Consider the following 142,236-nt stretch of genomic DNA (forward strand, 5'->3'; position numbering starts at 1 on the left):
GGGGGGGGAATTTGCAATAAACTCTGACTTTTTGGGGGGAGGGTTAACAGAACACAGATAAAGTACAGACCAATGTTTTTCCCTGTTTAAAGCACAGAACAATACTGGAACTTCCCTTCTGGTGAGGATTTGGCGAACTACAGTACAATGAAGTCCTGTCTTGAGAGGCGCATTGCAAACCGCAGCATCACAGCACTAAGCAATCGCGACCTCCCGTGGCCAACCCTGGTATGACAGCTGCCTCTGAAGGCCGGAAGGAACGTCATCAGGTGCTCTGCAGACCTGAAACTGATGGCCTAACGTTTTTGTCCAGCAATATAATTGTAGTTTTAATGTTGTCTACAAGGGCTATTTTCAGGCGAGTACTGTCAAAGTACAATATTGAAAAGGATTAACACTACGTAAATATATACTCGGGAAAAAAAGGCTTTCACTGGTGTCTTTTTACAAGCACCATTGATATTGGACCCATCGAGCCAGTTTAGTTTTGGGGAATCCGACCAAGCCTTCCGCTCAAGGAAGCCAGGGTTTCAACAACATGGCTGAGTGGCTTGTTACTCCCACAGCCCTCCCTGTGAAGTAATACCACATATTCTCCGCGGTTAACATAATGTGCGTCATTTATCTGTCATGCACTAGGTTGGTTCCCTGCATTAACCTAAATCGAAATCACTTTCCAACGGGCCCCTTTCCAGCAGTTGTTTCAACCTTCTCCGTGCTGTACAGTGGGACAGGTTTCCCCAAGAGCAGCTCAGAAGCGCCGACGCGTGTTCTCTTCTTCTTACAGAAACAAATATTAAAAGAGCAAATCTGGCTCCGTCCTTCCGTTTCTGAACAGTGCGCTTTCCACAATCTCTCGGGACACAAGTGAGAAAGAGCTTCCAAGATATATATTTTTTTAATTATTACGATGGGAGCCACTACTGACATACCGAAAGGATAGAAACTTTCATGTGTTGACTTGAACTGGAGCCCAACGAGCAACTACTGGTATCACCTTGGTTACCAGCTCAGTTCGCACTGCGACAGGGGGTGACAAGTTAACAAGCTGGGGGGGGAATACAGCGCCAGCGGCCGGCCCAAAGAAAGAAACATTCCGCCCGTCAACAAAATGACAAGTGGGAAAACACGAAAAGAAAGGCAACGCCGGCACAGCCCGCGCGGGACGGGCCCGCAGCGCCCAGGGCTGCAGCCCGGCTCTGGCGCGCGGCTTCTGATTGGCTTCTGCCAGTTCCTGGATCTCGCTGGCGGAGCGCGAGCGCCGCAGCACAAGAATCTCCGAGCACAAGCTGGGCAAGTTCGGGCGAGCAGAGAGGTAGGTGCTCTTTCTTACGCCTGGGGGGGGGAATCTGTTTTTTTTTTTTTAAAAAAAAGGGCAATCCGTATGCACACGTTAGAGAGCCGTAAACGCATCCGCGAACCGAAGTTTTAAAAGTCACCGAAAAGTTGGCGGACACAGGGTGGAAATTAGGTCAGCAAACGCGCAGAAGAGGTAAGGTCCTTTTCAAGTGGAACAGGGCGCTTATTGTGTGTCGCAGGATGAAACTTTTCCCCCCCTCCCCAAGTACTGAGATGTTTGCAGGCGCAGTTTACCACCCCCGTGTGAATGCAAGTCTGTACTGGTGAACATCACTTGCGTCGGGAGAACGTGGAACTTGTGGTGCAAACATTTCTGCTCTTTCTCCGGTTTTGATGGTACGCTAATACCAACTTTAATTTCTTCGAGTAAGCCCCGGGGCACGGGCAGTTGTCACAAAACCGAAGCTGGGGGCGGCGGTGAGAGAAGCGCTACATTTGTCTTCCGTTTTGCGTGTGAATGATTGTCAGGAGCGTTTTATACAAAGTGTTACGTTTTAATTGTTACAAGGGGGACCAGATCGTTTGAACGGTGCGGGTTTAAAGGAAAGCTGGCGCTGAAAGTGATTTCCGTGAAGATTATTGTACAGAGTTACAATCCTGCAGCTGCGTTGGGCTCCGTGTAATTGAAAAGGGTCACAAAGGTGGGAGTTTGCCGTAGACCAACTTTTCCGGTGCATACAAAAAAATGTATTTTTTTTCCTTTAACCAAGCATTGTTTTACGCGCTTGTTTTTCCTCGGTTTAGCCCCAGCTAAAGAACGAATGGCTTTGCCGTGACACTTCCTCCCCCAGCTTATTTTACTTCTGCTTTTTTTTCTTCGGCTCCGTTTTTTTGGCTCGCGTTCTTGAAGGAGCGGCGAGCAATGGTTCCTGCAGTTCTCGATGTTTCGGCGTTTTAAAATAGGACACACGCCGCTAACCCAGCAGGCATCCGGGAACCGATAAAACGGTTTCGTCGTGGTGGTCTGGAAGTGGGACATATTTAAGGGAAAGCCTCTGTTTATCTCGGAGGAAACGATGACTCGGTGGTGACGGTGGTCGTACTGAACAATGCTTTTAGTCTCAGGGTTATTTAATAGATGTCTAGTACCGGGGGGGTCATTTGGCTTTTGGGAGATGGAGCAGACCCTACAGGACTGGAGCAGTCCTGTGTTTAGAAAAGTGCAGTAAGGAAGGCACAGGAGAATGAGGCCAACCCAACGGCATCACTCATCTGTCCAGACTCCTTTCTGAAGATTCAGATGGGGCCCCTGTCTTCGTGTTCGGTAACGATTCCTTTTGCAAAGACCGAGACTCGCCTGCTCCGGTGCTGAAATGGAACTCGTTGCAAAGCAGAAACGTGTTCCTTACGGGGCCCCTACCTTCGGTGAAAAACGAACCCGGAAATCTTTATTAAATAACCCTGTGCATCTCGGTGGGACTTTGTCTCCATTTGTCTGCCAGTCCTGTGCCGATTGGTTGATTTTGAAATGAATGTCGAGCACAAGCATTTGTCTCTGTACAGTCATTCTGCAAGTGACGAGAAGTTATTCGACTTTGGTTTGAAGTTGAAAAGACCGGTGCAGGTTACTGATTCTTACCGTCAACCACTTCCTTTTCTTAAACGGGGTGTTTGGCGGGGTAGGTGGGGCTTCTTTTAAACTGGGTCATGATGACTGAAAAGGAGCACTTGGGGCTTTTGGGAGACTGTATTTTTACACCAACAGTGAGGGCTTTCCTGCAGGTCTGGCTGTTCATCAGGGCAGCAGCAGACGCTGTTGTATTTGTATTGTTGAAGTCTTTCGCTTGCCTGTAAAGTGATTTGCAGTTTGATTTCTAGGGCATGTTCCGAGGACGTAGTGACTCTGACCTTCCGTTGTGTAAAAAAAAAAAAGCGAAATCTCAAGCAGTTTAAAAATGACTCCTGGAGATCAGATAAACAGTGAAAACACCCTGAATTCATTGTGCAATAACAGGAAACACCTGTGTATCTTACGATTCTTGGTTTTTATGGTCCAGAACAGCCTTACAATGAGTATAAGTGTGAGTTGATGCCCTTCATTCTTTATTATATGTGCATTCAAATTGTGCAATTCAGAAATTTAGTAACCTCAGGAACATGTTTGCTCTTTCTCCCCTATGCACAGATGTGGGAGGGAAATGGGACTTTGTTGCGTAATGGTTTGATTCATTTCAGGTCTGAGGAGCTGCAGGCCCTGGTAATTCTGCTGATGAAGCACAAAAGCAAATATGCATTTTTAATCACTAGATGCACAAGTCCCTACTATGCAAATCTGCTACAAATAAGCTAGGCAGTCCAGAATTTCTGGCTCCTGGTGCTGGTGTCTAGCAGACGTCTGCAGCTTGTAAGAACAGAACTTGCTTGAACTGCTGTTCAAAGGGGGGTGCCTGAGTTTTCCCTCTTGAATCTGCACAAAATTAATATTCTACAACATGTCCAAGTAAAAATTATCTAGATGTACGGCGGAGCGGTGTCTCTGTGGCTAATGATCTGCGCCTGTGGCTGGAAGGTTGCCGGTTCAAATCCCGTGGCCAGCAGAGGAATCCTACTCCCCTGGGCCCTTAACCCCAGCTGCTCCAGGGGCGCTGTATAAATGGCTGACCCTGCGCTCTGACCCCAAGCTTCTCTCTCCCTGTCTGTGTGTCTCATGAAGAGCAAGCTGGGTTATGCAAAAAGACAAAGTCTTAAAGCAAGAAATTGTATATGGCCAATAAAGTGATCTTATTCTATTTTATCTTATACTCTGTTCAGTAGTGCTCATTTCTAGGGGTACAGAAAACTATCTTTCTGCCTGAGCTTTTTTTAAAAAACAGGGTCTGTTTCCTTGTAGGGACACTGCAGATTCCAGGTGCCAGAATTATTAGGAGGCTTTGTGCTGTGTGGAACCTGTTTCTGTCATGACAGTTGCTCCGGTTTTTGAGTTATTTGAGCCTGTTTTTTCCCTGACATAAAAATGTCATCAAACTTCACCATTGTTGTGAGGCAGAACTGGTTCTGTGTGGACTGACTGAAGATAGCTATACTAATGTTTGTGTCAGGATTTCAGTTTGCAGGGGAATCAAGTTTATGGTGAAGACCGTAAAAACCTAACTAGCAGGAAAAAAACAAACATTTGGCTTTGAAATCAAGTCTTACTTTTTATCTTATTGTTGGTTTTCACAACCAACTAGTGGTGAAAATAAATCAGTATTTTAAGTTCCTGGAAATCAACCCCATATTTCTTGATGTAGACAGGAAGTTGAGAATTGCCTGCCCTTTGCACTGGACGGTTTCTGAATATTGCAGGATCAGTTAAATGTACCGTTTCACTAATATAGATCTTTCATATAGAAAGAAACAAATATATAAAGAATAGACATTGAAGGCAAAAATGAAATTTTTGTGAGGAAATTTCATTATTACATTATTGGGTTAGCATAATATTTGTGCCGTCTGCTAATGTTTAATATCTATACATTTTAGAGAAAAGTAATATACACTTATTTAAATGTTTAGCTGTTCTAAATATCCTATCAACTAAATGTGATTCAGAGCAGGACAAACGAGTGACTTTGCCCTAAATTGGATGTATGTTTGAATTCTAGAAAATAAGCACAGACTCTGTAAGAGCTGCTCGTGAATGATTAGCAAATAAGTGTCTTTCTGAAGTACCATGGGCTAACCACAGATGAGTCTGATGACAGCTCTGCTGGTCCTGCTGAGGCTGCAGGAAATAAGTGACTGGCATGCTTGTGTGGTTATGTGTATGTGTGCGTGCGTGCACAAGCGCCTATGTGTTAGAGGGGGATGTCTCGTAAGTTCCTCTTTTGTGAAATACTCCTTTAAATTAAATTTGACATTGATAAATGTAATATAACCATTGTAAATTCTGGTTTTGAGGTTTTGTAATTAATAATTTGAATCAACAAGTGGTGTGACAGAAACCTTGCTGAACTGAGAACAGTTGGCCCAAAATGAACTTCTGTATCCAAATTTGTTAAATGTGTAAAAAGGCAACCATTTTTTTAATAATTTCCAAAACATGCTTAGCGCAGCCTTTTCCAGTTTTTCATGTTGCATTTTTCTGCTACTTGATTTTTTTTCCTTCATAGTTCTGAAGAGAGTTATTGTAGAACAAGGCAAAGTAATCCTACTCAGTTTTTTTTTGTCTCCTCTTGCAGGTGCTTTACATAACTACTGTAAATCTGCACATATAAGGTCAAGAGTGAATTCTGGTGCTTGTTTCTACAGACTCCGGAAGTGACTCAGAGCTGTGTTTTTAGGTGGAGCAATGCAGCCGCAAAGCATTTTATCTGTCCTCGATTATGGAGGATTTATTTAAATTTAGAATAATTAATTCACAACATGCTTAACACATTCCAAAAGATAGTGCTTTAGAGCTATCCTCAGGATTAAAGGGAGGGATTCATTATTTCCATTAATGTTTTGAAGTAGTATAGCATTCAGGAAAGAGTATTGTTGAACAGAATATAAAAAAATGTGATGAGCATTTATTGACTGTTTTTTTGATGGTCTAAAACTGGAAAAATGACAAATGAAGAGGGTCTTGTACAGTACCGAACCACACGATAAGAAATACATCATTCTGTTGGTGCAGTATTTTATAAAGAGACATAAAGGAATGTCTCTTTTCCCCACAAACCTCCCTGCCTTGAACATTTTAATGCGCTCAGACAATGAATTTACATGACCTCTGAGTCTCATTTTTTATTCTCGATTGCATTTAATGCTGGATATGTATTCCCGTTATAGACTGTACTGTTAGGTTTCACATAATCCATCCCAAACATAATTTCCCTCTCTTGCATCGATTATTTCAGGTGGAAAACTTAAGTTTCAGTATTATTTTTTTCCAGTATAGACACTACAGTATCAGTAGATCACACTGCAGGTCGTTGAATCTTGATATTGACGTCGCTTTGTAAACCAGTGTGGGAGGGTGTTGATCAAAGCTTTAGAGCTTCACGGTATGAAATATGGAACTGAAAATCTTTTCAACGGACAGAGAACTTGGTTTAGTCACACTTCAGTTAAGAGCTCTTTTACAAATCTGTAAACAGTCTTTTAAAATATATATATATACAGGGTTCAGGTTAGTAACATAAGTTAATTAGTCTACAGTAAAGGTTGGTTATGAGCTTTGTCTGTAAGGTTATACTTAACTAATGTATTTCCTGTAGAAAACATTAATAAATGCCAACATCCAACCCTAAAACAAAGCTACCCAGGACAGCAGAACCTTGTCTTCATGTTGGCTTGGTTTTGTTTTCTGAGCAACAGTGGTGCAGTTGCCCTTGACAACTGTGCACACACTGGATTCTTGTCTTTCCCTGGCAAAAACGGGACGTTTAAACTCAGGTGACTTTCGGGAGGTTATTTCACTTAGGCACAGTGTAGTGCTGCGAAATCTCTGAAATGTTTGAGCACTGCTGGTGAAAGAAACGATGAGCCAGTGTATTGGGAGGTTGTTCAGTTTATGAGAGGAATAGAATAGGTCTGGTCTGAATTATGTCATTAAATATTGATCTATTAACTGAATATATGCATTTGTCTTTGTACAAATATTGTGGATATCTATGTATATTTAGCCGTACAATTTTGAGAGCCGACTATAAAATGAATATTTTTTTAAGAGCATGTTTCATTTTTTTTTCTTTACAACAGACGTGGGTTCTGTGGTTTTTCAGCAGCGAGCACAGAGACGGAAGTGCTTTGTCTGACAGTTGAGCACTTCAGCTTCAGCTTTTTATGGCGGTTCATAAGCCCAGCTTTAAAAATGTCACAATATGTGAAGAATTCCCAGGAGAAAGGGAGTGTTTACCGGCAGTATTGTTGTGTAAACGCCCGAGTTAATCACAATAACCCTTTCGTGTCTCTGAGGGCACCTACTGTACAAGTACTAAGCTGCACAACTGCTGAATGTGCTTCCTGTTCAGAATAATAGCTGTGCCCCAGCATCACTGTTATTTAAATGCATTTCCTCTTAAATGGCATACACCAAAGTGTGGCTACCTAGGTGTCATTATCAGTGAGATGTTGCGTGTTGAGGCGAGTCATGCGTGATCTCTGAGCTCTTCCTGTGAGCGGAGGAGCTGCAGAAGCCGGGTCTGTGGTTGGCTCTTGTGTAGCTGATCTGTTGCTGCTTAAGATATTGCTTTACTTTTCACGTGTGATTGAGTTGATTGTGCATTTCAGGTGATACCTACTGTTATTTCCTCAGTCTTTCTTAAAAGGTTATTGACGAGCTTGTACTACTCTGTGCAGAGAAGGCATTGATGCAAAAGTTTACCAATCCTTTTCTGTTATAGTATTGTGGATGCGACATTGGCCTCATGATTTCTTTCCTATTTGGAGCTCAGTTGGTAGTAGTACTTAATTGCATTTGTGTTGTGCCTTTCATCTCGAAAGATGTCAAAGTGCTTCGCCTACAAGAGGCCCCTTTTATTAACCACTGCAGTGCAGCCTCAGAAGCACAACAGCCGTTCTGCACCAGGAGCCCCACTTGGAAGACAGTTCAGTTGGAGAAGTAGGAAATTTCTTCAGCTCAGTAAAGGAGGAACTTTAGGGAGGCCAGATTGTGCAAGTTGAGCATGGACTTAAACCAGGACACCAGGTTTAACACCCCTACTCTTGTAAACAGTGACCTAGTAGTCAGGACCTCAGCTGAACATCTTGCCTGAAGGACAAAACCTCCTACAATACACCTGCTCCCAGGTCACCATACAGGGAAGTTGGTGTGCAAACTCATTCTGAGATCTTGCGAGACTAGATTAAAAGGTAAAAATGCTGCAATCAGGAAATCTTTCTCTGGTGTTAAGGAACTTCCCTAACCTGACGAAGAGTTACTTAAATTACTAGGATGTCTTTATTTCTCATAGACCCTGTTCAGACAAAACAGGAGCATTCTTCAGTTGTGTGGAATTGTTTTAATAACCTCAGAATGAGAAAGAGAGTAAATGGGAGATCGGGTGGTACCAGGGAAATGAAGCCTAAGCTGTTTGGCCTGCCAGACTGCAGCACTGAGAATCAACAGGAGCTGGCAAGTGCCCACTGCCCACTGTCTTGAGCTTCTCCAGCTTCAGCTCTTTTTTTCTTCTTTCCAAAAGCTTTTGCTTTGCTTTACTTTGCAAGAACCATGCCCCTCCCCCCCCCCTCCAAAAAAAAAGAACCAGGCTCTGAATGCTGCAACACATCCTGTTGTAGATGCTAGCTGAGTGATAAAACGAGAGGATGTGACATTTCAGTTGCTGTGTGGTGCAAGAGCACCGAGCAAGCTCTGAACGGCTTCTAAATTTTATGCTTGCTGCACCCCTTTCATATTTTTAAATGCAGTATGGCTTACTGCAGTTCTGACTTCTAGGTAACATTCTCCCTTAACCCTCATGGTTTAATTGAGAAATTGCGGTTCACCTAAAGATCAGGACGGCTGGTGAGGTTTATTAGGTTAAGAGGACACAAGCGATCGAGTGGAATGGCTAGGGTTTGGTGGGACTCGGTTCATTAAAGATCTGTAACGCTGAGAAGAGAACAGAGGGTAGCTCAGCAGAACAGGGAAACTGATTCTGCAACTTCTCCTGTCGCCCCTGCTCTGTGATGCATTGTCTGCAGTGAGGCTGTAATCCCCAGCGTGAGCGAGGGGGAGAGAATCGTGTGCCTTGACACAGATCAAAGAGGGAGCCCCTCCTGCTCACCTCAGGGGAGGCTGCCCTAGGAGCCCGAGGACGGAAAGGCATTACGTATTCCACCTGCAGCGGGAGAGGGGAGCTCCTCTCTGTATTCCGGTGCGCGTCGCCGCCGGGGCTCAGGAAAAGGGATGAGCTCATCGCAGCCTCCCAGCTAATGAGCGGAGAAGCTGCGAAGCAGCACAGCACTGAGGCAGGGGGCTTGTGCGCCTGCCTGCAGATCAATAGCATCTGCAGACAGGAGTCTGATTTCCACATCGCAGCTCCCTCACTGCAGCAGAGGCGGCTCGGGATCGCCGACAGTCCAGAGCTCGCTTTCTTCCTTCCTCTCTGGCTTGCCTTGCCCTTCCCAGCGCCAGCAAGGATGTACAGCTGCTCGCTTTTCTGGCTTTCTGCATAGAAAGTGCAGGCTTTCTCCCGTAAAAGTTTTCCTCTTTAACACGAGGGACGTATTCCGCCCCCACCACCACCACCACCACCCCTTCTCCGGAGTGCCTCGGGAGGGACGCGATGCTGGGCTTGGACGTGTGTGGGCTCGGGGGCCAGGTCCTGGAGCTCCTGTGGCTCACCGTCTGCTACAGAGGTGAGGGGCTGGGCTTTGCACGAGCTGCTCTGAGATGCGGTTCTAAAAGCCAAATGAGGGGAATTAGTGGCTGTTGGTGATGAGTAGAAAATCACCCTGCAAGCCGCATGTTTAGAAGGTGAAGTGATCCGTGTTTGAATTACACTGCAGAATTTCATACAGTATTTCCTGTCTATAGATGTACAATCCATTCTGTGCTCTGGAGTGTATTTCTCAGTGCTTTTGTGTTGAAGGTATAATTTGATTCAGCCTTACAGCCGTATCTTAATGATTTCTTCTGTGTCACAAAAGACAGTCTTTGATATTATAGCCCTTATTGCTTTGAGAATATGGAGTTATTGGAAAACCACAAAGCAAAAGGAGTCTTGCTATATTGATTGGTCATGATTGATGTATTGATTTGTCTTTCTTTCTAAGAATAGAAGTTGAGCATGTTGTCATACAGAGGAGAGCAGTTGCATTTATCCCTGGTTTGTTGAATCAGGGTTGTTCCCAGTATGGTGTTTCTGATTTCTAATGCGCTGTTACAGAACAATCCATTACATGCTGTAGAACAGTGGTGCACTAGATGTTTTTTTTTCCCCAGTGTGGAATCTTTTTATCATCCTAGCATCCTTTACACCACAGCTCACACTGCTCTTTTGTGGATCAGCCTTAAGTGACTGCATTAGGAATGTAATATGTAAGACACTCCTGCAATCTGGATTTGTCTGTGTGTATTGCATCATGTATCTTTTATGATTTCAAATTGCTGGCAGTGCCTGAGTGAAGGCAAGGGATATTGTGCGTGTGTAGGAAAGGGTCAGTGAATGAAACTCCGTCCATGCTGAGGAAATCCCATGAATACTGCAGGAACACCAAGCAGCAACCATGTGGCCATAGTCTGAGGTTTTCAAAACAGACCAACGCCTGGCCCTGTCACAGGACTTTGGGCAGTTTTATCTGTGCTCTTTTACGACATCAGCAAAAAATCTGTCTCATTTGAAAACAAATGCAGATCATTTTAAAATCCTCTGAAGTTACAAGAATGCTTATACTGATACAGACCTACTCTAGTTCTGCTTCTTTTCCTTAATGTGGTGAGTGTTTCTGCCTCTCAGCAGCTATGGAGGAACAGGCAGCAGATCAGGATATGCTTAATCCTCAGAAAGGCCCCTCAGCTCTGCTGCCTCACTGTAAAGCTTTTTTCTACCTCCACACATTTCATCCAAGTCCTGGAGTTGGTCTGTATTTTATGATGAGTTGCTTCTGTGAGGTCAGAATGCAGAGAAAAGCCTTACCAATAAAGGGAGTTGTGGTGCATTTCGGGCAAATATGCATCACTGTTTAATCTGCCCTGCTGCCTTGTCTAGTTCTTTTACACTAGCATTTATCAGACTGACCGCAGAATATTTAGTGGGACTTATGTCCACATCTGTTCCTCTTCACTACTTGCTGAGCTGAAAAATGCGGCTGTGTGATGTTACTTTGAAGCAGGTCTGCTGGCCCCGAACGGCCCCTAGCTTCATCACGATGTGGCCGTGAGGGCCAGGGTACATGTGCTAATGATCGTGGAGGTCATGCTCCGTGTCTTTGACTACATTCATCTCATTCGCCACAGGAGAAGGGTTGGCATTTAGGACGATAAAGGTATGGAGGATAGAATTCTACCGCTGAATCGATAATACAAAGTTTAATGAAGAAAGGTCGAGTGCAGTTCTTCCATATACTGTACATTCATACAACAGTAACTAAAATCACATGCTATTACATTTTACTTTGCATTTTCATTAATACTTTGCATTAATATCTCATTAATGAATAGAAGCAATATTCATACTTCAAATGTGAAGTGAGGCCTAGCTCCATGCAATGGCTCTGAACTAGCAGGCATGTAATAGGCTTGTGTCAAGGGAAATCCTGTTTCTGCAGACTGAACTTCTTAAAAACCATTAAAATTCAGGGTGTCTGTTCATAGAATAAAAGACAATGGAACTATCTAATTGCATCTGAGTAAAAATGTATCCCTCAGGCTGTCGCGGTGATGATTACGATCTCTGAGATCTTCTGGTATTAAGGTACCTTGCTTTCTTCAGGAGGATTCTTTTATTACTTTCCTAGATTTAACTAGGTTGCTTTTTTGCCTAGAACTTTTAGATTTGGCATTTTTAATTTCTGGTATATAGAGTATGTACAGTACTAGTTCAGGTGGGTAGCTGCGTCAGCAGACGTAGGCTGCAAAGGGACAAGTAAGAGGTTTATTCCATGTTGAAAAGAGAAGAAAGAAAACGTTTAGGCCGTGGAGCCTTCTTCAGGTGACGCGGCTACCCACCTTACAGTAATAAACCCATTACTTGTTCCTTCATGTACAGTACTATATGTGTATTTCATTTTAATGTGGTCTGATAAGGAAATACTGCCCTTTTCGACTCTAGAAGAAACATATTTCTGTAGCATTTGCACTTGAATTTCATGAATAGTTCAAGAATACATCAAGCTGCAATGTGGGGCTTCACCTGCATCTGTCTATCCCAGCCATCCCTCAGACCTATCTAGGGGCTTGCCGGTAGCGAAGAGCAGATTCACAAGAAATCGGCTGAACCGAATTTTGTTTCTTGAGTTTGCAGTGACAAATCCGTGCTTCTGACTTGCACAATTCAGTTACTGCAAACATGCCATGGGTGTCATCTTACTAAAACCAGCGACACAAGGCAGGCGGTGATTTCTGGTGAGAGTGGCAGTGGACAGCCCGCGGGAGACCAGGTGGTGACCTCTGGACAAGCAGGGTAATGGGGACAGCGACTGTAGGAGCAGGAGCTGGTGCCCACAGTGGGACTGCTGGCCTCATGCTGGAGCCTGCAGCAGAATCATGTGCCTCTCTTGCCATTTTCACATTGGTGTCATTGACAGAAGCAGAACTTGTTTAATAATACAATTTGCGAATACCATTATGGTACTCGGCAGGAGCAGTGTGGACTCATGAATAATGAAAAAGAGTTTAGATTACTCTTGAGTCTTTCCGTACGAACAGACCCAGGAGATGACTGGCAGTTCTTCATGCTGGCATTGAGGTTTTAAATGGATTTATAATGGCGCACATTGAGACTGACAAACCGATTCTCGCATCGCTTCAAAGCCAGTGTGTTAGTTCCGCGTCGCTCTTTTTTCCCCAGCAGTGTGACCAGGGTTCCCTGAAAACGGGAGCTTGTTAGCAATTCAGTGTGGATGGATCGGCTGGAACGAGCCGCGCCTCGCTGCCTGCTTGGGAATTAAGGTGGCGGGAGGTCAGCACAGCAGCCGGTCTCTCTTCCGCTCGGCACTGTGGCACGGAAACCCGACTCCCCCTCGGTGGGCAGTCTGGCGGCTGGATGAATCGTAGGTCTGTTTCTGAGCTGTTTGATCCAGTCCAGGTGCCCGACAGGGCATGTGTCAGTTCGGCCCCTTGGACACAGCTGTGTGCTGAGTGTGAATCTTGTCCGGCCTGAGGCTGTGGGAATTTCTCTTGCCTAATTCCACCCAAAACAATGCCTTTTCCCTCCAGGTCTTGTTCTTCCTGGTCAGACTTCATTTTGTGTGACGTTGTGTGGTATTAAACCAACATGTCAAAAAAGGGGCTTCTGTGACCAGTTTACTTGCAATATTCTTTAGTAGTATCTGCCAATGCTAAAGATTTCAGGAAGGATTTAGGTCATGTACACAACAAATGCTTCGCCAAGTCGCCCATTACTTAGGAGGGTGTCAGTGCCCACATTAAAACTCCAATTTAAAAAATTAAAAATCTTTGCGTCACACAGTGAAATATATAAAACACTGTCTTGCCCCTCAGCAATCATGCTGAGCAGATGGAGAGGTACAAAAGCAGCCCGATCCCTTTCACACCCTCCTCCACAGTATTCTGTTACATGTGCTGTCATTATTTTTTAGCTTACTGGCTGTTTGTTCACTAAATACTGTGTATTGCGAGGCCTAGGCATTCCTTTATGATGCTTTCTGTTTTCTTAAGGAAGTGCTTATGAAATGAGCTGTCAATCGCTAACGAAAAAATAGTTTTGAGAAGCTACAGGGCTTCTTAGCTGACATGGTGTAATACTAGCATGTTTTATATTTGCTTATTTATACCACTACTGTTGGAAGAATATATAACTTTACGTCTTTTGTGTTGCACCCTATAGTTCTGGAAGTTGTTTAGGAGGCCAGGTTTAGCTGCAGAAGTTGTTGGCAGTTGCCAGCCTTCTGGAGCTGTTCGAGTCCAAGAAACACACTGTATCTCCCCTCAGTAAATAATTGTTCTAAATTCTGGCTTCCACATAAACACTCCGGGACTAATTTTGGGCTCTGGTGTACGTCAGGATGAGGTCACAGCTCTGGTTATTAGGAGTAAAGTCAATTTGTTTTTTTTTTAAAAGCAGCAAAAGAACAGAACATTTGTTTGGAAGGAAGCCAGAAGATGGCTGTGCTAGCTGTTTGTGGAGCATCTTTACCAGTTCTTTAGGTTTTGATATACCACAGTGAGGAATTTAGTAACAGACTTTTCTGCATGTTGAGCTGAACAACAATTAAATGATGGGTTGACTCCTCCTTTTGCAAGAGTTCCTTTTTCTACTAATCCAAAACCAGCTCTTTACTTCTACAATGTTAAGGTGTGCCAGGTTTCACTGGTTTTGTTTGCCCTGATGATAGTGAAGGTCAGGGCTGCATCAGTGGGCTTCAGAGAAACCAGTCCAGAGGCCTGAAGATGGTTGTGGAGCTCAAACCTGGGTTTACTTTTACTGTTTATTTTCGTATTAAAAAGATTCATTTCATCATTTCATAGACCTCTCTGGAAAAGGTTACCGGGTTTTCTGTTGTTTCTGTGCTCTACTGGTTAATTACAGAATTAAAATGGTTTGTGATGTTTCATCTTATCAGGAGTTCTGGGCAGAAGCCTATTGCAGTCCTGATAGAATCTAAATGCAGCAAATGTGCTGTGTACCAGAGTCTAATTGGCTTCTGGAATAATGGCTCTGAAAAGAGTATTGATCACATTAAGGATGCTTTTATAAGTATGGCATTCCATAATGGCACTGTGCATTGCTTTAAAATGTCTGGCCAGGCTCTCTCAAGCAAGACGGCAAATGCTTATTAGTGTTACATATATACAATTATAGTACTTCAGATTCTAGCTATCCTTCTAAGAAGGAGTATTAAAAATCCACGAGTGGTATCAGGTTTACACCTTTTATATTTCTACGCAGAGTACACCAGCTACTGTACATGAGTGCCAAATTCTTTCTTTTCAAATTTCGTATTCCTATTTAAATTCTTTAGCCAGTACAGTAAGGAGAATGAATCGGCTGTTGTTGGTTGGTGTGTAGCTGGTCTCTGAGGCAGATCATGGAGATTACAGCCTGCAACTCTGTCCCGTATGAACAGGGAATGCAGTCAAACTCTGTGCAGACATGGCTGTCATGACAGGGTTAATGCAAGAACTGCAGAGACTTGCTCTTGCACAGCTGTGCTCTGTCCCTGTCACCAAGGATATGTGCCCTCCACAGAGCATTACAATGTGCCTGTCTAGACAGTAGCAAAGCCTGATGTCATGGTTAAAAAAAACGACATGCAGTGTTTCACAGGCTGTTGGTACTGAACCCCCAGATCAACTGATAACTGTAATGGGAGGATATATTTTCTTTGCATGACATGCTTAACATGCTCATTTAGGAAATTAACAGGATGAGTAATAACAGCATTCCCCTATTGTCTGGGGTGACAGAAGGACACTTGATGGTTTTATAAAGCCTTCAGAAACATCCCCCTGAAATGTATTTCAGCTCTATGGTCAAAATCCCTAGTGGTGTGGAGCAATAAAAAGAAATCACCTTTGAGGTTATAATTAAGCTTCGTGTTCCGAAGTGAACAGACTGAATATTAATATACATCACAGGGCAGCTAGTTTGGAAAATCAGGAAAAACAATGTATGAAAATACCACCTAAACAAATGGCTTCAACCATTAAAAGTGAAAAATCAAGGAATCTGGTGGCCTTAACCCAGTTACTGTAATGAAATTTGAGGCAAGACTAGGTTAGACTGCCTGGTTACTGTCAACAGTAATCAGGCAGTATTGTGTACTGTGAATATGAGCCTCATCGGGTGAATGAGGCTCTTTGGAGACATTAGAAAGTCCTTTATCTGCAAAGCTCATAGAGTAAATGGAGTACATTTTAGGCACTTCCAACTTTACAAGCCTGGGGAGCCGTTGTTAGCTTGGGAGCAGAAGTGGTCAGATGAAGTTAGAAAAACACGTTTTTCTGAATACTTAACCCAAATCAAATATAGAATATTGGTCAACGTTTGTAAGGTGTGGTTTCTGAGGCTGTGGGAAGCAATCCCCGAAAGACTATTCATGTAGTTTATTTTACTTCCTTGTCTCCTCCTCAGACATCATGGCTGACAAAGAGGCAGAGAAGCACATTGCGGATGAGGAAGAGGAGACCGAGCTGAATTACCAGCCGCCGGCGCAAAAGTCCCTGCAGGAGATCCAGGAGCTGGACAAGGATGACGAGAGCCTGAACAAGTACAAGCAGGCGCTGCTGGGGTCCGGCCCGGTGGTGGCAGGTGAGGGAAAGGGGGTGTACCTCAGGAGAGGGGGGCGCGCCTGTGTCAATTGTTTGACCTCTTAGGTTCTGCAGCACCTCAACTTGACAAAATAGGAGAACTCACCTAGAAAGTTGGTTCCCTTTCTTCATTACCTGCGACGCCTGGTTCATCCTCTCCCAGGTGGTGCAACCTACTGACACTCTTCATCACAGTTGTGGGCTGCTGCCTCCCTGGTGAAAGAGTGGGCTCATCTTCCTCTGGTGCAGCACATAACAGAGGCTCTGCTCTCTTCCTGGACAGCAGAGGCTGAGGCCCAACTGGAATCCTCTGCTTCCTGGGTTTTTTCGTATCTTCTCCCAATCTTTCAGGTGACTGAGGATGGCAGGTAATTCCCCATTGCCCCCTTGGGAATGTGGTCCAGATAAGAATCTCGCATCTCGTCTGTCTGCAGCTACCGCCCGCTTATAGGAAAATAACAAGTGTGTGAACCGAAGAGGGGGGTGTCACCATAAGCTGGTTATCGCACCTGAAACCCATGGGGAAGAATGATCACTGTGGCACAATGTCAAATACTTGATATATGGCATTCCAGTGAATAGACCGCCGCACTGTTGAAATTGCCCTTATAATGAATCAATGGAATTGAAAGCTTTTTTTCTGTCGGCTTATGATGATGGATGGGTTTGTATAAAGTGTATATAGCACAACTCTGATTCCCCTGGGGCTCCTGTCAGCATTTCCCCTGCCTGCTGCCATTTTGCTTTGTGTTCTCATCAGAGTGTTTTCCTCTCAGACCCTGCTCTCCAGACTAAAGGAGTTCAGGTCTGCGCAAAATAATAACCGTAAATCCCCCTGCGGCAAAAGACCACACACTCCTGGGCTGCGAATCACAAATCCTTCTGAGCTTTTGCAATTTCCTAATACAACAGGAAAAACATAGTTTGAAATTCTAATTGGTAATAAACACATTACTTTTCCTTCCAGGACTCCTCATATTAAGGTTCCTCGTTAATACTCTTACAGCAGTGGGATACAAACATTGTCGTCTTAACAGGGTATTTGATTTTCAAACAGAATGAAGTTCTCTTTCAAGATAGTCTGCCGATGAGTGATCTAATGAAGTCCAGGACTGTTCTTTTCAACCACCAAGGGCAATTGCTTTGATCTATTCCAAAGTGTGAGGCTGTAATATTCTGCAGAGACCCTTTGGTCTGCTCTAGAGCAGCACAGGAAAATGCAGACTACTCATTCAAACGTTAGGGTTCACAGTGATACCAGCGTGTTTAATTAACTCTCATTGCTCTTCATTGAGCAACTAAAACCATTAGTTTTAGTTTAGAAAGAGCTTTTAAAATAGCTGTATAATCCTCTTAATTAATGTGCGCTGAAGGTGTGCAAATAAGTGGCTTTGTGTTTGCCAACACGGGCTGCTCGTTGGCTGTTCAAGAGGGGAGAATTTAAATTGGAACTCCCCATACCTGAATTCATAGGTCACTGTTAAATTCAATTTTCAAAACAATATCAATTACGATCGATTAATCAGGTTATTTGTTAAATCAAGTGCTTTATACAGAACATAATCTGTATCCTCTTCAGCCCTCAAAGAAGCTGTCTTTAAACGAACAGATTAATGCTTAATTAGCTTTGCTAATGTGTTGTTACCAATCTTTAGAAACAGATGACCTGTACAACTAATTGGGTTGGGGCTCCCCTGGACCAGGATTGGACACCCCTGCTGTAAATATTGATAAACCTTCATTTACCGTTGAAATCAGTGATAAGGTTAACACCCTTACTTACACATTTTGCTTAAAGATGGTTTTCTTTCAGCAACATTTTTTTTCCAGAAATACCAATGGTAACTGTACAGTACTCCTGCAAGTTGCTTAGACTTTGCACTCTTGTAGCTGTGGTCTGACTGCTCCACGGGGCCATACTGTTTGTCTCGCACATATTGAACTCTATGGAAGGATCAAAAAGTTAACACTAAACATATTGATCCTAAAATGTGTGGTTCTCCAAATGCCTTTTAGGAAACTTGGAGGAGGTGTTTTCAAATGTAAAAGGTGCTTGTTTAAAAAAAAAAAAGCAGGAAGCAGATAAGACACTGAGAGAATCACTCTGTCAGTCTGATTTCCAGGAGGCCTCTTTGTTACAAAACAAACCTCTTTCAGATCTTCACTGAACTGCGCTGTGACTCCTTGCATCTCTGCAGTTACTATTAAGAACTTTGTTTACACACTTTCTTGTTTAGAGATCTAGTGGGTGGCTTGGTGTGCTTGAAAGTCACAGCAGGTTTATTCTAAAGATGTGATTTGATACAATTTATTTCTTGCATCAAACTATTAGCAATGTTAATATTTCAATTAGTGTATAATGACTTTTTATAGGCTGTACATAAAGTATTTGCTTGTGCTTTTTTGTTGGTAGTCTCTTTCTGACAGAGCTACAGCCGTGCATTCTTGCTGTCTTTATGAATGGGAGCTGACCTTGCTCGGTGGTGCAGAGCCTCGCATAGTTCAGTTGCACCCAGGGGCTTTCAAGTTTGCCTTAATTTCCAGCTCTGTGTGTAGGAACATTTTATTATTCACAGGTCTAGTCTTTATATGCAGAGCGGAGCACAATTATTTTCCTCACAGCCATTTTAACAGGCATTTTAACCCAAGAGGACTCCCTGAGGGGGGAATCATACTGCAGAACAGACCAGTGCTTATTAGGTGTTTATTAATTTTTCAGCTCTGCTTTGGAAATTGCTGAGCCCTACAAGAAAGATATATAGATCAATTTCATCTAAAGGAGTTTTTTTTATTGGGTGGTGGAGAAACGGTGTCAAGTGCTCCTGTAGAATTACTGGGGTTTACAGGAATTTATGCCCTTCGCTTCCCCCCCTCTCTGACAGAGGCATATTTAAAAGATGGCAGCCGTGATTTACTTTAAACTTTTCTTTCCTTTTCGACATTACTTTCATTTTGCTGCGTTAAACAAAGCATAAAAAGCTTTCTCTTGCCAATACTCATTCGTCATTCCACAGCAAACCTTAGCCGGCAAGCCCAGTCATTTCCATATTAGCTGAAGCTTTCTAGAAGGTTTTTTAAAGCCCCTTTCAGTTATCTTGAGGAGGCCAAAAATATGGTCCATATACCTTACAATTGACGCTTAAATAATTACAAATCTTTAAATATGCATCGGATTCCCTGGCAGGAAGTCAGTGAGGGCCACATGTGGAAGATTGCACCTCTTGGGCAAGTTCTCTTCCATGTTGCCCTTGACTGGAGGACAGACACCACTACTCCAGTGGCTGTGTGCTAAACTGGGATGAAGACTGAGCCTTATGAACTGTCAGTGCTGGACAAGCAGTTCAGGAGAGAGCAGTGTCAGTGATGGGTGCATGTACAGTTGTGTAGACCTGGACACTCCACTAAATAAAAGGGTGTTTGTGCTTCTGACTGAAAACTGCCCCCTTCTCCCTCACGCCAGCAGTGTTGTGCATTGGGGCCGAACAGAAAGCTGTAGCACAATAGTCTAATGAAAACATATGCCTTTATTTAGTGTCTGAAAACCAACAGATTTAATTCCACTTTTCATATGTCTGAGAAGATTATTTTACTGTGCCTTAAATTTATGTCACAGGTGAATGTCTTCTGTTTTTCATTTGTAATCTATTCAAGCTGGTTAGTCCACTTGTCCAAATGTAAAACATTACAATGAGAAGTTTACAGTCCAGTGAATTTTTATTTTATGGAAGAGTGCATGTGCCTATAGTAAAGGCTGTTATATTTCAGACGGGCATGTTACCATGGCGGGCCGTGTGTATTTAAAGGCTTCTTCTAATAAACATTTCCATTTACAGATCACTGAGCAATTGGACAGATTTTTCGAAGCTGTCCACAGCCTGAAGGAATTGTGAAATAGTTACTGTACCTCAGTATAGTTACTGTACCTCAGTAGTTACTGTACCTCAGTACCTCCCTGTTCTGACCTCTTTCAGGCAGAACAACAACAATGTGACAACTGCGTTTTTGCAAATGGCAAAACCAATGTAATTCGGTGCTCTTTCCAGACCTGTTTCAGTAGACCCGGACCTCATGCTATAAAAAAAGATTAAGTCAAGTAAAATAAAATGGAATCCTTCTGACAAGACTTTTGTTACACATCTGGATATATTCAACAGCTCTGATGCCTTCCTTTTATTGTTTCATTGCCTTGACATTATTGTGCCAACCTCATCGTCCTCCTTCCTTTCCCAGACCCCACTGTGCCCAACGTTGAGGTCACGAGGCTGACGCTGGTCTGTGGTCAGGCTCCCGGACCCATCACGATGGACTTGACAGGTAAGATGAGCCCGGCCCCCCCACTCCAAGGCTGTGGTGGATCACAGCTCAGCTCAGAGTTCTCCTTCTGCAGATGCAAGTTAAGAAACAGGCATGGCTGGAGCTCTCCGAGTGGGAAAGGCCTGGAGGACAGCTGCAATGCCTTTAGGAAATAGGAAGTGAAGGCATATTTTAATGACAGTTTTTACATCCTGTCGTGCAAAAAATGTAGCACAGAGAGTGGCGTACTCTGGTAAAATGCTTAGTAGCTCGTGCAGAAAATGTTCAGCAAAGCCTCATAAGGGAGGCTGTAGGTTATAAAAGAGATGGATGTGTTTGTTTAGTGGATGCTGTGTACAAAAGGTCCCGGTGGGGCTGTATTGCAGTGTAATTGCCTCTCATCGTGCAGGATGATGTCATCCCCTCTGAGGGCTGCCCGTGTCGTGCAGAACCGCATCCGGGGGGAGGTGAGGGGGGCGTCTAGGAATAAAGGCGTAAACAGAGAGGTGGAGGAAGGTTTGGGGAAGGTGGGGTGAGTGGTGTGGAGCGAAGGAGGGTTCTCAATACCGGCACCTTGGCTCGTTCTGTATGTGACACGGCGGCGTCCACAGTTGTAGCAAGAAGGTCACGCTGTTGCTAGGTGATGGAGCGATTCTCTGTGGGACCATCAGGGAGGGCCAGCAGCTCGGGTCATTACTCCTCCGGACAGGGGTCTTCACCCACGGCTGCTCTGCTGACAGCAGGCGGAGGGGCGGCGTGTTCATTCTCTTTCTTATGAATAGAATTAAGTTGCTCTCCAGTCGGCAGCCATTTCCCTTAATCACATTCAGCAACACTCGACATGGTAACCGTGATTCTTGTTGATCGCAGTCAGCTCTTGGAAAGAGAAGTACTTTCTCCCTGCGGGATCGTTGTGCTGTTCGCCGCTGCGTGCACTTGCATGTGAACTATTTGAATCTGTCTCTACAAACTCGTTCTGGAGTCTGGGGGAAGCGTCTTGGGGCCTTCTCGGTCAGTGCTCGGAGAAGAGATGCCTGCCAGCGCAGAGGAAGTCATTCCTGTGGTGGCTTTTCCAATTTTCCTCTCAGGCCGCTTTCCCTGTACAGTGTATACCCCGGTGTCCTGGCCAAATTTCCCATTGGCCCTTACCAATCATGGCCTCATAATAATCCCCATCTATGAACTGGCTTCATCACTCTGTTCTCCTCCCCACTGATAGCTGGTGTGTGGGGAGCGTTCTGGCGCACTATGGCTGCCATCGCATCATCCAGGTGGGGCTGCACACTGGTGGGGGTGGAGGGGAGTCCCCATAACCTGTAAAGCGCTTTGAGTGGAGTGTCCAGAAAAAGCACTATATAAGTGTAAGCTATTAATATTATTATTATATACTGCTGCAGGAACCCCTGTGAGCCGAGCATGGAGACCACTGAACAGTGAGCAAGAATACTCTGCTTCTGTGTTGCCGAAAGCAAGGCGCATAAGCTACCAGGTTGCTGAATGTGATTTAATCAATCTGCTGTTCTTTAAACTCCAGGATTTTAAGGCCAAGTCACTGTTAACTCTACTGTCCCTGACAATACTGTTTTTACGCTTCCTAGGGAATGATCTGCACTAGTTTTCTAATGGCAGTAGTCCATTGCTGTTTGTGGGGCTTTATAGCATATATTAGGGCATATATTAGCATAAGTATGGCAAAAGTTGTTTAAAATATTTTTTTTATGATGCAAAACTGTGTGCCTTTCAGCTGTACAATGTGATCTATTGCACCTACAGTGAGTTCATGATATAAGAGTGAGTATTGCAGAGAAGTCCTGGGTCTGATCTGGAAGCTGTCGGCGCAGCTACTCTGCAAGGAAGTGAAAGTGCAGGCCCACGGTGAAAGATCATCAGAAAGGTTTCCCTTCCCTCTGTTCTGAATGCCTGTTGACCTGTTGTGTTGGGAGATTTAGGCTGAAGTGATTTTAACCATGAGATTCAGCATTCCGAAGGGCACAGTTCTCCCCATAGCAACTCTGTACATGTTTCATATACACTGTATCAATTATGTTATTGCATTTACTAGATGAACACTAAATGTAACTAATTGTATGGGCTTTGCTTTGCCTAATGTAATAACAGAGTTATTCTAATTTCTATCGTGAGCATAACAAGGTACAGTTTTTATTAAACACTTTATAATTAATTACAGTAATCATCCCGATTACCATCTCACTATATCTCTTTCCCTGTGTATGCTGTATATGAACATTTCTTTCCAGGTTTTGTTTTCTTTGAAGGTAATATTAGATGGTACCATGGTTGTTGTCTTCAGCATAGTTGAAATGTATATTGCTTCAGACCACAGTTTTCTCTTGCCGTGCGAGTCCAGTCCATGGATCATGTTGATAATCAGCAGATGAAGACACTGAAGCGAACCTCACAATTTCACAACTGACAGTGACGAATGGCAGTTTTGTTAAGCTCGGGGCGTTGCTGTGCCTCAGCATCTCCCTGCCTTTGTTCATTTCCAGGGACTGTTTCAGGAGAAGCTCTGCAAGGCCACATGGCCAGTCTGAAGAGGCGCTAATGCAGTCTCTTTACCCTGTCAAAGGCACAGAATCCTGTGGTAAATGCAGTGAAAGCCAGCACCCCTAGAGAACTGACCAGAATGCAGATTTGAGATTAAGAGTAAACGATTTAAACATGCATATTCTCAGATATCGCCTAACAACCTCTTTCAGAATATTCAGTGGGAACCTGCACTCTCACTTTGCAAGGAGTGTTTAAATGTGCCCTGTTAGAGCTAAAACCAGTCAAAACTAAACACATTTCTAAACGGAAGCTTTTCTTTTAAAAAAAGTCCTTTTGTACAAAATCTGTCCTGTAGTAAAATTAGCCTATAAGCAGCTGGAATTCCAGTGCACTGCAGTTGGGTTACAGTGGGTATTCTCAATATGTCAGTGTAGGTACATGTTGCGGACTGGCGACCCACCTCCTCTCGGTGTCCCGGGAGATGTTGTGGAGAATTGCATCCTGGATTCGATCTCTCCTGCGTGGCGCGCTCAGGTGCTGCAGACCACAGGGGTCCAGAAGCAGTCTGACCTGCCGCTGAGCCAGGAGGAGTATTGTGGCGGCTGCTGCGACTTTAAAACCTTTGAGGACAATTTGGTCAAATGCACATTCTTGGAGGGACAGAAATAAACAGAACTTTTGACAGAATGGGATCTGTACGCTCAAGGGATCAGTCAAGCTAGGAGAGTTATAAATAACAGGGGAAACAGATGCTTCTTTGCAGTAGCTGTTTATGTAGAATACATCCTGTACTGCAGGGAATGTGTACCCTTGTTTGCTGTATCCCTTTAACAAATATTAGTTTAAATGCAGTCTATTTAAAACGATACACTCCTAAAATATACATGCACAGTAAATATACATGTAGTATGTGTTGAGCGAGAGTCGTCCTTAAAGAACAGTTAGCGACTTCCTAAGCTGACCCATTTTAACAAGTGGAATTCGTTGCATTAATGAACTATTCCTGGGGGACTTCTTATTTTCAGTAATGCATTCAAGTGAAAGTGGGGGGGGGAGAGGCCGGCAGATCTCAAATGAGCTCTCATCACTTTATGCAAATATCCGTGGCGCATTTGCTCTGATCTTTCCTTTGATGCTTGCTCCTAACGCGAGAGCCCTAGCAGGAGGAGTGATGCCGAGGAGCTCCACCGGTCACCAGCCCTGCCCACGCTGGCTGCAGCAGTGAGATAAAGCCAGAGCTGGTTATTCATTGTCTTACCTGTCGACTCTGACACTTGAAATGATTGATTTATCTTTATCTCCCAGATGTTTTCACTCTTTGCTACGAATTTAACGCCAAGTTTGAAATCGGAGGTAGAGCTAAGCATTAAGTGTCTGTAATAAGCAAAACATTTTTAAATGGAGCCCAATACTATGCAGTGTTGTATTTTGTAGCTAAATTCAACAGGTTAGAATAGCTGTTTTTTGTCCAGTGGTCTTATTTCGTCATAAGGTGGCTTTTGTGTAGTTGTGCAAAATGTTAATACAAGATAAGCTTTCAGTGAAAAGACTGGCGCATAGACTTTCAAAGAGTTGCCGGTGGTTTGGCGATTTTCACCTTTGTGCTTTTGTGTGCGCAATCGGTGTTAAAACTTGTTGCAAGGTCACCAACGTGAAACTGTAAGCTCAGCCGCCAAGAACCCCTCTTCCTGAAGTGTCTGGAGACCTCCCAGATGTGCTCTCTTCCCTCTGGTGCTGCCGTCACTGATCTGAATCGATTTCCTGCTGCAGCTCACATGACCAGCTCTGCTGATAGCATTGCCTTCTCCCACAACATTGCCTCACGGGTCTGTGATGTTTCAGACTGCATTTTTTGCATTTCATTTTAGTCCACTTTTCTTTTTATTTCCTTCTCAGCATTAGTATTAGAAACTGGTCTCTCTTTCTGAGAAGAAGCAGTGAGGTGTTTTTCGAAAGCTTGGCGAGACAGGAAAAGTGGCTCCCGATGAGTAATGCAGGAGATCTCGGGAGTGGGTTATTTAAGGAGGCCTTTAAAGGCAGGGCCAGCTACACACGTTTCTGATTGCTCTCTGCAAAAACGTTAATCAGTTTCTATCACTTAGAATTCTCCACTTTGGGACAAATTGATTGTGAAACATTTAATTGTAGTTTTCAGTTGATTGACTAAATGAGTAACTGGATATCCAACAGACACATCACCTATGAACTTTCTCCTATGATGTGTGTACTGTTTGCTATCTAATTGAACAATGCATAGAAATCAAGAAAATGCCAAACAGAGCAAGAGGGGATTCTACATGCATCTGTTAAGACCTTCCAAAAGGTCTTACTTTCATTTGCTTTTGAAGTAGCAAATTAGTCCTTTACCAATTTCTGAACAAACCTTGGCATTGTCTTTCAGGTGACCTGGAGGCGCTGAAGAAGCAGAACTTTGTGTTGAAAGAGGGGGTCGACTACCGAGTGAAAATCCACTTCAAGGTGAGTTTCTTAAGGAGTTAGCTGCAGAGTCCGGTGCCCAGGGTCAGATTGGATCCCCTAACAGAGTTGGATTCTGTATGGATGCCAGCAGAAATTAATGACAGCTGTCAACAGACATGCATTAGCATTTGGTCACAGATTAGCACACCTGGGCGCTGCAATTCACCTGATGAAGAAACATCAGTTATGATGAAATGTACAGGCGTATTGCAAGTGGAATTGTGTTTGTGTACAAATAGGCCATTGTATTATAAACTAGTGTTTTGGCAATATGCAAAACTGGTAGGTGGTCTGTAATGTAGTGCTTCAGGGGGCCTTTAAAGTGCTGTAAAACTGACTTGCTGGATGCTCTCCTGTGACCCAGGGCTCTACTTTTTGGGGGAATAGTCATACACTGGCCTGAAAAGGCAGCTTATTGCCATTTTAGATTGCAGAATGAGCACCTCGCGCTGTCTTGCATCGCAGCCAGTGGTTTTACACAAGGGCTGCATTTTAAGCAGGAATCAGAATGCAGGGTGCATGGTTAATAGCTCCTCATCTGCAGCAGCCATCTCTTCCCCAAGAGACTTTATTCTGCACTCCAGTCCGCACTCAGTTCGACGAAAGTCTTTGTCCCCGATATTGTGGAATGTTCATAAGACCTAGAAATAATGTAAAAGAAGAACTAATTACGTCATAAAGCCCTTTCCTGTTCTCTAAATTGTTGTATCCTAAAGGCAGTGTGTTTAAATAATAGCCATTTGCTTTTCCAAGCTAACAGCCCAGTGTGTCTTTAAAACAGCTGTGCCTGTGAGACATTGTATATAGCATTTAACTCTGAACTTAATTTACATAATGCTCTAATGGCCTGTAGCTCTGGGTATTTCTTCAGACAAATGAAATGTTCACTTCCAGCCCTCCTAGGTAGGTATTTGCTCTAGGGCAGATAGAACTCTGTACACCTCTGGAGTGAAGAAGACCTGTTAAAACCACTGAAGGCTGTGCTTCAATGACAGTCTGTATTTTGTGGCTGGTTTCCTTTCAGTTCTCCTGCAGTGTGTAGAGCAAGGTGTGGCTAGAATGATCAAGTAGCTGCATTTCATGCTGTGCTTATTGCCCTCTAGTGGTTGTAAAATGTGAGGTTCCCATCTGAGCATTGTCACATAAAACCAAAATCTCAAACCTTGGATATCTGTGCCTCAGTGCAACACTTTTTCTTAGGTTTTGCGGTGATAATGCAATAAACTGTAATCGAATGGAGGTTTTTTTTCTTCTGCAACCGTCTTATCACAGCTCAGTGTCATCTTTTGTCCTTGTCTTCACCAGGTCAACAGGGATATCGTGTCTGGGCTGAAGTATGTGCACCATACCTACAGGAAAGGGCTGAGAGGTAAAGGACTTAATCCGTGCCTGTGGGTTTTGTATTGCAGATGGGCTGTAATGTCTGCAGTGCATTTTACCGACTATAGCAGGCTCTAAAAAAATCATTGGCATCAGTGTTGAACTACAAACCCAGTTCTGTTTAAGCTAACAGCAGAAGAACATCTCAGCCACAGATGTATTTTATTAGGTGATCATTGTAATGGTTTTGGATCAAAGTATATAATAGTGCCTAATGTGTATATATAATGATATAACTGGTTACATTTAAATGATGATTCACATCAAAAGTGCAGAATATCTCAGAAGTTTCTTTTATGTTATTCAGTTCAGATTTATCCAAGTATTCCTTGACCACAGTGCGTTTCTTCCTAAACTAAATTGCAAGTGTGCCCATCCCTCCTTTTAAATAAAAACCTTTTCTAAAAACGTCAAATACCAATAACCCTCTCTCCTGGGGATGGTAGCCAATGGCCAGCAAGGTAAACAACTTTTAATAAATTCAAACACCACTGATGGTATTCTTCAGAATGCAGTGTGTTGATCGACTCGTTCATACCTTTTCAGATATTGTCAGTGTGGCATTTGAACATGTTCTCTGTCCCTCTCCGATGATGTATCGTTTGAATCGTTTTCATTGAAAAAAGGCCTTCCACTGAGATTTTTCTTTCTCTAACTGTCGTCCTTCTGTGCCCCCCTAGTGGACAAGGCTGTGTACATGGTGGGGAGCTACGGGCCGCGCACCGAGGAGCACGAGTACATGACCCCTGTGGAAGAGGCGCCCAAGGGCATGCTGGTCCGTGGCACCTATCACATCAAATCCTACTTCACAGACGACGACAAGACGGACCACCTGTCCTGGGAGTGGAACCTCAACATCAAGAAGGAGTGGGATGAATAGAGAGCCCGCTGCTGCTGCTGCCACTCTGGGGCCCCCTGCTGGGCAGACGGTGAAAGTTGTGCAAACAGGAAGTTAGGCAAAGCTTAGCGGTTCGGAAAGCCTTTAACTACTCTAGATTGGTGTAAACTACTTAGCCAGACTGAGGAACAATGAAAGATCACGCAAAAACAAAGACTTGCTTCACAACCTGTCTCGAGACACAAAAAAAAGGAGCACTGTCTTTTAATACAGTCAGAGCAAAAAAATTTAAAAGGTGAAGTGATTTTGGTCTGTTCAGGTGTTAATTCACAATTTTCTAATTGTATCTCTTTGTTTCTTCATTTAAATGAGCGCATTCTTGCATTGGAGGTTTAATACTGCAGTCAGGTTGTTTCTAGCACCTAAAGGCCAGCTAGCTGTATAGAGTATAATTAATGAAAGAGACCAATGGACAAACAGGGTTGATTAAACCCTTAAATGAGCATACATCTAAACTACAGTGGTTTAATGAGATTTTAGAAACAGTCTTCTTCTCAAAGTTTTGTTTTTGAGCATAAATATTTCTGCTGGTGGGAAAGCCAGTGCTATGACTTCTTCTGTCCTAGCAAAGGGCTGTTCTCTGTGACCGTGCTCCCCTGAGCATCTCTAACCTTCTGTTTCTGCAGCTTTTGCTGATCTGTTCCTGATATATCTCAACGGGAGAGATTATATTCACTGTAAATGACAGCTTATTATTTTCAAATGACAAGAAAGAACTAATTGAAGATTAATAAAAACAAAAAAGATCACATGGAAATGAAGTTCAGTGTCTTTTTACTCATACTCTACGGTACCTTATATTTTTAACCAAGTGAGGGTACAAAGTTTCATTGCTTTGTTCATGCTAATGATAGCTTATTCATGTGGCCAGAATAGGTTTAAATGCAAAGAATCTGAACAAAATAGTTAAATCTACAACGTACACCGTTGGCATCTAATTTAAATCCATAGTTTTATACTGAATCTGGTTATCCCTCAATTTGGTGCCTTTTAAATGTGTAGATTACAGCCCTTTGGTGCTTCAGTCTTATTTTTTTTTCCCCACTTTGTCTTGACTCACACATGCAATATTAAAAACAGTCAGGAAAGTGCAGTCATTAAAAATGCGATCTGTTTAAAAATAAATCCTGCAAACGCCACTCAAAGGTTGACAGTCATACTGGACCGATACGTGACAAACGCAGTCGTGTGTGTTTTTCACTAAAGCCTAAAAAATTTAAAAATGTGAAATATTCCTTCAACAGACCTTTAAAATGTATATTACTGGGTGAAAGAGTAAAAGAAAACCTAGCTTAATCTGTTTTGATCTTAAAAAAAAAAGCAAAATCATTTGGTGTAGCCTTAAAGCAAAGCATAGCTACACTTACTGTATATCTCTGTTAGTTCAGTTAACTTCTGTGTATATCTTTAATGAAACATTGTGTAAGCGGTGTAAATGTACATTATGTGTCATGAAAAAACAAGTTCAGAAACCTAAAATATCATTGGTGTGTTCTGCTGCATGACTTTCTGGAGGGTGTTTTTTTTAGATCTCTTGGTGCATTTGTACAACATGTAAGAACTGTGCAGAGAGCTGAAAAGTGTGCTTTAAGACTGCAACATCATTTCTGGTTTTTTTATACAAATAAATTGCTTATTGTTCCGTGAGTCTGTGGCCTCTACGCTAACCTCTCAAGGTAAAAATGCTTCTTGGAATGTATCTTGGAAATCTAGTCTGTTCCAGTTCTTCAGGCAACTTGTGTTTTAATAAACATTTGTCCTGTCTGTTAAGTACTATTGCAGTTACACCTTTGTCCACTGGATGAACATGCCTTTAGCTTTCACAGATCTGCTTTATAATAAGTGTATTTTGACTGCACTCACAGTCCTAAAACCCCTAATAGTCTGTCAGTCTATTATGCCTAAACATAATTTCTTTTCCTAACTTACTAGTTTCCTGCTCGATCACAGGGTTGAGCACAGTGACCTCTCTTTTTGAATGCGACGTGTCCCAGTATCTGTGCCTGCCGGACTGCTTCACCTGCAGGGAGAAGTTGAACAGACCGGGGCAGTGAGCCATCTGCAGCTGCTATGAATCCGATCGACCCGGGATCGATTGGATTCATAGGCTGTTTACAGTCCGTTACCCAAGAAACAATCCCCCGAGCGCCGGCAATGACAGGGTCCATTTAAAGACACGCAACCTAGATTTTCTACCACAAACACAGCACCCTTCGTATATGGTCTGTAAAAAAAGTTACTTGAAGCAGTAGTGATAAATGAGGTCTATTAGAAATTAGGTGTTAGAATATTTTCAGCACTTCTAGGCCTTGTCTTATTGCCTCTAGGGAAGAACGTTCCATGATGTTATTACGTCTTCTGAATAGTAGCTCAAATAGCTTAATCATTTGCTAGAGTGCTCCAGTAAACACAACAAATAACGTCATTTAATACAAAGGTTAAGGCTCTTGCGACGTACAAATGTAGCTGTAAAATATTTTAATTTAAAAAAAAAAGGCTGAAGTATTCTATGTAACCTATGCCAGTTTCGAACTAACGTTACCTATTTTAATTAATGACCACACATTCTTATGGGTTCTAAACGGTGAAATTCCCCTCACGAATGTAACTAAAAGCCTTGCATTTCTGCGTGCATATCGACTGGAGAGAAACCAAACCACTAGAACAGCATTCATTGCATTGTATACGAAATTACAAAAATGTATTAAACGTTGTGTCGCAGACGCTAGGGAAAGTTTTGTTTATCACTCTAGGAAGCTGCTTTTCCAAAATTTGGCAACTCCCACCAAGGCAGGGAGTTGAAACCAGTAGCAAGCTTACACGCCGGATCCTGTGTGACTCGTCACGGGTGTCTCCGCTTTATCAGCACTGGTGCGGCTGGACAGTTCTCAGGCATCATTCATTCCGACCGGCGAGGTGCGGCGCCATGAGGCTACACCTGCTTCTCCTGTCCTGGGCGCTGGCCACTCTCTCGCCAGCCAGAGCCGAAGTCGAAGATCCTTCTGCGGATGCACAGGAAAAGGAAGATGTCAAATCTGATGAAATTGCCGAAGAAAAGGGCATAATGGTCCTTCATCAGGATAATTTCGCCAGGGCGCTGAGTGAAAACAAGTTCCTTCTTGTGGAGTTTTGTAAGTATAGCGCAACTAGTTCTGAGTAGGGTGTTTTTAAGTAATAGCTTTTTTTCCCCTGACTTAACTCGTCTTCTTTCCTATCAAATAATTAACAAACTAATTCTAATTTATCAGGGGCGTCCAAGATCGCAGACATTTATAATTTCGTTAGTTGTAGCTAAAACATTGCACAGTGGACGTGTCGCAGTGGTGTAAACTTTAAAATTCAATTGAAGAACAGTCGACTAATTGTATTCAAAGGCGTCACCACTCGTGAAACTAGTGACACAGAAAATGAAGATTTACTCAATTATCAGCTCAGGCATTTGTCCGACTTCAGCAGTTAACAGATGGAAAGGTTCTCACCGGTGCGGTTTTAGTTAAATTTGCTGAATAATAATTAACTGCACTGCCTTCCCAGCTGTAGATAAGGGTACACAGACCTACCGAAAATTACTTTTTTATTACATGCGGAGAAGCATCTTCAAAAAGCCAATGCTATATAGACTTGTGCAATGGTCTTATAAAATAATAATAATTGCTTACACTTATATAGCACTTTTCTGGACGCTCCACTCAGAGCAGTTTAACAAGTAATGGGGACTCCCCTCCACCACCACCAGTGTGCGGCCCCACCTAGATGACGCGACGGCAGCCATAGTGCGCCAGTACACTCCCCACACACCAGCTCTCAGTGGGGAGGAGAATAGAGTGATGAAGCCAATAATTCGAGAGAAATCTTGTGTCACTCAGTCAATTTTGTCTGTAAATCAGCATTCAAGAAAAAACCTGAGGGGAAAATAATCACCATTCAGTGGGGAACAATAAGCATTTGATATAATTGATTTTGAAAGCACGTCCATTGTTACAGTACATCAATTAATCACCATAATGTCTTCTGGTTTAATCCAGGTGTCGAAAACAAGCAGTTGACTAAAAAAAACTCATCCATCTCCCGAGGCCCATGTCATATCAATTAAATGGCACAAGTTAGTTATTACAAGTTAATATAGCAAAAAAAATGAATCTCCCTCTTTCTGTTATAAAAGACTTTGTGCCTCTTCAAGCTGTTTGTGAGCAGCATGTCAGTCCTGCATTGGCGTGTAGCTAAAGACACAGGGAAGGCTGCACTGACCCACGCTTGTCTCCGCCTGTCCAGACGCGCCCTGGTGTGGACACTGCCAGGCGCTCGAACCCGAATACGCCGAAGCTGCTGGCATCCTGAAGACTGAGTCCAGCGACATCAGGCTGGCCAAGGTGGATGCCACCGAGCAGAAAGGGCTGGCCGAGGAGTTTCAGATTAGTAGCTTTCCTATCCTGAAACTCTTCAAAGACGGAGACAGGAAAAATCCCATCGAATTTACAGGTACGGGTCGCCGCAGTCGGGGGGTCACACAAGGTTTGAGCCTTGGGGTCTTCAGGGTGAAGATAGCACACGCCTGTGGTCCAAATTCATAGATATAAAAAGTAGTTTAGCTGTCATGAAATGTGTAGCCGACTACAGAGCTTTGAAAATAAGGAAAGCACGTTATAATAAGAGTAGGAGTCATTACCATGGGAGAGGCCTGCAACAATTTGATGTGAATGGCACTGTGCCCAAGGACTTTAGGCTCAGAAAGTAACCACATCTAGTTCACTGCTGGTCTTGCAGACATGAAGGTCAACAGCCTTTTTAAACCAGAACCGAAAAGCAGAAAATTAGACAGTATGAAGGTCTTTCCTTCTCCGCCTATTAAGAAGGTCTGGGAGATTTGGGAATCTTTATTTGCACTTGTATGATTCCAGGGAAGAGGAAGGCCATGGGGATTGTCCAGTGGCTGAAACGGCGAACGGGGCCAGTTTCCACAGTTCTTGAGAGCGTGGCCAGTGCTCAGGACCTTATCGATGCAAATAATGTCACTGTTATCGGTTTCTTTACAGTAAGTGCCCTTTCATATCCATTTACAGATATACAACACAAACTGACAGGCATTAAAAGAGCAACAAGTGCTCATATGTTTGATTAAAGACACTATCGATATGTTAGCATATGCTTTTTTTTTTGCAGCTGCTTGTGCATCGCATATCGTTTAGCAGATTAATCTGTATGTTAATGCTTTCTGGTTAAATCTTATTTTTCTTCAACCCAAGATCGCATACATTTACAATTTCGTTCGCCAGCCACTGTCTGGTGTCGTATCATATTCAGTACCAAGCGTTTCAATGTCTTTTCAGGACATGGAGAGCGAGGACGTAAAGGCCTTCAACGACACGGCTCTCGACAGAGTAGACATCGCTTTCGGTATCACGAGTAGTCCTGACATTTTCCAGAACTACGAGGTTTCCAAGAACAGAATTGTATTATTCAAAAAGGTACGGAAGTTGACGTTTCGCAGGCGTTTGCATGACACCTCGAACAGACTCCACCTGGTGGCCAATACTTGTACCGGCTGAGCCTTCCTCACTGCACGGTACAGTCTCCGCCCTACCTATGATCGGATCCGGTGCGGGTTCGACTTAAAAACTATTTGAGAATAAAAAAAAAAAGGTTGTCATAAAAAGTCCGTTAAGTAATAAAAAGCTCAAATGAAATTATGAAAATAAAAAGATCTCTTCGCGGTTAAACTGAAATTTCCAAATAAATCTTATTTCTCAGAAAAGTATTGGTTTTAACGCCTCCCCGTTTAATCCCAGTTGAATGTTTTTTTTTTGTTTGTACTGCTACAGTTCGATGAGAAACGTGCCGACTTGGAAATGCCAGAGGACGCACAGCTGAGTAAAGAAATGGTGGACAAGTTTATTAGGGTCAATGCGCTTGAGCGCGTCGTTGAGTTCAACGAGCAGGTACAGTACCGTCACAGCGCTCGGCTGCGTTCTTCAGTTCTCGCAGTTCAATAGCGGTGGGCCGTGTTGCGCCGCTGCCCCATGTGAGCGTGAATTTACCATCGTCTCCCTTTCCAGAACGCCCACAGGATTTTCGATGCGAAAATAAACCATCACTTACTGCTTTTCATCAACAAGACGGTGGGGGAGCACCTCCAGCTGCTGGAGTCTTTCAGAGGGGTGGCGTCAGAGTTCACTGGCCAGGTGAGAAACAGCGTTCGCTAGCTCCCCAGTGTGTTTATATGCCTGAAAAAGAAGTACAAAATCAACATCCTTGTGCAGATTGTCTCTGGTGATCCACCAGCAAAGCAGGGGGTTCTAAACACATTTATTTTGCTGTTTTTAATAGATAAAATTCCTCCCACAAAGTCTCATAGGGCAAAGGCAGTCATTCATGCCACTCACTGCTACAGCCTGGTTTCTCCAGCCCATTGACTTGTCCTCGAAGACAGGGGAGTGCTCCGTCTTGACCTCCTCTCTCGCTGCTGTAGGTGCTGTTCATTCTGATCGACGTCTCCCCCGACAACGAGCACGTGCTGAGCTACTTCGGGCTGAGCAGCCGGGACGCCCCCACCGTCCGCCTCGTCGACATCGACACGACGAAGAAGTACTCGCTGGGGGAGCAGGCCATCACCGCCGAGAGCCTGAGCGCTCTGTGCCGGGGCGTGCTGGACGGGACAGTCAAGGTACCGTCTGCCTCGGGGCCTCTCGGTCACGGAGCTGAACCGTAATGGTAGTAGAGCCCCAAGTGTGACCCCCAACTTTCCTGCCACTTTCCCATTCTTCCTCAGCCCCACCTCATGAGCCAGGAAGTCCCCGAGGACTGGGATAAGAAGCCCGTGAAGGTTCTGGTCGGCAAAAACTTTGAACAAGTGGCTTTTGCCGAAACCAAGAACGTCTTTGTAGAATTCTGTAAGTAGCCCAAAAAAAGCACCTTAAGTCTACTCACCCCCACTCAGCTGTGGGGAAAGCTTCAGAGCCCTGCTGGTCAATTGAAATGTGAGTACAGTAGCCCACTCATGAGGCGAACACCCATGTAGGCACAGTACATGCCAACAAACTGCTTTTATTATATAACGATGGGGATAAAAAACCGCCTTCCATAAGAAGAAATGTCGGGGAATGAAAAAGCCCTCTAGACTCTTGAATGTTCAGTCCAGGTCGGTCTTTGGTTTGTACGATCTGCAATTTGTCTTTTCATGACCCTCTGCTGAACCTCAGTAATGCCCCCTGTGAGGTACAGACTTCAAAGTCTGGCCACATTTCTCCGCAGTGCTTACTGATGTATCACAAAAAAAAATTAAAAGTACAGAAACACATTTGTCAGACTTTGTGCTGCACACTTGATAGTGTTGACATTTCGAAGGCGGCAAAGCAAATGTTATTTTTCAGAAAGGGTGCTTACCTTTTAAAAAAAAAATACATAAAGAGCTTGGAATCACATCACGAACTCGGGGAAGCCTGACATTTCTCACCCTGCCTGTTTGAAAGATGCCCCCTGGTGTGCCCACTGCAAAGAGCTGGCGCCCGTCTGGGAGCAGCTGGGAGAAAAATACAAAGACCACGAGAACATTATCATTGCCAACATGGACGCCACCGCCAACGAAGTCGAGGGGCTCACCGTGTCTGGATTCCCCACGATCAAATATTTCCCAGCTGGCACAGAGAGGAAGGTGAGGAGGGAGCTCTCCTGTAAGTGTGTCTGGAACTGGGGTGCCAGCACCACTGGAAAGCTTTGCTGATCATTTCTAGTTTCCAGGCACAAGGAAAGTAACTCTGGCTGCAGCTGATCCACAATAAAAACCTTTGATCACTGACACCTTTTGAAATCTATGTTTTCCCAGCACTGCAGTAAAAGCATACCTAACCATCTATGTGGTTTACTTTGTTGTGCACAGTAGAACTGCCTGCCTGAGCCCGGGACTATTTGTGTCATTGAAATGCAGCTGGACAGTTCTCGTTGTTGCAGTACTAAACAGCCGAAACAGTCAGTCTACAACTGCTACTCTGTAACTTTCTTTGCTGATCGGAGCTTTTGAAATTTGCTTTCATTGCGCAGATTGTGGACTATGATGGTCGGCGAGATCTGGAGACATTTTCCAAATTTCTGGATAATGGAGGTGAACTGCCTGAGGAGGAAGAAGAGGTAAATGTCACCATTCTGCCAGGCTTAAGGCCAAAATGTCTCCTTTGAGCAGACAAATGAACTGTGCACATTTTCTCAATGGGGAAATGTGGCACTTAACACACCCATAATAATGTATCACAGACTGGTCTCCTCATAGTCTGTCCCTGGTGTTTCGAGTTGACAGTATTAAAACGTACAAAGTGAAATTACTGGAAATGACCATATACAGTAAGGATTCCTATTTCAGATTTCATTCTGTGTTTTCTAGGTCTCTGAGGAGTCTGATACCACTACAGACATACCAGCACAAGCCAATGAGACGTCAAAGGATGAATTATGATTTCCACTGCATCTGAATAAAACTGCGTATTTAGCTCCTATCTGTACCAATACTCATTCCATCAATAAGCCTGTTTCTTTTGTGGTATTACAGTGTACATCTCTCTTGAACTATAGCTGGAAAAAAGGTTCTTCAAGATGCCTTAATACATTCAAGTTTTTTTTTTTAATTGATGATTATGTTTAGGACGTTTTTAAACATACTGCCTTCCCAGCTGTAGATAAGGGTAAGACTTGAGATAAAAAGTGACATTACTACTGTGTGAAAGCTGTACCGTTTTAGGCCGAACCAACCAATTCTGTTAAACCTCTTACTTATTTTTATTTACTTTTTTTTTTAAATGTCACCATTCGGTTATATAAAATAAAATGCATTGTGCCAGGCCACTTCTTAAACCAGATTTTTTATAACTGTAACACGAGATTGTGATTTAAAGCATGAGACCAGATTTGCACATTTTGACAATCCTGTACACTTCTGTGCTCACCTGAAGAGAAGCCTGAGGTCAGCGAGCTACAGATCACTTCTGTTTAAGTCAAGTCAACTGTTTACACACCCCCACCAGTGAGTCCAAATCTTCCCACTATTCAAAATTTCACTGACTTGCAATGTGGTGTATGACACAGACTAGATGCAAAAGTGTGATTATTTGGCCATTGTCGCTACAGTATTAACATTTAAGTACCTCCTATGACATAAAAATAAGGAAATATTTACCTTTATAGAAACTCATGTGCAGACATGAGTTGAGACTTTCAAGAACATGGTGTAATATGATCTTGCAGTTGCTGCTACTCCAGAACATTAACATGGCGAGAAAAAACAAATCTATGTACCTGTATTCTATGACCAAATTCAAGTAAAAGTTTTCAATTGTATACTGTAATTCTAAAGCAGTGCTGGAGCTGTAGTCACAGTCTGAGCTTCTAGAGTTCTACTCACCCAGAGGTGAGTGGCTCAAAATTATTTGCTCAACTTTGATGTCACAGGCAGGGAGAGAAATTCATCTGCTTTAATTATACTGTTCATGGGAGTGTTTATGATTGGAAGAAAGAGGGTTTTACTGTTATATTTTAGGAAAGAGATCTTAATGTAACTATGATGTAGTGTACACCCTAGTTACAAATGAAAGAGTTGCATGATTTACAGACATTTTGTCAAAAGTATCTTGTTACTTTTGTTCAGCTTACATTGAGGGAAATGATTTCCCATCTTAGACAGGTCCTGGGCTCTTAATGCCTTGTCCTTATCAGTGATCATCTTGTGTTACATGACTGTGCATCTTAAAGTGAAGCTCAGTTGAAGAGTTTTCAACTCTTATTGATTTTTCGGTCTCGTCTCTTGGACTATGTGAAGAATGCAGAAGGTTTTGTGTCTCGAGTTTCTGTGTGTAGTTTTTTTTAGCTGGTTTTAATTTGATATGATGTACGCTCATTAATATTTTGCAGGACTCTATTGACATTTACAAGTCATGTGTGTTCTATGTGCAATTCACGTCAAGTTTGGTCAACTTTAGGTTTTGCTGAAATGGCTGATTGTGCGATTCACCCAGGTTCACACAGAAACTGAAGCTCAAATTTCAGATCTTATCTTTTGGTTGCGGAGTCTAAAAAATATATCCCTATTCGAGAAGCAAGGTCACACTGTCCCAACTCAGGTGGTTCATTTTACAGACAGGACAGTCACTGGTCATTTCTGTAGCAACAACAACACAGACCTCATTTGAAAATTAATTGCAAAGCAGAATTTCTCCCTAAATGCCCAGCATCCAACAGAAATACTTGTCATTATGTAATAAGCTGAATCCCAAGAATGGAACACTGAAAGTAGCAAAGAATAAAGAAAAATCTAAGAATGGAGACTATTTATTCAAATTCAACAGATGTCATTTTTGTAGATGAGCTAGTAAATAAAATCTGGCTATATCTGAAAGCCAGCAAACAATGAACTGATGGACCAGCCAGCTGACTGACCAAGTGAGCGAGCAAGCGCCCAGTGAAACAGGGGAGTTCCTGGAGGAGGCTCAGTGAGAGTCTCTGTCTTTGAGCTGGTAAGCAGCTCAGCGGAGCTTGTGGAGTGGGTGCACAGAGAAGACTAGTTCGCAGCTCAAAGACATGCTTAAGTTTTGATTTGCATCTTGGTTATTTTGCCTTACACCCCGAATCAAAGAAAACTTTCATTTTCGGTGCAATTGCCAGTGGTCTGCCAGTTTTATTTTGTCCAGCCTTTATGGGACACCTCACTGCAGGGTGTGTCTAAGAGGCAAAGACCTAGACGCAGGAATGTAGCTTGAAATAAACAACTGCCAAACACCATTTAGAGAACACAAACAGGCTGTACCAGCTCACTAACACAGACAGGTGAAGAGAGTGGATGAAAAAGGGGAGGGAGAGATCTGAAGACAGCCTTCTAAAGGGGTTCTGTATTTAAATAACTTTCATTTCCCTTCCCAAGCTCCGGCTGATCATTCGTAGGGTAAGAATCTATTTTCCTGCCATTTCCTCACTCAAATCTAAACTGACCTACAGCTCAACATTTCATTTTTTATTCAATTAACACAATCATTCATGTATTTACGTATCGATATAGCATTTCAGCCAGCAGAGAAATCAAGCATTTATTTCAAATCAATGAATTCACCATTCAGTGGCAGCAGGGAGTAAAATGTTCATCAGATACACAGACATTATTGTTATTAATAAAACAAAGAATTGTGTTGCGGCTTTTGCTTGTTTTTGTGACTGATTCTTGTTTATTCTGTTGTTCAGTTTATGGTCCTGCGACTATGGGGAATTCGTAAAAGTATTTGCATGGGACTTTCTCACTGTGTTAAAACTGCTTATTGTCTTGAATTTGATTTTATTATTTGGCTTTTTCTGAGAAACCAAATATTTCTGCCCCCATTTAATGGTGACTGTTATTTCCTATACTCTTCAGTATTGTTTAGAAGAAAGAACTAAGAATTAAACTGTCAGAAAAGGTCCTGATTAAATTATGTATTTTACTTTTGAAAGCTTAATATTATCCATTTTTATTTTGTGGATTAAACGGTTTTAGAAAATCAATGTTTTCCTGGAGTACAAAATGCTCTTTCCTTATCATTATTCTTTAACTGCCTTGAGCGTTACAAGAGTGTAAAATGATTAATGACTAGTTATTATGTATTTCATCTATTTTCATCATTATTAACATTGTAATACATTTGTGTTGGTTCCACATGATTTGAAGACTGAGCTCTTGCTCAGGTGTTGAAATACTAGTCAACATGGTGAAAATCTAAGTAGTTTTAAATTAACAGAATTTTCTTTCTTTATTTCGCCTTTAAATTTCTCATTTCTTTATATGACAAATCATGAGAAAACGGGCGGAAGATATCATGTGATCTTACATCCAAACCAGTCATTAAGGAGCAATCAACTACTGCTCGGTACCCTGCGTGCCCAGGCCACAGCGTGCGGCTGTGCCAGCTGCTGTAACTGGACGAGCCCCGTCTCCTCCACCGACGTGGACAGGCTGTTGTGTCCGTGCTCAGGACGTGCCTCACCTGGCTCTGTCCCCTGCAGCAGCCACTCTCACTCGTTGTGTGTCTCATGAGCAAAGAATTCACAACTACCTTCCTTTTTTCCCCCCCATTTTCCCCCAGTGATTACGCATTTAGGACAAAATGCAGCCTGCCTCCGAGCTGGACACAACTCAGTCCACCAGAGCACCTTCCTACAGTGAGGTAGATGCGGCTCTCCCCACTCCGCCCGCTTACCAGGAAACAGGTACGGCAAACTCCTGCAGCCTGGGTGGGAGCAAATCTCTCCACGCTGAATTCCGACTGCCTCCCACAGTCATCTGAATAAGGTTTTCCTCTGGCGTTAGACACCAGGAACCCAGTCTTTAACCCTCATGTAAACTCCAGACCTCACACTGCACCTCGCTACGTCACCGAGATCAACATCAGAACGCGAAGAGAGCGTCTGTCTCTTATTGTTCAGCTGGGGTGCAGGTTGCAGCCATTGTCGGATTGACAAAGTGATGGCTCCATTGCACAGACCCCTTTAGAAACCTTGAGAGGATTTTCTCTTCCCCACAGATCCGCGCAAGGGTTCGAATGCAAAAGTCAGCTACGGGGCTCAGAATGAGAACTCAGGCAACATTCACATCAACGTGTGTGCCCCCCAGCCACAGTCCACGGTGCCTGTTAGCGCTGCAGCACCGGTGGTGCAGAACCAGCCCCAGGCCCAGGGTATGTACCTCCTTGTACTGTTCTTTCGGAAAGAAGTGGGTCAACGCAGACAAAGCCCCAGTCTTGATCCAAACATGTACCATGAGGACTATTAACACAGTGCAGCGTTGCACTGGAAGGGTAGAACACCTCTGGCAAATCTGCCAGGGTAAACTTTTATAAAACCTTTTCTGAAGGCAAGTACGGTTAGTGAGCTCGTCAGCTTTCCCCAAGCCATTCGGTTCACATGTGTGGCTCAACAGCGTAACAAGATGCAACCAAGGTGCACCCAGACCTTGGGTGTCCCAGACTAGGCTCCTGTACCTGCGGGGGATGGGCCCGGCTCCAGAAGGACCTGTCTGTGTGCTTTGTTTCGGATCAGCACGGAGCCATTCGTCTCTCCACAGTGCTGGCCGGCCAGACCGTCTTTGTGCCCATGCAGCAGGTTGTGGTCGTCTCCTCCAACCTGGGAGACTCGCCCTGCATGACAACCTGCAGCAACTGCAAGCAGAGGGTCATGACGAACGTCATCTACAAACCAGGAGTCTTTTCCTGGGTGCTGTGCTTTGTGTTTATCTTAATCGGGTGAGTACAGCACTGCGATTCACAAGTGCACTGAAAGACTGGAAAACAGCAGTTTTCAGACAGCTGTCCCCTTGCACCACGGGTGACAAATCAAACTCTTTAAATGATCTCCGCCTCTGTCACTAAATAACAGCTAACATTGTAATCTGCATTCTTCTTCCTTGAACATTGAAAATACTCCAGCAGGTTGAAACAACTCAAACCACATTCTTCACAAACCCACAATGCCTTTGAGTTCTAAAGGTAAACAACCCAAGCAATCCTTGCACTGATAAAAATAAATAATGGAATGACCTACACTCAGAATGAGTACTGAGACCACGGAAAACAAGTTTGGAAAATATTCATACCTGAGATTATCAGTGACACACATCAGAGGCGTTTTCCAGCCATGAGGGTGGTAGAAGAATGTATTAAGAGCAGCAGGAGAGGTGAAGTGCAAGAGAAAGAAAAACAGGACATGCAGGATTTCCACAGACATGACAACCTTTGGTATTCAAGCCAACAGTAGGTTAGAGCAGATTAGGAAGAAACAATACAGTCTCCCACCATGCAGTAGAACTGGTTAATACCTACAAAAAAACAATCATTACGACATTAACAAAACTGTTGTTTAGGTAGACGTTTGCGAGCATTGCAAACTTGGCAATAGTTAAAATTCCAACTGTACAAAACTGACATCAGAAACTTTCTGTTTCCCAGGCTTTTCTGCGGATGTTGCCTCCTGCCGTTCTTTGTGACTAGTTTAATGGACGCCCATCACAGCTGCCCTCAGTGCCACCAGAATCTCCACATCCACAAGAGAATGTGATCAGAATCTCTCTTGCTCTTTCAGCCTCGTGCTTCTCAGCAGCTCTATGGTCTGTGCTTGTTGCATGGAACAAGAGTCAGAGATCACTGAAACATGGTTTTAAAAAATGTTGTACATTTTCTTATGTATAAAACAGACTCCAAACATATTTGTGGATCCCATCAAACTATAGGAAGACGATAAGCATAGACAGATGTACATAACAAATAGAAATTGGCTGTTCTGGTATTCTGGATGGTGAATGCTTCTAATCAACTTTTTGAATACAGTTCTACCTCCTCCTGCTGCTGTTAAATAGCATAGCTCTTTGTTCCTAGACTCAACTACTATACATATTTAACTTTTGCTCTGAAATGCATAAATCATCATGCTGAGTAGGAACATATTCATTTGTGACAACAAAGATATCTGGTGTTACTACTTTTGTGTTTCTGTCTTTTACACATTAATTAAAACTGAAATCTGTCAAAAGCGGGGAGCTGCTTCGTTTAGCAATCTGCTTCTAGAGGTGGAGCTGAGTGTCAGACACAGGGAAACTCTGCAGCTGCTCCTTTGAAGTGACTAACAGACTCGAGGGGTGCCGTGGCTCAGGACTGGCTAGCTAATGGGCTTCATGTGAGAAGCTTTATCCTCAAGCAACCAGAGCTCACCTTGCTATCTCCAAATCAGGTTAAACATGCTCTCTTGTCCCTAAGAAGACTGATACCAGAACCACAATGAAGAAGGATGCTATTGCATAGATCTTTGACATGTGTGTAGGCTTTTATATGTACAAATTAGCTTTATTATACAACTTTGTAACCCTGCAACCTGACCAGAAATGAATCACTACGCAGCCTCAGTCTGATGGGTGGTCCTGCTATTTCATTAAAAACCACTTCCTAGCTTAGTGCCACAGTGCTCCTCATTCCAGCTGGCCTTCTGACCTGCCAGGGTGTGTGTCACAGGGTTATCTGGGCTGTGTTGTGCTAGGAGAAGCCAACTGCACATTTCCTCGTCCTCTCCGAGCACTGGACCAAAGAAATTCAGTACGAGAGCTACAGTACATTAAGCAGGGAGAAGACACCCACTGCAAAACTCAAATACAAGAGTGAGTAACCAGCTTCAACTGGGAAAAGCTGGAATGACGCTCTTTACTGTAGAGCAGAAATCTTATTCCTTCGCTGTGGTAATTTATTCTACAGAGAAGATTAGCAAGGCACCCTTATACCTCTGAGGGCAAACGATTGCTGTCTTTCCTGTGTTAATTCTATCCAAATGGGTCTAGTTTGCAAAGGCAATGCTGTACAAGACCCCCGGCTGACTCTGCTTTTAAATGTATGCAGTCACCTTGCTTATTCAATCAGGGTTAAACTCACGGTGATAAATTCCATCCATTACCAAAGTACACAGTGTTATCAGTGGGAAAGGCGGTGTGCCCACGTGGTACCTTACTTAGCAAGGAGCACATTTCCTCACTCGGCTTTCTTCAGAGCCACCGGCAGCCCTTCTGGAGGTCAGCGTCTCTGCCTCTCCTCCTCCTCCTCGCTGTGCCAGCATGAAGACGCCGAGCCTCTTCCTTCTCAGCGCGGCATGTCTCTGCGCTGCGGTCGCAGGGAATTCGACACTGGAGAGCTCCGGGGACAGGGTCCCCCCGGCCAAGAAAGAGAAACCCGCAAAAATCAAGGAAGAAAACGGTGTCCTGGTGCTAAAGAAAAGCAACTTCGACCAGGCTCTTAGGCAGCACAAGTACTTGCTGGTGGATTTCCGTAAGTACTGAGCTTGGGATCTGTGAGCACGTTTTTACTCACACCGGGATTGTAGGGCTTTTATTGCAGATAAGTGCAATTATCTCGTTTCTTGAACAGCATGTGCCAGCTGTTGTATTACACAGGCTATTTAATTGTTTTAAAAGCACTGACTTAAACACATAACGACAACCAGTAGTGCAAACGTCTTTTAGAAACTAAATTCCAAAAACTCTTCTCACATTCAAACGTCCTATTTCCACTCCTGGTCTGGTCACTCCATGCCGACCCTCAGCTACTGAAACACAGAGCACATGTTTACAAATAAGAGGACGCCAGTGGAGCTCATCTGGACTTTTAGTAACTAATTGATCCAAGGACTTGTTCAGCCATTTTTTTTTCCAGAGAAGCTAGGAAATAAGCTACAACCCCATGCTTGGGAACCAGACCCCTCAGAGTGAAAACAGTTTCTGCTTTAATTCGTCCTATAAACCCTGAGAACAGAGGCTGACTGGAACTGAAGATCATAGTGTGATAAAGACATTTCAAGATAGTTGTGAAGGCAGGTAGGACATTTGGTTATCAAGGCATAACTAGACCACGTCATTGTTCTGTGCACCACAAACCATACAGCAGAAACTATTTTACGATACAGTACATACAACACTGTGGTGATAACATTTTTTCAGTTATTGACTATTCCCCAACCATTAAGACGGAAAGCATATTTAAACTCCTGCCACTTCCATCATGCACTGCACAAAGGCTTCATTGAAAGGTTGAGTGTAAAAGACAACATGCTTTATCATGCACCGCTCCTGATAAGCCTGAACACATAGCAGGCTCAAAGCTGGGCTGCGGCAGCAGAAACTGGAGCATTATTGTATGCATTATCCAGCACCAAGCGCCTAACTCTGGCCATTGATTCCTATAGTCATTGGTTGATTTCTAGTACTTCTAGACCTAGGGAGTTGATCTATTCTGACTAGTCAAAGGGATCAGACAGTGAGACATTCAGAAAAAAAATACTTAGCTCTCCAAATACCGCAACATCATTAACAGTGCTGGACAATATCTTTGCAAACCCCCCAGAGCTGTGTTTTGAACCTGAATCAGCCACCTGGAAATGAGGAATGATGTTAAACAGCTGCAGGTACCACGGGGGGCAGTCATGATGTACCCATGCTCACGCTTCCTCCAGATGCTCCTCTGTCTGGAGACTCTCAGAGCCTGTCCCGGGAGTTCACTGCTGCTGCCGCCCAGCTGAAGAGTCAGGGCTCCAGGATCCGCCTGGGTCTGATCGATGTGTCCAAGGAGAAGGACCTGGCCAACGAGCTCAACGTCACTGCCTATCCAGCCCTGTGGTTTTACATCTCAGGCGATAAAGAAAACCCTGTCATCTGCCCAGGTACGTACTGTATGTGTGCATTTCAGCACCCAAAACCCCTCACACACTCTTCCTATTTTTTGTCTCTCCTTGCCCTTTTTCTCATGGAACCCAGTTGCACCTGGGTATTAATTCAGCCCGTGTTTCGCCTTCACATGTTGACATCCTTTTCAAATTCTTTACAAGGGAATGCACTTCAGACAGAGCTTGAGCTAGCTAAACGCCAAACCTGCTTTTTAGCCTATGGTACTGTCAGAACTTCACGACAGCGGTTAAGCAATCTGTGTTTATGGGAAAGCAGTGCTGAGAACAGCTTCCTCCATCGTGACCTGGCTGGAGAGGAGGACAGGTCGCAGTGCAGAGCTCATCAAGGACCGCAGCCAAGCAGAGGAGTTCTTCAAGGGGGGCGATGTGGTCGTCCTGGGCTTCTTCCAGGTAAATGTTTCACCTGATGCTGTTACAAGGAAATAATGTAGACATAAACCACAACAAATGAGGATCAATCTCATAATAACCAGTGCCCTGCAGGAAAGCACTTTCTGCTGTGTCTGGGGGAAATGTTGTTGTTGGATAGTTCCCTACTCTGCCCTGAAGCTTCCTCGACAGGCGTATTGACTGTGTTCTGACCACCGCAAGACCAGTTTGAACAGTGTAACACACACACACACACACACACACACACACGCCGCACTTACTCGGCAAGTTGAAAGCCCATGAAAAGGAAGAGATGGGGAAAAATACACATAGATTGTTTCACAATGGCTTCTGAGGAAGGTTAGAACACCAGGTGAAAACCTTTTACATATTACTGTAGTTTCAGACCGCGTCCCACTCTGTATGTGTGCATTTCCTATCCTCCTATCCTATCCCTATTCTAATCCTATCCTCCACCGCCTTCACCTGTTTTAATGTGCTTTTGCTCTTGCTGGGCTGCAGGACCTGGAGGAAGGTGTGGTGAAAACCTTTTACGAAGCCGCTGTTGACATCCCTGACCTGCCCTTTGGAGTGACCAAAAATAAGAGCCTGTTCAGCAAATACAAAGTCAGGAAAGACAGAGACACGGTGGTGTTATTTAAACAGGTAGGAGAGACGTGGCGCAGGCCTAATGAGTGCCCAGCGATCGGCCCCAAAATCAGCACTGTCCTTACAATTAGTACAACTCCGTCCTACACACAGAGCTGTGGTAGCTCAGACGGCAAGGGTGTCTAGCTCCTAACCAGAAGGTCCCAGGTTCAATCCCAGGTAGGGTCAAGTGATGGAGCTTGCTCTAATTCCTTCTAGAGGGCTCCTGGGTCCACCCAGCCTGCTCTCCAAAGGAGTACCAGGTGTAATAGGCTGGCTGGAGTGTGATGCTGACCAGAAGAAAAATGTTGTAGTCAAGAAAAATGTTGGCCCTTACCCCCATTTCCCATGGGCCTTGAAGACCTGAAAATGGGACCTGCTTACTTTCTTACACACAGACCCCTGAGCTGAGCTGATTATTGTCCCACTTGGTCTCCTCTTTATCTTCTTCTGTTTTATCACTTATAATTGCTTACATGCTCTCAGGTGCTTACAGGTTTTGAACTGACTTTTGCCCTTAAATTGAATTTTAATGTGTTGCTTTGCTTCAGTCCGAAGTGCTCAAAGAATACGAAGTCTCCAGTGAGACCCTGAAAGAGAGCCTGATCAAATTCATCAGAGTGCATGAAATGGATCTTGTGACTGAATATAACGGAGAGGTGAGTATTAAAGAAGTGCTTAAGATTCAAAAGAGCACCAGGGCACAAATGTCTCCCCAAGCTCATCTTCTCCGTGTTTGTCTGTTTTGTTTTTTCACGCTAGACGTCAGTGAAGATATTTGGCTCTCTCATGACCAATCACATTTTACTGTTTGCAAACAAGAGCGCAGAAGACTTTGGAGACCTCCACGGGACCTTTGAGGCTGTTGCTGCCGAATTCAGGGGCGAGGTATTGTCATCAAGTCGGACAATAAAAACAGCTGGCAATTAGTCAACCACAGGACACCAGCAGCCAGGAACGCTGTCGAAAACTGTAAACTATCATTCATATCGACTGGAAAATTTCAAATAATAGCCTGTCCATGAAATGCTCAGTTATATTTATTGGATTTAGGGACAGCCTATAAAAGAACTGTTAAGAAATGCATTATTTCTACCAGTCAATGTCATGTCCTGATGAGATGAAATCTTGGTGTCTTTGAGGTTCTGCCTAGATCAATGTCATTTTAACTGGATACGACAGTTTTCTTGGTTGTGGATGTGAAAACAGTCTCCACATCCACTGAACACTGGACAAATGCCCTCAATAGCTATTGAGGCTAAAGTGAGTCCACTGACTTGTGAGCAAGCATTAGAATGAAATACTGTAGCTTGAGAGGCCGGCTGAGACGTGGATAGGCAATGCCGATAAGATCGGAAGCGCTCACTGGTGCAAGTTCTGAAATCCAGTTTATTCATGAGGCTGCCCAAAACAACAATACAACCACAAACAGGCACTCCTAAAAGTATTTTTTTTCTTTTAGGTGTTGTTCATTTTTGTTGACACCGACGAAAGCAGAAACGGGAGGATTTTTGAGTATTTCCGAGTGCGCGATGTGGACGCTCCGGCCGTACGGATTGTGAATTTGACAGACAATGTGCAGTACCAGATGCAAGCAGAAGAGGTCACTGTTGACAACGTGAGGAAATTCTGCGGGGACTTTATAGTCGGCAAAGCAAAGGTATTCTGATGTCCAAACTGAAGCACTATTCCTATTACAATCGTATATAATGTGAAACAGATCTAATTTAGCTATCGATTTCTGATGAATAAATTCAACAAATCTAGAAATAGACTGATGTATTATACAGGGACCTTTTGGGAAGCTTAATATTGACAATGATATTGTGAGGTATTATTGTATATGATAAAATAATAATATCGAATACAATGCGTTAAAGATTCTTGACCTGAAAAACTTCTTTTTCGTTTTTTTTCTTAGTAGTCACCCTTAATAAAAAAATATAAAATAAAACACAGATTGGTGCAGTAATACCATAATAATACAATTATGCAGTGTAGATACATAAAACTCTATGCAGATTCTTAAACAGGTAATAAGTCATTTAAAACAAACTCAGCATGCTGTCTCTCCACAATCTAAACTGATCTCAAATCAAATCTCAAATCTCTCTCTCGTAACTACTGCTTTCTGAGCACTCAGAGAGCTGGATTTTTCGTGGCTACAGAAGAAGGCGTCACTACTCAGCTTGTTGCAAAATCTGTTTAACATGGATGCCTTTCATATTTACAGCCCAAACTGGAGAGCGAACCCATTCCTGAAAACTGGGACAAACATCCAGTGAAAGAACTTGTTGCCGTGAACTTTGACAGAGTCGTTTTCAATGACGAGAGGAACGTTTTTGTAATGTTTTGTAAGTACATGTATACTTTTGATAGTGCAACCTTAGATCGCACATCGTAACTATCAAGAGAAGCAATACAACTACACTATTTTTTCCAGGCTGTAATCCATTACTACACAGGGCAAATTAAATGAAAATGACAGGAATGTATTTGATCAACTGGAGGGCATTCAACATTCCCCGTGTCTGATCACCACATCTACAGGAGGGATTTTGAAACCCAAAGTATGTTGAATAAATAAATGAATTAACAATCAAAAAGAAAAAGAACTCTCTAGCATCGCTGACCGCAGAGATGTGCGGGTTCGCTCGTCCTTCAGATACGACATAAAGCCGAGGTCCTGACTCTCCGTGGTCATTAAAAATCCCAGGGAATTCCTCAAAAAGAGTAGGGGTGTTAACCCTAGTGTCCTGGCTAAATTTCTCCCTGGCCTTTTCTGATCATGGCCTCCTAATAATCCCCATCTATGAACTGGCTTCATCACTCTGTTCTCCTCCACACTGAGAGCTGGTGTGTGGTGAGTGCACTGAGTGCTGCCATCACATCATCCAGGTGGGGCTGCACACTGGCGGTGGTGGAGGGGAGTCCCCATTATTGTAAAGGACTTTGAGCGCAATCTAAGTGTAAGGAATTATTATTATTATTGATTAATCTCATCTTGACCTCCAGTCGGAATGGTCATTGTCAAATCTGTTCAGCCTTTCCCCTTGTAACCTGCTTTAGATTACTTTTCTTAATGCATTAAGACAGTAATGTTCATCACAACCCCTGAATGAGGCAGAGTGTTTTTACAGTAGCGTCTTTCCACCACCAAATGTTCAAGGCCACACTTGCAGCCCACATCACAAAAAAAAACACCCCTTTTCCTAAACTTAAAATACTCACCCCTGAAAGCCCTGGAACATTAGTTGAAACTGGTCAGGTAACAAACAGCTGAGCCTTCCCTGTCACTGGAGCTGCAAATACCATTTCGAAAGCCTTTTTAGCCTGGGGTATATTATAAACTATTATTATTAACCTGGTAGTAACAGATCTAAACAGCTACAGACTTAAAGTGCAGCTAGCATACAGATATATTTTGTGCATATGTAATTCACTTTGAGTAGGTTTTCATTATTCATTCATAAAGTGTTCATTCACGGCACATTCCTTAATGTTCTCCAGGTGTGTTCAGTACTGTAGCTGGAAACAGACACTGGATATTGTAGTTTTTCCTCTCTCTAAGACAGCAGTGCTCTGTGCTGTGTTTGCTGGTGCTTATCTCTGACTTGCATCTTCCTGGCTTACTGCTCTTCTGAGAATGCTGTACTGATGGGGCTTCTTCCCGTTGCAAAGACGCTCCGTGGTCGAAGGAATGCCAGGAGCTGTTCCCCGTTTGGGAGAAGCTGGGCAAGGTGTATGGACACCACGAGACTGTGGTCATCGCCAGGATAGACAGCGCCGCTAACGACGTCCACTCCGTCCTGCAGGAGCGCCACCCCGCCTTCAAGTTCTTCCCAGCAGTACTTGCAGAGAAGGTGCGCCCACACACGTGCCACGTGCTGATCTCGCCACGCCTTTTTGGATAAAAGATCTGTCGCCAATGTCCGCCGCCAAACTGATCCATGGTGTGCTCTTACTCTGGCTGTTCAAGGGCTTTTAAGGATGTCAGGAATACAGACACTTATACTGTAGATACAGAGGAGGAAAATCACCTCATTCAGTATGTTTATAAGATAAGATCACTTTATTGGCCATATACAATTTCTTGCATTAGGAATTTGTCTTTTTGCATACCCCAGCTTGCTCTCCATGAGACACACAGGGAGAGAGAAGCTTGAGGTCAGAGCGCAGAGTCAGCTATTTATATGGCACCCCTGGAGCAGTTGGGGTATAGGGCCTTGCTCAGGGGCCCAATGCAGTAGGATTCCTCTGCCGGCCGTGGGATTTTTACCAGCAACCTTCCAGCCAAAGGCGCAGATCCTCAGCCACAGAGCCACCGCTCCGCCCAGAATGTTTGGAGCCCAGAATGAAACAGGCTTTTGCCCTGTACCTTAAAATCCTCCCAAAATGCCAAATATTCCAGTTTTCCCAGAGGAACTGGTTTTTAAATGCGCCTGAAATGCGGCCCCACTCCCAATCATTATAGTCTGGACAGGAGCAGGTCTCTTGCAGAGTCGTGTTGTCGGGCTGTTTCATGGCCTGTGACTCTGTACGACTGTGAATTCAGGGGCTGTACAGAAGGCAGACATGTGCAGCCTTAAAGGGTTACTGCGTCTTCTTGTTTCCATTGTACCCCAACTCTCACGTAGTTGGTCAAATTATTATATTAGTCAAGGTTATCAAAAATGTTATCCCCGACTGATCATGCCTACAACAACTGCAGGTGTTTGGCTGGAGATAACAGAGAAAAGTAAAAAAATTCCCTCTACAGTTGGCAGATTTCTAGATACTGCTAACAGCAGACTCGCCTAATTGACATTGCCATGGCAGATATCATTCAGATGTCAAGTGTTAAACTGCCCTTCTTTCAGACTACAGAAAACAAACAATTGGAATCAATAAGAGTCTGTATTTGTCTACAATCTCCTCTCTTTGTTGCCCAGGTGGTCCCCTATGCTGGGAAAAGAACTTTTGAAGACTTTGTTCAGTTTGTTGAGGATCAAATTGAGTTAGCCAAAGAACAGAGAGCGAAGGTGGGTAATGGACATTTTCATCATTCAATGCATTTATAGATAAATTAATAGATAACTCTTCTTTGGTTGTTCATGCTGACAACGTATCTGCTTGTTTTTAAAATATCGGTATTAGTTGTATCTTCAGGTTTGTTAAAAACTTTAGATATGATGAAGTGTAGACTCACATATTGGTGAGTGCTGGCTATTTCTTAGAAGCTGGCAACACTCAGAACTTGCATTGTAACCACAGCTATGCAAAGAGAAAACTGGTATTAACTGGCTCTTGAAGGGGCTCTTAGGAACTAACGAATGTTAAATCGTCATGTTTAAGATTTCGGATTTAGCACCTAGGTGTTGAAATCTTGGAAAGTCCTCCTGACAGACTGAAGCCTGACTGCTGTCTGTCTCCTGCAGGAGGAAGACGACAAAAGGAAGATGGCTGAGCCAGAGAACTCCGAGGGGAACCAGAGGGAAGAGTTGTAGACTGGCCCAGAGCGAGATCTCTCAGATTCAGTGGCGTATGAGTCAGTGCTTTGTGCTTTGTGCTTTCTGGCTGCATTTTTAAGTGAATATCTCAAACTACAAATGCTCTGTTGATAAATAACAGCACAAGTGGATGTGCAGAGGTCTGGCTGTGGTGCTGGAATGCAGCACCACCAGTCTGACTGCAATCTCATCTGAATGGTACTGTACAAACACACGGAGCCTCCACCTTCGTACAGGATGCCTCCCAGTCGCCAGGTGCCTGGCTTCACCATTCGCACTCTCTCACTCCTGTTATCCCTGATGGGAGGCTGTGGCCAAGACAAACTCCCTTTCAGAATATTGGCACTCAAGACAAGTCATCATTGAAGCCATATTGAACCCTTCACTTGATGTTTTTAAAAATGTACACAATAAAAGATCATACTCATTCATTTTTGCCTTTTCATTTAACTATGATGCTCTCTTCAGTCCAAAATACCAGAGGACTATAATATACAGTAACCATGGAAAACATCTGTGTGCTTTCATTGATAAGCACTATCAACCCGTGACTCATCCGTAATAGAAAAGGGGACACTACACATGATTAAACTGCCACGTTGCTCATTCAACATGCCGACAGAAATCTCCGTTTTTGTGTCCGAGTGTTTGTTTCATCACAGCAAACAGATCACTTCCAAGCTTGGTGGAAAATTAGAAATTAAATACTTCTATGTGTCGCTCATTTGATGAAAGTGATTCCTAGCGGGTGACGTTCATAATGATCATGACTGCAGAGGGAAACATCCAAAGTTTTTAATTCGTTTCAGCTGTGAGATCACACTGCTTTTTCAAACTAGTTTACGGCTGGTTGCTTTTAATTTACAATTAGCTGGAAGTTCTATTTTTCAGTTTCCCTAAGTTAAATGACTGATATCCGCAGAATCAACTCCAGGCGAAGCGGTGTGAAAAATAAGGCGATAAACTAAGGTTTAATTAATTAGAATTAATTTAACGAACAGGTGAAATTATTACAGCTTTGAAACATAACCTCTTTCCCCCCAAAATTAGAGTAACAGGTGCATTTGGCTTAATGTCACTTAATGAAAAACAAAATTTATTTAAATCGCCATCCTGGGCAGTGTATATTATAACATTAGTTAATATGAAAACTATAGGGAAATATCATTATTATTGGCTTTTTATGTGTGAGTAACAGAAGACGCGCATAAGAGGGAACCTTATCGGTAAGCGCCCAAAATCAACTTCCCGATTTTCATTCTCGTTGTCAATAAGAAATTCAGTCCGAAATTTCTCCAGTACGGTGGAACCGCTTCACAATCTTTTAGGCACAAATAATGTGCCCATTCGCTGGTTATGTGCTGTTTTCTTCTGTTGTTATTTGCGACAGGAATTAAAAGAGCAGTTAAGGAACTTGTGGTAGTAGAACCACACGGATAAACGTAAATATCTCCAGAGCAACCATGACTAATCGCACAAGGGCAAGGCTGAAATCACAGCCTGGCCCTCGCCGATATTCCAGTTTTACTGGCTTCATCGCTTAAATGTTCATCGCGAGTAAAAAATTACACGGGTTAGAATGACAGATGAATTGTCATTCGAAATACAGCATCAAACGTAATTATACTAGTTCTGTCCACATACCCCGTCTAAAAAAAAAAACCGTTTTTCTATGTAACAGTGGTGACTTAAGTTGAATTATCTCTTGCGATCTTTGACGGAAATTGGTGGCATTCCACTGAATGGAATCTCTGAATCACAGTGAGGTATGGGAGCATTGTCAGGGGAACAGGTTCTTCCGAAACCAAGCGCTATTACAGCACAAGACGTGCAGGGCGTCCGGCGTGCACATTTAAAGACCAGCCATGGCGCTAATCGGAGAACTTTTGAAGTGACACGCTGCAGTCGTAGCGCAAATTATATAACTGGATACAGAACCTTTTAAAATGTATCTGTTGCATTAAGGATTCTGTCACTTAAAAGTAACATTTTAACAGCTACACGCATAAAAGAGCATAGTTCAACCTATACATCCCGTTAAATTAAAATACGTACACTGAAATGCATTGCTAAGTGAGCAATTTTCTTAATTAAACCTTGTCGACCCCTTGGTATCCAGTGGTGACACAATATCTCAATGCAAATTTCTGTCTTGTACACAGGTGCCTACAGCCTGTATGATTCAGAACAATGCATATTCAATTAGTGTGAAATCACATGCAAATTGCTGGAAAGGGGGAGGGAGAGAAAACGCAGAATCCGTAGCATACCTGAGTTCACACCTCATTTCGACTGCGTCGGAGTTGGAGCTGTTATTCTCCTACACTGGTAAGAGCGTTCTCCTGAGTACCGACTGCCGGGGTTCATAATTCATGTCGTGTCTTAAACCAAGATATTATTTCTTCCCAACTTTTTGCGAGTTAGAATAGAATGGTCTGGCTCAACACGACGGTGACTGCTTTTTAAATTACAATCTTTTAGCGCTTCCTCGCGTGCGCACGCGGGTTGAAATGATCGCATTTACTAAAAAAAAAACATTTGATTCCATTTAATGATGTAATATATAACATTGTAAACTGAAAGAGGGGGTCGACGCAGTGCTGCAGTGGGGGATTTTATGTTTTAAACTGGTCGTTTTTCAGTAAAAACAGTGGCGTGAGCAAGATTGAACCAAGAACAAAATACAAGATAGTTGAGCACATTGATTTATTTGAAAAACCTCCCATTTCTTGCACGTGTTAGGTTACAGCAGTGCCTCTGGTTTTCTCGAAGTGGATGGCGGATGTTTTTAGCAGTAATAGTAACATTCATGTGTAATGCTCTGCAAAGAATTGCGCGACTTTATTCTAGTCCCGGAAGGTTTTTTAAGATGCTCTGAGCTCCCGCGGAATCAAACCTGTTAACTTTCAGGAGTCTCGGGTCACCTTTCCTACCGTGTCGGAATTAAACACACTGGACAACTAAAACGCAACAGTCTCCTTAATTTCAGTTTTTAGTTGGAGTTTAAGTTTCCTTACGAAACCTCTGAGAAGAAAGAGTCCAAATGTGTTGGGGGAAGAGGCAGCTAACGTGACACTAGCAAGTGCCCACCAGTTCGGTCCTAAGGATAACTGCCCAATAATACTGGGAAGTCAGAACAGTGTGTATATGGGGGTATAAAAATAGAACCCAGCTATTAGGTCACAGTGGGTTGTGTATACTGTACATCACAAGATGGGAATTTCCACATACCTCTGCTGCTTGAGTGTAGGGCTGCATGTTTTCATAGAGGGCCACACCTTGCTCGCTGGCTGCTCTGGGCTTGTGCTGGGACTTGACCACTGTTCCCACGAGAGGGTTGGGCCTGGCACCTTCACCTTGCCACATACTGTAGCGTCCACTTGTGTTCTTATAACCTCTATGGCCTCTACAGCGCTGTCCCATCGTGAAGGACCTGGGCAAAAAGATGGAGCAGTGCTCATTCCCTATTCCCTATTTCCTTTCAGGTGTGAGAGCGCAAACAACATGACCCAAGCTTCCCCAGGATGCATTTTTCTTCTCAGATTGGTTGGGATTTGTAACATCTGTTAATGAACAAGTAAAGGTCCATTCCCTGCTGAAAAGAGAAGAAAAGAAACCCAGTGTTTCGGCTGTGGAGCCTTCTTCAGGTGAGCGACGCACCTGAAGGAGGCTCCACAGCCGAAACACTTTTTCTTTTCAGCAGGGAATGAACCTTTACTTGTTCCTTCGCAGCCTATGCATGATGATGCAGCTCCCTACTTGATCTTTTCAAGAAGTCTGCTCTTGACCATTGTGCCTGAAGCTACCCCAACACTTCATGACTTGAATATATCATTGTGCTAAGTGTTTTCCTGTTCTTTTTGACCGATATTAATTTGACAGCGTTTGCCTGCTTATGGTGTTATTACCTGTGCATAAATTAACTGTGAGCCAGAAGCATCCACAGTGCTGGATCCATTTGTCCTCAACTAGGGTATTGACTTGAGTAGCTCATCTGTTTCGAGCACGGCCTGTTCCAAGCATTTACAGGAAAAGGGGAGACTAAGGGGGAGGTTGAAATCATGGAGCCTTACAGACAGAGGCACTGACTGCAGCTCTGGTGATTAGGAGGTCACCCTCACCCCTCTTTCTAATTGCACTGGGACAGTGCCTGGGGGTGGGGAGACTCCCCAGCCAACAGGCGGCAGTGTTGAGCCGGAGAGGTATGCGGCCACACAGCATTCCTCCCCTTAACCGAACGTGATGCCGGAAACTGTCCTGACAGAGCGCAGCCGGTCCAGGGACAACTGGAGCAGAAATGCCAAGAGCTCAGTTAACATCTTCAATCCTAAAAAGAGAAGTGTGTTGCTGAAAAGGCGCAGGCATGTAAGACGTACAGTAGGTGAGGACTGGGCTGGTAGCCTCTGCTCTTGAATTCACTTGCCTCCGTCTGTCTCTTGGCGTTCCTCAAAACCGAGCTGCTCCACCCCCCCTTCTGTTTTTCAGCCCCCTTGCCCGGAGAAGAGGATGAGCGATCAGAAGAGCACAGGCGATGGGCTACGCGATCCTCCACCCTATGCGATACAAAGTAAGATCGCCTGTCGCTCACTGGGACAACGCCTGGCCTCCACGCGTGTGGGGATCCCCCAAGAAACGGCTTGTTAAGAAAACGGCTGGGCGCCGACAACGAGCGACCTGGAGACGGGTTAATTTCAGTGCAGACATAATCAATGTCGCATAAGGGTTTTAAAAAGGACGAACCGGTAGCATGATGGGGACAGTTGTTAATAAGGGCAGTGTTTCTTGCTTACCCAGTGGGCAGACCGCGCTGTCCATGGTGGATGAGTTTGATTAAAAAAATAATGAAATTAACAATGTGTGCACATTCAACAGGGGCAGTCTCAGCGGTGAGGGGCTGAGGTAGAAACTGTTCCTCCTTTGACTAAATCTCTTAATTACATGTCTTGTAGTGAGCTCTTGCTTTCTGACACCTTCACCATCATTTAAATATAGACCAGTGAAAAGTTGTAAAAACAGCAGGCTTTTCTTAAAATCAAAGTTTTAACACTCGGAACATAAGACTCTCTTTATTGCCTTCAAGCGGCCTGGGAGCATTATGATGAAACAGGTCTGTGTTTTGTTTAAAGGTGGGAAGTTGGGTAAAGAGGTAAGACTCCCCTGTAATTCATTCAAGATGTGATTATGAGGTCTACGCGTGGTGAAGCAGGTCAGGCTGGTATCTGAAAGGGAGGTTTATCTGATGAGGAGTTATCGTGGGTACCGGCGAGCTGTAACTAAGACGACAATCTTCCCGGCCGCTCGTATTTCCATACCTGTCCTGTGTCCTCCTCCGCAGTGGACGGGAAAGGCAAGCTGGATGATGGCGGTGTGAAGGTTTATCATCTGCACTCTCCCGTCAGCCCTCCCCCACCGAAAGAGCAGAGCTACGTCCAGACCAAGTCCTCCTCGCCAGGTAGGGCCTCCTCCTCCCTTCCTGAAAATGAGAAGAAAGGCACGGTCACATTTTGGGTGTCCAACAACTGGATTCCTCGAACAGATCATCTCAATAGATTTGTTTGGCTCATCCTAAGTGACTTGCATTTGTTGCCATTTATACGGCCGAGTGTGTTACTGGAGCAAATCGGGTGAAGTAGGTTGCTAAAGGGGTGGGAAAAAAAGTCTCACCTGAGTTTTGAACCTGCAATCTTCCAGTGATGAGTCCAGAACCCTGATTGCTTCTCCACACTGCTGTCCTGATTAGCGTCGTGGGTGTAAGATAGTGTCTGAATACTGGTGTCCAGTTCGTATCCCACGGCCGGCAGAGGAATCCTACTCCGTTGGGCCCCTGAGCAAGGCCCTTTACCCCAACTCCTCCAGGGGTGCCGTATAAATGGCTGACCCTGCGCTCTGACCCCAAGCTTCTCTCCCTGTCTGTCTCATGGAGAGCAAGTTGGGGTAGGTGGAAAAAGACAAATTCCTAATACAAGAAATTGTATATGGCCAGTTAAGTGATCCTATCTTATCTCTGTTGGTGCCCAGCTGAATTGAAATGTACAGAAACATTTCAAAGCCTATTGACTGCAGTGATTTATTCAGGCCAGCCCAGATAGATCGATAACCAAGATTATGAGCATTCATTTAGTATTAACTGGGATTACCTTATAACTCTTTATTCCCTTGATTTTTTTTCTCTTCTGAGGATTTCAGCAAAGATGGAAAAATGACTCACCCTTTAGAGATTGACTCTCCAGATTTAAGCTGGAAATCTAAGGTATTTCAATGGTGAAATTTCTCTTCCCGTCCAGTATACACCTATGCTTCAGAACCTAAGCAGAAGTTTGTGAGCTACGAGGAGAAGGAAATTGGCCGGGAGCCAGCCATGGCCACGTGCACACACTGCCAGCAGCAGGTCCTGACCAATGTGCACTACAAAGTGGGAGCTTATGCAATCCTCATGTGCCTGCTATTCATTGTCTGTGGGTAAGTACCACCCTGGCCTGCGTGCTCTCAATTCAGAGACTAAAAAAAGGTGAGGACTTATTAAACCGGAGGGCAAAGTATTATAAAAAGAACTTGAAATCTTTGGATTTATTTTTATTTTTTAACAAGTAGTAAAATGTTAGGAAATACTGGGCTAATAATAAATGATGGTGCCATTGTGACGTGGCTTGATCACAAAGTAGCAGTCTGCTTGGCAGCAGATATGACTTCTGTTAATACTCCCTGAATCCACTGCATGAACTCCCTCTAGAGTCAAAACCTTATGTGGCTGATTTTTCCAGTATCTGCTATACGGGAAAGATTTATCCTGTTGTACCCAAAGATCCATTAAGAGGATGAGTACTGACATCTAGTTAACATGGAGTCATGCCTCTGCTGTTTTGTTTTTTTTCCTGTGCTAGATTCTGCCGCTCAGAATATGTTAAGGAGCCCTTCTTAAAATAAAAATTTGCATTGCGAACCAGATCAGGTCCCTCCTAACCAGGGTAACAAACTCTGCAGGTAGGAGGAAGGCGGCCCCTTGTCTGCTATCCAGCTGGAGCAGAAAGAGCTGCATACCAGGTGTGTTTCACACAAGTGGGAGCCCCCTCCACCTCCCACACACTGCTGCTATTAAGATTTGGGAGCCGAAAGCCAAATTCAAGTTTTGTGCCACCGGCAGAGATGCAAACAACACCTCCACAGCTGGGAGGTGGTGCTTGCCCCAACCCAAACACGCACAGTGTGATCAGCACACAAAGCAGGTTTGATTATTCTGCTCTTTTCCTTTTTTTCTTTTTAGGCTAGTGGTCGGCTGCTGCCTCATCCCGTTTTTTGTCAAGCACTTCAAGGACGTCTATCATACTTGTCCTAGATGCAGTCGCATTCTTCACGTGAATAAGAAAGCCTGCTGCAAGTAGCCCCATCCTCTTGGCACCTGCTGCTGGCTGTGCATTTCTCTTCACAGCTCCAGCTTACTTGCTAATGAGGTAAAAGGGTGTTACAGGTGTCAGTAAGAGGATGCAGTTAACACTTGCATAAAATACTTCCTAATGTTGGATCAGATGCAGAGCTAAAAAAAATTAGTTGTTCATAGGTATTCTGTGTCCAAGTGGATTAGATACTGTACCTCTTTGATGTATTCTGCTGTGTAATATGTAATGATGGATTAATTACTCTGGTTTTAAAATGGGTGTGGCACCCTGCTTTAACTACAAAAGAACTAATGGAAAAATAACTGTACAGTGAAGACTGTATTCTCTCTGCTTCCTTTATTGGTGTTAGGTGGTTGTTTAACAGCAAGAGCAACAGTTCTCGGGTTGAGTCAATCAATGCACGAAACTATTGAAAATACAAAAGCTTTTATATTCTCTTAACCCTACTATACTCTTCTACTGTAAACATGGCTCAAGAACCCGTGTCCAGTATCATTCAGTAATGGTATAGTATTAAAGTTTTTTCTAAATGCTTTTTTTTTGACACCACAATGTGTATCTGTGTACCTCTAATTCAATATGTATATACAAGTTACATGTGCAATCCAAGATTTCAGTAAAGTTTACAGATCTCCCACAGTACCTCCTTTGTGTATCACTTTTGAGACTGTTTGGCAGGAAGGCCCCGTTTATTGCACAGAGCAGCTAAAACTTTTTCCGGTTAGCTATTTGAACCGCACAGGTGTAGGGTTTTAAAGCAGAACAGATGGGAATGGTGTACAACTAGGTGATACACTCTTCTTTGGGCAAGATTTCTAAAAACACATGAGATTAAATCAAGATGCCATGGTGGCTGTAGGGGTGAATTGTGTGAACACCACCATCTTGGCTAAATCCCACTATCCACTTGTGCAAGCTGCTGGCCCTCGCGTTCTCTCCTAAAGGAAATGCTGAAACGACCTCACCTGCACGGCTGCCGTGGGGATACTGCTGCACATGACCCAGCTGCGTCATGAATTTCACCAGCGCTCCTCCTGTATTTCCTTTAGGAGGGGAAACACTTCAGAAATCCTTCCACTTGCTTAAACTAGCATTGTTTTTGGTAAAATGTAGTTAGCACCACCTACTGCAGGAATTTTACATAGCTCCTGAACATTCTATTCTGGTAAAAAAGTCAGTAGTCTAAGCTGTACCTTGCACCAAATGTAAGCAAAATGAAATAAAACATGCTTTTTTAAATAGGTTTGCAAACATTAATACAATATACATATTTTCTATATACTCTTAAATCGGCAGCCTTTTCCCTCAAAGACAGATCAACTAATATATTTGACATTTTCATAATATAATTTCCCCAAACAATACTGACCTCTGGTTTTCCCCCTTTATGTCAGGTGTCAAGGTTCTGTAGAAGCTGTTCCAAAAGGCTATATTAGTCCATATGAGTATTTTTTTCCCCCCCAAACTGGTACTAGCACAGACTATGCCAGTTTAAAATCAGTAGTGCAGTTGCAGAACTATGTGAATGTTTTGGAATATTCCATCACATCCCCTTCAAGCCATCTTAATATCCATTTCACTTTGTATAGTGACACTTTCTACATATGCGTATCGCACAGAGGGAATAGGTAAGTGTTACATATCGACATGATCATTTGCTAGTTTATTTTTGAAAAATTCTTAAGTTTCTGCCCAAAAACACACCATCTACAAGCAAGAAAAACCTTCTTTTCCCAACATTGAACAAACACTGAACCAATTCATTTTTGTGGGAAAAGAGCCACATGTGAAATACTCTCCAGTGTTGATCATCACATTTGATTTATCATTCTTTTAGGATGTATATCTAAAAATTGATCTCAAAACCTTGCAAAGATTTTTCTCAGTGGTGGTTACAGATTGCTACATAAGATTTTATAGAAAATTTTATTCAACATACAACATTTTCCAGCAAAAAGGCAATATACAGGAATAGTTGTCGTACACTGCTGCTACAGGAGGAAATTAAAAAGACTGGAGAACTGAAAATGTGATCTGCAGAATTCAATTTTGTTTGTACTGCACTCAAACTAGACACGCTGTTGCCATTAGTTAAAAAAAATTAAAAAGGAATAAAATATGGAGTCAGGGACCAAAATAAAACTACACACAATGAATATGAACATCAGTGAAATGATTTGCACCCAACAATTACCTTTTGAGTGTTAAAATTTTACATGTTCATTCTTTAAATATACAATTTGAATTTTATCTTTACAAAGTCAACAGCTGACTAAACGCTAGTGAGCATGCCTTCTGTGCTAAAAAGGCTGTATTTCGGTTATTAATGCTGGTTTCTCTACATCCTCAACCAGTCAACACTAAGTGTTCTTAGCCATTTGCCAAAGCACAGTACAGTAAAACTTGTCAACTTCCATTAAAGCCATCAAACATGACCAATGGCATCAGCTTAATAAACCCACAGCAAAGTGACAGAAGAGCGGAAGGAAAAAAAAACCAACTTAAAAAAAACCATAACCAAAGATTACATTTAACGGCACAGATAAATGTAAAATCTTTGATATTAAGTGCCAACGTGCAAGATGAAGTACAGATTTTTATTACTGATGCTGTGGATTGTTTTGTACAAGATCAGCGGTAAAGACAAACTGAATTCCTCCAACCAAAACTAAGTGAAACAGAACTGTGTAAACATGAAATTTACTAGTTGCACTAAAGGACCAGGGTATAATATCAGGACAACCACATTAGGCAACTAGCAATCTTACGCCACCTGTTGAATTTCAAAAATGATGGAAACCTTTTTTCCCCCCCCAAACGGCAACCTTTTCCGCTCCTATCTTCTGTCCCCTCCCAATGCAGCAGCTTTCATCGCTGTAACAACTTATTTAAAAAATTGCCTATCGGTCCACATCGTTCATTGTGATAAAACCCAATTGGTTCTTCCAGACAAAATAGGCAGTCAACAGATACAGAGAAGCCAAACTGAACAGCCTCAACAAAATAAAAGCATCAGCAGCAAATCCTTTTTGCTGAAGACTTCATATGTGGTGCATGTGTACCCAAGGTTTGCGGTTGTTAACAGTGGCGCACACAAGAGGTTTGGTTAAGTCTTTAGTATGGTCAGTTAGGGTGAAGATGTCAGTTGTGAATCTTGATTGCTTTTTCCAGGTATGTATAGCGACTTCTCTTTGGAGCCTTGTTGAAATGGTCAAGCCCTAACCAAGGCCTTGGATGCGACATGTTGCCTAGGGAAAAATAAAATGATTACACAAAAACTTTTGCAATCTCTCTGCACCACTGCTTAATTGCCTTCAGGACAACCCAAGCTAAAACTCAAACCGTTTAGTATAAGAACAGATCCGATTTTCCATCTACACCTCGAAAAACTCAGTGCCTGGAATAGTATCACTCATTTTCTGCAAACTCACTTTTTACATTATATAGATGGTCAAGTTATTGGATTTTATGTTTTGACTTGAATATACATTATATATCCGACAGAAAAACAAATCCATTCTGTGCAAAATATAGTTTGCATGGACCTCCCCAAGGGAGGGATTCATGTACTCTCAGCAAAGAAGGAACAAAAATTAAACTAAAGCTTATTACTATCAAATAGTGTTATGTATACTGAGCAAATAGGGAAAACCCAGCATAAAATACAATAAGCAGTTTTACAAAAAAGGATTTACTGTGTTCCATTCTTTATGCCGGGCCTGAACTGTTAAAATCTATTTAGAAAAGGTAAATGGAATATAGACTAATGGGTTGCCTATTCAAATGCACCTAAAATGTTGTAAAAAGCCTAAAAGAATATTAAGCACATATTCCTCCTCTTCATTGCTAAAACAGTGTTCACATACCAGGCTGGGGCTCAAAGTCTTTCAGATTTACTTCATATTCATCTTCATTGATGTACTGATGCCGACCCATCATCACAATTGCAAACTTAAACTTGAAGTGAGAAATGAAAAGGATAATGGGTTAAATGATGACCAAATCCAATTACAAATACCAAATGTCAAAAGCAATTTTTCTTCAAACCGTTCTTACAATTACATTTATCGACAAGCTGTCCAGTACAGTCAGCAGTTACCTTTTCAAACTCCTTTTCTTGGATGTCAAGCATGGTCTGAATCCTCTTCATAACCTCCCTAAATGGCTCTCCCTGAAACACGCAATAACCGTATTAAGAATAGGACGGTTTACTTAAAGATGCAGCTTTGCATACATGCACAACACATACCTGACGAATTTTCAGCAAAAAAGGGATGCCAAACGTCCCAAAGACTTCCTTGTGGAAATGTGCAACAGGTATCAGCATCTCATTTTCCTTATCAAGGTCTACCTGGTCCAGAGGGATTTCCTACCAAATTAAAAAAGTAATCTTATGAACCCATGAGTTACTTGCTTACATACTATAAACCGTTTTTTAACAAAAGTTAAGCAAATCTGTACTGGATAAAGAGCATAGAAAATGGATTAAAATGTTTTTTGGCATGCTCCGTTTCCCAGGATTCCCAAAATGCACTAATATTTTAATTGCTTCCATTAAATGCCTTCAAATTACACCAAACTGTATCTTGATAGAAATATTAAGTATATATTTCTAAATATAAAATGTTAAAACCAATATTACAATGCAACAAAACTGCACATTTCACATACCTCTATTCTGAAGGTGCGACTTGCTGCAGGAGATAAACACTCTAGCAGTTCATCTTCTTGGTGTACTCCAATTATTTTGTAGCTTACAATTTCTAGCAGCCTGAAGTGTCCACAAAAGCCAAAAATAAGGAAACAGTTAATAGATATCAACTTTGAAAACAAGAGAAGTAATGTTCTGTACAGCACATTTGAAATGAATCTCTCTACATTGTCAGATGTAGTCATAAGTTTTGACATTTCTTATCATCATTGCAACATTTTTAATAGCATTTCAATCTAAAAAAAAATCAAGCGCAAGGGGAATTAAGATTTATTGATTGGCAAAGTTGCTAATTTCCTGTGGGGGACTATTTTCTTTCCAAAACAGAGAAAGATTTTAGTGGGTCCCACATGACCCTGAAAATGACACTTTTTTTTTGCAAAACAACCTGTAGTGACACTATAGGCTTTTCTGGTCAAGGTACTGTACTTCAGGCCTCGATTGCTTACAAAACTCTCCTTTCACTTCAATGGACTTGCTCCACTCCACCTTTAACCTGTCCTTGCCAACAAAATAAATTTTGTAAACAAAAGAAAGGGTTCAGATTTCAAAACAGACTAAGCTCTAGGGGCAGGTCAGGTCTGGACTTCAGTGTGAACAATTCACGGGGTCAGAGTCACTTTCATGAACTGCTGTTTGAGCATCCGAGTATCAGATTGCACTGCTGCATTGTCACGAAGCAACAACATTCCCCAAACACTTCTACTTCATGGAACACCTCCACATATGATCAAACTGGAATAACATCCCCCTAAAATCGTAATTTCGCATAGTTGATCAGAAACACCCCCTACAAATCCCAGAAAACAACCGGCATGGGCTGGCCTGTTGTTGGCAGAGTGCAGAACCTGAATACAGGGGACTGATGGCGATTATGAAGTGCAGACTACAATGTGTATTAAGGTACTAGTGTGGCATCCTTTATCTCTAACCAAAGGCTATCTGAATAGTCATTTTCTACAAATTATCAATGAAAATTATTCCTTCTGCTGGTACCAGTCTCAAGCACACCCAAGTGGCAAAGGCCTCAGACACCCACATGCCTGCTGACCGTCATTAGAAACACTTCCATGAGAAATGCCATGTCCTGTAGCCTGTATGATTATGAAATACGAATAAGCTGCAAGATATCACATTCTAAAAATCAAACACCTAGCCATTACCTGAGCTTTTCTGAACCTTTGTCAGAAAGTTCTACAGCTTTTTTACATTCCTCCAGGAGATCTCTCACACAGCCATGCTTGTCTGGATATAGTGTTATCTCCTGGAAAGATAAGATTTTTAAAGACTTTAAAAAGTAACTTACTTTTAAGGGATAAACAATTTCCCTGCAAAGTTAATAGTACTTTTCTCAAAAAATAAAATTATGAATACCCGAGTTAAAGTTTACTAAATACAACATCTAACAGAACTGTTAAGATTCCAAATTCCATTTGAAGAGGTTTATCAACATTCATTAAAAAGGTGTAATGGTTTTGATGTCTAACCAGTGATCAATTTTTGTAATGCACAAATTTTACCTCTTCCCGAAATTGACTATTCAGCCATATGGACTTGAAACTCCTCCTGTTTTCAAAATCTGTTATCTTCATCTTTAGCTATAGAGAAAAAAAGCAACATTTGAATCCTTTTCAAGTTTGAAGAATAACTCCACACATCTAGACCTGATCTTTAATCACAACACCAAAAAGGTGAGGGTTAAAACAACCTGGACTCATTCTGGACTTGTTACAACCAAATCAATAAAACAAAGTCAAAATTAAGATTAAATTAAGATTCACCTGCTGATAGTAAAGTTTCTTGGGTTGTCTGGGCTTGAAGAACTGAAGCAGATCTCTTAGAGTCCCTTCATAATTATGCCTGAGAGGATTACCTGGTCCATCTCGGTAACTAGATACAAGAAGACATGAACAAAATGGATATTAAAGATGCAAAACACTCAGTAATTACAGCTGCTTCAATGGCCATTTAGCAACATTACATTTTACATTAAATGGACATACCCTTGGGACTTGAAGAACTGCAAAAGCATTGGGTCTGTGTTTAATCTCTGTGCAACTGTCTTTGCAACCTAAAAACAAGGATACCATAGATAAGTTTATGCATATACAACAATTGTATGGCAGTGAGTACAAAAATCATATGAAAAGAAGCCAAATGCTATTATTCAGGTACGTTTTTGATTAAATAAATTGTACATCATTAGAACAAGATATACCTTACAATATACCTTGTAAAAGTACTCACCTGGAAATAGTTCATTCTGTTTGACAGTGTAACCACAAAGCCTGGGTCATTAGGAATAGTTTTATCACAGAAGATAACATCCACACGATGGTACAGGTCTCTGAAGTAGTCTTTTGCAGTTGGTAACTCACTTGAATCATTTTCAGGGTCATCTCTAGAGAGGAATTTCATAAATGTTTGTAAGAATGGGTACAAATAAGAGTAGGCATTCAGCCCATTTTGCTACATAAATCATATAATGTATTTATGTATTACATAATTGTTAGTATGCAACTACACTAGTAATTTTTTTACTTCTCTGGAATTTATTTTTCTAATCTTCTTTACAGCATTCATTCATCATTTTCTTTCTTTTCCCATTCATTTAAGTGAGGAGGACACTGCAGGAAAGACTACTGATTCAGGTTATCTCTTACAAAATACTTACTTCTGAAACACTATTATATCCCCATCCATCAGCTCATCGAGCGCTTTATCCAGGGAGACATCATAGTCCTGAATTCTTTCTGTTAAATTGGGTTTTACTTCCTGAAAAGACAGTGGAGTACTGAGGTTAGGGAATATGAAGGAAACTAAAACAGCTACATTTTCCCTTCAAATTTAGATTGTTTTAGTTACTGTTTGTGCCAACCTGGGTGGCATGTCAAAACAAAACTGCATCCCAACGCTGCAACCCATGAGGGACACTGCTCTGCATGGTTGCTCTCCACTAGCTTCACTGGCTTCTCATGGTCTAAATGTAATACTGCACAGCCTTCTCAGATGTGTTGTGCGTCAAGCAGAACGAGGCCAGATCACTCTCATTCACCAGAACACGAGCACACCTATTTCAGAAGGCAAAAGGCAAACTCAGATGTGCAAGAGACAAGTCTGAAGTTCACGAGAAACAAGGCACCCAAGAGTTTCACATGTTGTTTTGGCCACCAAGGACTAGAGATGCAGGTTCATCATATCCAGTTCTAACAGAAAGCTGCTTTAATGGCAAAGTGTAAAATGATCTCTGAAAAATGCCACTGCTTTCTGGTATTTTTTTTAAGTGAAATACCCAAATGTTTTAAGGCTCAACCATCTCCCACTTAAGGCCCAATTTTCTCATCTGACAAAGTGTAAGCTCCACCAGGAGAGCGAGCCCTGACTAGAGCAGGGGCAGTCCCTCTCTCTCTCTCGCGTGTCTCCACAAGCCTGCAGGTGCCTGGCAAGTTGCAGGAGTCAGTGCAGACCCCCCTCAACCCGACGACACTTCCTGTTGTGCACAGATATGCGGGGAATTCCAGAGAGTTGTCAAGTGACATGACTCAGGATCGAACTAGCATCACCTGGGCCACAGCGCCTCTACTGGCTGAACCACTCAGGTGCCCAACAAATAATTCCCAATGGTACTGTCAGCACAGTATTTGTCAGTTCGATTAATTCTTGAGTAAATAAGCCAGATGCAGTTGTTATTGTGTAAACAGATCAAGACAAATTATGACCTAACTCCATTAATTCACCTTTAGCTTTACTACTACACACTAGGCTTAAGGACTTCATATATTTCCAAAAGACATTGATAAAAAGGAAATACAATTTGTTCAAATAAAGTGGGAGTGTAATTTAAGTGTTGATGCATTCCTCTGTAACTGACAACTGGAAAAGCAAGAGAATCACACAAAACCACAGGCTTGAAAAGTGCCAAAAGCATATTTTGAGGCCAGAAAGGCCACTCACCTCATAGAGGATAAGGCTAGTTCCTTGCGGAAATCCTGCTCTTTCACACATAACTGGCAGCAAGTCTCCTGTTTCAAGAAGAAAAATAAATAAAGCCCCAACTACTAATAGGAGAATATAAACTCAAAATAAATTAGTTAACTTACGTATTTTACAGGATATAGGTGTGTAGATATGTCCACAATAATTTAAGCTTCTAGTTTTTGGATCATACATCTTCAAAAACAACATGACATCATCTGAAAACAAAATACATTCATTATTCCTCGTGCTAATTTGGTATTTCTTGATAAGTCACCACATATACTCAGAAGTGATCTACAAAAATAAATAAGGTTTAGCGATTTATTTGCCCAGCATCTTTCAAAAGCCACACTGATATAGGACATTTTAAAATTGCTCACAGGGACATTTGTCTTCACCTTCAAATGTTTCATTGTAACAGAACAGTGATATATCACATACTCCGGAAAAACAACCTTTGTTAAAAACACTTATAAAATGAGTTCTACGTCTGCCAGGGAATGTTTAATTTGAGACACTATTCTTGTTATAGTCTAATTACAATGGCACTGCACAACTGACTTCAACAATGAAACACTTACGGTCTTTGTCAAATTTGGGTAACGTTGCTCCACTGGCAGCCATCTCTGGGTCTACTGTTTCCAGAAATATGGTCCATGGGTTTTCATTGTCACTCAAGTCAATCATCTGTTCAGAAAATAATACACAACACTGATACAACTCTACCTCACTAGACCAAACTCAAGTAAAGTCAAACACAGCAAAAAAATTTATGAGCCCATCTTTAAGACGTTGGAGTAGTTATGGCATTTTTTACAATATTTTTACAGTAGTCCCTACTGGGTTTCAAATTAAAGCTTTACTACAATAGCTAAAAACTAGTGCATGCACTGCAAACAGACTTGTGTCAAATATACATGTGGCATTAAACTCATGCAAATCTAACATTTAGATTAAAATGTGCTGCATTTCACATACTTACAGATTTGCTGCAATCTGCTTCATAATCCAACATTGCCGGCCTCTTTGTGCCATTACTCCTCGCCTGCATCGGCCACAACCGGATCTGATCCTGTGGGAAACCCTGCAGCAGATCAATACAACACTAGATTCACGTCTTAAAGAACTCTTAAGCTTACATGCTTATGACACTGTTGTAACATGGAAAAAATAATGCATCAGTAATTTATACACTTCTTTGTCAAACGCAATCTTCGGGAATAGAGTACAAAATGCTTACCATGGTCTGCGAGAGATTCTGGACAAATTCAGCGAGGGTTGAGCTCTTCAGAACTTTGAACACAGTGTATTTCACCTTCTCCTCATCATACATGTCATTGCCCTGGTGGCCACAGAACTGGTCTTCTGTTACTATCTGAAATAAAACGTATGATCAGGAAAAAAAACAAAAACAAAGCTTTTCCAGATTGGGAGCAGAACATGCCAAAAGAACAAACCTTGAGCTTACATACTGATTTTTATCTCAAATGGAAAAAAAAAATGATTGAAAGCTACTAGAACCCTGAAGATGCAAACAATTACCATCTAGAATACAAATGATCTTATTCATGCAACACTCAAAGAAGAGTCAGCTCTGACTCCACACACCTGGACTTGCATATAGAGATGGGCTTCCTGTCTCTCTTTTCTTTTCTGTGCTTCAACCCTCTTTTCTTCCTGAAGCCGTTCAACAAGTTGCTGTGGGATGTCAAGATCTGTGACCGGTTGCAATACTTCACCTGCACAAGAGGAAAGAAAAAGGGTACCGTTTAAACTAAACTGAAGGCTAAGGTTAACCTAAGCCATAATCACCCTTATAGATTCAATGGCTGAAAACAATCAAATGGACGCAAAAGAAGGGTTATGACCATATTCAGAGAAGAGGGGATTAAAACTTCAGACCTATAGGTACCGGTCAGTAGCTTTCTTCAAAAGCAAAAACCAAAAGGAATACTTGAATACTGCGGTTCTGTGTGATATATAAGTCGTCTTTGCGAGGTGAGGAGCAAACTAACATTTGTGCTGAGCAAAGATTTACAATAACCAGTCTGTATCAGCAATGTATTGATTAATAATGCAAAAAAACTAAATTAAATACAGAAGATATATTGGACATATTCCATCTGGAGATTAAACGATTGTTGTACACTTAAAAGATTTGCAGCTCGAGTGCTATAGAAAACGTACAACAACACTGTTCTCAAATAAGACATCATCATCATCATCATCATCATGACATTAAAAATGAGCAGTGCTGCTCCACTTCCCAAAAAATGTGGTCTGCCAAGAGGTCTGTGTATGAAGAATTAGGAATTACTTACTGAGTTTGGATTCTCTAATGTACACCAACATGTATGCATTAGTACAATGACGAACTGACAGGTCATCATCGTGTCCTCCATAATTGTGTTCAATTGCTTCCTCTTTTGTACATCTGGATACAACATCATCGTCAAACTTGCACCACTACGAGATATGAAAAAAAATTCTGTTAATTAATCTTTTCATACGACTTAATCATTAATACCTACTTAAAAATCAGGTATGCTTTGTGAAAAGATCTACTGTTGCTTACAACCATCTTCAAAAGCATACATAACACAAAGACGCATCCATATGCATTTTAGACTGAACAGCCTTCTAACTCACTTTGCCATCTCCTTTAGGATTGAGATACACCACGTAGTGTCCACCATGGTTATCCCCACTGTGGACCAACACTGCATGGAGGATGTAATTAGCTGGATCCTTAACGTCAGGCTTCTGCAAGAACTCATCCAAGGGTAACTGTTCAGGAAACTCAAACCTGGACAACACAAGAGTACCATTTTGTTACTTGTTAAAGTACCTATTACTTTTCTGCCAGGTTTTTGAATTAATTTCTAAACCATTCAGGCTCGATATTCCCATATTCTTCATACCCACATGAGGAAAAATCCATCAATTTAAACAAGGTTTACTGGATTATGTGCAATCCAAGAATTTATTGGGGGAGAATATATCCCCAATACATAAAGACAAATTCTACAGTTCTGACTTATGTTAATAAAGGAGATTTAAAATGTATAACTCTTGGTCTCTACAGCTGATCTAAAATGCTTCAGAATTAGTGGGTCTTAATTTTATAAAGAGGGTATAATTTGAAAGATGTTAAATGATTTTCTTGAAGAAATGGCAGAACTTCTCCTAATGATGCATTTCCAATCTATTATAAAATCACAGTTAAAAAGACATCTGGTATTCACAAGACACTATAATTAATATTCGAAAAGATCCTACTCAGATAGCAAGTAAAACGGTTCGATCAAGGCAGCAGACTTCTTACCTGTCATTGATCTTAATGTTTTGGTCAGTTTGGGGATCATACATGAATCGCATGAGCTGCAAGTGCAGCACAGGAGGAAAGGTCAAGAACTTCACTCCTTTCTCGGCTTCCTGTTGAAGACAATGTCCGCAAATGTTAAAACACTAACTCTTATAATACTAAATTTCCCACAAAGGAAATTTAACATAAGATAGTATCTTAAAAAGACTTCACATGTTGTATTTTGTCTTGTAGTACAAGAAGTTAAGCCTCACCTGTAGGCCATGCTCCCCAGCATCATATTTATTATCTCCGTCCAGCTGCTCCACTGCTACGTAATCTTTAAAGGACTCAAATACTGTAGAGGATACAGCTGGTTATTATAAAGCATTGACTCGAGCACACATCTCAGACCTAAAAATATTGACAATAATTCCTAAAAGGACTACTGGCATCTGTCAATGTAGTAAATAAACCTGAAAGACACTGCTGAAGAAAAATTGGGTAAAGCAACACTGAAAGCGTGCACCTGCAAATTCAAGTGAGCAATGCTTAATACAACATTTCACAAGTTAATTCCTTTTAAGGATAGCTGCACTTCAAAATTATTCTGACATTTCTTTTGGATGGAGCATTTTTCCTTCTCTGCAATACAACAAATGCCATGTTTTCAGTTTCTTCCAAATCCAAGACGTCTTTTCATAAGTTTGCTTTACTGTCATATAGATTAAATAATAACCTAGTGTTAAATGCATAGTACATAATCTATTGCGACAGATGATTTGGTGCAGAACATAATATTATTCCTTTAGTTTTTGGAAGAAACTACAGAACACATACAAACATTAAGCTTAAATAAAACATTCAATACGCCTCAACACTACAGAAACCATGGACAACCCTATTAACGCTATAGCCTGTTCCAAGTTTAATTTTCAATTAGGACAGATAGAAAAAACACAGCTACATGAAAGAAGGGATGTTTGAAATAAGTAAATTTATATACTTACTGTTTTTCTTTCCCTTTATGCTGAGCTGGATGTCATAGTAATCTTCTATTCTCTCAGATCTATAGTCTACATGTTTACACTGGATATAGGACTGTAAAGAAATAACATTTGCACATCTTAAGAAAGAGCTAATATACAGGAAGAAAACAGATCTTAGCAAATATCAACTTACCACCATCTTCCCCCTAAAGAGTTTCGGAATGGTGCCTTCAACACAAGTGCCTTTCATTTTGTTCTCAACATTGTCAAGGAGCTAAAGTGAGGGAAGAATATATTAAACGCTTATAAAATGAACAGTAAAACTTAAAAAGTAGATGCTCTTCCACTAAAAAGTGGAATCCGGATTTAAATTACTCTTCATCCCTACGTGCAATGCCGCACGACAGAAAATCTGCAACCAGTTAAACAGTTATATGGCATCACAAACTCAGAATAGTAAATCCTATATTACACTGGATAGAATATATTTATGCTCCAACTCAGTCTTACCATGGGAATGGTGTATTTGAGTTACAAAAGCTTCCATTTAAAAAGAATTTAGGAATGCCTGCAAGCTCAGGAGCAACGGTACAAATTTCTAACTAGACATGGCCAAAAAAACAACACTCTCTCTCAATTAAATGTACTTACCACTCTACAAAGTTCCTGCACATCATGCTGCATGAAACTGTCTAATGTTTCCCACCTTCAAAAGACAAATATAAAATATTTGGCAGCTCCAGTCTACTAAACACTTTTCCTTAATTAAAAGAATTCCAAAAGGGCAAAGTACAGAACAGATTTGCTATTAGAACTCCACGAAATGCTCACCCAAATGATTTTGTCAACTTTTTTGTCCCTACTGGCTTGTCACTGTGCTGAAGCTCATAAAACACCCTTTGCAATGCTAAAGGGACACTTTTGGAAGAATCATCACCCTCTGTTGGCATCATATAAACTGCCTAAAACAGAAGTAAAACAAAAGAATTTGGCAAATTTAGGAAATAAGAACATACTTGTATGTAGGAAAAATAAAAATATTCCATGTTAGGATCTATGAACCACATCTTTTTTTATAAGCCAGCAATGTATCGATTTTGTGAACTAAAAATTAAATACTGATCCTGCCGTTTTGCAAAATAGACTTACCCGTCGGAGCTGATTCGTAAAGAATAGTGTCTGTAATAAACTGTTCATGTAACAGGTAGCTCCTTGGTTCTTCAGCCCAACATAGCCAGTGTGCTTCTTCGAATCCCATCTATAATACAAGGTACACAATTACAGGACTTAACCTTGGCAGTAAACTCCATTTCCAATTATTTCAAGTCATCTCAGAAGCCGTACCCCGACTCTCACACAGGTTTTCTTTAGAGTTAAAACTTAGAATAGTGCTGCTACTAGTGCAAGGCATGTAGCCTTTACCCCCTTTCAAACGGGCCGACACTAAGCTTGCTGCATTTGTTCACAGTTCTGAACACGGGAACATCTTTGTGTGCGCCCTCTCACGCGGTGACAGAAACATCCCAAATTTCAGCACGTATGAGCCATAATAAAGAAGTCAGTTTTCACAGATGCTCTAATGTAAACCCATGAAGCTCCTAGAATTAGAATCCCCTTCCCCATGAAACAACGTTAGGAATAAAAAAATACATACGCCACTCCGTGGGGAGCATCTGCCTGAACGTAAACTTCAAACGATACTTTGTCATCTTCAATGAACCCCTTTTCTGGATCGGTCACATCCTAGAAATATTAATAAAATTAATTTGACAAGTCTTTGGAAAGGAATCCCACTCAAAAACATCTTATGATTTCTACATCTTCGTCTCAACCACTCCTAAAACATGAAACTACTGAAACAATACATACACTCCATGACATGAAGTTGGAAAAACCCCAATCATTTTCCTTGTGAAAGAAAAGATGACTGATCCTGCGACTGAAGGACTTTTCATCATCCTTATAATTTATTATTTTCAGCATTGCCTGAGCATGGCAAGACCACGACCTGCAAGTAACACAAAACAAGTGTTAAATCGACCAAGCCTCTGAATACTGGGGATTGGACATGGTCTTTCTAGGAAATAAGTCAAATCTAGCAACATTTTCTTAATATGAGAAACAGCAAGCCGTGCAAAAAGGTCAGCTTAGTTAAGTTTCATACTGCAGGTTGAATTAAAAAAAACAAGACAAATTGTATGCCGAAAAAAACTACTGTGTACAAATTGACTGAACTGAGCTGTCACTTATTAATAAAGGTTCCATGCACAGCTTAAAGCAGGCAATATTAGAATACAAAACATACAATATGCAGATACCTTCCACCAATAAATACATTACAGTTATTCAGTTACGGTTTTCATCATTTACACACAAAATAAATATCCAGGCATTTAGAAATAACAACCCATAACAGCTGCATCTTACGTGGAGTCAGACTCAGCGTTGCACTGCAGGAAAAACCCCACACTCTTCTGGTGAGGCCTGTCGGGATAAAACCTTGGCATCACCATAATCTTCCAAGGCAGGTTCCGCACGAAGCACGGGGGACTGAGCACAGACTCGCCCAGCCTGCTGAAGCGCTCCACGACAAACCGAAAAGTGGCCTCCGACCTCCAGCTTGTGTCTGTGGGGACAGAGCACATTGCAGCACTTCTCAAAATAGTAAAGACAGTCAAAACTCGCAGGATCTACCCCAGGTTTTCCAGCTGGCATTACAGAGTTTACTAGTTTGCTGCTGTAGTTTAAGCTGAACGTTAAATATGCCTGTTCTACTTTCCTTTCTCCTGAAACAGGGAATATCGACGAACAATGGCAGGTTGCATACTCTTGGAAAAAGCAGCCACTGAAACAAACGAGCTCTCGGAAACCTGCTTTAAATGGGTCTTTGATCAATGTTTTATTCCATGGCTACAAGGTTGGTATGTCAGAGCGCTGTTTTGTACCAATCACATTGCCTAACAGTTATGCACATCATAAACGATGGACATACATCCCCCAAAGTACTGGCAATACATTAACTCCAGAATTGTTTAATAAGACAGAGCATTTGAGTTATCTTAAAAGGCTTGTATGTGCTCTTTATCACATTAAGTTGCCAATCCCATGAAAAAGTCTGAACAGAGGTTGCTAACAAACACCCCATCGGACTAAGGACTGGTCACTTCCTGCAGTACTTCTTAACCAAGCAGCAATAAAGCACTAGATAATAATCAAGCTTTAAAAAAAAAGAGGTGCAATATTGGTAGACCAGTAACAAACGTCTTACAACTTAAGGAAGTAAATTATAAGTTACCTTTCTGTATAAGAACTGACTTAACAGTGAAACACAAACCAAAAGGCACAACTGAAAACTATGCATATAGATAGATAAGACTTTACTGATCCCAAAGAGAAATTGATATGGAAGTGTTATGGAAAAAAAAGGGGGATAATTCTTTACGTAAAGGATTGGGAGGGTCTGGAACAAGCTACTTGGCCATATCATTTAAGTTGAAACCCTGTCTTCTTCCAAAAAATCATGATAGATCCCTGGAATCAATTAGTTACCATCAGCCAAGTGAAGTAGTTGGGTGTCCTCTCACTGGTAACTGATCTTATCTCAGGACTAATTTCAGCTAGCTTTCCAACAACAAATTACAAACCCAGAACATGTCACATTTCCACTGTGGACAAACAAAAATCTGCTAGTTTTATTTATACCTTTTTGACATTTAGAGTGAACCTGATTCCATACAGAACTTTTTTAGAATAAACCTACCATCTTCCATGTCTTCCTCTGTGTTGTTGTGTCCATCAGCCATTGCTACATTGCCATTAATGACTGGATTTGGAGTGATTCTTGGGGGATCATCTGTATCTCCCGCTAAAAGTGAAAAATCACAGGGTTTAGAGAGATGGCTAGTTTGGCATTAAAATAAAGTCTTCTGACGTGTATTACTTAACAACATAAAAGTACTACATTGTAAGGATACACTGTAAACTACCCCATTTCCACAATCAACAGGACCACAGTGAAAGAAAGACTAAGAAGAAGCATCTTCAGTCTACATATAATCCTTATGTATTGACAAACCATACAATCATTAGTGCGGTAATATAACAAAAGTATACTCAACCAAGTGATAACATAGGGCAAAGCCTGTTTTTCTAAACCTATCTGATACTACTGACTTTGGTTATAACAACGCATAGAAACTTCTTTTGGTCCAGGATGATAAAGATGCTCAAAAAAAACAACAGCCACTGGTGAATTCAAGCGGAAAGGACAGCTAGCCCGTGGTGCCCACTGAGGTGTGGAGATGCATCAAATCCAGCATTTCAGTAAGAGACACAGCAAAGAGAACACTGGCAAAGGCAGTTTCTCTAATGAAACTACCATACAGAGAACTACTAAGATGGTAAAGAGACAGCCTGCATAAAAAGACTTTTCAATTAAAAAATTCAACTAAATATTAAGAAAATCTGAAGCTTAGTATGAAAGCAATCTCATCGTTATTTTAACTACCGGTACCAAACATATTTCTGAACCAGCGTGTAGCAGGGCTGAGTCTCACACACCCTCACAGCTGTTGATGAGCCTCCAGGTTCAAATGGCTCTGGTGGACATGAACTGACAAAGATAACGAGAACAGGCTCACAACACAGAAAGAACAACTTACTGTGTCACACTCACACAATCTCAGTAATAAAAAGGGGTGGTTAATGTAAATTTAGAAATCTGCATTAGGCATTAAAAAGGGGGCAACAATGAAATAGATGGTGATCTCCGTTTGGGATGCTTATAAGGCAATATCACGCCATATCAAGCAATATCAAGTAAGATTTACCCAAAAAAAGACCTACATAAAGCTAAATACGATTTATCTGCGTTTTAAATTGAACTGTGAATATTGTGTCAATGGTGTGAAGGCAAAAGATTTTTATAACCTAACACCTTTGTTCTACACATGCAAGCTGCACAAAACTCGCAAACCCCAACCAAAAGGCACTGAAACCGTATTTTAAGAACTCAGCACCCTATAAGAAAGGAATTCGGGTTCATAGCAAGTCTCATGCCAGTTTCATTTCAGAAGCTGTTGACCTTGCAGTTCTCTAAGCAAGACCCTGTGGATACAAACCCACAAAAAAAGCACCCAAATACCTTTTCTTTCACACCATTTACAGTTTTCCCAGTTTCACGACTGACATTCAATATTACTTTTGGCAACTCCTGCCTTTGTACAGCTGCAAGTTGGCATCTAAAGACAAAACTCAGTTCCAAACTCGACAGAGGTTTTAGGAAGTTAAATAAAGGAAAGAGCTCCAATAAACAGCCTCAAACATTTATTAAACAAGAAGGGAACTAAGAAAATGCAGTACAGAGATGCAGGTGTAAACACCATCTCCCTATACCTGGAACAAAGCTGTGCATGACTTTAAATGTTGTAAGCATTACTGGAATATCCATTAACTTGGAAAAGAAACCACAAACAAGAAGTAGTTTACATGTTTTATACCGCGTTATGACACAGGATAATGATACATCTACAAATGTATTCCTAGTCATAAGAATGATGTTTACACTTCATAAGTGACACAGTACAATAACTCCTGGGAGAAGTAAAGATATATGGTTGGTAAGGAAGGACATCAGCTGATATATTAAATTTAAGGCTTCTGCTTATTAAACTTGTTCTTGTAAAAATAGTTACTTTACCCTAATTACTGCAAATGTTTTAAAGTGCAGAATTTTCCTCAATTTAAAGCCTCAAATGTGTAGGTTTACTTACTTTACTCTGTTACAAGTACAAGTCTGGCTACCACCAGGCTCTACTTCCTGTACAGGGCTTACACATTTTTAGGGAGAGGGAAAACAGTTAAGGGGAGGTCCCTGGCCTCTCAGTGTGTACTGGTCCCATCCTTTACACTCAAGATCCCAACTCATTTAATATCCAAGAGCCCTACGCTGATCTGTCCAAAACAAATCCACTTCACTGATGAACATCTAAGTAAAAGAACAAGCCAACACACTCCTATGATTTCACTGGTCTTCAGGACTGCAAGAGACTATTTGTTCAGGCTTGACAGTGACTAAATATTTCAAAGAAGAATCGCTGCTTTGTCCCCATATGCCCCCCATATATGGTGCTCTGAAAGTTTGAAGCCACTATAAGATGCTCATTACTTATAGCAGTTTTGAATGATGTAGTCATTTATTTTCCAATGCGAGCCCCTGGGCGATCTCCGAGATAGCTGAACGATGCCCAGATGGCCAGAAATAAATTACTCCTCCCCTTGAAAGCCCAGCATGACTTGCATGAAATGGACACTAGTGACTTTTCGTTTACATTTAAAGGGCACTGACGGCGCCTCACAATGAAATGCCATTACAGCGGCCGTGCTTTGTGCGCATCCGAAAGGGGGTGAGCTCGGCGGAGCGATAAAGGCGGCAGATTAAAAATGGCGAGCCCCACACGCTGTCCGTGCGTCCGTCTTCTCCGTACAATGAAGGTAGAGAAAATCCCCACTCGCGGCCCGGGCCCCACGCCGGCCCCGCCGGATCCGAACAGCAGCCCTTTCTGAACTTTTACCGCAGGTTAACAGCGACAACCTCACGATTCAGACCCGACTGTCACAGCGATGACGCCTATGGACTTGAATCGCAATGCGGCCTGGGTGATGCAAGGTTAAAATAGTAGTGCACACACACACACGCACGAAAACGGATTTGGGGGGGGAAACCAAATTAAGAGAGACGCACAGGCTGTTCTGCAAAACAAGCTGTTGCAAAATAATATCCCTCCATCTTGAAACCGTTTCGCTATGCGCCCCCCCCCTCCTCCTCCTCCTCCTCCTCCCCCACTCCCCGTGTTAAAACGTCGCTGGCTGTCCACGGGCCTGGTAAATAAAAGACCAGCATTTCTCCTGCTGCCGGGCCGGGCAGTGCAGTGCAAGCAGACACGCCGCTGTAGAGGACAGCCCTGCGCCCGGCCTGTGGTGGACTGGTCCATTAAAGGCCAGTTCGGTCCCGGACAGTTATTTACCACCGACCCGTGGACCGGCTCCCCTCATCCCCGCGGGTGCAGCACCGCCGGGCCGGCTCTGCAGAGCTGGATAAACCCCCTACGCTTCAACAACCGACTCTTTAAGCGACCCTACCACCCGTTTGTAGCTGTACTTTTAAGACATGTCGGGGGGGAAGGCGTGATACGACCCAGTAGTAATTCCCAGCCAGCGTGCCATCTAGATAACAATGCAAAGGACAGGGCAGCTTAGCGACTCCACTACGCGAATAAAACACGTCCCGGCTGCGAAAGACACAAAATACCGTGTGGGTTACACGCTGGAAGACGCATATACGATGGTTTTCAGACACCCGATCTCAGCCTGCATGTCGCCTCCAAGAGGGACTCGTTCACCGTCTTCGGGACGGAGTCTGGAGTGTAAACATCACACCAACTGACATTTTCACTAGCGGCTGGGTAACGATCATGTCACGCAGCCTGCAGAGGTCTTTAAACCTCCCCGAAGAGTCGACTAAAGGCGTCCGATATTCGCCTTAACGGGATGACATTCATTTCACGACTAACTGAACACCTCCCCGCAACGCTTCTGACACGGAAAACCCAGGACGTCGGCTTCGGTGTCCCCCCCCCCCCGAAACTCACACTAGCTCGCTGGGCAACGCGTTTAAAGTCAGTCCGATGAAAAACACGACTCCCAACTCGCTCCCCCCGAGTGGCGTCTGCGATCGCGGCCTCCCCCTTACCCTCCATCTCCATGTCCTCGGGCTCGCTCAGCTGCTGCTCGCCGGCTTTCTGCTGCTGCGGGTGGTGGTGGTTCATGTCGGCGGCCGCGGCGCTGTGATGGTGCCTGTGGTCTTCGTTCCCCTCGGCCTTTCCCGACGCCGAGTCCGGAGCGATCCGGGTCTGAGGATGGGGTGTTTGGGAAGGCGGAGGAGGGGAAGACAGGTCGAGCCTGGGCGGCTGGGCCTGTTCCGCGACGACCTCGGCCTTTCCTGTCGTCTGCGCCGGGGGTTGAGGAGGGGAGGTCGGCGGGGGAGCAGGCAGAGAAACGCGGACGTATTTGCTCGCTATTCGCCCAATCTCGGCGCCTTGAAGGGGGTACAAGTCGCTGACGATAGGGAGAGGAGGAGGGGGAGGGGATGAAAGGGGCTTCAACGTCAGGAAGCCCAAATAAAAGAAAAAAAAGTAATTACCAGGCTTTTGCCCCTAGAAAATGGGGCAAGATCTGAGGTGAGAGAAATCACTCACGCCACCTGCAACCCAAGAAAACTACCCTGCAAAAAGAAGCCTAGCGCGCAACTGAACTCAATTTTTTTTTTGTTTACTCTTGATTTTTTTTAAAGCTCACACGCAGACTGAGCAGAAGCCTAAAGACCGGCTGCCCCGCTGCATTCCCAGCCTCTGTGCTCCTCCGATTGTCCCTCGTCTCGGGGAGAGCGACGAAAAAATCTCTCCATTCAAACCGGCTCTAATTTGGAATCGCACTAATTCCGAAATTGCAAGTGCCTAAGGTACCCCCCGTCTGTTTTTCTCTGACTTTTTTTTCTACCCGGTTTCCTCTTCCGAATCCCCAGACTATATTTAGAGAACTAAACGCCAATTTGCTCCGTGTTTAAAAGGCTTATTCTCCGTCTAATTTGTGGTGAACCCGGTCCCAGTCCGAGCCTCTCTCCCTCTCCCTCTGTTTGTGATGATCAGTTCGAGGCGAAAACTCAAAATGGCGGCCGCGCTCCTCTCCGAAATGTCACATCCGCATGGAGCTCTGAGCCTCGCGCACACTGCACACTAACGCAGCCGGCGCAGTCAAAGGCGTGCGCCAGCTGACCTGCATTTATCCTCTTTTTAATGGCTCGGAAAATAAGTCTTGTATATGGATGTTTAGGGGAGGGGGGGACGGACGAAAAGGGCATTGTATTTCCCCTTAATGTCTATAATTAATTGCAACGTTTTGTTTTAAATAATAGTCCGCAAACTAAAAAAGAATTGAAGTCAGAGCCTAAAAAAACTAAAACTCAGGATCTAGCTTTTGATTAGTTATTCATTTCTTAACTTATTGTTTTTATAATAATTTGGGGATGTGCATTTCGCTGGCAAGACAGTTCCATCATTGGCACATTTCAGCTCAGGGGCTTTAAAAGATGAGTAGTACCTTGTAAAGTGATCAGCAATTAAGGTTCCCCAAAGGTGTCTCAGGTATCCTGGGAGGTTCCGCAGTTAGTGTGTGTGAAAAGCCACAGAGGTTCCTCGGGCCCGACCTCCGGAAGGAGAACTCGTGTACTTGTTGATGCGCAAGTGTTTTGATGAGACAAATCAGCCTTCAAAGCCAGAAATTAATTGCTGCAACCTTGGTGGTGTAGTATGACATCCAGATATTTTAATGAATGGAAACATAGGGTCGTATTTCAAAAATGACGACAATCCCTTCTGCGGGCAGGCGACCGTGAGAATAACGAACTGTAACGCTGAAGGAGAAATTCTCCTTTGGTTCAGGATAGTAGGGTTAAATAGTGTAGATTGTCAGCACATGGCAATAAAGTGAAGGAAGAGCTGTAGGTTTCCAGGCGCTGCGTGGACAGGTGACTTTTGAGGACGTTTTTTGTAGGTAGTTAAAGATCGGGCAAACCTGAAGCATCCGAAGTTCTTTCAAACTGAGAACAGGAGGCACTTCTTTATGCCAAGGGTGGTGGGAGTGTGGAACGTGTTACCCAGCCATGTTGTTAAAGCCTGGCTTCTTTCAAGAAAAGAGCTGGATTAAACTGTCAGGTCAATTAGCTGGATGGGCAGAATGGTTGCCCATGCTCCTGGGGGCACTGGCACAAGTTTCAGGGGGCTGTTCCTGTCGCTGCTTGTACGGTGACCAGATGGAATTCCTCCAGATGTTATTTGCATACAGAGCCTCAGATTGTGATGAAAATGAAAATTGTACACAGACACAGTTGGTACCTCTTTAAGTCATTTCTTAGCTGGTGCCTGCCTTAGTCGTGGTAGACAGACCTGGTCAGAGCTTTTAATGCCAGTGTAAACCGTACCTATCTGAGGCAACGTTCTAACAATGCAGTTCTAGTGTACTTTTGAAATGGCCATTAAAGATTACCATCAACAGCTTGTCCTCTCTTGTTTCTAAGCACTATGCCTCACAGGTAGATGTTGTTGGCAATCAGCAGCCAGAATGACTGAAGAGATTGCACAGCAACACACACACCTTGCCCAGGTTTGACTGGAAGACTGAAAAAGAACCACCTGTAGGCATCTAGCATGTGCAAGATACCTCCTTTGGTTCCGTTTGTTAATTGGGTTAATCAATTACATGTCACTGTGATGCAATTACAGCTGGCATGCTTACCCGCGCACAATACAAGCTGAGGAAGGGATGTTGGCAGCTTTTACACTTGAGCTGTTTAATGAAAATTAGTTTATTTCAGACATATTGAGTATCAGAATCAAAATGCCTGAAACACAGGGCAACAAACAGACAAGGGGCTTCTAGGCTGACAGTATTGCAAGCTGAAGTTGGTAGCTATGTCAGCGTGCGTAGGCTGCAAAAAGAACAGATATTGGTTTATTCCATGCTGAAAAGAGACACAATAAGAGATAAGATCACTTTATTAGCCATATACAATTTCTTGCATTAGGAATTCGTCTTTTTGCATACCCCAGCTTGCTCTCCATGGGACACACAGACAGGGAGAGAAGCTTTAGCCACAGAGCCACTGCTCCGCCAAAGTCCCCTCTAAGCTGGGCACACAGGTTATGAAATCAGCGTACCTAGGAAATTGAACTGCACACAAAAAATTGAATTCCCCCAAAATATGCTAATAATAAAACAAACACAGCCGCCAATTGAAAAATGCTAAATTGACCACATGAGACTGGCTGCGAGAGGCCCAGCTTGGCTGTGTGCATTATTACTGCTACTTGATCATCGATATCTATGCTCTCGTCACCTCATACCTCCCTGCTCATCCTCGCTCAGCACTCAGTCTCTATGACTGGGCTCGTTGAGTCGCTGTCCTGGTCTTTTGGATCTCTATGCTTGTATTAGAAGGACTATATTAACAAAAAATAATTTCAGGTTTACATTTTTACATAAACTCCATTTAGTGTGCACAAGTTTTTGGCACTGGGGAAAAAATGTGCACAACTTGAAATTTTTGTGCACACGGGCCATTACAAATTAGAGGGAACACTGCACACCACCCCCGATATTTTGGATGTGGAACCTTCTTCAGGATCCACAGCCGACACAATGTCTCTCTTTTCTTTCCGGTATGGAATAAACCTTTATCTGTGCCTTTGCAGTATTGTAAGCGGTGTTGTTAGTGCAGATTCATTTATTACATCACATATTGCATTATCGATTGATTTCTGTCCCCAGTTAAAGGCAATATATCTATACATCTGTCCATACTGCCACACTGAGTCACCAACAAGGCAGCGCGTTCCTGCTCGGAGACTGGAGAAATGCAGGCTGGGAGATTGCACAGGCATGCAATTGACGCGATCTGCCAAGCCAGGAGAGAGGATCACAAGACCCGGGCTGCTGTGACCAGGACAAGCCATTCACGTCGGATCTTCAGCCAGTATTAGTGCTGAACGGTACAAAATCCTTTCAGAGCGCAAAGCCTGCTGCTGCAGATCAGCAGGGAAATTAAACACTGGATAGATGTGTCTCTTTGAATTCTGACTTACTGTCCTGCGGAGAAGAGGACAGCAGCCTGAACAGGCAGGGCAGCTGCAGCTGGGCTGGGTGTCACTGCAAGGCTGGCTATGATGTAGCAAGAGGCCCCTCTTTTAGTAGTAGGGTTACGAGCTGCAGTGGGATGGTGATCATTGCTGGCGCCAAAGTCTTTTCAGTGCTTTCACCTTAGTACTGAAAATACACATAATGCACTGTCTTCTGACGATGCCAAGGTAGAGCCTCAAATGTAGCATTAAAAGGTGATACGATGTTACAAAAATACTTTTTACATCACTGTTACCCATGATTAAGTAAGAATTAAACTGTTTTAACCGATTAACTCAGTGAATCCTTATCCGTACGCAGCTTGGAGTTTTCGATGTGCATTGGTTTGTTAGCTAAAGGAAACGTTATAAAAAGCCAATTGGAATAATAACTGGAGGAGAGCAAATTCTTGATAAGAAAGAGTACATTTGATTAATTAAATAAACATCATGTGGAAGTTCTTATTTACAAAATCAGATGGATAAATTCTAAACAAGATGCAGCTAATGCTCCTCAAGTAGATCATAAATGAAAAGGCATTCAAAAAACAGCATATTGTCATTTGTCATGTCAAGTATTGACTCGTGCTGATTTTGGTTTAGTTTTACATTTAATTGAGGTGAAACTATGTCATTTCGACTGTCCTTTCTGTCTGGAGGTTTTCGCGGAAAATAACAACGTCCACAGGGTTGCAGTCAGGCAACTTCTTGTTAGTTCAATTAAGGATTTAATTAAGTACAGAGCTGGGCTGGAATGAAAACCAGTGGGTCTGGGGGTCCTCGGCACCATGGCCTAGGAACCACTGTCCTGGGGGGGGGGTCTAGCTATTTGAGTCTTGGGCCAGTATAACTGGCACTACCAAGTGAAAACCCATGAAGGTCAAGGACACTGACATGTAAACAGATGGCTGTATACGCAAAATACGTCAATATTTATATATGTACTGTAAGTGTATGTGTACACATGCATTCATACTGTAAGTACTGTACATACACTGTAAATTAATTCCTAGAAAATGTTAAATGCTTACACGTTTATACATGTAGTGATGGCTGCTCTGACATGCTACGCATTCTATAGGTTTAAAGGCTGCATCTTGACTCTTGTTTTGCCCATGTGGATCTTAATGAGACAGCCGTGTTTGAACAGTCGTCAAGGTACTGGACTTGTAACTAGGATGTTCGTAGGGTTCAAATCCAATCAGTGAAACACTACGGTTTGTGCACTTGGGCCAAAGAAAGTAGTGAGTCAGCATGCTGTGTGTTTAGAAAGCCCCCTGCTAAAACACATCAGTTCTAACCTCACACGGTATTCTCTTTCCACACCATGAGTATCATCTATTACAATCTGTACTGGACAAGTTGCGGCCAGTCCTGACGGACAGAGTGAAGCTGGTAGCACTCAGCAGGCTCCTGAAGAATGGAGTTTTCAGAGCAGCATAACAGAATATGACACTTTTTATTAACTAGAAGAGAACTAGTGAGCAGCAAGCCAGATTTAGCAACCACAGCACTCAAGGCTGTGGGACAATGGGAAAGTATAAATGGACCCATTAATTTTTTTCTGAAGTCAAATGTTTCTCTGTTTGTACACTAATTATTTTCATGTAAAAAGCAATTTGGTTTTTATTGGCAAGCCATTCTAGGATGCTTATACTTCATCAAATGGAGCTTTTCGGGAAAACTATGACTATAAAACAACACTATGTATATACAGAACACTGGCCTCTTTCTCTTTGTGACACAGACCACAGATAAGTAAACACACACTTGATGTGAAGCATACAAAAGCTATCTGTGGGATTATTTAATATTATTAATGTGAGGGATTTCCTTATCTAAAGCGTCCCTGGTTTTCATCCATTTACCTTGCTTATTTTCCTGAAGTAATCGCAGTGAGGGCCTTGTTCTTAGGATACAATAGCAGTGATCCAGCTGCCATCCGAACCCACAATATTCTGGCCTTCAATGGAGAGCCCTGCCTGCGGGTAAAAGCTGCAGCCTGTATACAAACACACACTCCCGCTCTGAAGCACTGAAACGGCTGAGTCACCCACAATGCTGTTCTCAAGCTGTCAGACTGCATGACCCTTCGTCCTCAGGGCTTGACCGCCTCTGGCCAGACCAGTGGAGGGTGTGGGCTGGCTATTGAAGTCTGGGCTGGCCTCTGTGCTTCAGTGACCCGAGGGACAGCTCAGCCGTGGACCGAAGGAGAGGAACACATGCTCGGAAGCTGGGAGTGATGGGAAGGAGACCTCATGCCCTCAGGGGCACTGCCTGGGGAAGAGAAGCAGCACGTTGGAACAGGTCCTGGGTCTGGACCTTCATCCAGAGGAAGACTGCTGATGTAGATGATCTATACAGAAGATATTGCATACATGGCCGCATGTCTTTTTCTTTAGAGAGGATTTTATTGAAGTTTCAGGCTCTGTTACCCGCCTAAGCACCGCCCATGGGCATTCCACTGAAGCACTGCTCCCTCTAGTGGTATCTTCCTGCGGCTATTGCAGCACCTTCTCAGAACAGTAAATGCATTTATCACTGCAGAAGGAAGCGAGCATCAGTAAACCGAGATAATTATTTTTTAAAAACACATCTTTGACAAATCAGCTATATCCAAGGTTTTAGGAAAGACACAGTTCCTCGGAAAACCCCCCAACATAGTCTTTCGCCTGAAAGACAAAAAAAACCAATAGACTACTGCCTAGATCGTGTAGAGTACGAATACGTTCTTACCATTTTGGAAAAGAGCACCTAGGAAGTGATTTTGCTACCTGTCTACACGTGACATGTTTGTTTTCTTAGTTCTGTGGTGGGGGGGGGGGGGGGGGGTCACAGACGGTGACGTCACCTTCCCGCAGCTGTCAGGTCTGTGGTATCAGGGAGTCTGCGCAGTGAGCTGCCTCCCTCAAGTTTCTCTGCCCAGCTACACAGGGTTCTTTTGTGACGTTATTTGACTGATGTTTGTCTTACCCAATCAATCTACGAGATCGAATTCAAAAACCACGCCAAGGAGTGTATTTCAGCCAATCACATACTACATCGAAAAAGTGAGGCGGGACCCGAGTGCCAGCAAGGTACTATGTTTTCATTATAGTTTCGGCTCGGTGGCGTAATTGACTCAGTTTGTTTGGAGTCATCGGGAGAAAGTTGTGTGTGCCGGTGTTGAAACAGCAGACCTTAATGAGTCCGTAAAAGGAGATCTCTTTTCTTCCGCTCAGGCCCAGAATTCCCCTTTTAGGAAAAAAAAAACCGCCATAAAAACCATTCGTCTTTTGATAAAAGACAGATTGAAGTGCGGTAATGGAGGATAAGAAGGAGGAGGGGGAGTCGGAGATCCAGGAGCACGGCCCCGAGCACTGGTTCTCGAAATGGGAGCGGCAGTGCTTGGCCGAGGCCGAACAGGAGGAGCCCAGCGAAGAGGAGGCCGACCAGAGCCAGCAGAAGCTGTGGCATCTCTTCCAGAACTCCGCCACGGCGGTCGCTCAGCTCTACAAAGGTCCGGGTACACGCCGGCGTAGATACCGCTTGAGGGAACTTGGTGCCTCTTTTATTTATTCCCGTTACCTGTTAAAAACCCAGATCAGGCGGGTGAGATGGCCGGCAAACAAAACAACCAAAAAAAAAAACGAAACCAGAAAAACAATGCGCTTCACGGCATGAAGACCATTTTTGGTCTTGGTTAATTTTTTGGAGGGAGGAGGAGGGGGGTGGGGGAGAGAATAGGAAAGAATTGGGGATGTGATTGGGGAAGGATTTCGGGCAGAGCTACAGCCCTTAATAACTGAGCTCAACAAAATGGCGAAGGAAAACGTTAAAAAAAAATCTTGAGTCTGTGCTGTCGGGGCACAAGCACGAAACACCAGCTCGCCGATCCGTGTTCCTGCACGTTTTTTTTTGTTGTAAATCTCTTCGTATTTTGCGTCTGCCAGCGGCAGATGCATAACTGGGAGTCGGGTTAGCTGAAGGGCTGCCCAGTGTTTGTATGCAGAGACCAAAGAGGAACAAAATGGCGAAGCCCTGGGAGGAGTTGTCTGAGTAAAAATAACTCGGACCTTTAGTTGTATAGAATTGATTCTTCGTTGCCCTTTAGGCAATTGGAAACAGGCTCTCTAGGAAGATGTTGAATCCTTAACGGGCTGCCGTTTCAGAATTTTGTTTCTCGGGACCAAAATACTGTTCACCGAAACTACGGACGCGAAACAAAATGGCGAAGGGAAGAGGCATCTGAAAATCGTTTTAAAATATATTTACCCAGTGTTTTCGAGGAACAGTCGTGTGACTGTACCATTTTTTATTAAAAAAAAAGTCCCAACAGTGGAATAAACGCTAACGGTCACAGTGCATCTGTGTCAAGTCGATCAAAACAAAATGGCGCAGACAGGGGACGACTGGCGAAACATTCCGATTGCCAAAAAGTGTTTTATAGACGACAAAGTTTATTCAAGTTGTCCAAACAAAGCCTTTAGCACGATGGCTTTCATTCCAAAAATAAAGATCGAGGTGCGAGAGAGGGACACGGTAAACAAGTTGATTTGCGAAAAACGTTGCTCAAAATGGCGAAATCCTAACATGGCTGTTTGATCGTTCTGGCAATCGTTTGATTTGGTTGCACTTTACGTTTTTAACTCCTTTTTTCCCGATCTCTTCCCCCCCCCTCCTTACAGACCGAGTGTGTCAGCAACAGGGACTGTCGCTTTGGGTACCTTTTCAAAACGCTGCGACAGCTGTCACCAATTTATACAAAGGTAAATTTCGGCCTCTTCCGCCGACGGGGCGGCTGGTGCTATTTCACACGCGTTTCTCCATTTGTCTAGTTTATGGAACCAGAAATAAAAAGATAATCGAGTTTGTTAACTTTAAAAAAAAAAACAACCAAATTGATGGTGTAAACCGAAATCCCACAAGTCTCTGACTCTCCGGTGCATTTGCAAGGACTGGCTTAAGCGTAGCTAGAGAGACTGTTCTCTCCTTAAGACTCGTTTTGTAATTGTTTTTTTAAATCTTGAAACATTATTGTAGGGCAAAGGCAGCACCTTAAGTTGCATTGAGGGATTCTTCTTGAGTGACATGAATTCTTGGGTGGGGGGGGAAGGAATTTAAGTGCCAATATTCGTATTTTTCCAATTTTATCAGTGTGCACTTTTTAAAATAAATTTTGTGGTTAAAGCCTTCTAATATCCCTCAACATGTAGGTATGGCTAAAAAAGGTGAACATTTCTCAAAAGCCACCCCCCATTCTGCCTGGTTACATTCCCCTGTTATGGTTTGTACAGTAATTTTAGTTACACTAAACCAATTCTGAAATCCACCATTTTTAAAGATTTAAGCAGACACTGTTGGGCTGTATTGCTTGTTAAAATGGAGGAGTCTGATCCCTTATGCGAGGCCTGCATGATTCATGCATTTCTTACTCGGAACCTTGTCTACAGTGCTGCTGCATCATATAGTCCAGCTAGTCTGTGAGCCAGTTTTGCATTCAATAAAAGTTCATTTCTGTGTATTTTTCTTGGAATACTCATAATACTTTTATTATGTCCACAAAAAATGTGCAGTTACACAATCATCAGGTGTCATGTTGGACATCTGACTTTTTTTTAGTCCTCATCTATTTTTATTGCTGTAGTCTTGGCTTGGGAGAAGTTAGTCAAATATTCATGGTGTACATCTCATAGCAGCCTCCCCCGCCCATACAGTATCTGAGACATTTGTGTGAGAACAATGGGTGTTAGTGTTAATTCTGATGTGGCTGGTATGGTGATCAAGTTTTTGGTTATTTGGCGAAGAAATAAAAAAAATCTCCAACTTCATTTTTTTTGTTCTTCTTTCCAGAAAGCATGGAAGCACATCAAAGAAGCTATGACCTAGGAATTCAGATTGGCTATCAGCGCCGCAATAAGGATGTATTGGCCTGGGTTAAAAAGCGAAGGAGAACGATACGCAGGGAGGACTTGATAAGTTTCCTGTGTGGGAAAGCTCCACCACCAAGGACTTCTAGAGCTCCACCAAGACTGACTGTAGTGTCCCCAAATCGGGCACCTTCAACAGAAACTAGCTCATCTGCAGAGACTGATTTGCAGCCCTTCCGAGAAGCCATAGCTCTGCACGGTAAATCTGCCTCCTTTTCAGGTTCTGCAAGTAAATATGTGAAGGAGGGGAAAAAATGGTCACTTGCAAGCTTCTGATAACTATTTTTAATATAAAAGGTTGGAGGTTTACAGAGGTTTAATATTAGGGGATGCGTTGCCTGGATAGACTGGGGGGGTTTCTCCAGTGCAAATTGGGCTTACATGGCTTTACAGATGTGGAGCTGGAAAACTAGTACCCCAAAATGTTACTAATGTAACCTTAACTGACACAAAAATATGGGCACAATATGTGGGGAGTTAACAACAATCACTGACCTTCCTTGAGGCACCAGTAGCCTGTAGGATTATCATTTGTTCAGTGACCTGTGAAGATCTAAATAGATTATTTGCTTAGGAAGCACAGACAAAAGTATTGCAATGAAATGGGAGTTGAAAAGAGGGAAAGTTAAGCCAGATATTGATATTTAAAGTACATTGTTTTGATTGCTGCAGAGGTAGAACTGCAGGCGTCAGTCCAGTTGCGTTGTTCACTGTGCATAATTAATGTCAAGGAAACCTGTGAAGCCTGGTGAGGCTGCAGGGTTTACCCAGTAAGAGACGAGCAGGGAGCAGGGCATGAGAAAACGGATTTTTTTAAACTTCTGCAGACCTTTGATTTGGTCTTTGCTGCAGTAGCCCTCAACTTTGTTTAGAATTGTAAAACAAGCCCAGCTGTAGAAAAGTTCAAGTGGAGGAGATTCATGTCTGGTGGTCACCTGTTGAATGTGGGAGAGGAAACGAAATACTATTCTAAACTACAGCAGTAAAACAGATTTGAAGAGTCAAGTTTAGCATTGTTAGAAGTTGCTAGAAGGCCCTTTTACAGAATTGGTTTTTCCATGAAATTGGTTTGTATTTGCATTAGTGAAAAAGATATGGGAAGTGAACTTGCAGCTTTAATGTGTTGCACTTTCTGGAGTTGTTAGACGTCACAGTGGGCTCATTGATGTCTGGGTTGGGGAGCCTGGCGGATGAGTGCTGCTGGGTCAGCTGTGGAGAGGAGTGCCTTTGTGAGGGCTGTTGTGAAACTAGTGGAAATGCCTCGAAGCCACTCGAGCTCAGCTGTTTCCTGTGCTTGTCTGGGCGTGCAGTTTCCTCCACAGGGGTTTAGGCTGGGGTTGTGACCTCTGGCAAGTGTGGGAGAAATCGGGAGAGCAGTGAGTTGGAGTTGGTTGAAGGGCAGGCTGAAGGTTACACAGCACCTGCTTTAAATTGCACTTAGTGAACTGGGTTTAAGTGATGAAAGAGACATTGGTGTTACAATATGTAGATTGGTATACAGTGTTATTGTGCTTGGAGATGTAAGATGTAATTCATTAAGGAGAGGCTTCGTTCCTGTGATAAAACGTGCTACAGATGGGAGTAAAGAGTGATGTTGTGATGTGGTAAACCTTGTAACAGGGATTACTCTTTACAGTATGAGATTTTAAGTACCAAATTAGGCAAGTGCGGATTTCCCTAGAAAACTTCAGCATGTATTATGGGGTGGCCATTACAGAACCTCTTTGACTAACCTGCAAATAGAACAAAATCTGTTGAGGTTTGTCAGAAACCTTTAGTACAGAATCTGTAAAGCTACTGCACAGACAAATGGGATCCAGATGGAACAGTCATACACTGGTTTTGCAGACCAATTTTCAGTGGTCACGTACTCTTGAATTCCTAAACTGACACCTCTTTCGTGTAGAAGAATTCTTCGTCTTTTACCAGAGAAAACGATACAACGGTCCTCTGTTTGTCTTTCAGGTCTCAGTGGAGCGATGGCAAGCATAAGTGTCCGTTCAAGTACTCCTGGGTCCCCAACTCACGTCAGTGGTGGCTCCAACCCGAGCCGTAGGAGAAATGGACTTCACGATGTGGACTTGAACACTTTCATATCGGAAGAAATGGCACTCCACTTAGACAATGGTGGCACTAGGAAGCGGACCTCAGCCCAGTGTGGCGATGTCATCACAGACTCCCCAACCCATAAACGCAATCGAATGATCTGAGCAGAGCTCTCATTAAATGCACCGTGCTGCTTAATAAAAAGCCACTTAATCCTCAACACTTTTTTTTTTCTTGAAAGGAAACAAGAGGGCCATCAAAACTTTTTCATTTTTTTCAAAGATGAGTGAATTCAATAATGATTGCCATAAGCTGTCCTGCTGCGGTAGATATCTGTAATAATGGTTTTCTCCAGTCAAAGGACATCTGTTTGTTAGGTCTTAGCAAGATCAGCATAGGTGAACGTTTCCAAGTTTTAAGGCTGAAGTGACCTTACTTGTATCCACTTGAATGAAAGGGTATGATATCTGATGTTACTTTGGTTATAAGCTTGTTCTTTATTTTCTGCTGTGTTGAGTATTTGCTTCAACAGTATTGCCAGTTTATGACTGAATGTCCTTTTCAGCATGGCATTTTGTCAGATCTGCAACCTTCCATTTTGTTTTCTTTTTCCTAGCAGCACAATACTTCATTGCAGCTGGTTCCCTAATGTGCCAGTTTGCAGACTAAGACTTGGACATTTTTGGTTCCTGTTCTGTCCGAAGCAGCTGCTAGCTCTGGTGATTGTGTGGAATTGTAAAGAGGTGCTATGATGGTCATGCAGTTGATACATAGTACATTGCAGTACAATAATCTTTATTGGATTCACTTGTGTTTTTAGTGCTCCAAAGTAACTTACCAGATGTTTTCCCTCATAAGTAATCTCTTAGAATACTTAACTTTTTGTCTGTAGTCTGTTAAGAATATATAATGTATATACTTAACATTTAGGTGCTGGTATGATACATGTGGTACATATTGTAAAAAGTGCAAACCATTCAATAGTTATTAATGTATAATGATTCTTGCATTAAAGAAACCAAGCTTTTAACTTTGGGTGGCTTCAGATATCCTTTAAACTTGGTCTAAAATGTCCTATCATTGATCTTGCATAGTATCTGCAGATTTAACTTTGAGAGTTGTGAAGGGATATTGAACATATTACTCCAATTAATAGTTTCTCATCCTGAATATATCTGGGAAAGTGATTGTAAATATTGCAGCTTTAGAATTTTATCCCTTTTTCCAATTAGAAGATCTTAACCACAATATCTTGGAGGAAAAGGCTTTTTGAAGTTTTGCTAATTAACATTTTGTTTGAGCATTTTAAATCTCGTGAAACAGAAGGTAGAATTATTAGGAGTAACTGACTGGGAGGAAGGTCACAAGGGATGTTTTATAACTACGTCTTTGCCATAAACCGTTTATAAAGTTCCCTGGTTTCTGCAACTGAGTAGCCTATATGTAAGGGTTTGCATTTTGTCTTCAGCACCTCCCTGTACATTCTTTAGGCATGATTATTAATTGGCAATTAATGCATACTCCTGTATTGAAGGACTTCAGTGGAGCACTAACTTGGATCAGTGACATACTGCATAACGTTAATTCCAGCAAAGACTTGCTTCTTTGCAGCAGACAAAGCTGTATGTGGCGTGACTACAGAGCTGCGTTCTCACAGTGGCTGAGGCAGCAAGCCATAGTTGGATGGCTTCATGAGTGTTGCCTTTCTTAATGGGATTTCCATGTTTTTACTGTGGGCTTGGGGGAAAATTAAGATGTTAGTTAACATTGAAAATCACAACGAATTGTTGCAATGTAAATGTTTTCTTCAACTTACATAAATGTATGAATTTAAGTTATTAAAAATAGAAGGTTTTTTAATTATGCAAAGTAAACCTTATATCATTTTAAGTATTCACTCTGTATCTTCTTATTTTTAAAACAGATTTTCACCTGTATTCTAATGGAGTTATTCCTGTTTTCAGCAGAAGTCAAGCTACCTATAAACTAGGAATTTATTTCATTATTCTGAATGAATATTTAACTAAGTCTTGATTTGTTTTTATGGCATTAGTTTTTGTTCAGCACACCAGTTTACTGTTCACTTTGACTTAATTCAGTGAGGGAGCAAGTTTTTGTAGAAACTACTTCATACAACTTAGTGTTACTATTCTGTTAAGGGGGTTTTTGCATGGTTAAGAGAATTAGGTTTTTACTTTTTGTTTTACAACTGACAAGTTAGAATTTCCTTTAATTGTATAGTGTCTCTGAAATGATGTAAGACTCATCACTGCTAGTTAAAATCTCATGTAAGAAGTCAGGTTTTGCAGTCAGGTCTTAAGGGCTAGCTATTTGTTACAGGTTTGCTTCAGCACTTTATATAGAGGGTGATGAACTTCCTTCTTAGCCACTCAGATTCAATCTTCCATCTGATCCTTCAGCGCCTCAGTGTTGTGTGGTTTGAATAATGCTGTTAAACTCCTGGTTTATTTTTGGCTATGAATGAATCCTATATCTTTTAAAGAAAATTTGGTTTTCTGATGTAAGTCTAAAAACTTAAAATTGTCTTGATGTAAGGAAGTAAAACCTTTTCATTAATCCTTAAGCTTTTGATTGAAAGAATAAAATAAATGAACCCATTTTTGTTCAGCTGTTATGGTATTTGCAATACACCGCAACACTGAGGAAGTGTATATAAAGGACTTCACCAGCTGTGAAATTTGTTGAATCCTGAGTCATTTAGTAGCAATGCATCCACAGCTTCTGCATGGTTGTGTCTCTTAAATCACTGACTTCAGTACATGTCACTCCTGGTTTTACATTGAACACTGCTGAAAGCTGAGCTGTGCTGTGGTCGTTGCTCAGATGAAGGACCCTGTTGCGTGTAGTCTTGATATTTAAAATGGTTTCACCCTGTACACAGTCTCCACAGTTTCAGCCCTGTGCATTCCTTCAGCTATAAAGCCCTGGCAAACATTACAAATCTGCTGGAGTTTTAACAATCCAGAGAGTAATGAGAAGAATTTGGGGCAGCCTACAGAGCTGTTGTCCTGTACCTAGTGATGAGAATGGCTGCTGTTTTTAGGTAAAAGCAGACAAGGCACCGATTCCAATTACATTGAGTGGTTTGGGAACACAGCAAAAAAGTTAATTTGATGGACTTGTGTAACACAGCTGAGTGACGAACAAGATCGCTAAGCAGTTGGCGAAAGAGGAAGGCAGAGATTAAGTTGACCGGAGCATCACCACCCTGTATCTGATCTGAGACCTAAGGAAAACCCTCTGGACTAGAAGGACCAAACCAGAGCCCACCATGATGATGGGACTCTGGTGTTGTAGGTGCTGTCCCTTTGATCAGATATTGAACGATGGAATCAGTTCAATTTTGATGACTTCTAATTAATCATTAAAGGTCATTAAAAGAATCCATGGCACTGTATTGAGGGCAGGGGTGTTAATCATTGCATTATTAATTTGTGATTTCTCTCTTCTGTACCTGATCTGCTGTGCAGCAAGGCAGCATTTCAGAGCCCTGGTATTTACATTACGTGCTTTGGGAACCTTTGAGGAGATAAACTGGACGAACGGAAGGAATTGGAGGATAATATCAGACTTCGTCGTGGATCAGGTTATTATAAACTGGAGGTCACGGGGGTGACGGCGGAACCCGCACCCACGTCTCATGATGGTAAAAATGATTTTCATGGCAATAATTTATCAGTTGACAAATATGGTAAACATCACATTTTTTCACATTCTTAAACAATGGATCTTTCTAGCGACACTGGTTATTGTTGTTCTGAGCAGCTGAGATTAGTCCCAGAGATGAGCTAAATTAGCTATTATTATTAGCTAATAATAATAGCACGCTGCAGGGTTCTGCATGACGGGGACACCTAATAGCTCACATTTATAGTCAGTCCAAAACAGTCGCTGATGAGGCTGCTCTTTATGATGAAGGTGGATTATGCTTACAGCGCAGCATTGTCTATTTGTCACTTTTGAATTGCCCACAATGGCATATATACACTGCTGGTTCCTTGTGTGGATTGGCTTGATTAAACCCTGCAATTCAAAGTGAAATCAGTTTGGTGGCTTGGGGGAGCCGGAGCCTGTCCCATTAAGCAGCGGGCAAAAGACAGAGTACGTCCTGGACAGGATGCCAGTCTGTCACAGGGCACACACAACCACAAACACCCTTATACCAGGGCCAACAGTATTCCATTTTTATCAGTATTCCATTTTAGACGCGCCGTTTAAAAGTTTTGAAACTGCATTGCGCACATATTCATGTTCCTACCGCTGGGTGGCAGTAGTGTCCACTTAACACTGTGAAACATTGTACTCCATTGAATCCTACCCTACTTAATTTTATAGATCTGCGGCACTGATCTCTGTTTTTTCCACATTTTCTAAGCAGTTGATTACACTGGTCAGACACATCTGTGTTGCAGCAATGTCCCATTCTTCTAAAAGGTAATTTCTTTGTCTCTTCACTGTTTCTTTTCCTTACTGTCACTTGCTTGCTTTCTTTTAACAGGGTAGAAACTGATAAGGGAAAACTATACACAAAATCATCTACTACCACCTAAGCCACAGTATGGTTTTTCTTTGGGGTTTTTATCCACTCACAGATAAATGATTTTAATACACACTGATCTATTTTAATTGTAATTACAAAACCCCTTTTCACAGGATCCTACTATAAATCCCGTTTATAGCTCACACAATCCTCTTAAAGAGTTACAGCTATTAGATCCCATTGTTTTGCTTTATGGTTCTTCTGTTTTTAATAACATAAAAGCGGGTACAAAGGAAAGGAGGTCATTCAGCCCAATTGAGAGTAAGAAATTGATCTGAGGATTAAGGCTCTCATCCAGCTGTTCTTTGGAAGAAACCAAGGTACAGACTTAAAAAAAACATTGAATGCCCTTCCGCATACAGTAGTTTTTACTTGTGTCCTCTGCATTACCTATGCCACAGTGTGCTACAGTAAGGATGCATCAGGCATGACTAATTTTCACCCTGTGGGCTCCCTTGTGTGGGTGTAGTGTATATGTAAATGCCATCTCTGTAGATCAGACTCTGTAGGCAAGTCTGAGGCCGACAGGCACAGACTCTACGGCCCCCTGCGTAAATGGAAGTAAATTATCAAATGTTTTTGAAAATCTAGATGGGAGCAGTCAGACACGAGTCTGACTCCCCCCCCCCCCCCCGTCAGAACTCCGCGACAACAGCCAGGAGTTTTTAGGAAACACTTCACAGACAAGTTCTCAAAACCGGCAAGTTCTTCACAGTCGCTAACCCTTGATAAGATGACTTCTTGGGAAGCGGCCATTTTCATTTGGAACGTTTCTTTCTGTCTGGACACCAAGCAAAACATAAGAACATTAGAAACAACTAATAGGTTTATTCCATGCTGCTGAAAAGAGAAGAAAGAAAACACAACGTTTCGTTTCTTTTCAGCATGGAATAAACCTATTACTTGTTCCTTTGCAGCCTACGCATGCTGACGCAGCTCCCCACCTGAACTACATAAGAACATCAGGGGTGAGGGGTACAAACGTGAGGGGTACCCAAAAGACACAAAAACGGCAACTCCAACAAATAGGGAGGCAGGGTTCATAGAGCTCTGAAAATGATGAAGCCCTCTGAGCCAGCTGCCTGTCCTCGCAGAAGCAAACTGTGATTGAGCTGCTCTTCCATCCCTAAAAAGACTCAGAAAGGACCGTGACCCAGTGTGACTGAAGGGCATCATGGACTTCGCTAGCCTCGTAAAATAAATGTATTTTCTGTTACAATCACAAACCAGAGACATCACCCCAATCAAGGGCTCGGCAGCCCAGTCGCACAGCACGGGTGCTCAAAAATGCTTTTCCCCAGACCTCTCCCAGAGCCCTCAGAGATGGATACATCTTTGACGGTGAGCCTCATGAGCAATCAACATCTGAGCTGCTGTGCTGTTGCGTATACAGTATTCTCTGGACAGGCTTAGCTGGTGCACAAGGTTTTTAAAGGAAGAGAAAGTTCCAAACCTGCAAGTCAATCAGGACTACAAACCAACTTGTCTAGTCCTGTGTTCCATTAATCCACTTAAGTTCAAGGAACTTTTATCCACATCCACTGATTTGCCTAATAATTTGCTCTTAATCATGTGGTCTCAGGCCTTTACCTACTTGGTTTACAACACATGATCACATTCCTAGTCACATCTTTAATTGCAGTCGCCTGCCAACATTTCAGGATTCCGGGCCGGGTTTTCCAGTCGTCTGCGGTCTCTGACACCACTCAGCCCTTAACAGCTTGGTCTAGCTATCAGACACTGCTTCATCTTCCCGCTCCATGGCCGACACCGGCCTCTCCCAACAGTCACTACAAAGGGCTTGCGCTCTTTGCTGTCTGAATTTCCTCTCTTAAACTCAGCCGCCCTCGCAGTTGTGTTTAATTAAAACCCCTCATGTAGTTACAGTGAGCCTGATGGTCTGGGATCCATTTCTACTGTACAAAACCCTGTAGTAACACACAAATGGAAAACGATCAATAATAAAATGCTTCTAATAAATAAGTAACAGTACAAGCCAAATGAGCTTTTCTGAATCTTTCTATTATTCGTGTTTAATTGATCCAAGTGACAGCACAGATGTTGGAAAGGGTCCAGGGACAGTGTGGTTTGTGGGTTATCCTGTGATGGACAGTGAACTGTGAACAAGTCAGCTGTACTTGGGGGAAAAAAAAACTGCTGAGTCGCCTTCTTTTTAACTCCTGGCCATCCATCACCGTGTGGTGCGCGATACAGTTGCAGTAATTAATTGCTGCAGCAGGAGCCTACGCACAGGATCTGCAGTGGCCCGTGGCAGTGACGCGCAGAAGTGACATGACACCGCAGCACGACCTTGACATTGGCTCAGGAGCTCTCCTGCGAGAGGCTCTTGACCGAAAGACCATCTCCGCTGCTGGACAGCAAAACCAGAAGGAAAGTCCTGTTCCTGCCGTGCCAACATGAACCGTTAAGCGCTACGCTGAGGCTGTGAAGGTCTAGCTGCTATAGAGTTCAACCAGCTGACTTTTTCCCTGAAGATTCCTCATTAAAAAGCTAGCAGTAGTTGTAGATATCAAAGGACAAAAACAAGGTGAAATGAATCAATATTGTGGCTTTTAATGGCTGGGAGCACAGAGCACTGGACAAGGCAGCTTCAGAAACAAACCGTAAATTCTAACGGGCAGTAGTGCAGCAGTAATGATGAAGTACGACAGGTGGAACAGCAGCAATACGTGGGGTGTCTGAAAAGAGCGCATGGTGAACACTAGATGGCGCTGCACAACAACACAAACTGAGCCTCTGGACAAATAGTCCTCCTTTTCATACGGCATGTTTTTGATGTTCAGTAACTTGCATTTATTTAGATATAAGTTCAAATAAAAACAGGTTAAACCCAGCTGCATTCGTTTGAAAAACTCGCTAAAATAAAAACGGGACTACAATTGACGTATATTGTCATAGGAAACGGCACAATCTGACGTCACTGGCAAAGCGTGGGAATTTTACTCTTTTCCTGTGACGTATTTTATTGACGCGAGGTCTGAAGAAAAACAATGATCTCGTTATGAACGGCTGGAAAACAATGGCAGGCCTGGCTCTGCTCTGTTTTTCCTGGAATCGCCGTGCGTGAATGAACGACTCACTTTCTGTGAGCCCACAGGTCCTCCTGGAGCCCACACAGTGGTTAACAACCTTAATAATCTTCAATCAGGCACATAAGGTCACATATTCATAATAAGACATTAAATTAAATATCGTCACTGTAGTAGATGATGTAGCGCATGACATGAATTGGTAGCTCCTGATCTTTCTGACAGTTTCTGTGGCTTTTTTGGCATCCCATCCTCGATTTGGGTTCAGTGAATAGTGATTTGCCTCCCCTTAAACACAGCATGTGGGTATTGACTGACTTTTCCGCTCGTGTAAGCGGCGAGCAGAGAGTGGCTCATGCACCGCTGCTTCAATAACACAGACGGGTCCATGGTGGGTGCACACCCCCCCTTCCTGAGGTAAGAGCGTGGCTTTCATCAGGCTTAGCTGACAGGACTACACCTCCCCTGCGGCTGGGAGCAGGGCTGCGCTTGAATTCCCCCCCTGCCTCTGCTCTCCCCACCTCTGGGCAGCAGAAACGCTCAGATCCCAGCGCAGGACTGGTGCAGGCTGCAGGCTGCTACAGGAGCAGTCCCGCTCACAGCAGCCACGTTAAACGCCGCCGGCGCGTTGTGCCTCATCTCAAGACAGAGTGCCGCCTTGCCTTTGCTGAACAGCGCAGCCGCAGTAAAATCTCTTTTTTGAATCAAAATAAACTTTCTTTCACGATAACCATCTCACGAGAAGTCCACGCTCATGCAAAGTCATGCAGTCTCTACTATGTCCTTAAAACAGTCCTTAAAAAGGGTGATTTATCAATCAGAGCAAGTGGTTGCTGGGGCTGGATTTGCACAATGAAAGAGTCACTCCAAGCCCTACCACTTGCAGCTGCAGTAAAATACACTGTGGGTGTCAATAATGATGGTGTGATGTCTATAGGTGGCGAGTGCGTTTTATATCATGGCCTCCTAATAATCCCCCTCTATGAATTGGCTTCATTACTCTGCTCTCCTCCCCGCTGAGAGCTGATGTGTGGGGAGCGTTCTGGTGCACTATGGCTGCCGTCGCATCATCCAGGTGGGGCTGCACATTGGTGGTGGTGGAGGGGATCCCCATTACCTGTAAAGCGCTTTGAGTGGATGTGTCCAGAAAAGCGCTATATAAGTGTAAGCAATTATTATTATTATAATTATATTCTCCACCAGAAGCAGAATACCTGACCTGCTGTTCATGGAGTCATGTAGTGGCTCCCTGTGCAAACCTGCATGGATGCTGCCCGCAGTGAATTTCACCCTCCCTTGCTGCGACAGGACCTCCTGTCTGGTGCCCTAGCTCTGACCCACATCTTTCAACTGTGGAATCCGAAACGCTGACATCTGTCAGGAGCTCAAGCACTGGTTTAGCTGTCAGGGACCGTACTTGACTTGAAATATCGTTTAGTCAGATCCCTATGAATGATGTTCCTCGTTGGAGGCAGAAAGACGGTAACACTGTGCTTGTATGGCTCACGCTGACCAACGGCAGAGGAAAGCAACAAAAATAAGAGACTGAAATGCAAAAAACAAAAACAAAACGAAAAACGGCGGACCACTGCTTGATGAACATCAGATCAATGCAGACGAGTCAACAGCAATTCTTCACAGTCTAGTGCCTCCCATTATGATTAACACCAACCGTGGATAAACATTAACACTTCCCATGGTTCACTCTTCACAGAGCCTGACCTGCAGGTCTTCATCAGAGCAGCCATATGGCCACAGAAGCACAGCCAATGATGCTGCAGACGAAAGAACCCAGGGTGAAGGACTGTGCTTGCACACACTCCAGAAACTGACATTCCATCCCAAACAAAGATCAGTGCAGTGTTTCCCAAAACCTCCAGATTTTGTGATCTATATATAATCAATGAAATGAAACCTCTTTCCTTTTTAAAATCCAGAGGCTGCACATCCAAATGCATACTTGCAAAATCCAGCATGCGTCTAATGTTTCATTAGGATAAAGTCCCCTTAAGACCGAAAACAGTAAACCTTCGGTTCATGGTAATTACTACACAACGACATTCCAATTTCCATGGATATGAGCCAGAGCTGCTGCCACACGCAGTACATAATTATGCTTTTTAATGCCCCTGTTGATAGATTTTTAAATTATAAATGAAGCAGTCTTCCTGTGTTGTTGTAAAAAATGTGATGAAAAATCGCCCTGCAAACACTGATGGCCTGAAACTAATGCAATGCTGTCAGGTATGTTTTTTTCTAATCACAACGTCCGACTGAGCAGGCCTACTCCAGAGTGACGGCTGAAATGAGCACAATTGTGCTTCCAGGACATGAAAAATTCCAGAAGAATTTTTCATGTCCACTAAACACTTAAATAACGACTAGGAATACAGAATTGCAAAGCAGGCTGTGCCAATTGTACAATAAATGATTTAACACAGAGGGTATACAGTACCTATACACGTTTAAAATTTCCATTTTAATTGAGTTCTTTCCTTTGTTTTTACTCAGTTTCTTTGTTAAAAATTAAAAAAGAATGAACACCACTTTGTGGTGCTCCTCAATATGAGCTAGTTTCTGATAAATACTGTGCCCAAATCCTACTTCTATTATGTTTCAAGAAAAATACTGTGTTTTTTTTTTTAAAAAGAAGAATCTGTGTCATTAGGTTTCCCAGTGACATTAAGTCTTGAAATGCCACAGTAAACTTCCCCTGGGCTGTTTTGTTCAAGAAGATGTAACCATAGCAACGCTTTATCTCTCCCTGCAATACATATCATGACCAGAGCAGCCAAATGCAAGAGAGGCATTGCATCACGTTAACAGGGGTTCTGTATCTGGGCTTCAAAGTGCAGTTTTAGCAGAGATATTGGGCTGCACTTTGCAAGAATTTACACCAGGTGGAAACAGTGCTGCAGTGCTAAATCGCCAGCTTTTGCTTCCAGAGGAAAACCCAATATCTAGATAAAATCACCAGCTCTCCGCCGTGAACGACACTAATGTTCTAGCAGGCCCTCGGTGCAATGGTAAACATTTGGATTCGTTTTTTTTTCCCATAATAAAAAAAAAGAGGTCAGGTCTTGCTGATAAGCTGAGTGCATCTGTAAAAATAGGAAAGCACCCATTCAATATCTTCCATAGGTAATCTATGTAAACAAACACTTTGAAAAGAAAAAAAGTGCTCAGACTGGGGGTGATCCCATCACCTGCTGAGAGCTGCTTCAGATATTGCAAATGTTCAATATAATGTATAGTTTCTTTTACTGCTGGCAGCTCCGGTCGTTCAGTCAAACCCTTTTTAATATTGCTGTGGGGAGCAATATTAAACATAGAACGAACAGCAGTAAAATTACCTCCATTAAAATCCGAAAGATTTGCTGTGCCCTATTCACTTAGTATAGTTCATTTGGCCTATAAAACAAAGACAAGCAGGTCATTGTGGCAACAGACATTCGCAAGAATTGCAGCTCTGTCTAGAGAAACATCAGCCTGATGACAAGGTTGTTATGGAAAGCTTTTATTAAAATATCTGACATTTCTTTTAGAACAGTCATTCTGATTACACAAAGTTCTGGTGTTGCACATGATTGATTGAGATTTAAAATAACCACATTAATAAAAAGCTAATTGCTGATCTATTGATATCTAATGAAAAATACATGTTAATAATTTTTCTGTGTTAGGTTATCCCAACCTTAATTCTTGCCCTACCTTAAGTTCTGATTTGAATTCCGAATGTTACTTTCACTGGTGCCCTTACCCAGAGTGACTTACAGTGGTCAATTGTAAATGAACAAATAGGCATTCTACTGATTGCCTTGTAGTATTGTAGTGCCTTTCACAGGGGTGCAACGGCTGTGACCCAGCAGGATTTGAACCCGCAACCTTCCTGGTATGAGGCCAGAGCCCTTAGCACAAAATAATATAAAGATCAAAGGTGGTCTCTCTGATTGCAGCAGTGAAAGTGAATTGTACTCAGGAAGTGAGAATTGATTGCTTTAAAATGTGAGCTCTCATCTCTTTCCTAATATTTCCCTCTTAGTTCCTTAATCATGCACCATGTGTGACAGTGTTAATCCATAATTGCATAATCTAATTAAAAGGTGATAAGTGCCTGGTGAGAGTATGGCTTCTGGAGTGTTTAAAGGTTTGACTTCAACACATCAGATTTATTTATCCCTACCAAATGTTTGTTTCTTTTGTGTCTCGAAAGACATAAAGTGGCACCCCTCTAGTGGCTGTTGTTCATATCTTCACCCCTATGCCAAGCACAGCAAAATGTATTAGACAGGTTGCCTGTGACAGACTCAGATTATAGTGTTCTGAAGTATGCAGACTCCCCACACCCCAGCACCACAGATTATCACAAGTGCATGAAAACGGAGACAAAAGAAGATGATGAGATCATGCTGTGCTCTATTTCAGAGCAAATTGGTCAATGTGAATGAGACCCAGCAGGCCCAAGTACTGAGGCATTGAAAGACAAACAATTTATTAACGCTACAAGGGCAGCACCTACAGACTCAGTACTGTGCAGCTGCAAATTGCTTTTTTTTGTGGGTTCTGTAATAACTTTAACAGCCCTCTTAAAGACGTTACGACAGCACGACAGCCCTAAAATTACTTTGAATTGAGCTTGGAAGGATAAAACATCCTGCGCTTCTGAGCAGCTGACATTGTCAATTTTGTTTTTTAATTAAAAGTATAATAACATTTCTGTTAGAAATAGCACCGCACGGACTTCAGCATTTCTACCAGAGACAACAACTACTCAATGCACTGCAGATTCTAATATATCACAAGAAGGATGAACAAAATTTAGAGGGTCAGAGGACACCAGGGGTCTGTGCAGAGGATGTCATGAGCAATGCAGGCCACTTTTACCTCAAGAAAACTGAGGCTCATATAGAGAATTCATACAGACCTCTTCACCCTCGTTTCATCATTTAGGGGATGCCAGCAGTGTCTTAAAACAAATTCCATTGGAAATCTTTACGATTTCACGTATGGTGTTGTGATATTTTTGGCTACAATTTAAAACTGTTTCTTGTCTTGACTTTTTTTTTTGCAGTGTATTGGTGTGATAAAGGAAGTTACGAAAAGTGGGGAAGGAGTGATCTGGCCTTGCAGTGACACTTGTATGTGAAGCAATGTAATTCCTACCCATGGGATGACATCTTGTTCAGCTTTTTAAAGAAATCTTAATGTTTTTCTTTGTGCTTTTCGTCCCATAGGAGAATCGTGTAGCAGCCATTGAGAAGCTGAACTACCCATTGAATTGAAGGGGGAACTTGAGGTAGGCCAGACTGAAAAACTCTGAAATGAAATTTAGCCAGGACAAATGAAAATAAGCAAACAATATTCGAATAATGTCTGCATCTGGAAAGTCCATGCAGAACAGCTGGTACAAACTTACTGAAGTCTTTGGCCAGAGTGCTCTGATGAGGAAGAGCTGAGGCTCCATCATTCAGTTACACTGTAGGCCAGGAGACTGCAGATACTATAAGTCCCCTGAACTGTGAGGAAACACTGCCAAAGACTTTCCAGACCTCTCCTTAGATGAAAGTGCAGACTACAAGCATCTTTACAGTTCCTTCTGACTTTAAAGGCACAGGTAACCCGCTTTGGAGATAAACACATCATAAGGCAGCACGCAGGGATCGGCTTCTGCAGTAAGACTTTTCGGGCAAGTTACTTGTGCAAAGATCATCCTAGACAGCAGAAGGAAGTGTCTGTAAATCTCATGCCTTTTAATAAATATGGGATTCTCAGACCTGTGAGGGTTGAGTAGTGTACAGTATCAGGCTGCTCTGATGACATGACATGAGGTTACTGCACATCAGGCAGCTGCTGTAGATCGATAGTGACCCTGAGCTTCTCCCACACTGAAGGGATATATTAAAATCTGTCTGTGTGAGGACTGAACTGATCACACCGATGCTGTTCTCCCAAGACAAGATGGATCACAACGTAGGATGTTGTATCATTAGAACTGTGCGGTGCCAGTCAGCACTTTTATCAATTTTTAGAATTTGTTTTAAAGCAAGGTCAAAAAGCTTTGCACTGCTGGAGCTCTTAGATGTGACACAGGTTGCATGCCTGGCAGCTACCTGAGGTAAACCTAAAATGTGGTTAATATAATAAGTGGTGTGTCTTACTTACAGAACAATTTCTCACTGGGAATTTTGTGCGCATATATACATTTTCTATACAGGTATTATTATTGTACATAATGTTCTCTTTCATCATTTTATTTAAAAACTAAGAGGCAATTCAGCTTCCATTTTCTCTTTTGTGATTTAAGGTCATGATTTAGGCATTCGGACTGTGTTTTGAAACATCCATCCAGATAATTTGAAGCAACAACAGGCCTGGTCCGTATGTTCCAGACCCAAAAAACTCTTGTGTAATGATGTGTGTCCTAAATTCACACCAAAATAAACTTGTCAGTTATCAATTGAGTTCCAGTGACCTGGTTTCACTATTTGTCCTGAAGTAGTCTTCTGGCTTGACTTTATCAATACGTAGCAGAATTTTAAATATCCATGTCAAGTACTTACTCACCTTATAGTCTTCTCTAACCAAGACTAAAGAAGTTACTGAATATAGAATTTAGTTTCTGTGTTACTTTGACCTGTCTGCACAAGACATTCCTTGAATGCCAGGAATTAATCTTGCTGCACTCTTTTGAAGTGGTTTCAGAACAGTAATGCCAATTTTTGGTGACTAAAAACCCAGCATTCTAATTGAGATCTTACCAATGCATTTTGTCATTTCAATATCAAATGTCTTGACATGCCTCCTGGCATCTTGATTACTGCTGGTATCTGTCATAACTGGAGAGAAAAACACAAAGAATACTGCAGTCACTAATCTCCTATTAGTTTCAATGAGATGATCCTGTGTAGTTGCAGGAGGAAGCTACCAAGACTAAACTCCAAACGTGAGGCAGAAGCTCAGCCCAAAAAACAGCTCCATGCAAACACACTCAATGCTTGTGAACTAGGGGCACGCAGTCCAGATGCAGACCTGTGGATCAGGGCAATGGGCACACCCATCAGACAGTAGCACATTTACAATAGCTCAGCCATGTATGTACTTTCATGAATTTATTTAAAGGTTTTTAAACCATGGTTAGTATTCTTTAATTAAAGACATTTTTGCCAAAAAAAAACCCCAACAATTCTAAGAAAGAACACATAAAAAACATGGTGTGGTTAACAGCAGGGGTATCTTTAGTATTTTACCTTTTTCATGTGCTGTAGAGCAAAGAAAGGAAACGTTAACTCCTGGCAAGATTTGTACACCCAGTTCTGTGGATCTGTTTCTGTTCCTTTTATAACCCAACACTACTCCATACAACCCTGCAGCTGGCAAAAAATCCAACTTCAAGCTGGAAGGCATTTAAGAAAAAAGAACAAAGAAAAAATAACTTTTAGATAATTAGTGGTATGTTTCTGTTCTTCTATTTCTAATTTGTATGATCGCTTTTGAACTGATTGGTCTGTTTGTGTTTTTCCTCTGTTCAAAGGGACAAACACAGATCATTTCTCTCTCTTCCAACAGAAGCAATTACCAGCCTTTAACAAAGCAATGCATTCCACTGTTCCTAAAATATCCTTTAAACTGGCATATACCTTTATTAACAGTGGGCTGGAGAAGTCTATAAAGGGGTTATGTTTGTATAATAGGCTACTTTACATTTTTTTTGTTTTAAATTCAAAGAAAATCAAATTGATTGAAGGCACAACAGCTCCTGAACACATAATTGCTGAAGGAAAGCCTAAATTGTTGTTCCCACAGCTTAATTGCAAGTGGCAATTAGGAGATAAATTCAAAGCTAGTTATTTTTCAATAGGAGTTGGGGGGTCGGAATTTTCTTGTAATTGTCAATGTTTTAATTACAGCCAGTAAAGCATACCAATGCTAAAAATATCTAAAGAACTTCATTCAACTTTTCCAATATTGTTTTGAGTACAGTTGCTCTCTTTATTAGACATGAACCAATTATGAATTGTAAAATACAATTTTAACATACCACCATACACAGAAAACTAAAGGAATATATCTAGTCACTTATGTTATCAGTACAATTTTGCACATGTGAAAATCAAGAGCTCCTGAATTAAAAAATTAAGGGTGCAGTGAGGAAATATTTTTGCATTTCATCACAACTGTCCAGAGTTTTATTTTTAAAGTGGTTTACTGGTTTACTGTGAAATGCAAGCATGTCTTTGTTGCAGAGGAACAAATACAAGTCCACAGATTTGATAACAGTGGATGTCTAAACATTGCCCTTTAAAAATGAATCGCATGAAACAGCATTCAGTCTGTCCACATGAACACCTGGATGAGATGTAACACGCATATAGTTATTTGGCCCAGAGAATATGAGTTTGGCTTACAGGACTAGAAAGCCAGGAGATCACAGCCTTTATCCACCTATAGATACTAGAGACAGTGTTTTCCACAGTGAAAGGTTATTTTTAGCTTCTGAGAAAAAACATGCAGTAAAAAATGCTAAATAGTGATGTTCATTTTTGTGGCAGATTATTTGTCCAAATTGGTAAAAAAAAACGTGTCACTCTTTAACTGGCTGCTTTTCTTTAACCTCGTTTCATTTTTAGCTTGTAGCAAACTGCTGTGCTGTTTAGTATTCACTTGGCATGAGCAGTCCTCTGAGAAATCAGCGACATTGTTAGTGGCTGTCCATGCAGTCCTCACATGCAGTTACAGGATATCTTCCTGGCTCTGGATAACTCAGGATGGAAAAGAACAGGCTTCAGTCTGTCCTCATGCAAATTCTAGGCATTGTCAGTGAAGGAAATGTAAGAGAAACATCTTCTGTCAAAGAAGGTTATTAGTCTATAAATTTTTTTTTAACCAAGACTGTGATCTTGGTTATCAGGAAGCCTTCATACTTGGCTCTCAGCCGAGTGGGCTGTAGCAAAACCAGTGCTCCTGTCATTGTGAAAGCATTTGTAGGGTGTGTTGGTGGTGCAGTGGTTAGCATTGCTGCCTGTAGTGCTGGGGCCCTGGGTTCCAGACCTGGGGTGCTGTCTGCATGGAGTTGTTTTTTGCCAGCAGCCATATCACCATGCAGCTCACCACTGGCAGCCCCACTGCAGCTCAGCAGGTGGGAGCCCGGTCAGTACCTGGATAGGAGACTTCCTGGGAAAAAAAAGGTTGCTGCTGGAAGAGGTGTAAGTGGGGCCAGCAGGGGGCGCTCACCCTGCACTCCATGCGGGTCCTGATGCCCCAGTATAGTGATGGGGACACTATACTGTATAAAGGTGCCGTCCTTCGAATGAGAAACCGAGGTCCTGACTCTCTGTGGTCATTAAAAATCCCAGGGTGTTTCTTGAAAAGAGTAGGGGTGTAACCCTGGTGTCCTGGCCAAATTTCTTGTTGGCCCTTACCAATCATGGCCCCCTAATAATCCCCATCTCTGAACTGGCTTCATCACTTTGTTCTCCTCCCCACTGAGAGCTGGTGTGTGGTGAGTGTTCTGGCGCACTATGGCTGCCATCGCATTATCCAGGTGGGGCTACACACTGGTGGTGGTGGAGGCGATCCCCATTACCTGTAAAGCGCTTTGAGTGGAGTGTCCAGTGTGGCCAGCAGGGTGAGCGCCCCCTGCTGACCCCACTAACACCTTTTCCAGCAGCAACCTTAGTTTTTCCCAGGAGGTCTCCCATCCAGATACTGACCAGGCTCCCACCTGCCAAGCTGCAGTGGGGCTGCCAGTGGTGAGCTGCAGGGTGATATAGCTGTTGGCAAGAAAAACTCCATGCAGACAGCACACCAGGTCTGGAGTTGAACCCAGGGCCCCAGCACTACAGGCAGCAATGCTAACCACTGCACCACCAACACACCCTACAAATGCTTTCACAATGACAGGAGCACTGGTTTTGCTACAGCCCACTCGGCTGAGAGCCGAGGATGAGGGATGGCTGATAGTATGGGTCCTGGCTGCTGCAGACCAGAGAGAGTTTCACTGGGGCAGTCTCTGTGGAGGGGTGGACTGGTGATCAACTGGCCTGTGTTGAAATTTGGCTTTGAGAAAAAAATGTATGCTTTTGGAAGATGCCCACTCTTCTCTTGTTTTTACATTCTTTGGATGAAGTCCCTTAATTATGCAGGTAGCTTGTGAGGAGAGGCGTGGGTGATGGACTGATGATTTCAGATTCTGAAAATTAATTTCTACTCTTCCAAAGGTTCATCCAGACCTGCTCATCCCGTAAACAAACACATCATTCTTTTGTTCCGTCCTGATTGGTTTATTTTTAATCTATACATCCCACATACGGAGGATGTATATTTGCTTTTGTTTCTTTTTTAATGCTTTCCCCTTCTGCATGGTTAAAATACACTGGCCTCCATGGGTGTCTCTGTGCTGTCTTGTGTGTGTGTTCTGATTCACTGGGGAGCAGCTGTGCCCACACACCACACAGTCCTTTGAAAAGCAAACGGCTTTAAAGAAAATCTAACATTCATACTGTACTTCTGGTTTTCTTGATGATATGATAGCTTTTCTTCACAGTAAAAAAACATGAAATCTTAAGCATGCATTCATGATTTTATTTCATTCATTTTTTTCCCATTTGTTTCACCTAAAGAATAAAGAGTCTGTACATTTATATATGTTTTAAAACAGATCAAATGCTGAAACAGACAGGGAAATTTATAATGACACACTCCCACGTAAGTTTGTTGTTTTAATAGGAAACAGCTCAAAATAGCCAAAATGGCAGAAACAAAGCTCAGTTAAAAAGACGGGACTCTTGGAGGTCAGCTGTTATAAGCTATAGAAGTCCACCAAAAGTATGCTTCTCGTGGATATGAATGTGACATGATAAAGATATCAATTGTGGATAGATTACCTATTGGCATGTTTCTCATAAAAGTAAGAAAACGGAGTCTACACCAATGCTTCAGTTAGTTCTGAAAAAATCTTTTTTTGCATGTCTGGCCATAAAAAACACTGAAAAGCCATACAGGGATGAAGGATACTAAACCTTACGTCCTGCACTTTTAATTGAAATGTATTCGCCGGCTTCTTTCCTGAATTAACCCTTTGCGTCTTTTTTGTCAGCTCTGATTTAATCAGTGTACATTTCCAGCAACACAGACTGAAGGACTGTGGTAATAGCGGCTGACACATCAGTAGGCTTTGAAAAGACATGGATTTGTTCAGCTAAATACTGTATGAATCTTAACAGATATGAGATGGCGGGATCGTAAAAGAAAAGATCTTGGATGTGAAAAGGGGCTTCAGCATCTAGATTTTGCGTCATTTGTTTTGAGTGCTGTTCTTACAGGTGAAGTCCTGCTGCAGCACTTTGCTGTGGTTTTCAAGCACTTGTGAACTAGACTACGGCACTTTGAGCAAACATTTGACCGTTAAAAAGGTCAGAGAGGCATCGTCAGTCTACTTTCCTGTATACTACATATTATAACCACACAGAGGCCCAAATCCGCATTTGTAACCTCTGTAATGGAAAAAAAAATTTGTTTAAGCTTGTCTGAGCTCATGAAAGTGGAAATGTTTTATGGGGAGTACGTCTAAATTATTCATTCACTGGCTTGTATCTTTAATTGAATGCTTTAAAAAATTGAACAATTGCATTTTCTTTCCCTCTGGATGAAATTGTGGGGTCAAACAATAACCTAAAATCACAAGTGGGAAAGAGAGTTTTCACTAGCCTTGTTTCTGGGCAGCGTTCTTTGGGAAATGGGGAGTCCAGCTTTAGTGTTCTGAAATTGAGAGAACTAGGAGCACAGAACTCCTTCATGCTGGTTTGCTTTGTATTCTGTGCTTCTCAAAATCCTGCTTTACACGCAGGTATCACAATAGGGTTCATGTCTGCCCTAACTTTTCACTTCCACGGCAAGCCAGTCCTCCCTGTGGCTGTGAAAGTCCCCTTCACTTCTTTGGTAATGCTAATTACTACAACTGTGGGACTTACTGGCTTAAAAACCAACAGCAGCCAACAACCCGAGTTCTGATCATATCACCCTTTCATGGATACAGAGAGGAATGAACGTCATGCAGTGCAATAACACCCACAAGCTGAAGAAACCTCATGTGAATAAAAGCTATTATAACATAATACTCAGCACCACACAACAAGGCTGATTTTGGCAGAAGAACAATGAAGATAAAAAGTACCTGCAGAAAGAAATCATGCTTTTAATGGAGTAAATCTTATGTAAGCAATTGGATTAGTTTGTAAGTACTGATTTTAATTTTTTGGGTAATTGATTTTTGACGTTTTAATAATGTTTGTTGCCCAATTTTCTTGAAGTGTTAGACATTTTCCCCTGTTGGAGACTGATCAGGACAATCACTGTACTCCAACACAGACACAGTGTGGTAGCTCAGTAATAAAGGCAGAAGCACTTTGCTTCTGTTGGGGGGTCATGTCTCAGCAAATAAGGGTAAGAAAATGTAAAATGTCTGCACTGTACACCGTTAAAATATCAGATAACTTGGACAAATATACTGTACCTCTGCTATTAACACGAGTACTACTGTGGGTCATTTTGGGTTGACCATATCAGACCAAGATTAGACTGAGAAAAGGACAGAAAAGGCAAATTTAAGCAAAAATAAACCTTTATGAACTTTATTAAAAAGGAAAACGAACACAGGTTTAGTGGCCGAAATAATGAATTGAATAGACAAACTTTCCATACTTCATTCAGGGAAAAATCTTTACCGACTCAGGAATGTTGTAGTTTATTCCATGCTGAAAAGAGAAGAGAGAAAACACAACGTTTCGGCTTCTTCAAGTGCCTTCTTCGGCTGTGACACCTAAAGAAGGCTTCACAGCTGAAACGTTGTGTTTGCTCTCTTCTCTTTTCAGCATGGAATAAACCTTTCACTTGTTCCTTGATAAATTGTATCAGAGATGACTTCCTGAAAGTTCCAGAACAAAAAGCTGATACAGTATGTAAGTGATTAACTTGCATAACCTAGCAGACCTTTCTAACACCAGAACAAAATAATCATAGCTCACAGAATTGTGTGCCAATGCTCACATGCCACAAAAAGACAATGAAAGAAACACCGCTTCCCGCACACAATAAGGTATTTCAACAGTCTGCGCCAGGAAGAAAACTGGTCCTGCTGAAAGCCTACAGAAGAGCCGCAGAATCTGGAATCTGTCGGAGACTCTCATGCAGAAGCAGATCCTGGATAGGTAATCAATAAATTTATCCAACCATGTCTGTTGAACTGACTTTGAATCTATAAAAGTAAAAGAAGATGCTTATTTAAATGGAGTGCTGTTGTGATGTAAAATGTTCCTGGCTCTGTAGGTTGCTCAAAAACATCATCTTGGAGAAGCATCACAACCCTTCATTGCAGTTCAGTCGGTGATTAATTCAGAGCCTCCCCTCTTACTGCACAAATAAGAGCTATTGGTTTTGAAAGGGTAAGAGTAATACTTAATGGATGTTAAGCTATTTTTGCATCATACTTGGTATTGGGGCAATTGAAATAACAGTGCCACTAAAGATGCTTCATTTAAAGGGAGTCTTCTCAGCAGTTTTTTCGCATTGGCTTACTCTGACATATCAATACGAAACAGACACGGTTCATCTGTGCTCCGTACCACCATTATTAATGAATTCTCAATTACAGCTTCCATTCACATGAATCACTTTCATCCATTCTGGCCATTCCTTTTCCATCCACTTTATCCAGTACAGGGTCAGAGGGGTGCCGGATCCTATCCTGGCAAACAATGGGGAAAAGGCAAGACACAGCTTGGATGGGACAACAGTCGATCTCAGGGCACACACAGGCACAGGCACACACACTCACACCAGGGCCAGTTTTCCCAGAAGCAAATTAACCTCCCAGCATGTCTTTGGACTGTGCAATTCAGCTGCAGTGAATGACTTCCTTTTCCATATGTATTTCATGTCTTTTATTTTTAAAGAGGAGAAGCTGATGATGTATCACCTTTAAACTCTCCTGTAGTTCATATGCAGTATCTGTGCTGATGGGTATCATTCCTGAAGCCAACTTTCAGATGCCGCAATGATTTATGTAAAGTAAAGAGTACTCTTAGCTAGGAGATTCAGGACTACCAGTCGCTATCTGATGCTAACTGCATATTTGCTCTTCTGTATTACCAATGACTTTAAAATATATACAGTATATATTTACGTTTTGGACCTTCATATACTGCAGATTTAAATACCACCTATACCCTACGTGCTAACCACATCCAATATCCTTCTTGTGCTTTATTAATCAGAGCAGTCATTTAGAAAGCATAGGCTTTTATTTCTGAAAAGTGGATTACTTAACAGCATGACAGAAAGGGCACTTTATATACAGATTCATACTTTGCTTTGTGTTATCAATGACAGAAAAGGGGGCATATGTAAAATGCTATCTATGACAATATGCAAAAACTTCCATAATGCTAGCAAGGAAATTACTTGTCTTCCTAACATTAATAATGTCAAAGGTAGCCAACTCTGGAAATAAATATGGTCCATGCTCTGCCTCACCGACTTTTTAATAATGCATGTGCCTTCCATAAGTATGAGCTTGAGCTTGACAAAGCTGTAGCAAGCTCCTGATGAGAGAAGTCATAGATCTGATGCAGAGAGTGCAGCCATTCTTCAGATAGCGCCTCAGTGCTCCTCTTTCACCTGCAGGCCACGGCTTTGCTGGGAGCTAATTTTTCCTGCACTGCCCGGTGTTCAGATCAGCAGAGATTTTGAGAGGAAATCTCTGTGGTCAGAAAGGGAGATCCAATTATTCTGCAAAGTAATTAATGGATTAAGGGCTACATTCAGCAGACATGTCAGTAGAGACTACAATGCAATCTGGAAATTGCTTTCTGGCTCTCTAAAGGAAAATTAGATGCTTTGAATTGCTGCCACTTACTTTTAAGTTTTATAAGAACTCCAACTTCCTAAACTCTGGCCAAGCTTTCCCTTATCCTATAAAATGCATTACTACACCATTGTAGGAACTTGGAGAAACTATTTTGAAATAGTTAAGCCTGCATCAAGTTTTGATCTTAGAAAATGTAAGATCCAAGTCACTTATCAGTTATATTACTTTTAAATTATTTAAGATAAACAACTTGTCCATAATAGACTGTACTGACAAAGCATATTGTCAGTACAGAATACTGATCAACAATTAAAGATCTTCCTTCGATGTGAGGAATCCTATTTGTTTCATAGTGTTGAGGGTCATGGCAGAAAGATATGACATAGAAATAATGCAAATTTCTTTCCCAAGATATGAAGATAAGATGTACTTCTTGGCTTATCTTTGGCACATACTGTATATTTAAACTTCTGGCGTGCTGGAATGCTGAACTTTGGAACATTCTTTCTGACTCTTTCCAAAGCCAAGTAATCCTGTGACAAGGTGGTAGAAATAGTCACTGCTTGTAACCATCAGTAAGCTGGCTGGTGGGGTACTGGTGCAGATTTGCTATTTTTCACTTTGGTAAGATATAGAAAAGGAGCTGTATGATTCATTCCTGCCTTACGTGTTGCTGTCTCTTCCTCTGCCAAAACCATTTGTCTTAATTTTGTTTCAGAAAAATCTGATTTTGTTAAAGTACCCATTTAAACCAGTCTAAAAGGCACTGGGGAGGACATTCTGAACCATCATGCTCCATGGGCATTCTGGGATGATGAGGAATTTTGGACACACCAGTCTGTCCAGTTGAAAATGACTGGTCTGATGTTCTTCAATTCTAAATGGCAATCTGCTTCCCAGTACTAATGAAACAGGAGCATCCCTGTTGCTTGAAAACTTGGGTTAATGATGCAAAATCACCTGTCAGGAATCAGAGCAGCCAGTGCTGTCCCTGTGCTGAGTGCACTGTTTCCTGCTATCATCATCTATTCAATTGGGTTATGAATCATACTGCCTGATTTCCATAAACTGAGCAGTGAAAAATCTAGCCAAAGAACTGGAGTGCAAAAATAAAATAAAAATGGTAGAAGATTAATTCTGCGCATACTGGCCAATATACTTATGCAGTAGCCTCCAAATGTATTCATACCCTGGATGGACTGCACTAAAAGATGATATGACAAAGAAAATGCAGGTGTACATCAAGGCTCGAAATGTGATAGGAATTTTTTAAAAGCAGCACTGAACACATGAATGGCATTAACTGTGATTACCACTTCAGTGTCTTTCTCAATACAAAGTCTTCAAATTAATTTGTGCCCTGCAAATACTGTTTATTGATAATCAGTGCTGTAAGTTTAATGCCCTGGGTATCAGGACAGAGCAGGTTTTTCAGATATCTCAGTTACCCAGGTCTCTTTAAACCGACAGCACCCCAAAACGAAATCTGTTACTCTGGTATCTGTTGGAGCACTGTGCCCCATTATGCTTTTAACTTTTCGTGTTCCGGCTCCCAGTTCCCTGTTCCTGTTTTTAACCATCTGCGTCTCGGATGGATCTCCCGGCATCTGGATGTTGGACTGCGCCCTAACTATCCCTTAAGACGTCCTTTGGACTCGTTAGCCTGCGCACCCATCATGCACCAGATCACCTCAGTCACTGCCCCCTGTCTGTAATTCCGACCTTACCTCACTGTGCCTTCCCCGACCTCATTCTCCGGACACTTCCGGATTATACCGTCATGCATAGGGTCTTTAACGATGCATTTCACGGGAGTCTGACCCGGCTCCAGTGACAGTATCTCCCAGAACTGCTGATCATCACAGATCATTCCAAATGATTATAATTACACTAGAATAGTTATTACTTTTCGAGACATTATAGGACCCTCTCCCCTATTAAAATACCTTACAATCCTGTTATTGTCTTTGATCTCCAGACTGTGCAGGTGTTTTAAACTGCGCTGACAAAACTGTAACAGGTTCCTGAGTTCACACTGCTTCCAAACTTTTTTCAAGACCGGACATTTGCTTTCACAGAATGCCATTTAAAAAGAACTTGAGAGAATTGGAATTAGATTAGCCCTGTCTAAATGCAAATAAATAAAAGTTGTCTGTCAGCACAGAGAGGTTTTAACCCCAGGGAAGTGATTTGGTCTCTTTCGGTGATTGAATTACAGAGTTTCACCGATGCTCAACCTCTCACTAGATCTGCAATGCAAAGTGCCACAGAGAAAAATCAATGAGATGGGCCACTGAAGGCTGATGACTGAAATAATATTGCCTGAAAGAAATGCTCTACGGATTTTGAGATGTGTTCAGTGAAACGGCTGGAACTGTGGAGTAACTTTTCAAATGCCGTGAAGCTTCAAGCTTGAAGAACGATAGTTTGCTAATGTGGGTGGAAAGGAGAGATAATTAGTTAGTTAAACCTCTGCATGTCTGAAGACATGGGGGAATATTGGACCAGTGTCATGGCCTCCTCCCTGCTATCCTCTTGTCAAGGAATGAGCATCTAGGAGCTGCTGAAGAAGAAGACAAAGGCTTGCCATACTAAAGGTAGCATTCAACACTGAAAGGGCACTTCATTAGCCTTAGTTGACCTGTTTATCGTAGTTTTTCAGGAGCCTGTCTCCTGTTACGGATGTCGGAAGGGTAAGCTGTGGAATGGCCAGGAGAGCAATAAAGACCCTATACGTAGCGGTAATAGGGGGCAACACGGAGGATAGCCCAGGCTCAGGGGGTCAGACGATGTCGGTATACAAACCTATGCCTTCACGGACGTGGGGTGACCTGGTGCTAGGCGGGTCTCAGGACATCCGTACCCTCAATGCTGAGCCAGGAGCAAAGCAGACACAGGAAGTGAATAGGATACACAACAAGACACACCGGAAAGACATGAACAATCACCGGGAACTAGGAACAGGACAGACGAGCAGCGCCCTCTAGGTGTACAGGGCGTGACACTGTCTGAAATGTGATTAGGCTAGAATAAGGGGGTGTAATCCCTCTTTGATATGCATTTTCAATTTCTTTTTGGATGAAAAATCTAACACATAAAGAAATGATAACTTTGTACACTTTGTTTTTCTTGGCTGAATTCAGTCTTCTGATTTTCTTTTGCTGTTGCACTGCTGCTGAAACATTCAAAGGAAATGGAAAAGTACAGAGAGCATCAGAAATAGAGATGCTTTTAATTCCTACATGCAGATAGACAAGGGAAAAGAGACTGAGCATTAGGAAAGGCAAGGAATGTTCAAATAAGTGCCTTCTTCGGCTCTGTAGAATTGTGTTGTTCTTTCAGTGCGTAAATTTCAGTTAGCACATTTGAGCAAGATGCCAGGGTGAGCAGTGAGCATTTTTTTTTTACATAAGTAAAACAATGTTTTCTAGAATTTTAAATGACTTGTCTACAATTTCAGATTTTCAACAATAACGCAGGAAGCCGATGACAAATTACATCTGCTTAAAAAAACAGATCTCACAATTTTGTTGAAAGGCCTGGTGTGAAAGTAAATACATCAAGTCACAGAACAGGTGAGATGTGGGATGTAAGTTCACCCACATGTTAGCTTCAACCTTGTCTCCGTTCTTGTCTCTCCATTCGACTTTGGAGTCAGATTGCAGGATTATCTGAAGCTCATCAGCACTGCCTGTATCCTAGAACAAGTACTGGTTTACAGAGACTGTTGGCATGGCTACAGAGAGGTGTACTGACATGTTTAAACTTTTTCACAGCAGGAAAATAGCAATATTAATTTTGAATGTTTCTGCACTGCTAGATTACAGATCATGCAAAGAACCTCCAACACTGTCAGTCTCTTCAAAAGAACGGACTTCCGCACATTTCTACTGGTTCTTAAACCCGCCTATTTAGACAGAGTTGACCGAACATTCATCAGTTTTAATTATTTTTTTCATTTTATTATAAAGGTAATGTATTTTGGTTAATTACTCCCTTGCTGCTAAGTTTTCTTATTTATTAACGTGTGGTCTCATATCTTTTTGAAAATCCTTTTTTATTTGAAAATCCTGTCTGATAAAGGCCGACAAGGAACAGATGGCTGAGATCAGAATATCTGATGCAAGGGGAAGCATTTCAGCAATAGACTTCACTGAATAAAGAGATTTTAATGTTCTTGCTTGCGCTTAAGCACAGATTTCTGTCACCGGGAAAACAAAGCAAGAAAAGACAACACACAGTTTTGCCAACTAAACCAAGAATGATGTCCCTCATCATTACATTTTTATGTTTCATTTTGGCTTTTTCATTACGCCTTGTCCTCGGTTGCTCATGGATTTGATGTCAAGAACGACACCCACATGGTTGTTTTGTCATTAATTTGTAGTTTAGCACTTTCAGTCTTCATTAAAAAAAGGATATTACACACCATTCATTTCCAGAGGCGCTGATGTATTTTATATAAATATATATTGTTCTCACTTTGCAAACACTGTACAAGAAAAGGACCAGGCTAGAAAGAGGAACAACAGTCCTAGAAATTCACATGGTTTGACCTGTATGAGGCTAAAACTGAGCTTAATGCCTGACCACAGCCACCAGCATGGGGATTCCTGTAATAAAACCACAGTTGTTTAAAAACCTTCGTCAAGATTGTAAAGGTGCTGGGACCTTGGATCTGTTGCTCTGTTTGATAACCCGACGTGTAAACGGTCTCTTTTCCATCTGACAGCTCTGACTGCTCCAGCGGCCACTAATTGGCAACCAAGCAAAGCCTGTTGAAGTCATCTGTAAAACCACTGAATCCTTTCATTTTTCAAAAGGCGTAGGTAGACTTTTGGCAAGTACTTTATCTGTTGTGTAACCAGTACCAAATTCCCCATTATTCCTACAGCCGGAGGTAAATGCACCACACAGTACAGTGGAATAGCTTTCTTCTGACATGCTATAACCTGCTGCAGGAATAAGCATTGGTTTTCTGGCCTTCATGTTTACAGTGCTTGCTTTTCAGAAAGTGACAACAGCGTGGTAGGAGTCCCTTCTGCCACAGCAGCAAACAGCGTTTAGCCACAATGAGGGCTGTCTGACTCTATCTGCATTTGCATAGATATTAAAAACTATAGCATTCATTACATAGCATTCATTACGTTTTTACATTCATGTATATAAAACTCATAGCTGTTATTGTATGTATCAAGGTAGCAACAGACACTCCGGAGATTCAGGGGTTTACCGAAATTCTTCTGTAGAGGAAGGTCAGTTGTTTTAGCAAAACAACATTTTAAGTGATATGTACAATTTTGTATTCTTTGTTATAGAACTTTCCATTGCAGGTGTCTTAAACGAGTCATTTCCATTTTGTGACAGGGTGGCCCTATTAATATTAGAAAGCATGCTTCCAGCCTCTCAGTCTCCCAGCAGTCACTAATCTTGCAGAATTAAAAAAAAAAAGATTTTTTGATGATCTTTGCAAAACTCTGCCTCTGCTTTACTTCAGCTGCCAATCACATTACCGGACACGGTGCCAGTCCTTAAAATAGAAAATGAATTAATAAACCTGCATAGCTTCATGCTCCAACAGAAAGCTATACTCCTCATAATGGAGTTTTTTTCTGGCCTCAAAAAGATTGCTCAGTTTGTAGCTCTATTTATTATAATATATAATTGTTTTGCTTTCTTTGATATGCATTTTCAATTTCTTTTTGGATGAAAAATCTTACACATAAAGAAATGATAACTACATTTCCAATACGTTTTCTGTCAGCTCCTGGCACTTGCAAAACCCTTTCAGGATATTTTGAAGTTTATGGGAGCCTGGAACAGGTTACGCTGCAACGCTGTTGAAGCGGATACCCTGGCTTCTTTCAAAAATGGCCAGATGATCATTGGATCAATGAAGTACTAACAACCAAATGGCACAGATGAGTCTGAATGACACCCTCCCATCTGTAACCTCTGTTACCTTCTTATCTTTAAATACTTACACTCTGACTCTTATTGGCACCTGTGTTTTTTTACCAGGCTTATCTGGTTATTATCTTTGCTCCACTTTCTTTTACTTGTTGTTATGCACTATGGTGTCATGATTGAATAAGTCTCCTGGCACGTTCTGTAGTTCTGATGATGCCTTGGTAGACCATAAATCATTTGTACATATATGAGCAACACAGCAGGTATAGGTTTTCATAAAGAGTAACCACCTAATCTCATAAACAATTACACATTTGCAACAGATTGTATTTTTTTAGAATGGCCTGTATGTGGAACTGTAGACATTTACCTGGGATGCCAATTAAAAATTAATTAGCTATATAAATCATGTTATAAAACATCTGTAAATACCTTATACTATAATTGATTAGAAAAGAAAAGAAGGCTTCTATTACTGCTACTCATATTACTTCAAACAGAATTATTAACAACACTTACAGATTGTTAATTAACACTTAAAATGCACACCTAAACTAAAATGTTACCACATTTTTGTATGACTCATCTATGAACCATTTTAGCCCCAGGATCTTTGCATTGATTTCCTCCTATATCTCTCTCAGTCAGCACACCCACAGTGCCCATTTTTCCAACCCTGGGAACTCCTCCTGATGCTTTGGACGTAATGGCAAAGAAGGTGTTCAAGATACCAGCTTTCGGGCAGTGGATTCTGACAAAGTGGTGACAAAGTGATGACATGGGTATCCTCACACAGCCAGCTTCAGAGCCTGCAACATTACTGACTGGGACATTGTCTGTTAGGTTACCCAGAAAGCACAGGGAGCTCCTGGCAGTCTGATCTCTGAAGCTGTGTGGGCAGTTGGTTTTGAGGCTTGTCGTGCTCTGCAGGTGCTTTTCATCTGCCTACTCTCTTTGAATTAACTGCGAGTGTCGTGTGGTCCCACAGCAGTGAGAAGTCTCTTCATGAATTAAAGACACGTTGCTTACAAGTGAGGACAGAAGCTGGGCTATTCATGATGGGTTTTAACTCCTTAGCTACACAGTGCTAATTCACTGACTTCTCTTTGCCATTTCTCTGCACCTGACTGTGGCTCGCTGAAAGACTGCAGGATGCTAATGTCAGAGCCTTGCGTAATTTAATTCTCTTGTTCCATAGCGATCTTGCCTTGTGTGCTCCGATCTGCTCTTCTGTTTTTCAAATGTGGCCCAATAGAGATCCCGAGACTCAGTCATTCCTATGGTGTATTCAGAATGTAACTATGGTATTTAAATTATCCTTGTTCCAGTCTAAACCGACATGGTGTGACCCAACACGCTGAGCGACCCAACATAAGAAACAGAAAAAGTGCGTTCTGGCTGTTGTTTCTGGGGAGACAATTATACACACTGAAGCACGCCAGAAATCACGTGCACACCGATGCAGATGTTATTTCTTGACATCAGATTCCCAAATGTACTGTAGGTATCACATTATTGATCAAAAGACCTTCTGGCCCATGACAGTAAGCAAACTAACAGCCATCCTGGCAATGTCATCATGCCGTCCACATCTCCCTCTTGTAGTCATCGTACATCAATGTCAGCCATTGACAATTATAGTCTCTTACAACCACCTGTCAACGTGATGCTGTCGGGCATGCAAATTTTAGTTTTGAAGCACTGAAACCAAGTTCTGTTAGGAAATTTGGGAGATTTATGGCACGTACCACTTTCATTTCAGAAGGGAGTTCTTAGGGTCAATTTGACATCCAATCAACAAGCAAAAGCCTGCCTTCCCCTTGAGCAAACAACAAGAACTCCTGAACATATGCCTCATCTGCAGCTAGTGAGCAATACAATCAGTATCCCTCATAAAAAAAACACGAATATGCTACTGTGCTTTCGTAACATACAGGGGGGAGGTAAAGATTATGAAACAGATTTTATGTCAAACCTTCCTAAAACTGTGTCAACATGAAACTAGAAAGAAATAAAAAAATGGGGGCTGTGATGAGTTTCATGGCCTGTGGAGACCCTATTAATTTGCCCTGTGGAGACAGAAAATATGACAGAATTCACATCTTTATATCATTTAGAACAGCTACTCTTGGAATTGGAGCTCCAGCAGTAGGCCAGCTGCCGCATGCTGGGAATATTGCTTATGCAGCAAAGTGTCCTCAGAGATGCTTTCAGATGGCATCTCACTGCTGCTATTACACACTGCATGGAAGATGTGTGGCCTAATTCTGTCCTGTAACTCTGATCGCACAGCCTTTTCCTTTTTCTCTGTACATAATAAACAGTGTTGTAAAACCTACACCCAAACACGGGAGGGCAAATGCAAGCTCGAGGTTTTTTAGGATGAAGGAGATGAGACGTAAGCAGATGTGCTGTCTTTAGAAATAACACATATCACCACCACTAATGACAAAACAAGTACAGAGTGGATTTTCTCTGTGTGAGGAAGAGTTTCTCTTTAGATAAAATAAGATCACTTTATTGGCCGTATACAATTTCTTGCATTAGGAATTTGTCTTTTTGCATACCCCAGCTTACTCTCCATGAGACACACAGACAGGGAGAGAAGCTTGGGTTCAGAGCGCAGGGTCAGCTATTTATACAGTGACCCTGGAGCAGCTGGGGTTAAGGGCCTTGCTCAGGGGCCCAACAGAGTAAGATTCCTCTACCAGCCACAGGATTTGAACCAGCAACCTTCCAGCCACAGGTGCAGATCCTGTGGCTGGAACAATATCTTAAGCATCACACAATTTGAGTTCATATTATATGTGGATTAAGACAGCAGATCATGACAACATATTCCTCATGAATTGTTTTTTCTCTCAATTGTCAGTATTAGTTGTAATTGATACATCTATATTATTATATCTCAAGAATGTAACACTAGGAGCACTATCATTCATCAGTAACAATCTCATGATAAGCAGCAGAGCTCAGAGTAGTACACCAGTAGCAGATGTAGGAGCTCATAGAAGCATTCAAAGCTGCAAAAAGGTTAAACCTTACAAAAAAGGAATTTCAGACTGAAGCGTGCCATATTCTTTTTCACAAGGATTTCCTGGAACTTTATGAAATGAACAAGGAGGATGAGATGTTATCCTGAATTAAAAAATATTTGTATGTATCTCATTGCTTAATAGACATCTTAATTAAACTGATTCCCTTTACAGTTTCCCCAAGAAGAATTGGTGTTGAATAAGAGGCCCCAGAGGGCTATACTGTATATGATTAATGCTCAGATGCTTTTCTATAGTTTTACACAAGCAAAACACCAGTGAGCAATTTGCAAATGGTATGTTCAAATCCGTATATCATATAGGGACAATCAGAGACACTGATTAGTCCAGCCAGCATGTTTGTAGTAGGAGGAGACTGGTGCAGCAGTTTAAAACTAAACTGGTTAAGATAATCTAAAGTAGACCAAGCATCTTCGATTTCTTGTCACAAATTGTTACTATGGAGATGTATGTAGGGAATAGGGCTTCTTTATTTATGTCTTTTGTAAAGCATAAGCATTTGCATAAAGTTTCATATAATAACTACAGAAGGTTATGAAAGGTTCTGTGTAATTTATATACAGAAAGAGCCTTTAGAAAGATACTCGATATTTATTATATACGTCCCTTAGGCATTGACTTCCAATCCTCAGATGAGATGTTAAACTGACTTCCTGTTTAGCTGGCTATGAATGATTCACTGGGTCTGTATGAAGAGTATGGATGATAACCCTGGTGTCCTTGCTTGCAAAAGCTGTCTCGGTGAAGTACAGTAACTTCTTACTCCACCTGATCTACAGGTGGAGCAGTGGTGCAGAATGGTTGATGTGTGTCTCCCAGATGGATTCCCAAAGTGAGTCCCTGCTTCTTTGTAAAATACTTTGGACTTAAAAGTGCTAGAAAAATGCAGTTTATTACCCTCATTCTTATAATAAAGTAACAACAGAAAGAATTTGCCTGTGAATAAAATAAGTGATGTAAGTAAAAAAAGAAAAAAAAAACTATGCTCTTGTAGCTAGATCAGATGCTAGAGAGATAAGGCATTTAGGATTCAATTCCACAAAAAAAAAACAGACAGGTTGTGCAATATTCCCTTGTTTACTGTAGCTCACAGGCTCTGGGAAGACTTGCGACATTAGAATGGGAAGGAAGATAAGTAAACACCCTGAGAGAAATTGGTTTCAGTATATAATGCTTAAGACTTCATTTCAATTGTATTTTGTAGGATTGTAATGCAGATGACAAGAAAGCCATTTGCTTGTCTTCCAAGCAAACATTTGAATGTAGCACATTGCTGTGCTGTCGTCTCTTGAGTGGACAATCACAGAGGCCTCTCCATGTTCGTTTTCCTTAAACAAAAATAAAAATAATAAATCATCCTGGAGAGATCCTGGTGTCACACAGGTCAATTTATTTATCGCTATGCTTTGTAGTCAGAAGACAAGGACTGAAGTATGAAGTAAGAACAATGAAGTATAACATCGTTGGCTCATTTCAAGACCCTCTCCACCCTCTCCTTCCTTTCAAAGGGGGCCTATCACTGAATAAGGGAATATAACGTATCAGCATTTTGTCCAGTTCTCATTAGAGAAGACTCTCTGGGTTTTTCATTAAAACCAAGACTGTGGAGCTGGGTGTCCTCTGCTTTTTAGCACTGTATTAAAGGTACTAATGCAGGATTAATGCAGCTGACTCGTGTGGTCCCAGGAGACTCTCAGAAGCATCATAAACGTGATGAGAGATGACGGTTTGTCAGCAGTGGATAATGTTTAGTTTAATTTACTTGACAAAGGGCTCTGAGTAGTATGTTTAGCTCCTCAGAGAGGCCAAAACTCTGAGTCAGTGGAAGGAGAAAAACTCCTTACATGTCTAACATGGAAAAGCCTCTTTTTAACAGCAACATAAAAAAAAACAGTTATTTAGGTCTAACAAGGAAAAAATCATGCATGTAACTGAAATTCAGACTTTTAGTTGACATTTATGAAAGGTCAGCACAGAAATATGTACAGTAATTCCACAGGTTCTCATGTTTATGAGATGCCCTTTTAAAGGTTTCTCATGGATGGTTTAATATATAACTGTTGCTAGAGAAAGCTTCCCTCATTTCTTCTACAGAGGGAGCTGTACCTAAGAAAAGGGCTTATTGAGTCCCTCCAGGAATTCAATACCTTTAACATAGGTTTATTATATATTACATGTACACTTTCTTGAAAATTTGAAGCTCCATTAACTGGTCATCAATCATATCAAAAGGATTAAAACATGGAACGAGAGCTAATAAAATGTAAGGGTACAATCGCCGCTCATCTTTTTTTGGCATTTTGTGTTTTCTGTTTTCATGGATGGAGGTCTTTTGAAAACAGGATAGTTGCTCTCATCCTCCGTCAAAGTCATTTCTGAGGCATTAAGCTCCATTAATTACAGAGTCAGACACAAAAAATTACATTCTGAAGAATATTGACATCTGAAGCATTAACTGTAATAAAAAACATGTGGGATGCTTTTAAATCAACCTGAGGTTTTAATTCACTAAATACTTTTTTTCTGCCTTTCTGAATACTCTGCCTTCATTATCTAATTCCTCTCATGGCTAGCTGTTATCAGCTTTTCTGTTGGGACTTTCAGCTACACTTTGAATGCAAAACTGGTGACTGGTTTGAGAACTCAAGAAATGTTTAAAGTTTCAGATAAAACGAGTGAAAGTCTGTATTCTAGGCAGGAGGCTGACCATAATCACGTGCTTGAAGAGAGGTCCATTCACACCTTTTTCACTGACAATTGGAAAGTTCCCTTGCATGGACGAGATTTTTAATTGGAAACGTAGTGTGATCATGAAGAGCTGCAGCTCTTTTCTGGATACAATGCAACAACAAATAATAGCGCAGTGCCGCTATTTGTCTAATTGTCTTGCACAATATTTTAATATTACCTTTATTCTCCCAGGACTGACAGACTTTTGGCACTTTTAAAAAGACCAATTCTCACAAGGCTCCTGGCCCTGATGCTATCCCTGGCCGTGTTCTGAAGGCATGTGCAGACCAGCTGGCAGATGCCTTCTCTAGTTCAGTCTATAGTTCCTTTCTGCTTTAAGAAAACCACCATTGTCCCTGTTCCTAAAAAACCCAGGGTCAGTTGCCTGAATGACTACTGCCCCGTTGCAATCACATCGATTATCATGAAGTGCTTTGAGTGGTTGGACAAAGTATACATCACCTCCTCACTGCCTGACACCCTAGACCCACTGCAATTTGCGTATCGCCAAAACTGGTCAACAGAAAATGCTATTGCCACTGCCCTCTCACACCTGGATAAGAAAGGAACATATGTGAGAATGCTGTTTGTTGATTACAGCTCAGCATTCAATACCATAGTGCCCTCAAAGCTTGCCATCAAGCTCCAGGACCTGGGACTGAACACCTCCCTCTGTAATTGGATCCTGGACTTCTTGTCAGAACGTCCGCAGGTGGTGAAGGTGGGCACCAACATATCCTCTACCCTGACTCTAAACACTGAGCCCCCCAAGGCTGTGTGCTTAGCCCTCTTCTCTACTCCTTATTTACCCATTATTTACCCATGTCGCCAGGCATCACTCAAACACCATCATTCAGTTTGCGGACGATACAACAGTCATCAGCCTGATCACGGATGGTGAAGAGTCTGCGTACAGGGAAGAGGTTGAAACCCTGGCAGCATGGTGCCAGGAGAACAACCTCTCTATGAACATCAGTAAGACTAAGGAGATGATTGTGGATTATAGGAAACACCAGGGAGGAGATCATACACCTATCTATATCAATGGGACTTCAGTGGAGAGGGTCAGCAGTTTTAAGTTCCTGGGAGTTAACATCACAGAGGACTTAACCTGGTCTCACCACACCAACACCGTGGTCAAAAAAGCACGGCAGCGCCTATTCTTTCTCCACAGGCTAAAGATGTTCGGCATGCCATCACATATCCAGGCCAACTTCTACAGGTGCACTATTGAGAGCATCCTGACTGGTTGCATCACTGCCTAGTATGGGAACTGCTCCGCCCGGGATCGCAAAGTACTGCAGAGGGTGGTGATGTCAGCGCAGCTCACTACCGGCTGTGAGCTACCAAACATCCAGGATATCTACTCAGCTAGATGTCTTAAGAAGTCCAGGTCTATTCTCAAGGACCCCAGTCATCCCAGTCACACACTGTTTTCTCTCCTACCGTCCGGTAAATGGTACCGAGCATTCGGTCAAAGTCCAACAGATTACGGAACAGCTTCTACCTCCAGGCAATAAGACTGCTAAATAGCCAACCTGCAGCTCCTTTAGCAAATCACCCATAATGGCTACATGGACATACTGTTTTCACTGTACTGTGCTTACTGTACTACTTGGACATAATATATTGCATGCACCATGGACACATAGCAGCTCTATTTATATTGAGCTTTGTCTGTGTTTACTTTATTTAATTTCTATTTCATTATTATCTATTATTATGTAACCTTAATTTTGTGATTTTAACCCCTCCCCTAGATGAGCTCAGAGAAAAGAAATTTCATTGCCAGCAACTACTTTGATTGATTGATTGATGGATACCAGTTGCTATTTCAGTTTGAGTCTAATGTTAGACTGACACACTCTGTCTTATTATAATGCTTTGCAGTATTTACATAAAATAATTTATTCTGAATGAAGATTCAGGAACTACTTCAAACTCATTTATTAAAGCCAAACTCTCCATCTCTTTTTTGAAAAAAAAACACAACAACAAACAAGTTAATTTTATACTTATGATTTATGTCTCTTTGTGTGCCAGAAATATTTGACATTAATAAAATGGTTGGCATATTGCAATTTTTTATTTGTCTCAGGTAATGCAAGGAATATTTTCTTGCCCATAGCAATTATGATATACCATTTTTTTAAAATAAAAGTTTCTGTACATCAGTCAATATGAAAACCAAGTTTTTTTTTAAAATGACCTCTACGGACAGCCATTCAAGGGCAACTAAACCAATCAAATACTACAGATATACTTTATCTATATATTATATACGTTTTCTGAGAGGTATTACAAATATAACCAAGGCTAGGAGTTCCAGTACTCATTTGTTGTGCTTTTTATGCCCCATCCTTTATTTTGCAACACAGATCAGACCTAAACACTGTTTGCTGTTAAGCAACAAACTGAGAGAGGTCTGGCATTGTAGCACCATGAGAAAAAATCCCTCTGGAAACGCAAAGAGAACACAGTTCTTATTCTGCATTTTGTGCATGCAGTTTTTGCAATTTTATGTTTATTGTTTATTAATTAATTTCTGGTCTCATTATCAACATTTTATTCAAAGTTGAACACAAGAGAGGAAGTTGTCGGTTTAAAACATGGCAACACATTTACTGAATAACATACAGCGTCTCAAAAAACGATTCACCTACGCATTCAACTTGTTCCTAAATCGGCTGCTGCTTGGGTAGAGCTCTTCTGCTGCTAATTAAATAATGAAATAATAGCATTTTATCACCAGCGTCTTGCTCCATCTACTCTAGATAATGAAATCAGCCATTTCTTCTCAACAGTGCGCTGCAGTTAATCTAGCAAAAACGAAACAATTGTACCTTTACAGGGTGCTCATAGTACATTTAAATTCTCCTTTTTTTAACTAATGTAAGTCAAGCAAAACAGCAGCCCTGGACTCTGACTGGAAATCAAATGTTAAAGAAGCTTGTGTAGCTCTGGTTCCTTTAAAATAAAACCTCAAGATAAAAATGAAAAACCGTTTAAACTTTTCTTTTTTAAAAAATCCTTCTTTTAAATCAGAAAAAGTATAATTATGTTGAAAGCTGAAAGCTATCGCTCTCTCTCCTGTATGAAAATAAAGTATGTTCTTTTAATAAGGCCTGGAGGGAACCCAGCCTCTTCAAAGAGAGAAGGTTGGTTTTATTCTGTAGGTGGCACTGATGTGCTTTCATAATGACTGTGATTCAGGAACAGTGTCAGCTCTCATTACAGAGCAACCACTAGCCAATAAGCATCTGATGCTTTCACTGTCAGAGGGAAGATCTGACTACATGCGACAACACAGGACTATGAAACATTTGGACAGTGCAGTCAATCCAGAGGGAAGGGAAATTAGAGCCAGAGCAGATTAAGAGAGTTACTTTGATAATTAATTGAAAAACATTACAGACAAAATAATGGCAGAAACAGAAACAGAAAATGCAAAAAGGAAAGATAAGGATACATTTAAATGGTCTATCCATTGCAATGGATTGCAATGACAAAAGTAAAAAATGAAGCCTGACTTAAAGGCCACAGAGTGCATAGAAAACCTTTTAAGGCTTTCACTATACCTGCTGGTGGTAAAGAAAACCTCCCATTCAGTTCCTGTCCCACAGAATGTCACATCAAGTCAATTCAATTAGGGAACAAGTTAGGGAGATCAATGAATCAGTCCTCAGGCTCACCACCACAGAACACAGCATCAGAAAGCTCCCAGTGTCCTGTTGGACCTGCATTGTTGTGGATCCAAACCAATTAGACTTGTTAACTCATGCTGCCATTATTCCTCACCACTGCACATGACTGAACTGCAGCTCTCCTGTTCACTATTCCTCACCACTGCACGTGACCCACCTGCAGGTCTCCTGTTCACCATTCCTCATCACTGCACGTGACCCACCTGCAGGTCTCCTGTTCTCCATTCCTCACCACTGCACGTGACCGAACTGCAGGTCTCCTGTTCACCATTTCTCACCAATGCATGTGACCGAACTGCAGCTCGCCTGTTCACCATTCCTCACCACTGCACATGACCCACCTGCAGGCTCGCTTGTTCACCATTCCTCATCACTGCACGTGACCGAACTGCAGGCCTCCTGTTCACCATTCTTCATCGCTGCACATGACTGAACTGCAGGTCTCCTTTTCACCATTCCTCACCACTACACGTGACCAACCTGCAGGTCTCCTGTTCACCATTCCTCTCCGCTGCACACCACTGCACCACAGTCACATATAGCCCTCCAGAAACCTGGATGCCACAAACAGATTACTTCATACAATTCAGGATTTACCATATTTGGTTTAAAAGGGTGTTGGTCGTGTGAGAGAGTAAAAGGCTTTTTATGGCACCTTAGCTTTGTATCATTTGAAAGAGCTGTATGGTTTCAGCGTACAGTACATACGATACAAAGCCCCAGACAATCAGTCAGGTGCCATATCTGGTAGAGCACTGCACTGTTTGAAAACTAAATCTTCTTCAATGAGGTAACCAGCAGTGACTTCCCATTTTAACTGGATGGGTCTGGAGTATGTTACTGGTGCAGTGCTCTACCATATATGCCACCTGACCGGAGAGACTCATTCTCTAGGAGAATCTACACTCATTTCACTGCATGTGTACTACACACCTTAAAAAGCGATGTAAAATGCAGATTCTTTCTGCAAAAGCTTATAACAAAAGGGGTTTAGTCATAACACCAGCTGAGATACCTTCCCTGTTTATTTTATAATTGCTCCCACCTGTGCTAGTACTGCAGTTGGTTTTATCAACAAAGCACAAGCTGATTAGCTTTTCTGGTAGTCTGTATAAGCGGATTGAAGTTAACTAGTCTACAAAGGTACGCACTGTTCTGAGGTATTTAGGAATGCAATTCAGAGGAAACAATTCACACAACATCAAAAGACAGCAAATGCTTTTTGTGCTGTCACAACCTCACAACCTTTCACTTGTGGCACTGCTGTGATGGGCATTCAAGTGTTCTGTCTCCTGACAGCTGCAGAAAACCATTAAAACTAACATGGTATTTACCTACCTTTTCAGCGAAGTCTCTCTGCATTATTACAGAAAGCAAAGCAAGCCAGTGCCAGTTTGCTAACGGCTTGATATTACGTGAAAAAATGTAAAAGGATAAAAGGATATTAAAAAGGCACTGTTAGGTCAAAGTGCAATTGAAGTATTCAGAGATTATTAGTGATTTCATTGATCAGAATGAACCTGCACATGCTCTTGACTGTGTTAGACACACTGTGGGCATTCAGCTTTGAGTGTTGATATTCTTCAGACATCACAGCTGAACTGACTTTGAGTCACAATGATAATCTGAGGTCAAGCCTAACGGGAGAGGTCATTCAGAGTTCCTGAGGCCGAAACTGCTACCCAATGAGAAAGGTATGGAAATCCAGAAAAAGGGCTGTTTAGGGAAGACAGCAGTTGTGAATTTAATTTAGATCTGCATGCTAAATAGCAAACCTGTATTCAGTAGCTTAAGGATGCGGCGTCTCTTTGTCATTCTTTTAAAAAAACAGAGATGAATTACACAAAAAAGAAATATGATGACCTATAATTTGAAGAAGCATAGAATAATAATAAGATGTCCCGGTGGGTAGCTGTGTCAGCATGCGTAGGCTGCAAAGGAACAAGTAATAGGTTTATTCCTTGCTGAAAAGAGAAGAAAGAGAACACAACGTTCAGGTGTGGTGAAGAAGGCTCCACAGCCGAAACGTTGTGTTTTCTTTCTTCTCTTTTCAGCAAGGAATAAACCTATTACTGGTACCATAATGAGAAGAATGTATTGCATTTGAGTTCTGGCCAGTCAGATCTGGGGATTGGTAAAACTAAGACCGTTTATTCAGAAAATAAAGCTCTTTTCAGCATGCTCTGTGCAGTCTTTGGCCCCTAGGGAGACAGGGAGCCCTTCAAGATCACCGTGTATATCCTTCTATTGTTAGAGACAAGCCCTCACAGCAATGACAACAGCATGCATCCCAGTGGTGCCCATCGAACAGCACTGTAATCTACTCGGGACTGATAGCGCTTCAATATGTCACAAAAGGACAAAAAGAGTCTACTCGAGATTCAACGTTTTATTTTCAGCTAATATACAATAATATTTACCAGGGTTAACTCACACTGGTGCTGATAAAACAAGGTTCGGGGGTCCATCTTTGCATTATCAGTCTGGAATAAAGCAAAAAAATAATAATAGTGGCATTGTGGCAACTCGTTTTTCATCTTAGCACTGTATTCATATCCATTATGGTAGGATACAGTGATATTTGTAATCTGCTGAGCTCTGCTTTGGGCTGATGGTGAATTTCTCTAAACTGCCACAGGTGAATATTGACAGCTGTCCAAATCCAGCTGGGATGTCCGTCTCCCTGTGGAGCTGAGCTGGCAGCCAGAGTCACCTGTCACTGTATGTTTTTCTATCCAGCTTCAGGACATTCTTTCAAGATCCAGCAAAACGCTCTTTTTATCCCTAACAATGCTTCTGTTTTCTTTGCATTCAACAGTGCACTACTACTTTAAAACCATCTTCTAATGTTGGCTTCATTTTATTATTAAACCATTTACATATGTTTCCACATTTGCATGATCTGTCCAGGTCAGGTGTAGTAGATGGTGGCCTAGAAATAAGAATATTTATTCACAGAGTATTTATCAGTACACCCTTTCGATCAGCTGCTTATCTAGGAAAGCAAATCAAGAAACCTTTACTGCCAGCAACTGGATTTTTAAATCACGACCTCATTAGGTAACTCTCTCTAAATCTTCACGTTAGTAAAATATTCAGCCTTGGTTTCAGGTATTACAACTCCAAATTAAGGAGTAATTGAAGAAATGTCCTTATGTTTTTAAATATCGAAAATTATTGAATAACATAGATTGAGAATGGTCATGTCAAAGAAATACATATCAGAGTTCAAACCAATTTCTGACAATGATAGCCCACACTTGCTGAGCGTTGGCTGGTGGACTAGGTGGGTCACCGCTGATCCCCAATTACACACTCCAGTTCCCACTGCAGACTAGACCTTGAAGGCCTGGATCTCTGCCATCACAAAGCAGATGCTGGTGAAGAAACTGCAACAGAACAGCAGTATATGGAAGCTGTCAGCTGCCTGAACTACTATTGTTATCCCCAGTTTAAAGAAGTGCCTATTTTTAATAACAAACCAGAATGACTTTATTGCTCAATGGAATAGTTCTAATTAAGGTGTCTGTTTTCAACTGTCATTTTTTGCACCTTTCATGAAGATAGACCTTATCACTGGGTTAAGTCTTAAAAGTGTGTTAGAACAACCCTTGTAACTGTCTTGACTGTTTAACTACCCTGGACAGGCAGGCCAGACATTCATATTCATATTCTCCAGGAGCTACAGCTGCTGGCCACAGCATTTCTCAACAGCCTCACAAGCTTGTTTCCACCTCTGTGCGTCACGGGACGGATCACACATGACAAGAGAGGCACGTTTTTGTAACCCTTTTTCCCAGGATGTTAAGGCACAAACATTTTTCTTTTCCGCTGCTTGGGGTTTTTTCTGGGGCTTTTTAAAAAACGTTTTGTTTGCTGTTGATATTGGACTTTGGCAGAGCTGGCAAAAGAATGATTCAGAGCGATATTTTCTCTCTTTCTGATCCTACTGAAATGTCTGTCTGAAGGTAAAGTTGAAGATCTCTTGGTGATGCAGTACTTAAGGCAGCAAAGAGATCTCTGTGACCTCAGATCCAGGGCTGAGGTTGTTACTAATTAGTCAATGACCTCAGCCCCGCACTCAAACACACAGCACCAGTGTCGCCCGGCTCCCAGCTTGCAGGACACCGATGACCACAGACACCTCTGCTTTGCATGCAAAGACTGACTCTGCAACAGTGGCAGCTGAAGGAGGAATCTGCTAAATAATTAAGCAGTCCCTGAAAATGTAAACTCAGAAAAAAGTGCAGTTCCACGCAGAGAGAAAGGATGCAAATAGAATTTCTAAAGAAGGGAGCTATTCTGGGAGGGAAGAGATCTGCAGAGACTCGTGCCAGCAGACAGACCTCAGCACCACACACGCGCCCAGGAAAGAACAGCAACGTCAGCACACCGGAGCCCGAAGGAGGGCTTGTTTTTATAAAACGGTAAAACCCCAGCCCGTTCGCGGACTTGTAACCTGAAATGATTATGAGAATTTCCAGTTTAGGATGATCCCAAGAAAGGTTTTTTAGAAAGATGAACTATCATGCACTTTCAGAATTGACTGCAGAATGAAATGGCTCGATGACGGTTCATTTTTGCTCTTCATCCCCGCTGGAAGGTCTGTCTGGGTGGTATTGGTCTGACCTGCAAGCCCAGGGGAATTCTAGCATTGAAGGGGCAAACTCAAAGCTTAGAAATATTATGCGCTTGAAGGAATCTGACTAGCTATTCATGATTTAAATGGATAGGTTTTGATCTACTGTAAGTGTAACGCCCTGGCTTCATTACTAAAAGATATCACAGACAACAAAAGTATCTCATGTGGCCCGGGATGAGTGTTAATGGGCACATGGCAATTAGTGCAGTTTCTAAGGCCCATCCGCACGGATGCCCGCTGTCAGATTCACCTTTGTAAAGTCATGTCATTGCACATTCTCCCCACACTGACATTCCTGTTGTGTCAGTTTCATTGCCGGCAGCAATGAAATCGGATTAAAGCAGAAACTAGCAGGTGGAACCGTTCAGCATATGTCAGCACGGGCGGACGTCTGGGGTTCAAGCCGGCTGTTTTAACATTCACATGGGCCGAGGCGCGGAGGAGGAGGCAGCTCCCCAGACGCAGGTGGGGATCGCGCAGTCCTCTGTCCTTGGGTCTCATTATTAGCCCCGCAGCTCTCTGGGGAGCCCTGTAATCTGATGCGACAGTGCGCTGTGGCCTTTGCACGACAGCGGTGAAAGACAGGGTCAGAAAACTGTGCTCAATGAGGGCTGGAGGGACTTTGGTCCAACCGCACTCTGGTGTCAGGGCGGCATATTTTTGCATTGCGCTTTACAGATATATTTCAGATTCTGATTCATAGAACACCGCTCAGTAATAGTACATTCTTGATCTACCATGTCCCATTTAAGAATTGACTTTAAACCATGTCCTTATTACATTAACACTAATAACTAATGTTCACAGAAGAGCACAGAGCAAAAGGAGACTCATAGTACAACTCACGCACACCTATTGTAGACAGTGTCTTGATGCTCCAAGAAATAAGGTCTAAGCCCACAGAAAGAGAGCAGTTCTCTGAAGACATCTGGATAGGGTGACATGCAGCAATTATTTTAATATCAAGCGTTTATTGCCTGTTTAGAACTGGTGGCTCCCCTCTGGCTCCCTGCTTTTACACTTGCTGTTTTGAATATTATCTTCTGCCTCCTTCTCCTTTTTCTCCTCAAGTTTGTCTTGATTGTGTCTCACCTCCACCTTGTTCTCAGCAAAGAAAACGCCCGAGATGAAAGCACACAGAAGATCAGATCAGCAGGAGTGACTTCAAAGAACCTGCAGGAGAATCCTGACTCTGAAGTGTAAGAAAGTGCTTCAGATTCATTCCTGCGTCTATAAATAAACATACTTTTTAATAGGGGCATATCTGTCATATTGGGACAAAGGAGCTTTTTTTTATCACTGACTGTAAATAAAAATAACCAAGACACCCCCAAAGAAAACCTCCTGTAAGTGTCACACACATCACGTTAATTACACGTTTTTTTTTGTTTTTGCAATTTCAAGACAACAAGGATTCAAGAATGGAGAAATTATGTTTTGAAGCCCGTACTAAACACCATGATTAGTTGGAACACAATTGTCCAAAACCGTTCCTTGTTTATTGTGTCTTTAATCAAGCTAAAGGAAAAGTGATCTGATTACTTAAAGAAATTTAAACATATTTTGCAATAAAATCTATGTTTTATCCATTGCCAAAGGATTTTCAGCTTTCATTTAAAAAGACGTGCAATGAATGATTGTGAAGTGCTCAAGTTAATGTTTCATATTTAAAAAAAATAAGTCATTTAATTAGTTTATTACATAACTAATTAGTTAAATGATTTATTTGAATAATTGAATTTGATACTATATATTTACTCTAAAAACACTGTTAGGCAATTAAAGTTGAATTTCACACATTTGCCTGAGCTTCCAAAGTTCAAGTTAGGGTTCACCTCAATATACCACTGATTTGGAAACAGTCACCAAAAAACAGTGGCAGATACTGTACATAAATAAGATAGCTGACTCACGTGGAAGTGATAAATATATCATATTCCTAGATAATAATAGAACCATAAAGTTCTTTTCAAAGCTCCAGAATTTCATAGCTTCTGAAATTACTATAATCATTTCTTCCAGTGTTTAAATAATTACAGTTTATACATTAAATTATGATAATTGAAGAATGAAAAAAATACAGATAATACAAAGACTATTATTTGCACACTGACAAAAGTATTTAGTCTTATGCCTAAATCTTTCAAGCAGTTGCTGTGCTTCGACTGTAGCGACTGGATTAAATTTGAAAGAAGAGAAAATACATTTCGAATTAGGATTCTTATGCTTTTTGTGTGTTGTACTTCTGTAGAGAGAAACAGGATTTCTGATCTGCAGAAAGAAGACTCAGGATTGCTGCTTAATGTTTAATATAAAAGGCTCATAAAACATGTTTAACATGAAAGGCTCAGTCAGATGTAAGAAAGATTAAAGATAAGAAGAGCTGGGATGATCTGCAAATTGAACTTGAAGCTCATGAAGAAAGATATACTTCTTTCTTCACTCTTGCTGGGGTGTGTTCCAGGCACATACAAGAAATACAGGAATGCAAGAAAACATCATCACTGAGGTTTTGCTGTGTTTAGAAGAGTTTGGGTCCCGTTTTGGCATTAATTATCCTGCTGTTGACGAAGTCCTATAGCACTTATATTGGCAAAAATACACAATCCTGAAGAGTTTACAGGATGTTGTTAATTAGATCCTGGGAGAATGAACACCCAGAGGTAAGGATTATTTTTTCCAATTAAAAAAGTAATTAACTCAATTAAGAAATTAAACTGAGAACCAGAATGAAATGCACAATTCACTTTGGCCCCCATAGAACTGAGCCCATGACTTCCGAAGTCAGCATTAAAAATTCCTCCTTTATATTTACCCTATTTCTGCCTATTTCTGCCTATTTCTGTTGTCAGAAGATGGCCTCTGGGTGGCCATCTTCTGACAACAAGGAATAATTGGCTCTTTCACCCTGAAGTTTATTATTTTATTTCTTGCATAAAAATACATGTAATCCACACCTGTGTTGAACAACACTGGCTGCCAATGAACTACAGAACGGACATTTATTTAGAATCGGAAGACAGGACAACTTTCTAATTACTCAAGTTTCCAGTTAGATTGTGACTGTAATTTCAACCAGCTGTGTAAATGCAGCGACATATTGAAGTGTGTTTCATCCAATAATTTACATGGTAATACAATGCCAACTGTTATTGAAAGACAAGTAGCTGAAATATATATATATATGATATATTAACCTTTAAAATACTTTCAGATTTTATTCTGCATATCTGGGAAGGGTGAAAATGGACTCATTATGTCAGTAGTTATTTTCAATGTTTTCTTCCACAGAAATGTCTGTTTTTCATATGGGAAGCTAACTAGAATACACACACATACTGTAGATCCATGTTACATGTTCCTGACACCCACAAATCATATTCCAGTCCTCAGCACAGCAACACTTCAATTCCATTTTGTCGTCTCAGATGCTTGATTTATCGTTTGGACTTGCTGCAGTCCATTGGATCAATGATTTCTTCTGCGTGTGATATTTCTTCATGAGTATATAATTCCCCAGTTCTGAGTCATGCTTACGGTTTCATCTTGTGATTGTGATTGGCATGCGCTCAGTTTGATCTTTGGAGTAACTTGACAAACAGCTAGCAACTCTCAAAGCGTCAGCTTGAACTGAGATACTTCAACAAGAGAGAAAAATGATGACAACTGAGGTTTATTGGTGACACACCTCAGGCATTCCATTTCAAATCTGATGCACTGCTTCAATTTTTTTCTGAAAACAGTGTCATTTTTAATAAGCATGCCATTTCTGAGATGTAAGCTTTTAGAAGTGATTTCCTTATAAAACTGAATCAAAAAGCAGGTGAAATAATGTGACAGGAAAGGTCAACAATCTTAGACCTACAGTACTTCCACCCTTAAAAAGTTTGCTGACCTACCATAGTAAAAGACTTTAAGAAATCTTGGAAACATCTATGTAAAAGAGGCCGGTAAAGAATGCCAGTAAGAGCAGATGCTTGGTAACTCAAAGGCAAATTGCAGAATTATCATGCTAATTTACCATAGTGAAGTCTCATAAGTGCCAGTAGATGTATGACTCTCACCCCAATCTAAAACAATTATGAATGATTAAGTATTAATCTGTTGACAGCAATTATTTATCAATGATAATTGTTACAAATTCAGTGGACACCTATGCATCCTCACCCTGCACCTAAATTAACGAACCTATGTGCAGTACGAATACTTTGTTTTCGGTGTATTGCAGCAATGTCTTCTGATTGGTTTAGACAAGATAGCAGGGCATGAGAATCCAAGTGACAACACTTGAAAAAGGAAGTGGGTGACAAAGGGATCTGCGAGTTATTTTTTTATCTCAATTATTGGTGATAATTAATACCAGAGAGCTCCAGACCCACTCTCTGTCCTGTGGAGAACAACTGCACCTAGCCCTTGTGTCATCCAGCTGTTTTGTCCACACTCAAAACAGCCAGTATCACTTCCCATCACAGTCCAAACTGGCTAATCGTTCTCATTACACTCTCAGTTAATTTATTAATGCAGTAGACATGAGGGATTGCTCATAGCATGCAGAAAATAAGACAGATGGATTTGTAGTAAAAGCTCTCTGCATTGCTTGTAAGTTGCTCAATCAAGAATTTTCTGGTTCTTCCAAAATGTTTTGGATAGAAAGGTCATTGGGGTTGCTTGTCTATTGAGTACTGCAGATCTGTGGATATCCATGATCTCTGGTATTCATTCATAAGGCCACATTTGTAAAACAACAGTGCAATTCAGCAAATTGCATCTGACAGGAATGCATCTCTCTGTGGGCAGGGTGGCCTGTACATTGCCTTCAGCACTGAAACTTGGGAGGTATTTATATTAAATTGTCATTTCATATCCAAAACTCTGCTGTGAGATGGCTTGTTAAACTTCTTATGTGTTACTCACTTTCAGAAACCAAAGAGAAATGTTTGTTTCACAGTCACATAACATTCCCAGGGTTTGAAAAGAAGGTGACAGACAGTATCAGTGGCTCACATTTTCTGACAGCTCAGACAGAGCAGCACTTTCTGAAAAGCAGCTCTCTGACCTTGATTTCACCTGTGTGTCAGGTGCCCTGTCCTGTCCTGGGACAGACACATCAGCGAAGCATTGTAAATCGTTCTACAACTACAAAAAACTGGACAAGGATAGCCTGCAGTCAAGTTCTTTTCTTCCCTACTGAATGAAAGACTGTTTTGAACTTTGCGTTATATAAGAGACCCCACATCCTTTTTTTTTATTTCATATTACACTCAGCCAAGACCTTTGACAAAAAATACCAGGCACACGATGCATGGGAGCCATTAATCACACATCCAGTGGATTGTATCCCTGAAGCCATGTGGCTTTCAGAGCACAAGCTAGCAGACTCTTATATAACTTTTTTGTGTTGTGTAACCTTGCAAAAAAGCAGTGACCTCCTTCTCAAAGCTACAGGGATAGACAAATATGCCGGAACACTTCCATAAGGATCCATGTGCTTTAATATTTCATTGTGTGTGCACACGTGTGCTGTTGTGTTGCACAGTGCACTTAAAAGTCCCCTCCTGAAGAATTTTTCCCCTATTGAAAGCATGGAGTTGAATATTTTTACTCTGAAGCAGGACATTTTTTTATTCCAGCACAATGGCCAAAAAGTGATGTAAAACTGGACCCTATGCGGTAGCAGGTCAAATATCAAGCACGGGGTTTGAGAGAGAGCCGGGTGTACAGAATCCAGAATCGTTGTCAAAGGGAAGCACAGGTCAGGAAGCCAGAGATTCAAGAGTCAAACAGCAATCAAGTAGGCACAAGGACGTTAACTAAGAGCTCCACCGGGATACCCAATACTGAGCACTGTGGTGGTGGGAGAGCCCTTGAGTATTCTGAGAACCGGGAGGTGTGATGGTGATTGAGGGGTGTGATTGGATAATTAGTTTCTATGCCGGCGTTTGCGGGAATTGGAAAGGGGCTCGTTTCTGATTACAGGCGGCCGTGACAATTTCGATCTGGAAAACCAGGCTTGTATTATTGCTCAGAGTCAATTTGGCCCGCTAGTTATGACATTACAGGTCCCACAGTGTTGGCAATATAATGGAATTTGTCTGTTAAAAATGACCAATTTTTTAAACCATTCTTTGATCCTCGTGGTTTGAATTCCTTCATGTTTAGAGTAAACAAACTGCCACACGAGGATATATAAAATGTGTCCCATTTCAACTAACAGTGTTGTTAGTCATGGGGCTGAAATGAACCCCTTTGACTGAAATGAGAAACTTTTTCTGTGGTTTTTGACTCTACGTTGTTATTCAGAACATGACACAAGAGTGTCTCTACACCTGTGTAACAGAACCAGGTTACAGGCCTTGTTTCATTAGAAGCTGACAAAGTGGTCCATGCCTTTATGTCATAAACATTGGGCTACTTAATGCCTTTCTTACTGAAGTATCTGCCAAGTATTAGTATCTACTAATAAACAGACTTCAGAAAAAACATCTTGTATACTAACTAAAAACTGCTCTGCACCAGTATTTAGCCTGTCCTCTGTAAGCTGCACTGGTGCCCTATGATGTTTAGAGATTTTAGATATTTTAAAATTGTCTTGCTTATGCACTGTATTAGGCATTGAATGGTCCAGCTACAGGATATCATAAGGACCTATTTCAAGAGTACAGTCCAACATTTAATGGGAGATCTGCTAAAGACCAGGATACCCATCTTTTTACTACGGTTTTTGATCCATAATCGACAATATTGATCTATTCTTGATTTTATTAGGCTGATGTGTGTGTTTTTTTTCTTCTATGCTTTTTATGCGTGTTATTTTACAGTGCTTTGAGCATGTTGCAAATCCTACAAATAAAATGGTTTATTACACTTTATTTCATGCCCATAGCTGGTCAATACCAACCCACTCCACTACCCCCAGACACTTGAGACAGCTTCCGATTTCTCAAACCGAGAGCCTTTTGTATTTTTATGCGTCTTTGCCTTGCATTAATCATTCAAGAGTTGACAGTATATCTTTCGTGTCAGATGAAAGCGTTGTGTTTAGATGACACTGAATTCCTTGTAATTTTCTGATCTCCTTTATTGTAACTATTCATTGTTTTCAAAGAACATACATGATGAAATAAAAAAAAATCTACGATTTTAAGACTAAAAATGATATGTTTTCAAGCTATAAGTCTGTATTCAATTATACACAAAACTTTTCAATTGATCTTGACCTTATTTCACCACTAGGCTACCTATGGGCAATCTACCCAGCTATTAAATTCACCTCTGTTTTTCCACAGAGACAATAAGAGCCCAAAACCTTTAAAAGGGGGCGCTATTTTCTTCAGGTGGTTGTCTTTCACTTTTTGTCTTAAATGTCCTTTCTCAAACTTTCATTTACCTTTCCAGTTGTGAAAGGTGTGGTGGAAAATACAAAGGACAAGTTATTGGGCACACAGCTCCAGCCCCTTTGACACTAGTGTTCTCATTCAAAGTCCGGTGATTAGCAGACTGGGGGTCTTTCATTCAGTTTATTCTCAGATGTGAATTGTTTGCTGCCAGGAAACCTCTGCCTACTACAGCGTCTACCGCAGCCCTGAGCAGCAGTATGGTGATTGTGGCTGAGTCCCAGTAGATAAGAGGGTGATATTTATTATGTCTCCTCTTGCCCTCAGACGCCCGCTGTCTTTTCTTGAGGTTTTCCGCAAAGCTGACCAAAGTCAGCAGCTACTTTGCTGCCGCAGTGAGATAAGACCAGGGGATGAGGAATTGTGAATGCTTTTAGAAAATGCAGGTGCTTTAAAGCAAAATCATTAAACTTGGGGAAAAAAAAATCCCAACTTTAAATTGCATTCAATTTATAAACATCAATGTTGGCATACAGATCACGGGGGGGTTTCTGTGCTTTAGCACGATTAAAACCGATGGGGATTGGGGGAGGGGGAGTGTCCATCAATATAATCAAATTAACATGAACACATTGATCATTTTTTGCTTTGTTTGTTCCCCGCCTTTTGTCGAGCACAGGTGACAGCAGCTGTCCTTAACAATACCATGTGCCGTACTTGATCTGCTGTCAAATGGAATATAATTCATGAGCATTTAAGTGGTCATAACAAGTTAACCAGACTGAAATTAGCTGTGGCACAATTGTTCTGCAGTAATTATTTTAGATTGTAGAATCATTTTTTTTTTCACA

At 41.9% G+C, this 142,236-nt stretch overlaps 7 protein-coding genes across 13 annotated transcripts; 6 read left to right on the top strand and 1 right to left on the bottom strand.

The window, feature by feature from the left end:
• Positions 1-1,154: 1,154 nt before the first annotated feature.
• arhgdig (Rho GDP dissociation inhibitor gamma) lies at positions 1,155-29,528 on the top strand. 4 transcript variants are annotated; one of them, XM_088936468.1, is made up of 6 exons: positions 1,155-1,315; positions 16,023-16,199; positions 20,429-20,512; positions 25,404-25,480; positions 26,786-26,849; positions 27,541-29,528. In XM_088936468.1, exons 2-6 carry the CDS (start codon positions 16,028-16,030, stop codon positions 27,738-27,740), a joined length of 597 nt encoding a protein of 198 aa, XP_088792594.1. In that variant the 5' UTR covers positions 1,155-1,315; positions 16,023-16,027; the 3' UTR covers positions 27,741-29,528. The 4 variants fall into 4 exon arrangements, with proteins under 4 accessions (XP_088792594.1, XP_088792597.1, XP_088792595.1 ...); XM_088936471.1 differs by lacking the exon at positions 1,155-1,315 and adding an exon at positions 1,440-1,492; XM_088936469.1 differs by lacking the exon at positions 1,155-1,315 and adding an exon at positions 1,501-1,695.
• A 1,133-nt stretch (positions 29,529-30,661) lies between these two features.
• pdia2 (protein disulfide isomerase family A, member 2) lies at positions 30,662-36,576 on the top strand. Its single transcript, XM_088936473.1, has 11 exons — positions 30,662-30,889; positions 32,031-32,237; positions 32,657-32,790; positions 33,086-33,223; positions 33,578-33,694; positions 33,812-33,937; positions 34,225-34,419; positions 34,525-34,645; positions 35,225-35,406; positions 35,793-35,879; positions 36,130-36,576. Exons 1-11 carry the CDS (start codon positions 30,685-30,687, stop codon positions 36,199-36,201), a joined length of 1,584 nt encoding a protein of 527 aa, XP_088792599.1. The 5' UTR covers positions 30,662-30,684; the 3' UTR covers positions 36,202-36,576.
• A 1,951-nt stretch (positions 36,577-38,527) lies between these two features.
• On the top strand, positions 38,528-42,281 carry LOC148818427 (lipopolysaccharide-induced tumor necrosis factor-alpha factor homolog). The gene is made up of 5 exons (XM_088936474.1): positions 38,528-38,676; positions 39,845-39,968; positions 40,283-40,435; positions 40,822-40,999; positions 41,702-42,281. The coding sequence occupies exons 2-5, from the start codon at positions 39,866-39,868 to the stop codon at positions 41,808-41,810; spliced, it is 543 nt and encodes a 180-aa protein (XP_088792600.1). The 5' UTR covers positions 38,528-38,676; positions 39,845-39,865; the 3' UTR covers positions 41,811-42,281.
• Positions 42,282-43,275: 994 nt separating this feature from the next.
• LOC148818428 (protein disulfide-isomerase) lies at positions 43,276-51,905 on the top strand. The gene is made up of 11 exons (XM_088936487.1): positions 43,276-43,558; positions 44,739-44,945; positions 45,226-45,359; positions 45,861-46,004; positions 46,538-46,645; positions 46,749-46,874; positions 47,449-47,646; positions 48,220-48,340; positions 49,668-49,849; positions 50,918-51,007; positions 51,404-51,905. The coding sequence occupies exons 1-11, from the start codon at positions 43,348-43,350 to the stop codon at positions 51,470-51,472; spliced, it is 1,590 nt and encodes a 529-aa protein (XP_088792613.1). The 5' UTR covers positions 43,276-43,347; the 3' UTR covers positions 51,473-51,905.
• A 1,836-nt stretch (positions 51,906-53,741) lies between these two features.
• litafd (LITAF domain containing) lies at positions 53,742-59,508 on the top strand. Of its 2 annotated transcripts, none has more exons than XM_088936477.1 (5): positions 53,742-53,803; positions 55,961-56,042; positions 56,811-56,927; positions 57,760-57,934; positions 58,737-59,508. In XM_088936477.1, the coding sequence occupies exons 2-5, from the start codon at positions 55,982-55,984 to the stop codon at positions 58,852-58,854; spliced, it is 471 nt and encodes a 156-aa protein (XP_088792603.1). In that variant the 5' UTR covers positions 53,742-53,803; positions 55,961-55,981; the 3' UTR covers positions 58,855-59,508. The 2 variants fall into 2 exon arrangements, with proteins under 2 accessions (XP_088792603.1, XP_088792604.1); XM_088936478.1 differs by lacking the exon at positions 53,742-53,803 and adding an exon at positions 55,048-55,122.
• A 1,273-nt stretch (positions 59,509-60,781) lies between these two features.
• On the bottom strand, positions 60,782-80,663 carry usp7 (ubiquitin specific peptidase 7 (herpes virus-associated)). 2 transcript variants are annotated; one of them, XM_088936476.1, is made up of 31 exons: positions 79,602-80,663; positions 75,612-75,716; positions 74,279-74,477; positions 73,721-73,859; positions 73,506-73,594; positions 73,001-73,109; positions 72,683-72,813; positions 72,503-72,557; positions 72,045-72,125; positions 71,873-71,963; positions 71,138-71,220; positions 70,884-70,993; positions 70,208-70,364; positions 69,880-70,024; positions 69,167-69,297; positions 68,799-68,933; positions 68,541-68,630; positions 68,140-68,245; positions 67,681-67,773; positions 67,535-67,602; positions 66,255-66,355; positions 65,828-65,981; positions 65,584-65,651; positions 65,362-65,470; positions 65,101-65,178; positions 64,744-64,844; positions 63,541-63,640; positions 63,119-63,238; positions 62,969-63,040; positions 62,736-62,826; positions 60,782-62,117 (listed from the first exon to the last, which is right to left on the bottom strand). In XM_088936476.1, exons 1-31 carry the CDS (start codon positions 79,675-79,677, stop codon positions 62,011-62,013), a joined length of 3,294 nt encoding a protein of 1,097 aa, XP_088792602.1. In that variant the 5' UTR covers positions 79,678-80,663; the 3' UTR covers positions 60,782-62,010. The 2 variants fall into 2 exon arrangements, with proteins under 2 accessions (XP_088792602.1, XP_088792601.1); XM_088936475.1 differs by having other exon boundaries at positions 68,541-68,642.
• Positions 80,664-86,608: 5,945 nt separating this feature from the next.
• hapstr1a (HUWE1 associated protein modifying stress responses a) lies at positions 86,609-94,153 on the top strand. 2 transcript variants are annotated; one of them, XM_088936479.1, is made up of 4 exons: positions 86,609-87,079; positions 88,248-88,328; positions 89,413-89,688; positions 91,455-94,153. In XM_088936479.1, exons 1-4 carry the CDS (start codon positions 86,884-86,886, stop codon positions 91,697-91,699), a joined length of 798 nt encoding a protein of 265 aa, XP_088792605.1. In that variant the 5' UTR covers positions 86,609-86,883; the 3' UTR covers positions 91,700-94,153. The 2 variants fall into 2 exon arrangements, with proteins under 2 accessions (XP_088792605.1, XP_088792606.1); XM_088936480.1 differs by lacking the exon at positions 88,248-88,328 and having other exon boundaries at positions 86,704-87,079.
• The last annotated feature ends 48,083 nt before the right edge of the window (positions 94,154-142,236 follow it).

This window comes from Atractosteus spatula, chromosome 18 (assembly GCF_055471065.1).
Source record: "Atractosteus spatula isolate fAtrSpa1 chromosome 18, fAtrSpa1.hap1, whole genome shotgun sequence".
Lineage (NCBI taxonomy): Eukaryota > Metazoa > Chordata > Actinopteri > Semionotiformes > Lepisosteidae > Atractosteus > Atractosteus spatula.

What these genes read in the sequence shown, in the direction of transcription:
- arhgdig (XM_088936467.1), top strand. Translation starts at nt 9,552, where the DNA reads ATGCTGGGCTTGGACGTGTGTGGGCTCGGGGGCCAGGTCCTGGAGCTC. An exon ending in CATCACGATGGACTTGACAG is followed by an intron (nt 20,513 to 25,403) that starts GTAAGATGAGCC and finishes ATTGTCTTTCAG; the next exon opens with GTGACCTGGAGGCGCTGAAG. An exon ending in GAGTGAAAATCCACTTCAAG is followed by an intron (nt 25,481 to 26,785) that starts GTGAGTTTCTTA and finishes TGTCTTCACCAG; the next exon opens with GTCAACAGGGATATCGTGTC.
- pdia2 (XM_088936473.1), top strand. Translation starts at nt 30,685, where the DNA reads ATGAGGCTACACCTGCTTCTCCTGTCCTGGGCGCTGGCCACTCTCTCG. An exon ending in CTGTTATCGGTTTCTTTACA is followed by an intron (nt 32,791 to 33,085) that starts GTAAGTGCCCTT and finishes ATGTCTTTTCAG; the next exon opens with GACATGGAGAGCGAGGACGT. An exon ending in TCGTTGAGTTCAACGAGCAG is followed by an intron (nt 33,695 to 33,811) that starts GTACAGTACCGT and finishes CTCCCTTTCCAG; the next exon opens with AACGCCCACAGGATTTTCGA.
- LOC148818427 (XM_088936474.1), top strand. Translation starts at nt 39,866, where the DNA reads ATGCAGCCTGCCTCCGAGCTGGACACAACTCAGTCCACCAGAGCACCT. An exon ending in GAACCAGCCCCAGGCCCAGG is followed by an intron (nt 40,436 to 40,821) that starts GTATGTACCTCC and finishes GTCTCTCCACAG; the next exon opens with TGCTGGCCGGCCAGACCGTC. An exon ending in TTTGTGTTTATCTTAATCGG is followed by an intron (nt 41,000 to 41,701) that starts GTGAGTACAGCA and finishes TCTGTTTCCCAG; the next exon opens with GCTTTTCTGCGGATGTTGCC.
- LOC148818428 (XM_088936487.1), top strand. Translation starts at nt 43,348, where the DNA reads ATGAAGACGCCGAGCCTCTTCCTTCTCAGCGCGGCATGTCTCTGCGCT. An exon ending in CGGTGGTGTTATTTAAACAG is followed by an intron (nt 46,005 to 46,537) that starts GTAGGAGAGACG and finishes GCTTTGCTTCAG; the next exon opens with TCCGAAGTGCTCAAAGAATA. An exon ending in TGACTGAATATAACGGAGAG is followed by an intron (nt 46,646 to 46,748) that starts GTGAGTATTAAA and finishes TTTTCACGCTAG; the next exon opens with ACGTCAGTGAAGATATTTGG.
- litafd (XM_088936477.1), top strand. Translation starts at nt 55,982, where the DNA reads ATGAGCGATCAGAAGAGCACAGGCGATGGGCTACGCGATCCTCCACCC. An exon ending in TCCACCCTATGCGATACAAA is followed by an intron (nt 56,043 to 56,810) that starts GTAAGATCGCCT and finishes CCTCCTCCGCAG; the next exon opens with TGGACGGGAAAGGCAAGCTG. An exon ending in GACCAAGTCCTCCTCGCCAG is followed by an intron (nt 56,928 to 57,759) that starts GTAGGGCCTCCT and finishes CTTCCCGTCCAG; the next exon opens with TATACACCTATGCTTCAGAA.
- usp7 (XM_088936475.1), bottom strand. Translation starts at nt 79,677, where the DNA reads ATGAACCACCACCACCCGCAGCAGCAGAAAGCCGGCGAGCAGCAGCTG. An exon ending in AGAATCTCTCGCAGACCATG is followed by an intron (nt 68,643 to 68,798) that starts GTAAGCATTTTG and finishes GATCTGCTGCAG; the next exon opens with GGTTTCCCACAGGATCAGAT. An exon ending in CAGTTCTTCAAGTCCCAAGG is followed by an intron (nt 65,471 to 65,583) that starts GTATGTCCATTT and finishes TCTTGTATCTAG; the next exon opens with TTACCGAGATGGACCAGGTA.
- hapstr1a (XM_088936479.1), top strand. Translation starts at nt 86,884, where the DNA reads ATGGAGGATAAGAAGGAGGAGGGGGAGTCGGAGATCCAGGAGCACGGC. An exon ending in GGTCGCTCAGCTCTACAAAG is followed by an intron (nt 87,080 to 88,247) that starts GTCCGGGTACAC and finishes CCCTCCTTACAG; the next exon opens with ACCGAGTGTGTCAGCAACAG. An exon ending in AGAAGCCATAGCTCTGCACG is followed by an intron (nt 89,689 to 91,454) that starts GTAAATCTGCCT and finishes TTTGTCTTTCAG; the next exon opens with GTCTCAGTGGAGCGATGGCA.